Genomic DNA, 144,179 nt, shown 5'->3' on the forward strand with positions numbered 1-144,179 from the left:
AAAAAAGCGGACGTTGTTAAAGCGTCCGTTGTAGTAGGTTTTAACAACGGTTGTTTTTTCTAAGAAACCCGTTGTGAAAACTATTAACAACGGTTTAAAGTAGAAAAAACCGTTGTGCAAAGGGTGATTAAATTTTGGTGGGAAAGTTATAACAACGGTTACAGTATAAAAAACCGTTGTTATAACTAAAGACAACGAGTTTTTTTTTAAATAACCGTTGTTTATTAAATAATAAAAATTAAATTAAATATTACTAGATACATGCATTATTACGGCCCGTTATAATTCCGATGCATGCATTATTACTGTCAATCCCTGCATATGAATGGACAATATATGGAATGAGAGGGGTTATAAGATTTGAAGCAGAGATATGATGACACAACTTCCTAAACATTATTAATTAAAAAAAAAACTCAAAAGACACATTACTTAGTATAAATACATGCATTATCTCAACCATCATTCCATTATCTCACTATATATCTCCAAACCCTATCTACTAAAACAAACTCCAAACCCTAAATCTTTCAAACAAACTCCAAACTTCATCAACAATGAATGATACCATCCGTAAGACTGTTACTATGACCGAGCACAACAGGAGTTTCATCCGCCGGTTGCTGGACATCAAGGACAAGTTCAGGAGCTACTTAGATGAAGCTCGATCCGCACTCAAGGACGCCAAAAAAATGGCTTGACAGAGCAGCAGTTGCTGCAGCTATATGACGATATAGCAACTATTGAACGAAACATTCAAATAGCTAAAGAGGAGAGGATGAATATCATATAAGAGAATGAGACTCTCTATGCATATCTAAGAATTACATTTTTATCAATGTAATTCGTTTTTTAATTTATGTATTTATATATATATATATATATATATATATATATATATATATATATATATATATATATATATATATATATGTGTGGACAAATGTGAGCCCCCACGGGGGCGCTTTTGGTGAGGAACGAAAAAACAAGCGTTTGCATTTTGTATGGAGTCGCCACCAATTTTTATGGGAAATTGGAACCGTTCAATACCTCGTGTCATGTCAAGACACAAAGTAGTGACATGAACACTAAGCAATCGTTACCCTTAGCATTCTATGTCTAGAATGACTCTCGTGGATGCCAATGAACACGGGTGCTCACGGAGATCTGGAGTAAGGGGTGAGGGTACGTATTAGGAAGCTCTTTTGATCGAACACCTAATCCCGCCCGCCTCGATAGCGGCCTCTACTAATGATTAGGGAAGTTATTCGTACTCGATATATCGTCGGCTATATGCATGCAATGCAACATCCATAGATTAATCCTAACATGTGAAATTAGCTAAGTCGGTGAACAATTAATTAGGCAAACAATTATGGTCGAAGTGGGATTTAATGTTGAATTACATGTGGAAGCATACAAATAATAAATACAATAATTATAAATTACAATAATGAAAATTACAATAATTACAATGAATTTAATTGATTTATGTCGAAAATACCAATAAAACGGATGATTTGATAAAACGAATAAAAGAATAAAATAATTAACAGGGAATTAGCGATATTACGAATATTAGTTAATTGATACGTAAACTAATTAATATAGGTCAAGGCGTAAAAGGAGTTCAGGGACAGAATTCACCTGGAACAGCGCAGTAGAAATCGCGCCCTTTGGAAGAAGAGGCGCGCGGCGATTCTGCGTCATTTCCAAGGGTGAGTTCGTCGTGAAGTTTTAACCGCAATTGTTAATGTCGATTGACGAATTTAATGAATCGATTCAATTATTTACTCGGATGAAAGTGATTAGCATGTTATTTACATATGATTGAGGTCATAAAAAACAGTAAAACATGAATGAGACGGAAACAAGACGGATTAACTATGTGAAGGGTCGATGTTAATGAACGATTAATTAGTGACATCGGTGAAACAAACTAAACAATGACGAAATATCAATGAATATGGATGCAAATATATCAATGACGAATCTCAGAAACTCAATATGGACAGATTGAATCCCTAAAAATCCGGGTTTGAACATTAATGACGAAAAACCCGTAAATATTGATTATCTAGGATTTAAGTCGGAACAACAATGAATAAAACATATTAATGATGAATGAATAATTTATTAATGATCATGTGAACGAATTAATGTGAAAAAACAATTGAAAGCAAATAAAAACGAAAGACGAATTACAGAGGATTTAAGAAGAAGAAAAGAAGCAGAAGCTGCGGCGGCCTCACGAAGAGGCGCGGCAGTGCTGCGCTCCTTCGAAGAGGCGCAGATTCTTGCTGCGTCTTTTCTCGACGTCTCTCTTTGGAAATCCGCAAAAAAACAGGTTTTAAAGGCGGTTTTAGAAATCGGTTTTAACGAGATACTTTCGACATAAACCTTACAATTGTTATACAATAATCAAAATACAATAAATAAAAGAGAGATTAATACACCCTCAGACTTACATGTTGACGGAACGAGAAGAACTAAGAAGATCGATTAGTGATGCTCGACGCGAATGCAAGGAAAGAGTGCCCTCGAAAGAGGAAAACGATTTAACAAGATTGATTAATTAGATTGATTGAGTGTAGGGGTCAAATTGGTCGGTCATGCAACGGAGAGGTGGTACCCGGAAGATCCGAGCTTACGTGGTCGGAAGTCCAAGCACGTAGGCGCCAATTAGTAAGAACGAAGTCTAGAATGCAAAGGGAGAAGAGAAGGGCGGACACTCGCGTGAGAAATATGAGGAACGAAAGCTCCTATTTATACTAATCACGTGAAGGAATAGGGTTTCGGAGACTCTTTGGAAGTGAATCTCGGAAAGATATAAAAAAGATACGTAAATCATGCAAAGAAGGGCTCGGGAAGAGCGCGCGCACCACTGCGTCTCTTGGAAGAGGCGCGGCCAGTGCCGCGCCTGTTCCCGGGGGTTTCCTCCGCTAAGAAAGATTTCGCGTTTTAGTTATGGTAGGACGGATTTAATTTGATTATCTTTTGAATATTACGGGATATTATTTGCCAAAAGATAAAATTTGATGAATATGGAATAGAAATATCCGGAACATTCCAGAACATTCCGACTCGGGTTTGGACAGCTATCAGAAAATGGAGACGGTTTTTGACCCGGACTCCGAATGTACTCTAATTACTGCCAAAGCGACCGTATCGGCACGTAGATGACAACTAAGAGGTTGACATTTATATTTGAGCAATCACTTGACGATAATCTTACGAACTGTCACTAATCGTTCGCGAATCAAACATGCGCCCAATCATCACCGGGTGGTTTTGCGAGGGGTGCGTAAACGAGGTGTCTACAGAGCCCCCACTTTGACTGAGGCTTGGACAAGGCGAAAGTCAAAGTATAGCCATCAGGTCAATCGAAGATTACAACCTGACGACTATGGCGACGCGAGGCGGCTCAAGGGGTCTGAGCCAAGGACCTGTCGTCGGGAACATTTTAGAGTCTGTCGACTATCGGGGAGGGTCGTTTAAAGTCCATTAGACTACGTAAGGAGGCTCGCATGACCATAAGAAGAGGTCATACCTGAGACTTCTTCCTCGAGATGCTTTCGGAGGTGCATAGGAGCTAAGGTTAAGACCTAAAGGTTATATATGAATGTGCTAGGGTGTGGGACCCTAAAGGAAAGCATTGACAGGAAGGAGGCCAAATATGAGTTCTGACCTAAAGGTAACTAAGGTTTGGGTATAGGAACTTCTGGAGAACGACACCCTGTCGAACTCATGGGAAACAAGAAATATTGAAAGCAAAGCAGGACGTTGGTAGAAAGCGCTGGGGATCCGCTGCGTCGGTCTCGAGCGGTCGCGAAATTTGGAAGTTGAATCGCTGCGTCGGTCTCAAGCGAACTCTTGTTGGGGAATATGTCGACGACTAGGAACATCTTGATCGTCGGGGAAAGTCTTGAGTGAGCAGTACTGCAAAATACCACTGCGCTGGATAAAATGATTTGACGACTAGGAACATCTTAATCGTCATGGAAGAAAGTCTCGAGTGAGCAGTACTGCGAAATACTACTGCGCCAGACAAAATGGTTGAGCAATACTGCGAAATACTGCTGTGCGGGATAAAATGAATTCGGACAATACTGCGAAATATTGTCGACTTTGGATAAAATGCGGGGCGGAACGAAAGGAAATCGTCGAAACGGACCAAAGTGATAAAATGTCATCGAGGAAGAGGCGCACCAAAGATGGGCCCACGAGTAACGAACTCATAACGGATTTTTGAAAATCCAACAGGAGGGAAACAAAGGAAGAGGCGCAGCAAGAGCTGCGTCTCTTGGAAGAGGCGGCCCTGTTGCGTCTGTTCCCCAATTCAATTTCCGTAAAAACGCGAAATCGAAAAGGTTTTATTTCATTTCATTCAAACACAAATCCTTCAATTTCTCTCTCAAATCTTCACCATTTCTATCAAGGTTGGATTCAAAAGCTTGCTTAAAATATGACTAATCGAGGTATGTGCTTTAATCTTGCATTAACCATTCATTTTTGTCGAATTTTGAGTCATGCGAGCATTAGGTTTTCGACCCAATTGATCGAAAATTTGGGGCTTTTCCCCAAATGGATTTGTCTTGCCAAATTGATACTAGAAATGAGTAGTAGGCAATGTTAGGAACATAACCATGTATTTACTTCGAATTTTCATCAAGTTTTGAGCCCTTGAGCGAATTTTGAGACTAAGTTTCACGACTAGATCGAAAATTGCTTGAAAATGGCCTTAGGATTGCCCATTTGTGATGAAATTTGATAGTAGGGACCCTTGGATGATGGGTAAACTTCCTGTCATCTCGGAAGTTTGGTTTGTGACAACTTTTGCAGGACACTTTTTAGGGCATAATCGCCATTATAGCGAAATCTTTGCCGAATTTTCGACTCGAACTCGGAACTAGGCTTTGACTTTGACTTGACTTGACCCTATTCATCACATGAGTGATTGGGTTTGGCGGGAACATGGCCAAGGATGGCGGAAAGGGCGACTTACGGGCCTTCAAGGCTCGAAATGCTACTTAACAAGGGCTTGTCGTCATGTGACGCGGCCTGGATTTGCTTTAATCGTTGCAGGTGACGATGCTTCTTCTTCTGGGAGAGATCCCATGGATATAGACGCCGCTGCTGTTGAGGAGGCTTTAGAGCAGGCCTTCACCGCCGCGGTGATGGCTGCTGCAGAGGAGGTCCCCGAGGAGGAGGCTGCTGACGAGGAGGAGATTCCGAGACGGGCCCACCTCGGACGAGGGGTCGCCCCGAGAGGCGCTCTGCGTGGGCCGAGACCGGGAGAGTAGGCACCTTGTGTGGGCTGCAGAGGGTCACTTGTCCCTGAGACGGTGAAGAGCTTAGTAAATGGGAATTCCCTAACTCATTACCTATCCTTTTCCGTTTTTGTTCAAATCTCTTTCAAATTCATTCCAAAACTAAAGATAGCTTTGTTTCAAATCATGATAGGAGGCCGGGAACATCCGGTCGTTCTCGGGGTATACGACGGCGATGGAGCACTACGAGCGGCTGTCGGAGGAGGAGAGGGCCATGATCGAGCGCGGAGCATTTGGTCCTCTGGTCCAGGTTTGGAGGGATATCGTGAAGAGGAAGTTGCGGGCCAACCTTAGCCTGGTTCGCGCTTTCTTGGATCGATTCTGGGATACGACTTCCACATTTCACCTGCCTTTTGGTGAGGTGGAGTCACTTGGAGGACTACGGCATGATTTCGGCTGCCCGTGCGGGAGGCGAGGAGATGGTGTGGCGGAGGCTGGCATGAGGGCGGATTCGGCCGAGGCGAGGAGGTTGATCGCCGGAACTTGTCGCCGAAAGGCTGTTGCGGTAAAGGTTTGGTACCCAGATACCTATGTTGAGATTACTTTGCGGGAAGACCCGGATCGGTGGTGATCGATGGGAGGGAGACGGCTCCTCCTCCTTATGCACGGCCGAGCGAGAGGGCTCAAATGCGTGGCTTTGGTGGTTCTTGTCTTCGATTTACCTCGGAGACAAGGGTGAGAGAGGTCGACGAAGCTTCTCCCCTTTCTTTTCGACCGAGTTCCTTAGGGCGTTGGGACCGAGTCATCTGCTGGTTTTGCGGTCCTCATCCGCTTTATGAGAGCCATGGTTCGCCCAGAGACGATGGAGAAGGGGACTTCTCTGGCGCCGCTCGGGACCTGTATTGGAGGTATGAACCTTCCTTTAGATCAACGTAAATTCCTTTCTTTTATCAAAGATCGAGAGATCGTCATTGACTATTCTTTTACTGGCGTGGGTGTACTCTTACTTTCCGGACCTCGCGCCCAAGAGGACGGAGCCGTTGGAGAGGGCCTATCCCGTGGTGAGGATTGGGTCATGTCTTGGGGACGAAGAGCAAGCGTTCTTCTCACAATGTCACCGGCGGGATGTGAACGCCCTTGGTGAGCGGCGTGAGTATCCCATTTGTATTCATTCACATCTTCTCATATTTTGTTTTCAATTGATCATAGGAATGACCTTTGCCTTCATATTGTCACGGTGGGTGCCGGACAGCTTGGGCGGAGTCGCCTGGAGCGCCTCCCTTTGTTCTTGAGACCCTTCGTCCTAGGAGTTCGAGTCGGCTGCTTTGTTGTGGACGTCGATGGGTCTGTATGGTATCGGGCGGCGGTTAGCTCGTCAGTGCTTTCGGGCGCGTTGGCGGTTCCGTCGATCCTCCTAGGACGATGTTTAGGAGCCTTCGAGGCCGAGAGGAGGCGGACTGGCGGTGCCGAGTGGCGGCGACCTTCTTCTCCCCGAGGAGGATTACTCGGCGTTCCTTTACGGGAGGTTGGCCTATTGGCCGGTAGTGGTGAGTATCCTTTGTTTTCTTGTTGATTTGATTTTGAAAATTACGACGAAGGATCATCGATTAACGAGAGTTGTTTTGTCCTTGTAGGAGGTTGAGGCGGCGGGCATCGAGCCCCCAGAGTACCCTGAGACCCTCGAGTACACCGACGCGACGGGGATGACGACGATCTCCGAGCTACGTGACTTTGACGTAGCTGTGACGGATCTTTGCCTGGATGACTCAAAAGATCGATTCGGAGGGTGAGTTCCCATTTTGCATAGTTTTCGTGTAAGAACACGTTTGACTGAATTTGTTTAATTTGCTGAGAATTTCCTTTTGAAATGCAGGTCGCGCCATCTCGGTTCGTGGCACTATGGAGGGTGGCCAACCCGCCACGAGCTACGGCCATTGAGGCACTCGTCGGTGGCGAGGTCGTCAGTATGAACCTTTGTGCCCATTTTTCGATCTTCTTTTTTTTTTTTTTTTGAGTTTTGGTTTTCCAATTGAGTTGATTGACGTGAGCCATTCGTTCTTTGTTTGCGGGGTGACCGCGAGTCGGGACGAGAGTTGGCCCTGTGCTCGGGAGGAGACGGCTCGCTTGTCGAGGGAGCTCGAGTTTCGGGATGCCGAGATCGCCGCTCGATGGCGAGAGTTCTTGAGTTGGAGGGTGCCCAGCAGTAGCTTGTGTAGTTTTGTATATTTGTACATTTTGATTTTGAAACATTTTTGGACTTGGTTTGGGGCGCAAGCCCCCAGTTTTCTTGGATTTGATTTGGTCGGGGCGCAAGCCCCCAGTTTGCTTGTACATCTGGACTTGTTCGGGGCGCAAGCCCCCAGTTTGCTTGTATATATGATGGCCTGAGTGCCTTTGATCTTTGGGTTGTTTGTTTGTACTGCAGTTAGTTCTTGAACAGTTTGGTAGATAACGGTTTATGCCGTTATCTTTGCCGAAATTTACATGGAAAATCACGCGATTCACACATTTTATATACATATAAGGCCTTTAATTAGCGCACAATGAGACTCAAAAGAAACGCAAAAATGCAAAAATTTTGCCGGAATGACCGGAAATGACCGGAAATGACCGGACGGTAGGGAGGGTTACCCCCGAAAAAAAAGAAAAATAGAAAGTCATAAGTTAGAAAATGTAGCCAAAGAAATTAAGAAAATGAAATAAATATATGAAAGTTTGAATAATAAAAAGAATTAAATGGACAATTAAATACACAAATGTGATAAAATGGCGAAAATGTCAATGTCGCCTCGAAATGCGTGCCCGCGAAATTAGGAAATCCCAAAACATGGTAAACTTCCGTAGTTTACCAAAATAAAATCCCATAGGAATAGGAAATCACGCGTGTTATAGAATTAGGAAAGATCCAAACGCGGAAATCACGGGAGTGAGCCGGGGAAGAGGCGCAGACCAGCTGCGTCCCTTTGAAGAGGCGGCAGGTGTGCCGCGCCCTGTTCCCGCAGGGGTTTATTCGACGGATTTTGGAAACAGACAAATTAGTATAAATAGAAGCGCCGAAGCTTTGAATCATATAATTCTTCCGTCTTTTCTTCGTCGCTTCTCCTAAAACTCCTAAAATAAATTTTCAAGAGAAAATTATCATCATGAATACTTTAGAGGTTCGCTTGAAGGAATGGACTAATGAGTTTTCGAACATGGAAAAGCACGACATGGGTGCTTATAATCTTGGGTCTTTATTGAGTTTGAAACTCATCAAGGTGGTGAAACCGTTCTTAGATGCTTGCCTTGATTATTGGGATCCAAATTATCACGTATTCGCCTTTCCAGGAGGTGATATTTGTCCTTTTAGGAGGAAATTCTTCGCTATTGGCGGGTGGGACCCCGAACACTTACCTGCCATTCCTTCTACTGCTCAAGGGTATAAGAGTAAGTTCAGAGATTTGCTTGGACTGACTAGACTCGAGGTAGATCGTCTTGTTACCCCAAAAGGCGTGCGGATGTTGGATTTTATAGACCGATTCATCAACAGGGCCGACCCTCTTGTCTCGTATGTTGCTAGAAGGAGAGCATTTGGCTTCTGTTTGTTGCATGTGTATGTCTTTCAGGGACATGTTGATGAGGACTTGAGAGGTGATCCTCGCCTTTTGAGCCTTATTGAGCAAATGGAGCTGCGCAGGAGCCCAGCTTGTCTGTGCTTAGGGGAGATCATTTTGGGTTTGGATAATAGGAAATCCAACCGCGATCTGCCGTTCTTGGGAAGTCCCGTTATCCTACAGGTAAAAGACATCTTCTTTTTCTTTTTTTTTTTTTTTTTTTTCGTTTTGGTGTCTAATACTGTCTTGGTAGGTTTGGCTCATGGAACGGCTCCGATTGCTTGAGCCCCGGTTCATGCACTTTCCTATCATGCCCGTATGATTTCGATGAGGACACTACCGTACATGGTGGACTTCACCGGTCCGTGACTATTGGAAGAACAAGTCAAGGCGATGACGGCCCTTTGATCGGTGTGGGTTGTACCGTGGTGGCACCTCAAGTCTGCATCCCGGGTGTCTTCTTTGGATCCTACTAGGTCCGTGCGCATCCTCGGATTGGAGTTTATGGTGTGCATCTTTCCGAGAGGTTGATGAGGCAAGTTGGTTTGAAGCGATGATCCCTAGGCTTGACACCGTCCCGCAGACCGCCATGGCGTTGACTACCGAGAGCCGAAGAGAGTGGGCTATGAAATGGGCCCAAAGAAACATGTGGTTCCCGAGCTTCTCCTCCAATGCCTTGTGGGTGTCGGACTCTTATCGGAGGTGGAGGAAGGCTGCAACTTCGGAAGAGCGCGAAAGATTGAGGAAGCGCGAGCGGGTGATTACAAGGTGCGCGATGGAGAGAAAGAGAAAGAGAAGCATCTGACCGAAGGAGAAGAAGAAGCCGGCTTTCAAGTCATTCATCCTTCAAGAAATCAAAGATTACTCCGCGGAGATGGTGGTTGATAAGAACGGGAGAGTCGGGCCTCGAGAAAGACCGTTGGTGATTAGGTCGAAGTGGCGCAAGAGCGCCCGGCTCGAGGTCGTGACAAGAAATATGACAAGAACGACAAGGGCAAGGGAAAGATAGAGGAATAGCCCAAGTCTTATTATTATTATTAGATTATTATTATTATTTGTTGTAATAAAAGGGGGATTTTTAGAATCCTAGCCTATCTATTTTTATTATTTGTCGTACTATTATTATTAGAAATTGAATGAAATAAAAGGTTAAATGGTTATGAAACCGTTGGCATTTTCTTTAATTATTCTTGTCGAATTTCGGATGCGACGTTAAATGTCCTTCTATTTACATTTATTTTATATATAATGGCGGGTTGAATCCGGTGAAGGATTGCCTACGTATTCACTTAAAAAATGAAATCAAACCCCTGCGCGTAGTTCGAGTAAATGTAAAAGAATAATTGTTCGAAGCAAGAGCTTGTAATGAACATAGAAAATAAGCATGAGCTTTGCTTACTCGGGAGGTGCGAATTTAGTTTGTTTGATGATATGAGGATGACAAGTTTGCCAGGATGCAAAAGCATAGTGACATTCAAATGGGCCAGGGGCCGCTTATTTAGTGCCACAAGAGCGACACTTAGGCTTACGCGAGGCGCGTTTTTGTCCTATCCTAGGCATAGTACCGTTTCAGTTGGTCGAGATTTGTGGGGTTTGAAAACTCATTCCCATCTAGGTCTGTGATTCTAACCGCACCACCTGGGAGTATGGATTTGACTAGAAATGGTCCGGCCCAATTAGGTTTGAATTTCCTCTCGGGTCGACGGGTAAAAGAGCTCTAACCGATTTGAGAACTAAATCTCCTTCTTTGATGTTTCTTGGCCTAACCCTCTTGTTGAAAGCTCGTTTGATACGTGCTTGATATGTTTGGACATTATGTAAGGCACGTAGCCTACGTTCATCCAAGAGGATGAGTTCTTCGTATCTGTCCCTTTTCCAATCGGCCTCCGGGATTTGACTTTCTAGTAGAATACGCAAGGATGGTATTTCTAGCTCAATTGGTTGTACGGCTTCCATGCCGTAGGTCAAATAGAAAGGAGTAGCCCAGTGGGCGCCCCTGATCGATGTACGATACCCCCACAAAGCGAAGGGTATTTTGCTTGGCCAATCTCTATAATTGTCAGTCATCTTCTTGAGGATCGTGACGACATTTTTGTTAGCCGCCTCTACCGCGCCGTTAGTCTGTGGTCGATAGGGCGAGGAGTGATGATGCTTGATCTTGTACTTGGCTAGCAATTGTTCGATTTCGGCTTGAAAGTGGGACCCATTATCGCTAATGATCTCATGCGGACAACCATATCGGCGATGATGATGTTGTTTTGTATGAACTTTGCCACATTTTTAGTCAGAAGAGCGGTGTAGGAAGCCGCTTCTACCCACTTGGTGAAGTAGTCAATCGCTACTAGGATGAAAAAAGTGACCTCCTGTTCCTACCGGGGTTATTTTCCCAATTATATCAATTCCCCATGCGGAGAATGGCCAAGGAGATGTCATTGTATAGAAAACGAAGGAGGGACGTGTTATGCGTTCGAAGATTTGTGATTGTGGCAATGCCTCACATATTTGATGCAATCGGATTCCATTGTGGTCCAATAGTACCCTAGACGTGTGATTTTCTTTGCCATCATAGGCCCACTCATGTGAGGACCGCATTCTCCGTCGTGGACTTCTTCCATTACTTTCCGTGCCCGTGAATGATCAAGGCAACGTAGGACTACACCAAGAGGTGTTCTTTTGTATAATTCTCCTTGCATCAGGATGTATTGGGAAGCTAGTAGGCGTATAGCTCGTTGTCCCCTTTTGTCCATTTCTGGTGGATAAGTGCCGTTAAGCTTGAAGTTTAGGATTGCTTGGAACCAGGGTTCTTGTGCGATTTCTTCTTCATCGGTAATTTGATGGACATACGCTGGTTCCGACCGTCGTTCGATACACAAAGGCATTTCCATCATGTAATCTGGCATGTTTATCAAAGATGCAAGTTTCGCAAGAGCGTCGGCAAATTGATTTTCTTCTCGAGGTAGGTGTAAGTAGGTTACGTGATCAAAGAATTGAGCCACTTGGTCTATCCTGGCCACGATAGGGTGCAAGGCTTTCACCGGATTTTCCAGGATCCCGTGATTTGGTTGATGATCGTGGCGAATCCCCATGCACTCGTAGGTTTTTGATACCTAAGCTAACCGCGCTTGTAGTCCAATGAGACAAGCTTCATACTCTCATAGCGTTGTTTGTCACCTCGAAGTCGAGTTTGCAGTGACAAAGAATCGGTGTATGCTCACCTTCGGAGAAATGAGCAACACTCCTATCCCAAATCCTCTTAGGTTTGATGCTCCATCAAAGTATAGATCCCAAGATTCTACATCAGTCAAGTATATCCTCGTCGGGAAATGACCAAGTATCTATGGTTTGTGCGTCGTTGATGGGATTTTCTGCGAAGAATTCGGCGACGGCGCGACCCTTTATTACTTTCAGTGGCACATATTTGAGGTCAAATTCGGAGAGCATCATGGTCCATCTTGCCAGACGTCCGTTGAGAACGGGTTTCTCGAAGAGGTATTTATTTGGATCCATTTTGGAGAATATCTTGACAGAGTAGCTAAGCATGTAATGGCGTAGCTTCTTTGTTGCCCATACAAGAGCGAGGCATGTCTTTTCGAGTTGTGAATATTTGCACTCGTATTCCAAGAACTTCTTACTTAGATAGTAAATAGCTCTTTCTTCACTTCCTACAGTTTGAGCTAGCATAGCACCCATGGCAGTTTCAGTTACTGTGAGATATAAACCAAGAGGTTGATCTCGTTGTGGTGGCATGAGCACTGGTGGTTTAGCCAATATCTCCTTGACTCGCCGAATGCCTTTTGACAATCGTCGTCCCACATGGTGTGGTCTGTTTTCTTGAGCTTCTTGAAGATAGGCTCGCAAATCATCGTAAGTTTCGATATGAATCGACTTATGTATTGCACTTTTCCCAGAATCCTCGACTTCTTTTCTCGTTTGAGGTTGTGGCATTTCGATCGAGCTTTGATTTTGGAAGGATCTATTTCTATGCCTCGTTGGCTAACGACGTACCCTAGGAGTTTGCCGGATGTCACCCCGAACGTGCATTTTTGAGGGTTGAGTCTCATATTGTACTTCCGTAGCCTTGCGAAGAACTTGCGAAGGTTCGCAATATGTCCCTCTCTTTCCTTGGATTTGACAATCATGTCGTCTACATATACCTCGACTTCCTTATGCATCATGTCATGTAGAAGTGTAGTCGCGGTGCGTTGGTATGTAGCTCCGGCGTTGATCAATCCGAACGGCATTATTGTATAGCAATAGGTTCCCGTTGGGTGACGAACGCGGTCTTATGCATGTCTTCCATGGCCATTTTGATTTGGTTGTAACCCGCATACCCATCCATGAAGGATAGTAACGCATGGTCTGCAGTATTGTCTACCAATATGTCGATGTGAGGTAGAGGGAAGTCGTCTTTTGGGCTTGCTTTGTTCAAATCCCTAAAGTCAACACAAACTCGGATTCTCCCATCCTTTTTGGGCACGGGTACTATGTTAGCTACCCAGTCTGAATACTCGGAAACTTTGATGAACCCGGCTTTGAATTGTTTGTCGACTTCTTCCTTAATCTTTAGAGCCCACTGCTCTCATTCATTCGAAGCTTCATTTCTGGGTTTGAAACCTGGCTTAATCGGAATTCTATGTTGGCGATATCCCCTGTCGATCCCCTGGCATGTCTTTGTAGGACTTTAAAAACGTCTTTGAATTCATTTAGGAGGTCTATGAAATCGGTTCTTTCGGTTGAGCTCAAGGTAGTCCCTATCCTAAGTTCTTTGGGTTCTAGTTCGGTTCCAACATTGATGGGTTCGGTGTCCTCAATTACAGGTCCCCCTTCCCCTTCCTGTAGTATTTCTTTGGCTACGTAGGGAGGTATTTCGGTCAAGTCTGGGTCTTGGTCATCCTCAGTATCATCATAAACAGAATTGCACTCAAGATAACGCAAAGAGTAAGCAGAACCTGATTTATTCATATTAAGATTTGAGTAAAGTTGAAACAAAGAAGCCAACTGATCCAAGGATAGTGGCGGCAAAGGGACGATGGTGGGGCATTTCCGAACTACTACTCGAAAATAAGCTAGGAGAGACGAGGGGAGTGGGGATGACGACAGGAGTAGACTCTCTAATGACTCCTCTGACTCGACTCGACTCGACTCCGACTCTCCGACTCGATTCGAATTCGTCGTCTTCGGTTCTTCTTTGAACATCTCTCCTTCTCCGGTGGTGAGCTTGAAGAGTCTTCCTTGATTGTTGGTCCATTTGATTGATTTTCTCCACCCTTTCGCCGCTTGGTGTCGATTTCGTGATCAAAGCGGTGGGGTTGAAGCGATCGTCTTGAAGTATCGTAGTAATGATCTCATCTGCGCGCTCTAACAAAGCGATCCTCTCCAAACGGGAGGCTAACAGCTTGTTCGTCTAAGCAAGGCGCTTGACGGGTTTTGACGGTAGGAACCGTTTCTGGAGGGATGAAGTAGCAATCGTGAAAGATCTCGATTCCGGCTAACTTCTTCTCGAGGTAATGCCAAGGTTCGGGAAATCCATGAAAGAGTTCTGAACTTCCTTCTTGAACGAAGTATCCATTCAAGGTAGGGAGATATGGCCTCATTTGGACTCCTACATACTTGCGGTTTTGGACTTGGGCGAGCATTTCGAGAACTTCTTCTGTTGTGGGTTTGTACCCTAGTCCAAGTGGTATTCTCGATGAGTTGCCTTTCTTGTATGGCGCGAAGGTGTTTTTCCGAATCGGGTTCAAAGGCATTCCAGGGAAGTATCCTTGGTTTTTGAGAATGTGGTTGACCACCAAGTTGGAGTAGGGATTATAGTATAAGGGTGCCAACTCACTTTCTATGACATTTACACTTTGGAAGCCCCCAAGTTCGTATATGGGATCCGAAAGGACTTGATTATTCGACCGCTTCTCGATTATGGCCTTAATGGGTGACGAAGTGATTGTCACAACTTTGCCATTTAGTGGGATCTTGATCTTTTGATGAAGGGTGGATGTTCTTGCTTTAGAAGCATGAATCCAAGGCCTTCAGAAGTATGTTGAATGAAGCTTCGATGTCCACTATTTGGAAGTTAACCTTTCGTTCGATTGGTCCCGTTGCTATGGTTAGGTTAGCAAGTCCTACCACTTTTTGTCGTGTACCGTCATATGCACGTACACCTTGATTTGTAGGAGTCGATCCGACTCTCTCATGCCTAGTTTGTGTGCCGTTTTGAGGGGTATGACGTTGACCGCGGAGCCATCATCCACCAAGGTCATTGGCACATTCTTCTTTAGACAGACGACGGTGATGTATAGAGCAAGGTTGTGACTGGCGCCAAAAGGTGGCAAGTCTTCCTCCGAGAAAGTAACAGGGTTACTTAGTTTCGGGGATTCTTGGAAGACCAAGTTAACTACATCTTCAGGAGTAGAGTTATGTGCCACATTCAATTTGGCCAAGGCTTGCAGTAAAGCTTGGCGGTGTGGAAATGAGCTCGCCACTAGTTGCCAGACCGAAAGATCAGCCTTGGTTTTTTGTAATTGCTTGAGCAAATGATCAGTGGGGTCGTCTTCGTTGTCATTTGGTGTGATGACATTGGTTGGACCGTTTTGAGTAGTGCTTTGGTATGGACGACCCGAGCGAGTTAGGTGATCCACATCTTGGTCTTCACCATTTTGGACTATTTCTTTGACTAAGGAGTTTTCAATGAGATATTCATCTTCATCGTCATCGGCCCAAACCCCATTGATTGCGGCTAGTTCCCTCATCCTCATGATGTCACTTTCTAGTTGTATGATTTGATCGACTAGTTTATCGACCACGGTGATGACTTCTTGCATAGTAGCATTTTGAGAGAAGATCAACGTGCACGCGTTCTTTAGGTGTTGCATTGGGATCGCGCAAGATCATTACCATGCTTTCTAATTCCCACACTTGTCTATCTACACTCCTTGCCCAGGCGATGAAGTCGGAAATGGTAGGGGAGATGGTAGAGTAGAGTCTTTCTTTCTCAATTGCCTGAATTTCATCCTCGGTGGGAGAAATGAGATGTGAGCAATCTAAGGTAGATTCATCACTTGTAATCACTAGAACTCCAAGAGGATTCTGAGTGTTATTAGGCTTACCTCCTGGTGGAATTGGAAGTCGACCATCTTCGATCATATCTTGAAGCACGTGTTTTAACTTGTAGCATTTTTCGGTGTCGTGCCCCTTACCCCTATGGTATTCACAGTAGGAATTTTCGTCCCAGAATTTGGACTTCCTTTCGGGCTCGGGAGTAGGTCCAATGGGTTGGAGTTTGCCTTGCTTCACTAGCCTTTTTAGAGCATTGGAGTACGTATCTCCAAGGTTTGTGAACTTCCTTGGTGGGCTAGTTTTCTTGGATGGTTCGAGAAGGTTAACCTCGTCGGTCTTGCTAGTAGAGCCGTATGAACGACTCGTGGACCCTTGATATCCTCGACCTACCGTTTTGGACAAGAGTCCTTTGCGGATGTCATCTTCAATTCGTGTCCCTAACACGGTTAAGTCTTTGAAAGTCTTGATGTTTTGATATCTCAGATGGTTGGCATATATGGGCTTGAGATTGTCTACGAATTTCTCCACAAGAGTGGCCTCATCCGGGCGTTCTACTAGTTGAGTACTAGTCTTCCTCCACCTACTTAGAAAGTCGGTGAATCCTTCTTTGTCATTCTGGGTAAGAACCTCTAGAGTGCGCATATTGACTTGGATCTCGGCATTATCCGCGTATTGTTTTGAGAATTCGATCGCGGCGTCCTCCCAAGTAGCGACCTTCTTGTGATTTAGGGTATAGAACCATTGCTTCGGGATGGTGTCGAGAGATGAAGGAAAGATCCTTAAGAACATCTCGGGTTTGATGCCTTTGATAGACATGTAATCTTTGAAAGCTCGGATGTGGTTTAAAGGGTTCTCGTGTCCTTTGAACTTAGGGATATCTGTCATGCTAAAGTTAGTGGGCAATTTGGAATTGACGGCTTCATACTTACGATTGTTCTCCCTGTAAATGTCATCTCCTTTAAGGTACATCAATTGCTCCTCTAGGTATTGGAGTCTTTTCTCAGCTGCGGTCATCCCCATGGGAGGACTTTCATCCTTAGACTCGTCATCGGAAAATTGTAGTACTTCACCTTTAATGGGAGGCAACCTTCCCTCTACGTCAAAGATACGGCCCTCGATGAGCTCGAGGCGGTCATAGGTTTGGTTTTGGGTAACTTGCATTTGGGCCAGCACGGCTAGGATTCGATCACTATTCTCTTGAAGTTCTTTGGAGGTTCGTATCATCACTTGACCAGGCATCTTGGAAACTGGACAAGAGATCGGCGGCGAATCAAAACATGATCGACCATTCTATCACACTTGCTAAAAGAGGAAAAGACTTGACTCATGAAGTGGGTGTGTGCCACTTGTGTTGAGTGAGTTTTGAAGAAAGACAAGGTCTTTGAAAATGTGTGTCCTAGCCAACTGTAGTGTAGTTGTAGGAGTGGACTCGAAGTGAGGTTTTGAAATGGGCTTGTGGCCCGAATTTTGACACGAAAAAACGGACAGAGTTTTGACCGGATTTTGTACTAATTAAAGGCCCTATTTTCGAAATTCTTGATTGAAAACGGGTTTTGATTTTTGAAAGTTCGTCATGGTTTTGTTTAGAATGGTGATCACATAAGGTTTGCATATTTTATACAAGCATTATAACGGGATCTTTGAGTGCATTTAGAAGGGTTTTTGGTTTAAAGGGTGGGTTGCCATACCGAACCATCAAACCCGAAGTCTGTGGAGAGGCTCGTGCCAAACAAGAGTAAGGCCGATTCCTAGTCCATTTCCTCGAGTAGTGAAGGCCCTTGATACAAACAAGAGTAAGCATCATGGTATGGATGACGTCAATCGCTATCCATCCTTAGGCCCAAATAAGAATTAGGACCGTTTAGACGGGACGATTGGTCGAATGGGTTGGGTTGGGCCTAGGAAGGCCGAATAAACGGTCTAGGAAGACCGAGTTATGAAAACCGACAATTGTCTTGTACAAACTATTCCCTAACCTTGTTCAAGTTTCACCCTAGCCACACGTAAGTGTACGATCCCCAGCGGAGTCGCCAAACTGTGGACAGCGGGCCGCCCACGGGGGCGCTTGGTGAGGAACGAAAAAACAAGCGTTTGCATTTTGTATGGAGTCGCCACCAATTTTTATGGGAAATTGGAACCGTTCGAATACCTCGTGTCATGTCAAGACACAAAGTAGTGACATGAACACTAAGCAATCGTTACCCTTAGCATTCTATGTCTAGAATGACTCTCGTGGATGCCAATGAACACGGGTGCTCACGGAGATCTGGAGTAAGGGGTGAGGGTACGTATTAGGAAGCTCTTTTGATCGAACACCTAATCCCGCCCGCCTCGATAGCGGCCTCTACTAATGATTAGGGAAGTTATTCGTACTCGATATATCGTCGGCTATATGCATGCAATGCAACATCCATAGATTAATCCTAACATGTGAAATTAGCTAAGTCGGTGAACAATTAATTAGGCAAACAATTATGGTCGAAGTGGGATTTAATGTTGAATTACATGTGGAAGCATACAAATAATAAATACAATAATTATAAATTACAATAATGAAAATTACAATAATTACAATGAATTTAATTGATTTATGTCGAAAATACCAATAAAACGGATGATTTGATAAAACGAATAAAAGAATAAAATAACGAACAGGAATTAGCGATATTACGAATATTAGTTAATTGATACGTAAACTAATTAATATAGGTCAAGGCAGAAAAGGAGTTCAGGGACAGAATTCACCCTGGAACAGGCGCAGCAGAAACTGCGCCCTTTGGAAGAGGCGCAGCAGTTGCTGCGTCTGTTCCAAGGGTGAGTTCTGGCTGTGAAGCCGGAACTGCAATTGTTAATGTCAGTTGACGAATTTAATGAATCGATTCAATTATTTACTCGGATGAAAGTGATTAGCATGTTATTTACATATGATTGAGGTCATAAAAAACAGTAAAACATGAATGAGACGGAAACAAGACGGATTAACTATGTGAAGGGTCGATGTTAATGAACGATTAATTAGTGACATCGGTGAAACAAACTAAACAATGACGAAATATCAATGAATATGGATGCAAATATATCAATGACGAATCTCAGAAACTCAATATGGACAGATTGAATCCCTAAAAATCCGGGTTTGAACATTAATGACGAAAAACCCGTAAATATTGATTATCTAGGATTTAAGTCGGAACAACAATGAATAAAACATATTAATGATGAATGAATAATTTATTAATGATCATGTGAACGAATTAACAGAAAACAATTGAAAGCAAATAAAAACGAAAGACGAATTACAGAGGGCGAAGAAGAAGAAAAGAAGCGAGAAGCTGCGGCGGCCCCTCACGAAGAGGCGCAGAGTGCCGCGCTCCTTCGAAGAGGCGGCGATTGCTGCGTCTTTTCTCGACGTCTGTCTACTGGAAATCCGCAAAAACAGGTTTTAAAGACGGTTTTTAGAAATCGGTTTTAACGAGATACTTTCGACATAAACCTTACAATTGTTATACAATAATCAAAATACAATAAATAAAAGAGAGATTAATACACCCTCAGACTTACATGTTGACGGAACGAGAAGAACTAAGAAGATCGATTAGTGATGCTCGACGCGAATGCAAGGAAAGAGTGCCCTCGAAAGAGGAAAACGATTTAACAAGATTGATTAATTAGATTGATTGAGTGTAGTGGTCAAATTGGTCGGTCATGCAACGGAGAGGCTGGTACCCGGAAAGATCCGAGCTTACGTGGTCGGAAGTCCAAGCACGTAGGCGCCAATTAGTAAGAACGAAGTCTAGAATGCAAAGGGAGAAGAGAAGGGCGGACACTCGCGTGAGAAATATGAGGAACGAAAGCTCCTATTTATACTAATCACGTGAAGGAATAGGGTTTCGGAGACTCTTTGGAAGTGAATCTCGGAAAGATATAAAAAGATACGTAAATCATGCAAAGAAGGGCCTGGGAAGAGGCGCAGCAGCCACTGCGTCTCTTGGAAGAGGCGCAGCAGGTGCCGCGCCTGTTCCCAGGGGGTTTCCTCCTGCTTAAGAAAGATTTCCGCGTTTTAGTTATGGTAGGACGGATTTAATTTGATTATCTTTTGAATATTACGGGATATTATTTGCCAAAAGATAAAATTTGATGAATATGGAATAGAAATATCCGGAACATTCCAGAACATTCCGACTCGGGTTTGGACAGCTATCGGAAAATGGAGACGGTTTTTGACCCGGACTCCGAATGTACTCTAATTACTGCCAAAGCGACCGTATCGGCACGTAGATGACAACTAAGAGGTTGACATTTATATTTGAGCAATCACTTGACGATAATCTTACGAACTGTCACTAATCGTTCCGCGAATCAAACATGCGGCCCAATCATCACCGGGTGGTTTGCGAGGGGTGCAGAAACGAGGTGTCTACAATATATATAGAGGCCGGATCAGGTGAGGCACCTCATTATGGCGAGGCGGCCGGTCTCACCAAAATGATACATGTTGACCGGATTGTGATATATTGCGCGGGCTTAGATCAAAATTAACTCAATTACATTATTACAAACACACGCTCAACCCTATACAAACAACCTTCATCATCAAAACTCCTCTCAGCCATCTTTCCCAAATCAATCTCCATAACCTAATCAATTGAAGCAATTGTTCGTAGATTGCAGCGATTTTCCGATCAATTGTAGCGATTTTCCAATCAGGCGAAGAAATCGTCCGAGAATCTCAAGGTAGTGACTCATAAAGTGTTCTTCGATGTTGCAATTGATGGAAAGCCAGCTGGTATGTTCTTATGGACCCCATTGATGATATGAAATTTAGTTTTGTGAAGTTTTGATATGCTTTTGGCATATCTTTGGACATTCGACTAGCTTTAGGTATTTGGAGTAGATAAGAGTATAGGATTCTTTGTTTTTGTTAATATCTCAAGGCGAAATGACGCAGTTCATATGATGAATTATGTTGCTAGTTCATTTCTATTGTCTCCGGAATTCATGGCGTAGACACATGGTAACCATCGATTTTGCGTAGTATTGTCGTCTGGTTTAACAAAAATTACTACTACTATAGTTAAATGAGGTTTATGGCTTAAGATATGATAAGAGATAACCTGTTTTGCTCTTCTCCTGATTTTGTGAATCTCGGTCCTTATGTTGTGAATTCTATAGCTTGTTTTGTGAACCTGTAAGATAATTTTCTAAAACTTGGTCATTGTAGGTATTAGGAATCACCTATTTTGTTCTTTGCCTTATTTTGTGAATCTCGGTCCTTGTGTTGTGAATCCTAGAGCTTGTTTTGTGAACTTGTAAGATAATTTTCTAGAACTTGGTCACCATAAGTGTTAGGAATCACCTATTTTGCTCTTTGCCTCATTTGTGTGAATCTCAGTCCTTGTGTTGTGAATCCTAGAGCTTGTTTAGTGAACCTGTAACATCATTTTCTAAAACTTGGTCACCATAAGTGTTAGGAATCACCTATTTTGCTCTTTGCCTTATTTTGTGAATCTCAGTTCTTGTTTTGTGAATCTCAGACCTTGTTCAGTGAATCGTGGGGCTTGTTTTGTGAAACTTGGTCATCATAAGTGGTTAAAGTCGCCTATTTTGCCCTTTTCCTTATTTGGTGAATCTCAGACCTCGTTTTGTGAATCTCATACCTTATTCTGTTAATCTCAAACCTTATTATGTGAATGTCAGACCTTATTCTGTTAATCTTAGAGCTTAATTTGTGAACTTAGAAGCTAATATTCTTAAATTTTGTTATAGGTGATAAGTGATAACCTGTTTTGCTCTTCTCCTGATTTTGTGAATCTCGGTCCTTATGTTGTGAATCCTATAGCTTGTTTTGTGAATCTGTAAGATAATTTTCTAAACTTGGTCATTATAGGTGTTAGGAATCACCTATTTTGGTCTTTGCCTTATTTTGTGAATCTCAGTCCTTACGTTGTGAATCCTAGAGCTTGTTTTGTGAACTTGTAAGATAATTTTCTAGAACTTGGTCACCATAAGTGTTAGGAATCACCTATTTTGCTCTTTGCCTCATTTGTGTGAATCTCAGTCCTTGTGTTGTGAATCCTAGAGCTTGTTTAGTGAACCTGTAAGATCATTTTCTAAAACTTGGTCACCATAAGTGTTAGGAATCACCTATTTTGCTCTTTGCCTTATTTTGTGAATCTCAGTTCTTGTTTTGTGAATCTCAGACCTTGTTCAGTGAATCGTGGGGCTTGTTTTGTGAAACTTGGTCATCATAAGTGGTTAAAGTCGTCTATTTTGCCCTTTTCCATATTTGGTGAATCTCAGACCTCGTTTTGTGAATCTCAGACCTTATTCTGTTAATCTCAAACCTTATTATGTGAATGTCAGACCTTATTCTGTTAATCTTAGAGCTTAATTTGTGAACTTAGAAGCTAATATTCTTAAATTTTGTTATAAGTGATAAGAGATAACCTGTTTTGCTCTTCTCCTGATTTTGTGAATATCGATCCTTATGTTGTGAATCCTATAGCTTGTTTTGTGGATCTGTAAGATAATTTTCTAAACTTGGTCATTATAGGTGTTAGGAATCACCTATTTTGGTCTTTGCCTTATTTTGTGAATCTCAGTCCTTATGTTGTGAATCCTTGAGCTTGTTTTGTGAACTTGTAAGATAATTTCTAGAACTTGGTCACCATAAGTGTTAGGAATCTCAGTCCTTGGTTAAAAACACCTTTTTTGCTTTTTTCCTTATTTGGTGAATCTCGGACCTTATTTTGTGAATCTCATACTTTATTCAGTGAATCTTAGGGCTTGTTTTGTGAAACTTGATCATCATAAGTGGTTAAAATCACCTATTTTGCTCTTTTCTTTATTGGTGAATCTCAGACTTTGTTTTGTGAATCTCAGACCTTGTTCAGTGAATCTTAGAGCTTGTTTTGTGAAACTTGGTCATCATAAGTGGTTAAAATCACGTTTTTGCTATTTTCCTTATTTGGTGAATCTCAAACCTTACTTTGTGAAACTTGGTCATCATAAGTGGTTAAAATAAATGGGGGTATGATTTTCTTTCACATTCTTTCAAGATGGAATGAACTAAAGTAGCACATATTCAAAAAAACCGCAATTAATTTTTTTCCTCAACATGAAGGTGGAAAAAGATAAGGGAACAACTCACATGATGAAAACTAGTGGAATGATTTAATTATTTTAAAACCAATTAGCTCAAATGGCAGAGCGTTGTGCAATGCACAAGGTGTGGGTTCGACTCTCATGTTGGTTATTGACTGCTACTGTTACTTCAAAGCCTAATTGGTATTTCTCTAGTGGACTTTTGGGTTTTGGCCTTTTCTGTCATGTCCAATTGCACCCAATTTAGATAATTCTAACATTGACTTTACAAAGGACTCAAAATTGTAATCCTTTGCTCCTTTAGTGGCTCTGCACGACGTTTTGGCTTATGCACGTCGTTTGTGCACATCTAAGTTTGAGCTTCTTCTACTCATCCTCAATTTTGCACATCTGAGTACGAATTTGGCTAACTCATCCTCAATATTATTGTATTTAAGTTTAATACACTAGATTCTTAAATTAACTAGGCTATATGAGATTCGAACTCATACCTTTGTGCAAGATTTGCACATTGCTCTCCCATTTGAGCTAATAGCCGTTAAGATATACGAGTACATAACAAATAGCCTTTAGATATGCAACAATGAATAAATACAAGTCCTTAACTGTATCATAGATGAAATTGATTACTTGCCAAGTGACAGGCCTGACGGCAAAAAAACCGTTCCCGCACTGGTTCCTGATCTAATTATTGTCTCAAGAATGCCAAAGAGGAAGTATTACTGTATTACATCTTTGCATGCTCAAGTCCCCTAGTCTAGTGCACCTTGCTTGACAGGTGCCATATACAATTTTCTAACGCTGACTGATCGAAGAACTCTATTTAATTTGTCTGCCCCCCTCTTGGAGCTAGATGCTTCTGCTGAAAATTGCATGCACTTGCGTGAATGTCGAAGAAGCTCAATTAATGAATGCACCAGTTAATGCAACTGAAGCATGCTATTTTGCAAACTGAGCAAGTCGTGTGATGACATGAATAATATTAACCTGTTTAAGAGGCTGTTTGACGAGATTTCTCTGACCCAAGTGCTTCACCAAGACAGAGATCAACAAATGCGAGTTCTCTTTCACGCAAAAGAAAAAAACACACACGCATTAAAAACAAGAGATATCGGTGAGACCATAATGAAGATATGTACAAGTCATTAAATCAAGGTTTAAGACTTGATTTTAAATGGTTATTACGGGCACATTCTTGGAATTGCTGCAGTGAGAGACCAATATCGCCTCACCGGATCTCAGCAAAAAAACCACTTAATCAGGTTATCCAAATCTAAGCTATCAGGCTTTGAGCTGTGTATAAATAGTCCACCAACAGTAGAAGATAGACGGTAGAAAAGTTGCATAATTGGAATAGCACGAATACCAGAAGTTGTCTCCATCCAGCCGCGTAACTGTTTTACGAGTTCAGAGAGAAGCAAAGAATTTGATTCGCCCGATCTTTGAAATAGAGACAGGATCAAGCACTTTGAAGTTGAAAAATCCTCCGGCTCATTAGGTTCGACATGAATAGATGGAGTAGAACTTTGCAGATTGACGTGTGAAATAGAGTAAAAGATGTTTTGAGACAAAGAGAGAGTTTAGCAATGCTATACCTTAACTACATTCAGTAAGGACAAGCCCTAGAAGTCTCGGTATAATTGGTGTATAATACTCTCATGATTACTTGAGCGAAACAAATTCCAAGTTCCTTAATCCTATACACCCAGAGTACACATATTAGTAGACAGTCATTGACTCATTGCTAAGGCAGAAAGATCATACATCAACAATGCATGCGCTCCCAAATGGTAAATTAGCAATACCAACAATCACATCACGCATACTCGAGATACACATCCTACAAACTACCATATTCTACGCTAACGATCACAATTGTAACACATTGATTAAGACATTAGACTAAGAAATCGGAAACACAGTTGCAACAACAAATCATCATTAACAGAAGATATACCATCCAAGGAAACCAACACGTGACTGAGAGATACAAAACACGGATGTTCACTAATCTACACCATGCTTCAGAGTTCGGACTCACCTTCTTACACAACCATGCTAAGACCTTAGAATCATCCAGCCTAAAGAACTTTGTAGATCCAATTTCCGCGAACACAAGAAAAAGGATATCATGTATATAAAATCATTGCAATAATCTGGGTAGCTAAGCAAAAGGGTGTAATTGATACACATGGTGCATCATCTAATGCTATGCTCAGTCTGAATACTACATCAGGGGCTTCTACTGTCAAAATCACATCAGAATACTATAAAGAGAATGCTACTGTCTGCAGGAGAATGCCAAGGGAATGTCAGAAGGAATACCTGGACACCTCAACAAAATCGGTGCACATGGGATAAGTGACCATATCACTGATAGTCATTGACAGCTCATGGGGAGTACAATAGCACCTGGATAACCATTGGAACAATTGAAGGCATCTTCCTAGTAGTTTCCTTATTTTTATTTACTTGTTCTTCAAGGCATATTAGTATAAATATGGCCACCCTTGTAAGAGGAAAAACTACGAATGAACTTATGAATGAAATCTCAGTGGAATCTTTCCCTTATCATTAACCCAAGTGTAATATTGCACCTCAGTTAATGAATTTTGAGCAGCCTATCAATTTTATTAATTGAACAGTTGCTTATTTATCCTTGTTTCAGCCTTAATTTTCATTTTTATTTGCTTTAGTCTTATCAGTAATACAGGGTAAAGTTACATAAATTTAGATCTTTGAATGTGACAAAAATTGAATACACTTCAACTTCACTTTAGCCTCTTATCGATTAGACACTCCTCTTAGTATGATTTGATGACCCTTGACACGATACAACAGTTCCAACATTTCATAGAAATTTGAAAACATGTTTATTTTGCTGTCACAAAATAGCCCCGTTCGACACAAGCCTAATGTGAAACTTACAGCCCAACTATGTAACATTGATTTACTGTTATTAAACCACTAAGGACAGATTCTCCAAAAACTCCTCAACGACTACCCAACAAAGTTCAACAATTTGATGGCACAAAAGTCCACCATGAAATTTTAAGTTCAGTTTTTGGGAGAAACGAAAGTCATGTGGTATTTCAAATGCTAATGTTGGTATTAGTGAACCCAACCCATGACCCCATTTGTCAGTAACAATTCAGAATATAACTCAGATCATTTTTCTTAATTTACTAGACATTAGAAAAAGATTGAAATGCTAATGCAAAAATGAATGAAACAATTTGACCATATATAAAATGAAAATATACAACAGTACAGTCTAATGGCAGGTGAACAAGCAGTACGTGAAATAACAGGCTTGTTCAAGGAATGACCTTTAACTTCACAAAAATGCACATTGATTTCTCAGATATTCCCAACAAATGATGATACCCAGGATAACCATCAAGAAACATAATCACATCTAATTTTCTGAATTTCTCTGGATCTTCTCCTTCTCGCATCCACAACCAACGCAAATAAAAGTTAAATAAAGACGAGTAATGAGATGAATATATAAATCAAGAAACGGAGAAAGGCAGTCAAACATCAATCACAAACATAATTTTATCCTAGGATCAAGTTCCTATTACAATGGCTAGTAATATGCACATTAAAAGTCGAGAGGTCATTTAACAAAAGAATGAGGTACAAATCAATACGAAAAAAATGAATGGAAGGGCGTCATAATGGATAAAACTCAAAAGTTGTTATTATTTACATCTGAAACTAACATATACACTAGGCTAACAACAATACTACCATAGCCGAGCTTGAATTTTACGAATTAATTAGGTCGATTGAAAGTTAGTGTGAAAAATATGGAGTGAAAGGTCAGCGATATTTGGCGAATACGAGATTAATCGAAAAGATGGAATGAATGAAGACTTCCACTCAAATCGATCAAAACCTCCATAAACAAGAACGAAAATCAGTAATTAAACTACTTGATTGAGAATTTAACAAAGTAAATAAATTGATCAAAAATTATTGTGAAGAATGTGGAATAAAATCGGGTTGAATCGAATAAAAAATAGGTGATTGAAATTACCAAACTTCCGGACGTTAATGGAGGTCAAAAAGCATAGTGATAATGGCAGAGTGAAGCTCTGCGATAAAATGACGACGAAATCTGAGTGAATGGCGAAGACAGAGCTCCGAAGAATGGCGAAAACGGTGCTCAATGAAGACGAGAGAGAGAGAGAGAGAGAGAGAGAGAGAGAGAGAGAGAGAGAATGAGGGTGAGTAAATGATTTTGTTTGAGAGAAAAGGTGCAGTTAGTTAGGAATTATTAAGGGGACACGTGGCAGCATCTGGAGTATCTTTAGTTATTAGATCTGACGGTTTAGAAGGTGTCCGGCCGCCTCACCCTAAGAAGGGTGCCTCACATGATTCAATCTCTCTCTCCTATTCACTATATTCTTCCCTTTTACTTTTTGCACAAGGAATGAGAAACCAATTTTTGACCACACAAAACACACTACCCCACATGTAATTTAATTTGGACCACACAAATCAACCCAAAAAAGGAAATAGGGAAGAAAATCCGAATAATTCGAATAAGGAAATAAGGAAGAAAATGGTGAATAAGAGGGAGTATTAATTAATTAATTAAGTTTATCATGCATTCCTCTCTATCATCTTGCTTCTTCTTTGTTTTATTTTATTTAATTTGTTTTACAAGCTAATAAACGCAGAAAAACAACAGTGACAAAACTAATTAAGCGAATAATACTTAGAGAAAGAACATAATGATCGATAAAAACACATGCAAATGAAATAATTAGAGAAAGAAAATAATGACTGAGATGACAAATCCTAAATTAAATCATGCATATTTACCAGATAATTAGAGAAAGTAAGAGACGATGAAACCAACAGTGACGGCGAGATGATAAAGCGACGATGAGAAAGAAAGAAAGAGACAATGAGAAAGTGTGCGTGTGTTTGTGTTTGTGTTTGTGTTTGTGTTTGTGTTTGTGTTTGTGTTTGTGTTTGTGTTTGTGTTTGTGTTTGTGTTTGTGTTTGTGTTTGTGCTTGTGTTTGTGTTTGTGTATGTTTATGTTTGTGTTAGGTTTGTGTTTTGTGGTTGTAGCTGATCTGTGTTTGTGTGGTTTATAGTATGGAAAGTATTGACGATAACGGTTGTTAAACAAAAACCCGTTGTCATTACAAAATATATTACTAACGGGTCCATAGTAAACCGTTGTTAAAATTAACAACGGTTTATAAATAACCATTGTAATTACTTTTCACTAACTTTGCGCTAATTTTGCACCAAATTATTAATAACGGTTGTGTATGTTTGACCCGTTGTTAAAACCTATAACAACGGTTATGGAACCATAACCGTTGTAATTAATTTTAGTAAAATTCGCGTCATTCGTTCTACAACGCCTTATGGTGATTTTTGTGGATAAGCGTTGTTAAAGGTGCGTTGTAGTTGCCTGGATTTGTAGTAGTGATGGTCCTATAATTTTATCTTACAACTATATCTAATAGTTATATACTTATATTTAAATTTAGTAATATGATCAAGTACTCTCCATTAATATTTGTACGTTGTTTTTCTTCAAAAAATTTTTATCATAATTGAGATACGAAAATTTCCCGTGGTACCCCTTAATTTTGTCAGATTTTCCATGTTACCCTTACTTTTAAGAATCTGCCTATGGTACCCTTGAGGTTCCATTTTTTTGCCCATGGTACTCCCTAATGTAAAGGCTGTTAAATGGACGTTAAGTTTGATGACATGACAATAAAATAACAATTAAAAAATAATACCCCCTTTATTGTTTTATTGGTACGGATATCTCTCTCTTTTAAATGAAAATTTAATTAGCTATATCATTATAGTATTGGAAATTTCTCATGGTAATCTTGAACTTTGATAGATTACACATGTTACCCCTAATTTTAAATTTCTACAAATGGTACCCCTGTGTTCACCTTTTTCTTTCCCAGAATACCATTTGATAACTTCTGTCATAACGCCATTATTACTCCTATGACTTGTGACGCCTTTTTCTTTTGTTATCTATTACACAAACACTTCATCATCTAATTCCTAAATCCATATTTTATTTAATAAACTAACATTTAATATCTAAATAACAAAACACAAATAGCATGACATACTCAATTACTCATCTAATTACTCATAGGAGTAACGACGTTATGAAAAAAGTAAACACAAGGGTATTATATGTAGAAACTTAAAATTAGGGGCATGATGTGTAATTTACTAAAATTCGAGGATACCATGGAAAATTTCCGTTGTAATATTGACCATTTTATCGTTCTTTCTCCCATCTAAAAAAATGTTACAACTTTAAAATTTTTATTTAATTCAATATTATGTTTAAAGTCTCTTATATAATAAGTATACTTTGAGAGATTCAATATATTTGGGGTGGTACCTAAGTTCCATATTTATAATCATGGGATCACCCCACCTTATGATAATCTTTTGATGTGGGACAATTCAACTATTTATACGTAGTATATATATTTACCACACCTACATTATTTTTCAATGTGAGACGAATAACATATTTAAAAGTATAACATATTTTTTGAACCTAATTCGACATTCAACCCGAATTAATAATAAGCAAATATTATATTATCTATTAATATTCATACGTTTGTTTTCTATTTTTTTTATCATAATTAAAATATGTGCAAATGATATGAACCTATACTCTAATGATAGAATTTTTTTAACACAATTTTAATTATATTATTTAAACGTAGTATCAATTGGTCTATCTAGAAATTAAGTCGGATTCTACTAATTTCATGAAATATGTTGTTTACTAAACATGACCTAATTACGATTTACGAATAATAGATTGTTATTTTTCTTTGAAAATTGAAGTAAATTTTCTTATTTTAATTAGAATATGCCACCAAGTATGTTGGGGTAAACAACATCTTGTAATTAAAATAACATATTGATCCAAATATATTATTTCAATATGTTGTTTAACAAATACTAAAATTAACATAATAACTGATCAAATATGCTAAAAGCCTTGAATAAGCTAAAAATCTTCCAACACGCCATTTACCAAACAAAACACCTCTTAAATATGAGCAATATATGAGATTTAAATTTTATTTTGGGAAAGAAAATCATCTTGACTAAAAATTAAAATTGATAACTGAAACCTAATAACTGGGTCCATACTTTAATATTTCTCTTTATTCGAATGCTCTTTAAATTTGAAGAATGGATAATGCCATATCGTCGAGCATACCCAGAGTTATTAAAATTCCATTTCTGAATTTTTGGAGATTCCTCGATTTGGACTCAGATCGATCTCGAGTTATTACGCACTAATACCATGTAGGAATGAAGTGACCTCAACCAAAAATTTAGACGAATGGTTAAGACGTAATCGATGGTAAGAGATGTAGAAGCTCTTCAACACTACCAAGAGTTTTTTTTTAAAGACGGGACTCCTTTACGTTGCATGAAAAAAATACAAGATGGATGATACTTTCCTTTTTGTAAACTCAACCTAATTGTTTCTCAAATTGGTTGAACATTAAGGGACCCTTTGTTCATCACTTGTATTGTACTCATGCCCTTTGTTTGGCTGGCTAAGGGAACATCGATCCTTATATATTGGTGGCAGGGTCCCTTATTTTGCATGTGTGTTGTCTCCCTTAACTTCATTTTAGTTTGATTTTTGGGGTCATTTTATTAAAAATTGATTTGTATTTTAGTAGTTGTGATGCATTATTTGTGTTAATCTCAAAGATAATAATGTCATAACTAATTTAGTAGTTGTGATGAATTATTTGGATTAATTTTAGGACTATAATTGGCCCATTCTATCTTTGTGTACATATAATTAAAGTTGTTTTATTAATTAACAATTCTTATACCGAGTATATGATATGATAAAATGAGAATTTTTGATAAAAATATTACTACTATTACCTTTTCAATTTATATCTTATTGATAACCCAATACATTATAATGATGACGTACATCTTTAATTATATCGATCATATAACTATAAAATACTTCCTAAATCCTCGTGAATTTTGAAAACATATTTTACTTTAGACTATATTCTTAAAGTTGTTTAATTTTTATTTCACAAAATCTCATTAAAGACGGCATGTATCCGTCACTTTGGAGTGACGGATACTATTTTCTCTCACAAATGACCCAAATAGAGGAGAGAGAGAAGCACATGGGGGTGCCCCCACCTTGTCCCCCTATCCGTTTTGTGAGTGACATTACTCGTCATTTACTCCGATCCATCTTCAACAAGACTAACTATTTTTATTTTATGGTTGTATTTTGTGACTAGAATTCAATGGTGTACGATGAGACCACCATCTCACTCACACTCTCCTACATTTCTTAACTTTAGAGCCAAAAGTAAATGGTCCAGTTCTTAAGGTTTGGAGGGAGTACTAAACTGTCAAATAAATTAAGGTTTAATAATATTCAAACATTTATAATTGGTTCCTTATTTTTTGATTGATCTTGAATTACTTATAACAATTAGTCTTGTTGAAGACGGGTCGGAGCAAGTGACGGGAAATGTCACTCACAAAATGGATAGGGGGAACAAGGTGGGGGCACCCCCATGTGCTTCCCTCTCTCCTCTATTTGGGTCATTTGTGAGAGGAAATGATATCCGTCACTCCAAAGGGACGGATACGTGCCGTCTTCAATCTCAATGAGATTTTGTGTACTTATAAAATGATTTGTATTTACTATACTGAAATATTGTTCACAAGCATGCAATTTCAAATGTTGCAGTTATAATAACTTATAAGGATCAAAGTTTTCTCAAACTAATACTTTCGGCTCATCTAATAGTAATGTTTAATCATTTTCCCTATGTTCTAGTTATTTATTTACTTTTACGTATCAAAAATATTTTGAATATAAAAAGGTAAAGAAATAAATGAGACATTTCAAAATAAAATATAAAATAAGTAGATAAATAACCGGGACGGAAGGAACATTTACATGCACATGTAACACCAACCTTTATTTCATGTCCATATTAGTGAGATCTAGCATAGGTTGCAAAACGACCCTTTTCTTGTAGTGGGACATTATATAATCCCTAACGATATCAAAAGCTTACTTAAAATTCAACCACTCGGGTGATTTGATTTAATTTGTAATCGCTAAATCATGAATATTACGAATCAATTATTCTCATTTGATTAATTTATGTTTTGGTATGGAGTAATCTTCTTCTTACTTATTAATTGTTATGTGAGAAAAAATTTGGAAAGTAAAATTATTTTTTTTGGTAGGAAAGAAAGTAAAATAAAATAAAATAATAATTACTAAAAGTACATAGGACTAAAAAAAACATGTGTCAATATTAAATACTCCGTATGTGTTAGTCTAGTGATGGAGAAACAATCCATTTTTGAGTTTTCTTCCCAATGTGGCTAGGAAGATTTTCTCCTCTTTTTCCTCTTACTTGACTATCTTGTCAAGTTTTTTGTTGACCTTTTTTTTTTTTTTACTAAATTTACTTTTGTTTGTCAAGACCAATTAACTTTTTGATAGGATGTCGCAACCTAATCAAAGATAAATACCTAACCACAAATGAATAATGTACTAATAGGGGTCGAACACAAGGAGACGAGAGTTATTAATTAGTTGTTATGGGGTGAATTCTATCAAGGTCAGTAAATGTATGATTCCTTGATTTCGTTGGTAAACTTGTGATAAAACAGTAATAAAGGAATAGTCTAGGGAGGTCGGGTCACACATGCAAATTATGTAAATGCTCAAGTTAAACATAGAAGTTGATAAAATTGTTAATTGTTTATGCTTAAAGACAACCACCTCTCGGCCTTATCGTCAACCAGGTCCTAACGAGCTCTCGCTATGGCTAGGTCGTCTACTAAATCATGCTTTGTCTAATTCAATTTCGTGTCTCTCGACTTATAAAAGTGAATTAACAGATTTAATCTAAGATAGTGATCATTTATCAAAGACTAATAATACAATGCAAACATGTGAAAGAAACAATGAAACGATATTATAACATCCTAATTCAACAATTGCAAGAACTACTTATGCATGGTTTCCCTTATTCCCTAGACAAATTTAACTATTCTTGCATAATGTAAATTAAACTAATGACAAATGATGAAGTAAACATGATAACTAACTAATAATGGAAATGACAAAGGAAATAACAAAATAATACAAGAAATAGAATTACCTCAACAAAGGAAATGAACTTGGGAATGAAGAACAAGATAGAACAAATGGAAATTACTTGTAATATAAATTGAAATGGTTAAAGAAATGTTTGTAACAATTAAAGGAATGCTTAAAGGAAATTTAATCTAAACTACATTTTATTCTGAAAACTAAGACTAAAGCGTATGGAAAAATGTGTGGAAAGAGGTGTAAGAAGTGTGTTTTAGGTCCCGGATCAACACCCTTTATATAGGACCAAAGGGCGGAGTAACGGAAACGAGCTAGAAGAGGTTAACCCCGATCGGGGTCGTGTGTTTTTTGGTTATTTTTCTTAATTCCTCATTTATCAACACCAATTATCCTATGCTCCGTCATTAAGCTCCTTAATTACCCGAGTTAAGAGCATCATTTGGCATCCTAAGAGCATCTCCAAGTTTGACTCTTGGTCTTGCTTGACTTGGACTTTTCTTTTGGGCCAATTCCATTTCTTCACTTGTTCATCAACCCAAGCTCCATACTTCTTGCTCGGGTTTAGAAATTACCAAAATACCCTTCCGAGGTCATGCTTAGTCTTTTTAGTCTCGTGAACTCATGTGCTTGCTACTTTGACTGGAAAAAGCTACTAAAAGCTTAATTTCCTACAAAACACAATGAAAACAAGCAAACACAACTAGAACACGGAATTAGCTCACAAACACTAATATTAGAGCAAATGACATGTAAAATAGAGATAATATAGGAGGTTAAAATGTATATAAAATGGACTTATCACTTTTTCATAGATTACTAGTTGAAATCCTTGAAGGGTTAAATTAATTAAGCTTATAAAAATTACAAATTTTTACATAAATGAGTTGTAGTTATAATTGTATGTTTTAATATACTGATTATAATGTTAGTAAAATTATAAAAAAAAAAAAAAATTACTATTCAAATGACTTTTAGATTAAGTTATTTTTGTGTGAACCTATTTTTATCTCCATGTATCATCTAGGTAGCACCAAAACGGACACGACACGGACATGTAACACGGCATCCCATGAAATTTAGGACACGAGACACGCTATTTAAATTTAATAAAAATATATATTTTATAGTTATATATGTGTGATTTTATTTTTGAGAAAGTATCTGATATTAAATTTAAATAAGTGAAGGTAAAATTTGAGGTTAATTATAACCCATTCTCATTTACAAAACCAAAATCCAACTTATAATCAGTTTGTTTCGAAATCTCATTACTCGTCTAAAGAATATCATTTGCCCCCAATTCAACTTATTTCCCCACTAAATTTATCCATATAACAATCCAAGCTATTTAACTTAAATTCAACTTGATTCCGTTTGAAGGTGTGTCCAAATACCATGGACACGTGCCCAAATAAAAGATGAAAGTTAGACACGGCTTTAGAGGTATCCGACACGTTTTGTCGCGTGTCCGACGAGTGTCGTGTCCGACACAGGTATCCGACACGGGAAGTCCGTGTTATCTAATGTATCATAAGAAGAAGGATTATAAATTTATGACATAAAATAAGATACGAAAATGAAATAAGGACTTTTTTTTGGAAACGAGGAGATCCGTGGTCACTACCTTTTAGCTGCATTCGGTAAACCTTCGGGTATATATAATATCCTACAAACCACGTATACCAGGTAATTAAATTAACCGATCGAAAATTAAAGGCTTGAAATCTAGAAGGCATAGCCTCAGCCCTCAGATCATAAATATTCCACAAGATTACTCTCGAATATATCATCCAAATTTTAACCACTGAATTCCATTTTTACGGACGAAAATAAAAACTTAAACTCTCAAATGGTGTATAAATTGAGGGGTTGCGAATAGCGCACTATGGGACACAGAAAAATCAAACCATTTCCTACTAACTATAAAATTCCACTAATAAAAATGTAAACCAAAAGACACGGTCAACGCGTTAGAAAAGTGCATGAAAAATTGAGGAAGACCAAAATTATCGACTGTTACTTGTCATTATAGCCCATTTTATTAGAACCTTCTTTTGTCTCTTTAGCAACCATTACCATAATCCAGGTCTAAACGCACTTGCACGTCGTAAGTTTTCGACTCAGTCTACACGTTTATTCTTTTCTTCTACGTATCATTGCATTGGGTCGTTACGAGTAAACTCAAAGAGGTTTTAGCTTTGTGGTTTGAATGAAAGTTTTATCGAAGAAGGTTATAGACAGTGACGGATTTGGGGGCTTAGTAGAGGCGTTTACTCCCACTGAGCAAGGAAAATTGGAAAAATACGAAAGTTTTACTTGAAATTTCCGAACTTTTTTCAAATTTTACTTATAATATTATATCATTACTGCTCATCCCTGCTAATATTTTTTTGCCCACCTAACTGTAAATCCTGGCTACACTACTAATTATAGATGATAATTTGATGAAGCTTGATAATTAGAAGTTTGATTAATAAAAAGTGTGATGATTTATTGGTCTTGATGAATTTTAAATGAGAAATGTGAATAAGACGTTATTGATGGTTCAAATAATGCCGAGTTTTATTTTTTCAAGATAATATTGTTGGAGAAGCAAATATTTGTATTGCAAAATAGACAACACAAATCAAATAATATCAGTTCTACTATTTTAATATATCAGTTATCCTATATAAATATCAGATTGACAAATTAAATGCACTAAATTATGTATATATATTACTAAAATCATCTAATATACGGAGTAATGTTTAGCAAATGCCAAAAAAAAAAAAGAGAAATTTGAAAAAAGAAATGACATTGTCTATGGGAATATTCTAAATTGTATCATGTATCAGATCACAGTATATATCAAACCAGCTTATATCGATTAGGTAAACATAAAAATCGAATCTCAAAAATTAAAAAGAGATTATATTGACAAAATGTCAAACCTCGAACTCGGGTACATTTTTAAAATTTTCCTACATTCCAAGGCTGTTTTCACTCTTTAAGTGAGTCTTGTATAGTTCTATCATCTATAATTGCACTATCTTTATGTAAATTCCTTAGGATATCTTGGACCATGCACGACCAACAACTAGTTCGTGCCTAACATGATATTATTATTATTATTATTATTATTATTATTATTAATTATTATAGATAACATTAGAATTAGACTAATCATTAAACGTGTGATGTCTTAACATTGCCTTAAGAGAGCAAAAAGACTAAATAGTTCCTTTTAACTTGCATGTGAAGATTGGACGATTTTACCGTACTAAAGCCTCTTTGGTCCCTCAATTAGGGTATCTATAGGCCCTCTTAAAACTATAAGTCACGATGGTTTAACACTAAAACTTGGGAGAGACGAGTTTCGTTAAGTTATTGAGAGGCCAATCTTTAAATCACTTTTATTTGTATTTCGTACCCCTTTTATTGTTGATCGTGACATATTAATTTCGTACTTATTTACATAATAAATTTACCCATTTTATCATTAATTATGTTTTGTACCTATTTTATTACCTTTAGTACCACTTTTTCTTAAAATTGTACAATGGTCTCTCAATAAAGCTTATTAAGAGACCGTCTCTCAGGAGACCTACTCATGGTTTAATCATGGATTAACAAGTGTATGTAAACTTTTTCACTAATTTCCTAACATCATGACTTGATAGCATTTCTTTTCAATGAGAATGAGTTAGTACTAGTTGGTGGCATTGGAGATTAAACCATCATAGATTTATGCCTTTGTACCCAAAATTATAAAATAAGATTCCTTTATAGCATAGGACGATTATTTGACTGATTAACTGATTAAATATTTTGTTATTATTATTAATAAATGAGATATTATTCAACAAATAAAAGAACCGTTGTTGTATGTACAGTATAAAATAATTTTACACAATAAATTTTGAGTAAGATGATAAAATTGCCGGATAATACAATACGGAGTATAACAAATCTACATTAATCTACTTTAATATATATATTCAGTATTCGACATACATTTTCTTAACAAGTTTACGTTAATATACGTACCCAAAACAAGAAAACTTTAAAATACTTCATTATTCTTTGTTAATATTTTGACATTAATATATTTTTTAATAACAAATCTTTTAAAATATGTAAGTTATTAATATAAATTTTGAACTGTTGGGTTTTTTGTTTCAAATAATATAAAAAGACAAACACTAATATAATAATACAATCTCAATTCTTAACACTTAGCTATTAGCTAAGATTTCAATCTATGCTTTACTCGGGATATTAAGCACACTCACTCTTATTATCCAACATTGACTAATGCATGACCTTTATATATATATAAGATCTTAATTCCTAACTTCAACATAGGCACATAGCCACATTATGAGTCTTTATGACTTACTTAACTCTTAATATTTACACTTAATTAGTAACATATACTCCATTTTACATAAGAATAACATTAGTAAGTAGTAGTAACTTATTAACAACTACTAAAGACTCTAAATGCTATATTCAAAACCTTGACTTTAACTTATACCTTGAATTAATGTTGGGTTACTTTTCCAACATAAACTTTGTTTATTATTAGTATTTTTGCTTATTTTTATCCGTTATTATAAAACTGTTTATAAAATAACTAATGATTTTAAATACTCGATATAATTAAGGAACACGGTAAAGTAACTACATACTACGACTCTACAAGTGTACATACCACCTAGACATCACAATCTCATTCTTTTCTTTAATTTTCCTTACAACTTTATATAATTTTTTTAAAATCATAAAGATACAAAATTTATATACTTACTTTTCATACTCAAACAGTTCTAAACCGTTAATCCAAATTGCCTCTTTCGTTAACAAATCATCACACCGCCTCAAAATCTACAGTCTCTCCTTTCAACATTAAAAAATATTCACCATATGTCACGGTCCAAAATAATAAAAAGAGAATTCAATCAAAAACGCATCACTTTTACTAACACACGGTCCACCCACACTTTAAAACTCCCCCCCATTATATATATAAGCACCCTTCTTGTTCCCATTTTCCCCAAATTCCAACTCCCTCCATTTTCATCTTTCTAAATCAAAAATATATTAAAAAAAAAAATCTCCAAGACTCCAATTATGTGTAACAAAACTTATCACCCGGTCGATACGAGTGTTACGGTCCGATTCTTTGAGCCGGAAACCTTACATAGTCCTTTGTTACCCAAATCCCCAACACCCACCACAAAAATATCTCCAATTTCCTTACCACAAAATAATCACCATATAAAGATCATTTCTACCCCACATACAAAAATAAGTAAAGATGAGGTAAAAAATTGTTACAATAATTACCCATGTTTACCATCATCCATACAAGAAACAAAGCTAATAGCTGACATTGCTTTACCTATGATTCTCACAGGTCTATTAGTCTATTCAAAGTCAATGATTTCGACGATGTTTCTAGGCCGGCTAGGTGACCTGGCCTTAGCTGGCGGGTCCCTAGCCTTAGGCTTTGCTAACATTACGGGATATTCACTTCTCTCTGGTTTAGCTATGGGAATGGAACCTATCTGTGGTCAGGCCTATGGCGCTAAAAGACATGCGTTGTTAGGCCTGACCCTGCATAGGACCATCTTACTGCTACTCCTCGCCTCTCTCCCAATTTCCATGTTATGGCTCAACATGGAGAAAATTCTTCTGTTATGTCGTCAAGACCGGGCCATAGCGGCCCAAGCCCAGGCCTACTTGTTGTATTCCTTACCTGATCTGTTTGCCCAGTCTATTATTCATCCGTTGAGAATATACCTCCGAACCCAATCCATTACCTTCCCGCTCACCCTGAGCGCGGCCCTAGCGATAGGGCTACACCTTCCGATAAACTGGCTCATGATCGTCAAATTCAAACTCGGCGTCAAAGGCGTAGCAATAGCCGGCGTTATAACTAACTTTAATATGATCATATTTCTCGTCATTTATATGGTATTTTCCGACTCGTGTAAAAAAGGGTGGGCCCCGGTGACTAAGGATAGTTTTCGAGGGTTCTCGAAACTTCTTAAACTCGCTATTCCAAGTTGCATTTCCGTGTGCTTAGAATGGTGGTGGTACGAGATTATGATTTTACTATGCGGGTTATTACCTAACCCGAAACTTACCGTCGCTTCAATGGGTATTTTAATCCAAACAACATCCCTTATTTACGTATTTCCGTCTTCGTTAAGCGTAAGCGTCTCAACCCGAGTTGGAAACGAGCTTGGAGCGGGTCGGCCCAAGCGAGCGAAACGAGCAGCCACAATGGGCTTATTTTTCAGCTTTCTTTTAGGAATTTCCGCTGTTTTTTTCACGTTTTCGGTTAGAAAAAAATGGGCCAACTTGTTTACAAATGACGAAGATATTATTAAGCTGACCGCATTAGTGCTGCCCGTAATTGGATTATGTGAGTTAGGAAACTGCCCGCAAACTACGGGCTGTGGAGTATTACGTGGCACGGCTCGGCCTAAGGTTGGTGCTAATATTAACTTAGGATGTTTTTATTTGGTGGGTATGCCAGTTGCACTCTGGCTCGGGTTCGTGTCTGGGTTTGGGTTTCGAGGATTGTGGTTGGGCCTTTTAGCGGCCCAAGCTTCGTGTGTGGTGGTTATGATGATTGTTATATATAAAACCGACTGGGAAAATGAGGCCGAAAGAGCTGACCAACTTACTGACCATGACTACGACGAACAACAAGCGGAAAAAAGTTATAAACAAGATCATCCAATTCTTGTTTAATTTCGAAATTTTTTTATTACATTTTTTGTATGTGTTATTTTTTTTTTTTTTTTGGAATTCTTTTGTGTATCAATTAACTAGAACTAACAAGTAATAGGAGAATTCAGTAAGTAATTTTTATTTTATTTTTCGAAACCTCCATATGTGTACTTGTAAAAATAGGAGAGTAGAAGGAGAGGTAATTCTAAAGGGAGATTATTATTATTATTATTATTATTATTATTATTTTATATATATATACTCCATGCTGGAAAATGTAAGTTAATTCTATTACGGAGTATAATTTAAATTGATGAAAATTTTAATCGATAAAATTGAAGTTAATTCGATATATGTACGAGTATGGTGAGACAAATTTCAGTATCATTAGCTACCATTAGAATGTGTACCAAGTTATGTACGACGATTGACCGGTGATTTCTTCTAAAAAAGCTATGTCTTTGTTTATGTCGTACAAAAATACGGCAAAATGATTCAATTTATCCGTCGTTACATGCAACTATGTAAGCATGTCATTCTGCATCGCAAATTCCATCATTTGTGATGGTCGTGAGTTATAATTATAACAAGATAAATGTAGATAAGCATTTCGATAAAAAGTGACCATCGAAATGGACACTTTCTAATTAATTATAAACTGAATTTTATTTTTTATCATAAAATGGTCAGTTTTTTTCCTTCATTAAACTTGGTACTATTTCAAGATAACCCGTATTGTTGTACTCGAAAACATTTTTTTTTGTAACTAAGTAGTCACAAATGAGTAGCTAACTCTGCTTCTAGAATTTGGGATAATGTTATAACGAGAGTTGTAGTCTTTACTGATTTAGTTTAATATTTAAAATAGAACATATTAGCAATCGGACGATAATCAAATCTCAATTTTTTTTACAACAATCGAATGATGGAGTTTTAGCTGGGGATGAAAATGGGAGCTGAGGAACTAGGATTTAGTGACGTGGCCAGGATATAAGCTCAATTTGGGTGGAAATTTTATTCAAACAATTAAAATTTTTATGCTCCAGTGATGACGAGCGTCCCTGCTAGCCCTCCCCTGGCTTCGCTGCTGTTAAGATAAGACACATTTATGATTTAGCGAGTATTATATTAAAGTAGTGAACTACTTAATTTGATCCTTACATGATTGAGTGTGAGCTAAGCATGTATTATGAACTTGAAAGTACAATTAACATGTTAATGACAAATTAAGTCAATAGAGTATTACAAGACTATTTCAAAATCTTTGAAGATCTTCATAATCAATGAATTATATTGTATCTTACACATACATAATTAAGTACATAACCCTATATGTAGCTCATGAGACCTTCAAGAAAAGACCCCGTCTCCTTGGAGCTATGAGACACCAAAATACTTGGGAAGTTGAGAACAATAATGCACTCATAGAGTGTAATGCAGTAAATTATACACTTTACTCAACTGCATGCATTAGTAAATTACAATTTGCTATGTATAATAAATTATATAAATACACAATTTTTAAACAATTAAATAGGAGTAGCTCAAAGTACCTTTTTTTCTTAATTATTAATGCTTTGGAAAATGTAAAGAATATATAATTCATGGAAAATGATAAAATGACATATAAACAATGGAATATTCGATTTTTTCAAGTTTACCTTGTTTCATTATCTCTTCGCGTCCGCGCTGAGCTCAAATTATGACTCCACTACTGCATATAAAACGAAAATTTTGGATTTTATCTAAAACGACATAAAAAAAACAGAGTGAGTAGTGGGTGATAAACTTGTAACATTATAGAATGAAGGTATAGTAAAAAGGAGTTAAATACAAAATATGGCTCATTATATGTTCTAAGTGATAGACATAGTGACCTATAATAGTAACACTATTGAGAAGTAGAGAATGAACAATGCTAATAATATTGATTTTAAGTTTTAATAAAATTAATTTATTACCGTGTAATTTACGCTAATAATAGTCTATTATATTACATTTGATATAGGTTGACTTAAAATGAAGCAAGGAAAATGTCAGATTATTGTTGCATGATCGGCTAAACTCCAATTCAACCGTGTAGAAGTCAATTAATTTAAGTTTATGGTAGACATTGAACAATTGCCAAATTAGTCTACATGTCCTTAATCTACTAGTACATACCATAACACTATGCAATGTTGGGGCCTATGTTGATAAGGTCCTTGCAATACTTCATCCCTCCACTTTTTACGTATAACGTATGATGTATGTCGATTCGGGTTGGCGGTTTGACATTTAGTACTCTGTATATGATAACGAAAGTAATTTGAATAATAAATTAAATCGTGGATTTTATAGCATTGGATTTATTACGAATGTAATTTGAATTACTTCTGGATTTTATAGTACTCCGTATACTAGGGCAAAGTACGGATCGGGTATTTGATCCAAAGTGCTAGTTCGGATCAGATATCTATATTAGAAATCCTGAAGTTAGATATCCAATATCCAAATCAAATGTTTCGGATATCCAATGTTCGGTTATCCAAAATAATCGGATCGGATGCGGATATCCATCGGATATCCATACTTTTGAATTTACTTTAAAATTAAGTTTGAAACACGATTATATATATTCATAGTCTTACATGATGATTTTCTTTAGTATTCTTATTCCAATGTTCTCGACATAAAATTTAAGTACCACCTAAATATTTCTCTAATATTTTAAACATTAATTAAGTTGTTGTATCAAATAAAATTTTATTTTTGAAAACTATAGTTTCGGATCGGATCGGAGATCCAAATGTTTTAATTCTAATATCCATATCCAAACCAAAACCAAAGATTTCGGATCAGATATCAAAACCAAACTTAACTTTCGGATCGGATATCCAAAAATTTGGATCGAATTCGGATCAGATATCGGATCAGTTTGGATAATCGAATTTTTTGCTCAGCCCTACCGTATACAGTAAATTTTAGAAAATCTAGTATTTTGTATTATGTTTTAACATAAATTCGAGATTAACCAAGTGCCTCGAAATACAAGATCGGCGACATAAGAATAAAAGTATATAAAAGTAGATTTCTTATTTTGTTATGGCATATATATACTATGACGATTTTGATATGAGGTTAATAGGTGATGAAAATAATAGTTTTTATTAGTTGACATTAAATAATTGTATGTTATTAAAATAAAATAGAGAAACTAACCGTCGACTCTGATCTCTCAAGTCAATAATATCTGTCTTGTAGTAACCTTGCATGCGTAAGGAAGCCCGTAATTTCTTGATTTGGACCTTGTGTTACGTTCTTATGCACTCAATAAATCTTTTCGAATGGACCTCATTTTTGTCAGAAATTTGCTCACTTAGATTTGCAAGTTTTACTTTTTTACGCTATAAGAAAAAATGAAGAAAGTATTAATGCATGAAGCATCTTGAACTATATATATGTGTCCTTAAGTTTGTGAGATTTATGATTTACGGCCATTATATGTATGGTTAAACCTTTGGTTAAATGAAGAGCCAATTATTGATATAATTAACGTTAAGATTATAGCCAATGTATGTATGTACAACAACTTGAACAAAATTTCAAGAGTGTGTTCGTTCTATTAAATGAAAAAAAAAAAAAAAAAAAAAAAAAAAAAAAAAAAAAAAAAAAACTATTATTTTATGTACCTAACTTGAGTTTTAAACTATAAAAATGTTCAATCAAGGTAAAAATGAATATCTAAACTTCATTGTTCATAATAATTCGTTGGGTCAGAAATATTTGTCACTTTATATATATGTCAATTAACTTAGCTGACAATGTCATTACGAGAAGAAACTCATGACTTATGTTTAAAACGTATCAGTATGCAACTATCCTTTAAATATATTGTCAGTTAAATCTTATGAGTATCTTATTAACTTTTGATAAAAAAAAATATAAAAAAGTTTAAATAAGTCAATGTACTAAATGGCCAATATCTATTTCATATGAAGCCAAAAAAAATGAGTAAAGTGCAAAAAAGAACAATCAGTTGATCTTGCTTCAAACGGGCCATTTTAGTCTGAAGTAATAAGACGAGATTTTGTAACTATTTTATACCTAAATGTAACCACTATTGAAAAAAAAAAAAAAGTTACCCTAAGTTGTATTACTGGCTGTACCATTGTGGTTACATTTAACCATAAACTGGTCATATATGTTCGTTTAAAGTTTCAGACGAAAAGTGACCGTCTAAAACAAAAATTTGGGTTCAACAATAATAGTCCTTAAAATGGGGGGTGTTGGTGCTATAAACCTATAATGCTCTCAAAGGCTAGAATTATATTAGCGTGTTTAAGTTGGGAAGGTCCTTAGAGGGCTACCGAAGGTCGAACTAAACATGTCAAACTTTGGGGCAAGGTCATTTGGTGGTTTGCATATATGGCTCTCAAGTCTGCCACCCAAATTAATGTGCACGCCAATTATTTGACTTCTAAATTAACTTACTTATTTGACTTCATTTTCCTTATTTATATCGTGTACTCCGTATATGACAAAATATTAGGTATTCACTTGCTAAAAAAAGAGGAAACTTTGGAACCAATCATGAATTCATGACAAAAGATTAGGTAATTCCAAAAATAAAATACAAAAATGAAATAGTATCGCCTGATTGTCTTCTATTTCAGTATCACCCTCTTACATGTAAAATGTGAATTTTACACATTTCTCTTTCCATAATATGGGATTCACATTGCAGTTAATGTATTATACAACTTATTCAATGTAGTTGGGCTTTGTTATAAAATTATTGAGTTCCACTAACAAAATTATCGAGTTATGATACAAAGCTATTGACCTTAACAGAATAATTTTTAAGTTCAATAACTTTGTAAAATAACTCAATAACTTGTAAAATAGCTCAACAATTATGTGTAAGAGCTCAATAACTCTGAGGCAGTTATACAATGTTAATATACAACTGGTTGTAGGATAGTATTTGTGTTCACATTATGTATGTGAGAGTGTGATATTGAAATTTAGTACCAACCGGTGGTATATCTTAGGTAGTTTGTTGTCGATCTTCTAAAAAAAACATTTGTATAGTAAACAGCCATAGTACTATTAAACGAAACATATGATACATACGGTAGTAATATTATGTTTTAAGTGGTTTTTGAAGATGAGAAAAAGTGTCCACACATTTGACTCGATCATCTGCCTTGGCTTGACCGTTAACCCATGCAATTAGGGATGGCAGTCCCACCCTTATCCCGTGGATATCCATCCACCCGAAATTAAATGGGTGGGATACGGATGACGAATTTTTTTCGAATTTAGGGTAGGATATGGATATGGGTGAATTTAGGGTGGGATATGGATTATCGTCTCTCACCCGCTTAACCACCTGTGGATCTCTGAAATCAATATTTATAATTAGTTTTTTATTAAGTTAATAATTATTTAGGTTATTAATGATTTTCCTTCAAAAATATATTTTTTTTTATCAGAAATTTTACTTAATTTTAATATCATACTGTTATTTAGGAAAAGTAAAACTTGTTTTTACGTGGATATTGTTATTTTCACTAATCAAAGTAACTTACTTTTGTTAGTTTAATCAATAATATAATGCGTTGGTGGTTTCTTTGTAGTTGGCGTCTTGCCGTCTCGTATTTTTATGGTCACTTGCTTTGCAAAGACACTTTGTTGTTGGATATATAATGGGTTGTTATTTGCTAACACATATTGTCACTTGAATTATGTATGCTTTTTAATTTTATCGCCACAATTTTTTTACGATATATTATCTTTAAATTTTATTGGCTGTGAAAATATCCAACGATTATTCGCTCCACCCGGTGGATATGGATATAAATGGATGAAAAAATATTAAATGGATAAGGGTGGGATATGGATGACCATAAATTAAATTGATATGGATATGAATATGGGCTCCACCCCATCCATATCCCACCCATTGCCATCCATACATACAACCACTCTTCACTCTTGACTCTTGACAAAGATGCATGCCCATTTGCCACTGAATCTCATGTATCACCATCAACTTTCAAGAATAATAACACTTCACAATTTCTACTTCTAGAGCACTTGAGCTTTAGCTTGTATATTAATTACCTACATTGCTTTTTAACATGTTCGTAGTCCGCCTCGTTTAGACCGATAAAAGTATTTTAAAACACCCAAATTAAATCTTAAGTACGAAAGTAACACCTTGGTCTGAGTTGGTCACAACAATCCTTGTATAAAAAGTAAATGCTACATCTCTTAAGAAGAATCAGAGGTAGTACACGATTGCTCTGGTGATTATTAATAAGGAAATGAGGATTTCTATTAAGGACTGAATTATGTTACATAAATACGAGAGTATTGATTAATAGTTTAATACTCTGTGAGAAACACAACTTGACGACTAATTGATACCATTCGTTTAACAAAACTTTATTAGAATAGTCAAGTGAGTTTGGTGTGGTAATTGATCACCTCGTCTTTTAACTATACAGTCGGGCATCCGATCCCTATCAACAAAAATAGAGCAAATCTCTAAATTAACCAACCATTTATCTTTTTTCAATTGGTCTCCCTTGTGACGGGTTACCATTTGTGACGGATATTTTGTGAGATAAAATGGTAACAAAATGGGTTAGTGGAGAAAGGGGACCACATGAATAGTGTTGCAGAGAGAGAAAAAGTGGGTACTTTGTGAGGTAAAATGGTATCCGTCTTCAGCTTGTGACGAATATGTCATATCTTCAATGAGAATTTGTGATTTTTTTATGAGAGCCCTCGTTCTATTTTTAATCAAAAAAGGTAGCTACAATCCTAGGAGCACGTAGAAAGGAGTAGGAGATATAAGAATTTGTGGCCTTGTGGGGGTAAAATAAATACATGATTAAAATGATTTTTAAGTATAATAAAGCGTATATGTAGAGCTATTAGAATAACGGCGACCGTGGCAACAAAGTAGGGCGGTGGCACCTTGTAAGGTGACAAAAGTTGGCGGCTTACGCATTTTAAAACGCCCACTACTATTTTTGCTACATTCCGTGTCAATTTTGGTTCTTTACCTCTCCAGGTATTCTTGTTTGTCGACAGCCGACATTTTATGATCGGTTTGGTCTCGTATAAGATCATTATATAATATTCCCAATATTTAATTATAGCATTCCCATATGCTAAAAGAATAACAAAACTTCAATTTTTCCCGCTTAAGTTTTTTCCCTAATTATTCAGCTTCTAATAGTGTGGTCTTCACTCTCATTAATTAATCTCATTATTATCCTCTTGATAACATCTATTACCTCTTTATATTTACATGTCTTAATATATATCTTTAACCTAATATATATATTATCTGATTGTACTCAAAAGATCATAAGGTAATGCTTAATTATTTATGCTTTTCATGGATGTAAATATGTAATCATTCTCTTTAAAAATAATGTTGACAAAATCGTATTCGCAAAACACACAAATCTTATTCGGGGTAAAACAATTGAACCTTATATTTTCCAACTCATAATATGAAACATAGCGATAGTATAAATTCTCATTAAATTTCAAAAGGAGTTAAATTACCGTAAATTAATTATTATAAACTTTAATATCCTCCTTTAAAAAAGTCGTGCAAATGCACGGGAACTCACTAGTTTTAGACTTTTAGTTATAAAATGAACAATACATGAATTAGGAAATGAGAATGTTGCAGACTTGCAGTTGTTTGTAACAAATTATTTTTCATATCTTAAATCATTTTTCTTCAAAGTTACTCCTATTCGAAAATAATCCAATTTTATAAAACCTCATCTAAAGTGATGAGTATGTAATATCCCGAGAAAAATAAGACTGTTTTTACCCGTATAGACTAACATCCGATTAAATTAGACTTATCTTCGATATTGTTGAATATGTACTTTTTAACCCGAGTTGAAAACAATCTCGTTTGAGTCACCTTTTAAAGGTGTAATGTAACCAATACATGTTTATCTATATATGATGTTACTTCGTGGTTAAGTAATAATATTTGAATGGATAGTTATGACTTTGGATATACATGTATGTGTTTATCTTGTAGTAAAATAGGATAAGCTTAATTTGTTTCTTGCTCATTAAGGTAGAGGAAGCCATATAGCATTTGTGCACTAAAAGCCTTCATGACGATGGCTATAAATAGCCAATCATCCACCATTTCTTAGAAGCATAAAATATGAGAGGGATGACCAAAATTTACAATAATCCATATTTCCCTTATTTCATCTATCTATTACTCCGTATATAATAACTATAAGGTATGATTTCGGGACCCTTCGTCGTAGAAATAAGTAATAATAATGTGATTATTGTATAGTATTATCGACCGTATCATGTTATATTATCATTATGTTACTCACATGTTATATTAACTGTCTTTATATGAAAATGTGATTTGTCATGTCGATTTATACATTATAATGTACTATTGGCCAATTGTAGCATTCGGGATACGATTACGGGAAGGGGACAACATTACAAATTTGACCTATGTACATGGAAGGGGCCTTTGCCTCATGTGAACTACGGTTCGATTATTCTTGGTAAAAATGCCGGGGGTTTACACGGGTCTTAGACTCGGGATCCTGTGTACATGGAGGAGGGCTTAGCCCGGGGAGTTTTTACTCCGTAATGTGTCTCATTTCAGTAATAGTAGACCGGTAATCTATATTTTGCATATTATGATAAAATGACAGGTTGTGCATGTCTATTTAATAATTATTCGATTGTGTTCACGTGACTTATTTTTATATTTGTTCGACCAGAAAGAATTGGAATATTAAAATGGAGGTAAGTAGGGCCGGTGGAGGTGACCGAAGTCATACTCAGCCTGTGGTTGGCTGATTCCGTTACTTTCATTCTTTTTCAGGTACAAGTAAGGGGGAAGGTCAAGAGTGAGGATTTTCAGATGACCCAATAGGATGAATATGTTATAGAATTATTAGTTTTTATCTTTAACAGTGTATTTATCTTTATTATTGTAAATAGCCTTATATTCTCCGAAGGGGGGATACGGCGGTGACGCCCTTGTAATTCCGCTGCTGCCTATTATTAATAAAATGAGCTATTTTGAGCTGCCTGTCTGCTTTTCGGGGGCGTTACAAAATGGTATCAGAGCAACCTTGCGACCGCGTGTTGAGCCTTCGGCCATACGTCTAGCGGGGGAATAGATTCTTGGGTCTAGTATAAAACTCGTATCAAACACATATATAGAAACCGACTAAAAGAGAGAGGGGTAGATATAAAGTGTCTCGGATTACTTGTTTAAGTGATTTGTTTACTAATTCTTTTATTGCTTTAATAATGTATAGTTTGGGTGTTCTAATTGTTTTTCTTCTGCTACATTACATATTTGCATGAAGTTGCTACTTGCGAGTCTCATGAGATATATGCATATTTATTTGTGTGCTATACGTTAAGAAAGTTTCGGGACATTTTACCTTTAAGATTTTACTCTTTATCCTTCCACTCATTATATCTTAATATTGTTTTCATAATGTCAAAATTTTGAAACTTATTCTATTTATCGTATTACAAAAGTTCGATCTAGTTCCATTTCTTCCTTGGTGCATTTTAATAATTTAATGGTGTATATTCAAAAAAAAAAAAATGTTTATCTTTACTACGAATTTGAAAATAAAATTTTCAGTTTTGATTTGTGCGGTTGTTGGGATGTTAGGGCTTGTTATTATGACGTCTAATAACCAGTCCAACGCCTACTAACGCATGATTGGAGTTTGTCTTTGAATTGGATTACTCGAATTCTTGTTCGCGACGGGAATTCGTGCTTTCCATTATATAAGACCTACGTTTTTACTCGTTTCCTAAATGTGATTATTAAAAGACTTTTGTTAAATTAATTCTTATAACTTTCTCCAGTTTTAAGAAAACGAAGTTTTAACTTTTCCTATTTCTATTTCCAAGTTTCGGGACGAAACTTATTTTAAGGAGGGTAGAATGTAATATCCCGAGAAAAATAAGACTGTTTTTACCCGTATAGACTAACATCCGATTAAATTAGACTTATCTTCGATATTGTTGAATATGTACTTTTTAACCCGAGTTGAAAACAATCTCGTTTGAGTCACCTTTTAAAGGTGTAATGTAACCAATACATGTTTATCTATATATGATGTTACTTCGTGGTTAAGTAATAATATTTGAATGGATAGTTATGACTTTGGATATACATGTATGTGTTTATCTTGTAGTAAAATAGGATAAGCTTAATTTGTTTCTTGCTCATTAAGGTAGAGGAAGCCATATAGCATTTGTGCACTAAAAGCCTTCATGACGATGGCTATAAATAGCCAATCATCCACCATTTCTTAGAAGCATAAAATATGAGAGGGATGACCAAAATTTACAATAATCCATATTTCCCTTATTTCATCTATCTATTACTCCGTATATAATAACTATAAGGTATGATTTCGGGACCCTTCGTCGTAGAAATAAGTAATAATAATGTGATTATTGTATAGTATTATCGACCGTATCATGTTATATTATCATTATGTTACTCACATGTTATATTAACTGTCTTTATATGAAAATGTGACTGTCATGTCAGTACTTCTGTTATAATGTACTATTGGCCAATTGTAGCATTCGGGATACGATTACGGGAGGGGGACAACATTACAAATTTGACCTATGTACATGGAAGGGGGCACTGCCTCATGTGAACTACGGTTCGATTATTCGGTAAAAATGCCGGGGGTTTACACGGGTCTTAGACTCGGGATCCTGTGTACATGGAGGAGGGCTTAGCCCGGGGAGTTTTTACTCCGTAATGTGTCTCATTTCAGTAATAGTAGACCGGTAATCTATATTTTGCATATTATGATAAAATGACAGGTTGTGCATGTCTATTTAATAATTATTCGATTGTGTTCACGTGACTTATTTTTATATTTGTTCGACCAGAAAGAATTGGAATATTAAAATGGAGGTAAGTAGGGCCGGTGGAGGTGACCGAAGTCATACTCACTGTGGTTGGCGATTAGTTACTTTCATTCATTTTTTCGGTACAAGTAAGGGGGAAGGTCAAGAGTGAGGATTTTCGGATGACCCAATAGGATGAATATGTTATAGAATTATTAGTTTTTATCTTTAACAGTGTATTTATCTTTATTATTGTAAATAGCCTTATATTCTCCGAAGGGGGGATACGGCGGTGACGCCCTTGTAATTCCGCTGCTGCCTATTATTAATAAAATGAGCTATTTTGAGCTGCCTGTCTGCTTTTCGGGGGCGTTACAGAGTATCCAAACTAGTATAGACCCGTGCAATGCATGCACGGTGGTTATAAAATTTTACCTTTTAGTATTTTATATTTATAGAGTATAAATTGACAATTTATTATTTTTTAACGTTTTTCATCATTGTATTTTGATTTGAGAGAAAAAAACAATTTAATTTTAATGAAAAAAAGGTTTTTTATACAGATTTAATGATATTGTTTTATAACTTTTTTAATAGCATATCTTTTAGCTACCATTTATCTTATCGAGAACGAAATTTTTATCATCAAAAACCTAGAAGCAAATCTTAAATAGAGAACTATAATAGGAAAGAAAATAAGATATTATATCAAAATAGGGGAAATATTTTAGGCGGGAAAACTTTGAGTTTTTCTTATTCGTTTAGTATATAGGGGACGAGTCCATAATATTGCCTATATTTTTTTTTTTTAAAAAAAAAAAATTAAAAAATGAGTCCATAATATTGCCTCTACCTGATATGAAATAACTTGTCTCGACCTGATTTGAAACAACTTTATATCATGATATTATTTTTAAGGATAACAGGAGTATTAGGACTAACTTGAAATGTTCCGATTATAGCTTTTCTCTTTTACAACAAAATTAAGAGAACACAGATAGAACAAATATGAAGAGTAGTATTTTTTTTTTATAATAAAAAATAGATGATAATTTAAACCGGTGATTTACATTATTAAAATTAAATTTAAGGCAAAATAATGAAAGTATTTATATTTAAGCTTCTCTTTTTTAAGTCCGTCAAATAGTAAGATAGTCCTATAGAAGAGCTACTGAAAACTACCGTCAAATGTTGTGGGCAATCCGGGATAAAGTCCGATACAGATCGGACCCAAGAATTCACATGGGCTTCTTTCAATTATAGCCTAGCCCAATTAAGTTGGTCCAACACCAAATAGAGAATACTGATTGGACATTTGGCTCCTTAGGTTCAGGCTCTGGGGCTTATATCAGCTGGGATTTTGAGTGTCAACCCAATATCATCATCCTCTGCCCTCGGCCTAGAGATGGAAATGGATCGGGTTTAAATTGGATTCAAATCTTCAATAAAATCCAGATGCGTGTCACATATTGGACGCAAAGACGACCCAATTCAAAAAATTCCATTATTTGTCATCCCAATGCAAAGGGCACACTTGACAAAGAAAAACTACCTAATTTAGGTCGGATTCTGAATCCGGCCTAAATGTCACACATATTGGAAATGGACGCAAAGACGACCCATTAATCTGTCTTCCAAATGCAAATGACACACTTCATAAAGAAAACATGTATGAGACGACTCGATACGTTGTGCCTGATTAGTGTAAAATACGAATAACAAGGGTTAATAGAGCCGAACGTGCTGTTTAATCGAGATCAGTGCGTCTTGCTTCAGACAATTGCTTTTGGTCTGAAATAAGACGGACAAAACATGTTATCATTTGACAGTAAAATGTTTGTATTTTTCTGATAACATGTTACCATTATTTTTCCCATTATTTTCAGGGTAAAAAGTGACACCTTTAGTGATAACATTTTGTAGATTCACTGAATCACTGCTTACATTCTCTTAAAAAATGGCAACATTTTATCGGTCTTATTTCAGACGGGAAAACTGCCCGTCTGAATCGAAATAGTAAGGGTAAAAAGGACATTTCGTATCCAAAATATTACCAAATTCAGACAGAGCAAATGAGTAATTACCGGAACGTAACCGACGCGGAAAAAAAAATTGATGCAATTTCCCTCCAGAGAAAGACAAAGAGCAATCAAATTACCTCATAAAAAAAATGACCCAACAACCTTATCCTAAACAACGTAGGCAACAAACCTTTGCTTCACACAAAACCATGGAAACCTGAATATGACTGAAAACTGAAACTCACATAAAGCTTCTCAACAGCCATGGCAGCATTAAGTTGTCACCTACACTTCTCAAACCGTTGCGCTACGTTGCGACCTACCATCTCTTGCTCAATGCAGCCTTCTCAGAGTAACATCAAGGTACACCTTCCTTTTTCTGCATATATAACTTTTCTTACGCGTAACTTTGCTCGGCTTGCTTGGTTCACACTTTACTTTTGACCTGACTCGTCCGGCCTGCAAACAAGTTAATGCATCTTTAAAATATATGTAGGCTCGTCCCACTAGACCGTCTCAAACCCACTTGTCCACGGGCAATAGAATTCATGTTGGACCCGGCCAGTGTCTGGTCCTAGTCCACTTTTGATCACCTCTAGTTCACAGGTAATCGTAAATGGGGCAGCAAAAGAGATAGGAAGGGCAGCAGTGATTGCAGTCACTAGAGCCAGGGGAATGGAGGTGGTTGGTGCAGTTGATAACTATTTTGTTGGAGAAGACATTGGAAAGGTAAGTCATTTCAAGCAATCACAATTCTCGACTACAACAACATCAGAGCCTTAGTCCCAAAATGATTTGGTGTCGGCTGACATGAATCATCCACTAGAACCGTCCATGGGTGAACACGCGCACCTCAAAATGCGAAAAAAATAGAAAAGAAAAATTGAAAAACAAAGGGGAGTGAAACATAGTACAATTCTCGACTACAACTATAATTTTCCATCCATGTCAGACAATAAGCCTTGTTGCTCAATATCATCCTCACAGATTACGAAAAGGCGGCTTATTGACCGAAATGGCCGGAGTGCTATATTAGAGCACGAGAGCTAGTAAAATGAAAAGTTAATAATGAATGCATGATACACATAAGATATGATGTGCAAGTGGTTTAAAACACTTCTGAAAATCGATGCAGGTATGCGATATGGAAGAACCGTTGGAAATACCAATAATGAATGATCTTACAATGGTTCTGGGTTCTATTTCACAGGTAACATCAGAGGTCAATGCACATTGTAACTGCTGTTGGTTTTCCAATCTAACCATGTTTTACAAAATGGCTTGCAGCTAAGAGAAACTGTTGTTGTGGTCGACTTTACTGACCCTTCAACAGTGTACGATAACGTGAAACAAGCAACAGCATTTGGTATGAGAAGTGTTGTTTATGTGCCACGTATCCAGATCGATACAGTCGCAGCATTATCCACTTTCTGTGATAAAGCCAGTACGGTAAGCACAGGAAGAGATCATAATTACACGGGGAGAGGGCCAGAAAACGGGAATTTAGGTCAAATAAACTTACTAGAGTTTCTAAGCAGGAGGCTCCTTAAAGGCTTAAACCTCTTGAGTTCTATGTCACTCCCAACTTTTCATATGCTGTTGCCTACATTGTCTGGCATTCGACACTTAGATGAGATGGGTATGCCACTTGAACATTTCATTTTAAACTAAAAAAATACACGGGGGATTACATCAAAGATTCGAAGTAGCTCAGATAGACATGCAGGATACTTTTAACACAGTCTATGTAACATAACTTGATGTTTTTGAAACAGGGATGTCTGATAGCGCCAACACTGTCGATAGGTTCCATACTTCTTCAACAGGCAGCAATCACAGCCTCATATCACTACAGCAATGTTGAGATCGTTGAATCAAGACCAACTGCTAGAGTAAGCTCTTGGCATCATCCTTAATTCAACTTTAAATTTGACACTGATTTAACCAACATCTCCATTTTAAGACGTGATTTCTGCCGACCACCATTTTACCAAAAAAAAAAAAAAAAGAAGGGAAAACAGAACAAGTCTCAAATTAACATCTATGGAGTACTTGTTAATTGTGATATAGCTTCCGAGTTCAAGAACATCATTTTCCTTAGGGAAAAAAGTAGATACTACAAACTTTGACTACTGTTTAGAACTGGCTTTTGCTAATAATTATTGTACCATACCAAAGAATGTCTAGACAACCTTTACAAGCATCGAAAGTCTCTAGTAAGGCAGTTTTACATCAGTTATTGTAAAAGTACTTGTTAAGAATTATCATAGCCCTACAGTAAACTACGGTAATAATAAGGGTAAATAACATGTGATTAACAATAATGCTTATGCAAAACCGCCTTGCATAAGTATTTCTGTACAAACATTTCGTCTAGATGCAGATCATCATTTGGATACTTCTACAGTTGCCCATAAATTTTATGCATTGTATTAAACTATTAAAATGGCTCAAAATTCTGTCTTTATAAGCCTTAATGAACTTCACATTGCTCAAAATCATTCTGAAGTGCTTGCAAAGTCACTATAACTTCCTTAAACCCTAGGTCAAGTATTAGTCAAGCCATCTTGATCTCTATTCACACATTTGGTTACACAATCTGCGGAGTGTGAGAACCAATAAACAGCTTACCGTGACAGCTGGGTCTAATAATCCGAGGGTGACCTCTTATAACAGAGACTCTAATAACCCCTTATCATAACTCTGGCAGAACTAGTTGATTCACTTTGCAGGTTTGACAATCAATTCTCTTCTAGCTCCTTTCTATTGGCTATATCCATTTTAAACAACCGAGATTTGACCAATGCAACAGCTTATACGACTAGACAGCTATACTACTGCAAGCCTCGAATGAACTTTTGTTTACTAGAAACATAATGGTTTAAAAAAAACGCAGACATTTCATCTAGATGGTGAAAGTATCAATTCACGGAAAGAATCCAAGATGTAACCATGTAGGGGAATTCATAACTTGAGGAACAAACAAAGATTATTAATTTACATGGTTCTGTATATTAAATCCAAGAGACAAGCTTAGAAAATACTAAATCAAACTAACCTTGTGTAATGTGCTAAAAATTCCATCTGTATAGGATCTTCCATCGCAAGATGCAGTTCAGATAGCCAACAACTTGTCAAATCTTGGCCAGCTCTACAACAAGGAAGATATCTCGACTGATGTTCCGGTAAGAAGAAATAAGATACAAATCATATTTTTGAAATATACATACGGCAAACAGTTACTGACGAAGAGTTAATTAGTTAACTGCCAAGATTGACGGTTATCTGTTATCATGAAGGCTAGAGGTCAAGTCCTTGGAGAAGATGGAGTTCGAGTACACAGTATGGTCCTTCCAGGTCTTGCTTCTAGCACAACAGTTTACTTCTCAGGTCCAGGAGAGGTTTGTATAGTTTGTCTTTCAAAATTAACAATAAAGTAAGACCATGAAAACATACTTCTGCCAGATTGCATGCTTAGTAATTCTTGAATGTATTACATCCTACACAGGTTTTCACGCTTAAACATGAGATCACAGATGTGCAGAGCCTTATGCCGGGCTTACTTATGGCCATCAGAAAGGTTGTGCGCCTAAAGGTAACTAATATTTCGAGTTTCATTTTCAATCTTAATTCTTAAATGACACGTTGGTTAGCTCATATGAGATGCATTGATATGATGAATTGCTCGTAAACTTTTAAAAAAAAAAGTATATCGTGTGTATCTTTCTGTGGCTTTAAAAACCCTCACATATCATGTATTTTGTGTGGATCTTTGGTAATGGGTTATGACAAAATAAAGCAAATAGGCTCACTAAATTGGCCGCACGTTATTGGTGTAGTAGTTAATGCAATTCTTGACGCAATTTTCATAATTGGTTGTCCAGAAACAACCTCATTGTGTTAACATGAGAAGTAAGGCTACACACATTCGAACCCCTTACCCCGCTATTTGCGGGAGCCATTGAGGTAATTTTGTCGTATCAAATGGCTCTAACTTCACATTGACGAAAAAAGAAAATCAGGAACTGATTAAGTGACTAACCTTTGTTCGTTTACAGAAACTAATTAGCAGCTTTGGGTCATCAAAGAGTTTCATATGTTTTTAGTTTCAAGAAAGGCTCTAATATTGGACCTCATGAAAGCTTTGCTAAATCCTTTTTCCCTCCCTTTGTTGACAGAGCCTGGTATATGGTTTGGAGAAGTTTTTGTGACGGATTATGTGTTCCTTCGGCCTTCATTAAAACAGCACGGGCAACCCAAAGTTGGCCACTTCTCAGAAGTTTCTCTCGTCCCGCCAGAAGTTAAAAGCAAACAGCTAAATTATTGCCAACAAGAAAGGGACATTCATTATCAAGCAGCCATTCAGCAAGCACGCTGCACATTAGACTAATCAACACGGGATACAAAAAGTACCCAACTGTGTACGGTAGTAATATGAGAATATCATTGACACAGTATATTCACTTTGGATTGCATCCTGAAAATTTTGCTTAGAGGTATGCCAGACTACAGACAAAAATAATTTTTTAAGGCTGCAGAAATTGGATTCAGAGAGTAGAGTCAATATATCAATGTCCAAGCAGAAGACTCTGCATCTTGACATAATATTATAGATTTTTTCCTTTTTAAGACAAAGCAATCATATCGTAAATTTGTTTTCGAGCAGAACCTTCTACGTAGACCTACCAAACAAGTCATTCAGGACAGAACGGGCCACGTCATATCGGGTATATGGTGCACTCTGGATTGGGTAGAATTGGGTCATTTTGTGGTAAAGGACTGGGCCTGAGTCGGGTTTGAGATGGGTCGTATTTTTCAATTTTTGTGGTCAGTTGGTATGTAGATATATGTAAGTGTAATTTCAAGTTAGTCACTTTAGGTCATTGCAGATTGGCCACTTTCAGGATGAGTAGTTTTGGGTTGGATCATTTCGGATCAGGCCAACATCGAGTCTAATAAAGTTTAGGTCAGATCGGGTTAGTTCGATGTTCTGGTCATTTTCAGGTTATTTGGTACGGGTCTGGATCAGTTTTTCCTTTTTTATTTGAGGATTACCTCAAACAAATTATAGGTTACATGGATGATGTCCATTTTGAAGCTCAATTCTCAATATCACTTAGGAGCTCACCATTACCTTCCAATACTCCGTACAAATCTTCTATATGCAGGGAATGATTCAAATGTTTCATCTTCTATTCTTCACAAGGCAATGATCTTATCACTACTTGAATAAGGAACAAAAGTCGTCCAATACATCATCAAGGCCAATAAGAAAACAGTAAAGTATTTTAGAATGCAAGAACAAAGAATGTTACTTAAGTGACAATAGAGATAATGACACTTCGACTACCTTTTGCTCGAAAAAGAATGACTATCTTGACGTATCCATGAAGAGCTATGTGAATTAAAAACTATGCCTTGATCTCACCTCGAAATTTGTTGGCGATGGCTTTAATCCATGACTGGTCCTTGTCGCCATAGGCGTAGCTAATGTTTGAAGCTACAAGTACGAGCCCTGCGACTTCATCAGTTCCCTTGGCTGGTGACGATGAAGCACTAACCACTGGCTGTATCAGAACAGAGCCAGTCCTATCAGGAAGAGCTTCTTCCAGCACAGCATCTGTATCAATACCAGATCCATCGGTTTTAGGGGAAGCAAATGTTCAAAACATTAGGGCCTAAAAACGTTAAAACAAAAAATGTAATTGTGTCCGACTTCTTTCAAGTGGAATGATTGTTCTCAACTCTGCATTTTAATTTAATAATGTTTTTTCCCTAAAATTAAATGAATTTTACATTTACAAATAAATTCTTTTTTCTTATAATAAGGATCTCATCTTAACATTTCGAACGTGGCCTCTCAAATTCATTTTACAGCCTTAACCAAAGTTATAAATATTTGAAATTTGAATATGTGTCTCAGAGTAGTGACAGTGGGATCACTACAACAACAACGCCGACAAGTACAGATCAGAAATTCCACCAAAACGAGATCGGAACGGATTTTAGAATGTAATATCCACATGCTTAAGATCTTTAACAATCGTAAAAGTAAAACAGTAATGAACAAATGATTAGAAACCAGTCGATCATTCACCTGTACTTTGCTGATAGTAGAGTGTGTCTGTCACATCAGACAGACCAGATTTCTTTATTTGACCCATAAACCAGTTATGAATCTCATCCTTCGACAAATTTTCTGGAAAGTTCCAATAGCCACGTATACAAATCATGTATTGTAGATATATAAGCTGACAGTAAGAAAACAAGAATCCGTCACAACATGAAAGCAGTTAGGGGAAGGGGGTGGGGAGAGGTAGATTCAAATATTAAATAGCACACTCAATCTGACTATCGCCAGACAGGACTTTTTAACTTTTGGTTGCAAGACACCTTAACAATTTGAGCAGATCAATAAAGGACAGCAAAGCAAGGATAAAGGAAGTGTGATTTAGATATTACCACTGAGACAGATTTTGTATTGCGCAGTAGAACATACGTTGTCCAAGCCAGGTCCTCTTTGAGGGAATCAGGAACATTTTGTGACATCAGAAAAATTTGTTGAGCTTGTCCAGGTAGTGGTGCTTGCTCCTCAACTGTTGCTCCCTGTGAAGTATTTCATAAGATTCATAGCCGTCACACATACCGGCTTGCCATTCTAACAAGGATGGATGGATAGGCAAGTCACAGTAATGAAAAACATCTAAAATTTTTACATATTTTTTCCCAAAATGGCCATTAATCTATATAGTGACCCTGGCCCTCCAAAGCTCCCAACTTCTTAAATCCTCTTATATTTTAAATTCTAACCCTTGGGACATATAAATTTGATCCCAACAACAACAACATCAGGGCCTTAATCCCAAAATATAAGCTGACTATATTATGTTCTCTCAACAAGCAACCCTTTGTATAATGCTGATTGAAAAGCAGATCGAGCTAAGCATCGCAAACATCCATCACTGAGAAAATATTTTGTAATGCAGCTTCAAAACACTTGGTATAATTCATTAAGCTAAGGTATCATAGAAATGAGAGAGTAGCATAACATCTTCCAATTTTGCATGCTCCACACATTTAATGGCAGCAAGACCAGACAGACATCTTCCAATTTTGCATTGAACGCTCCATTTTTGGACCAAGGCTTTATTCTTGTTGTTTTACACTACAGTCAGTTTGACCATTAACTCATTCTTCACGGTTGTTATTGACCTCATCTCAGACACAAAAGGCTTTTAAATGAGCCATTCACAGAATTATCCACAATCTACAATCTATAAAGCTCGAAGTACGGACATCGTATCATGATTCATACATGATCTCTACCCTCACACGACTATAAAATAGAACAAGTTCACATCTTTAAGGGTGTGTTTGGATTGAGTGATTTGGAGGGAAAAGAAAGGGAGGGAGAGTAGGGGATTTAAAATCCCTTGTTTGGATAGCAAATAAGGGTGAAGGGAAATGGAGGGGGAGAGATTTGGAGGGATCCATTTTCCCTCCTCCAAGACAAATCAAAATCTCTCCACAATAGGCAAGATTTGGGAGGAAATTGTATCCAAACACCCACTTTCCATATGCCCTTCCCTTCCCTTACCTCCCTTTCCCTTCCCTCCTTCCCCCTCCCCTCCCTTTCCCTCCACTTTCGCTATCCAAACACACCCTAAGGGTGTGTTTGGATAACAAAAGTGGAGGGAAAGGGAGGGGAGGGGGAAGGAGGGAAGGGAAAGGGAGAGAAGGGAAGGGAAGGGGGAATGGAGTGTGGTTGTTTGGATACAATTTCCCTCCAAATCTTGCCTATTGTGGAGAGATTTTGATTAGGCTTGGAGGAGGGAAATTGGATCCCTCCAAATCTCTCCCCCTCCATTTCCCTCCACCCTCATTTGCTATCCAAACAAGGAATTTCAAATCCCCTACTCTCCCTCCCTTTCTACAATCTATAAAAGCTCTAAGTACGGACATCGTATCATGATTCATACATGATCTCTACCCGTACCCTCACACGACTATAAAATAGAAAAAGTTCACATCTTTAAGATTGTTGCAACAATTTCAAATCGAAATTTCTTAGATAACCCCACTGGGCTCCTTGCTTCCTTGTCTAAATCGTAACAACCTCACGGCAAACTTTCTCAATCATTCACTTAATTCAATGCTCAATCGCCATAACTTAGTAAAACGGATACAAAGAATCATTTAAACACTTCTTTAATCACCTATAAAAACAATAATTTTGGGAGCAAAAGTACCTTAAGAAATCTTCCCACATAGGGAAGTGTGATGGAGAACGCAGCCAAAGAAAGACCCAAAGCTTCCGAAACCTACCAAATAACTCAACTTAATTACACAATCAAGAAACCGAACAATAAATTTCCCACAAATTATCCTGTAAGACCGTTGTACAACATACAACCGCCTCGAAAATGCTTGTACACCTCATTTATTTATACTAATCATTAAATGAGATGCAGACGGTATTGTTAGAAGTCCGTACTCCGTACAAAAGTCTTAACCTTCGGTATAGCTGAAAAAGACAATTACTTACAAGCTGAGCTGAAGTTACAGATGAACTTGAACCGACAAAATGATTCAACAAAATCAGAAATCCAAACCCATAACCTAAATATCTGGGCAAGTAAGATTCATCCAACCAAGAAATTCCTACATAAACCCAATTCATTAAAAATAGCAAATCAATTGAATTAACAAAGAAAATTCAATTCACAAATCATGCACACAAGGTGTTTGTGTTTATGCTCAAAAGAAAGAAATTTTTTACCGAAGGTAAAGCGAAGTACTGAGAGATTAACTTGATCTTGAGGCGAAAGGGGTGTCGGAGAATCATCGATTTTTGCTGAAATTTTCGATGTTTTGGTACGATTTTTGGTGGAATTAAGAGGGGTAGTTTTATGAAGGTGAGGATTATATGATTTGGCGCGAAATGAAGTTGTTGGGTGTAACGGTAGTAACGGTTTCCAAGATAGAAGACTCATTTCTCTTTTGCTATTGTTTGTTGTTTGATCATCCTTTTAAGTTTTAAATGTTTGATATGATAATAAGGATGATTTATGGAACTCAAGATGTGTGAGTCTAGTGGGATTCCAGGGTAATCTCAAAGCCTCCTAAGGAGGAATTGCGAGGTCCTGGGTTCGATTCCCTAGATGAACACTTTCCTGAGGACGCCGGAGAGGGAATAATCCCGGGAAAGAACTCGCATGAGTACGGGCGCTAGCGAGGGTGGGGTCCTGTATCCGGGGAGGATCCAACCTCCTCGTCATCAAAAAAAAAAAAAAAAAAAAAAAAAAAGGATGATTTATGGAGCGTGAACGTCTTTTTATCGTGTAAATTTAGTTTGTGGGTAGTACTTATGTTAAAGAGTTTGTTGTAGAGGGAGACTCTTGTAATCTTAGGGGCGATCCATGGAATGTGACTATCTTTGGTTGATTTGAAAACATAGATCGGGGTGATTACTCGTCAACTTTTAGTTTTTATTCATAGGTGTGCTAATAAAAGGGTGATAATTCAAATTACTCAATGATAGGTAAATAAATTTGAATTTTATTATCCTTGTATATTACTCCGTATTACGATACTTTTCTTTATGACAATACGATACTTTTCTTTATCACAAAAGGTGAAAGCTTGTTGAGTTAATTCATGAGTTTCCCAAAAACATTCCAATTTTTCCTTTTTTTTTTTTAAACAATTTAACAAAAGTGTTTTCATTGATATTAGCATAGGTTTTGTGTATTTCATATTTTAATCTCCAATCTAACAATCATTCTAGTACAACACTACTACTATCCTAATATCTATAAAAATCAAAAAAAAAAAAAATCCAAAATAAAACAAGATGAAAATTGCTCCAGATCGAAGGAGTAATACTTCACATTAGAAAGAAACGTAGGCACATTAATGACCCATTCTGCTTTATTCCATCACGCTTTATCTGTTATTCTACTCTCCTTAAATTGTACAACTGGTGTATCTCCCTTGTTCAATGGAACACAAGATAGAACAACATACCACATCTTCGTCGTCATCACTATTTTAGACATTTCCTTTGAAATCGAAGCACATCATTATTCCCATGACAATGGCAGAAACTTTGAGAAGTAAATCATTCAATAGAAATTAGAAATTATACAAATTATACAAAGTTAAATCAACAGAAGAGCATAATTTCTTTGAGCCGATCCTGGGAGGCTCTCTTGGAGCCATCCCAATGCTCCCATAAATAAGCGTTCTCCAAGATTTCGGAGGCACAAGCCGCTTCAAAAACCGTCTTCATCCACTTATTGTTCTTTTTTCGGTGCCTTTGACCTTGTTGGATTAGGAGGTTTGACCAAAGAACCAAAGAGGAGGACAATGATGGGAATAATAGTGCCAACATAATACACACTCCCATATGCTGTCAAGGTTTCATGCAAGCTTAATACCTACAACAATAATGTGAGGAACCCGAGTGAATCGATTGCATAGTACTCGAAGAAATTAGCATCTTTGGCATTTGCAAACTAGTTGCCTAGAACAAAAATTAGTGATTTGATTATCGATTCATTTTTGAGTGAAAAAAACCAAAATTTAAAGAGACTGACCATGAAACCGACAGCTGAATAATTCAGAACCAATAGTGTATATGCAAAGTTTGCAAAGGTCAGTGTCGTCTTAAGAGCGTTTGCAGAGACACCTTGCTGCCATCTGTAGATCACTGTAAAGAAAAATAAACAATATCTATGTTACAGAAATGTGAAGAAAATATGATGAATAGCATTGAGTATAACTGTTAAGGAATGACAGGAAGTACCTCTTGAGCCGGCAATCATTAGGGCTGTCTGTACAAAGAAAAATATGTAACCAGGATACACTCCCTGCAATGTCGGGTAACCACAGAAGACTTACAGTCAGAGAAAGAAAAGGAGGAAAAAAATGGTAAAATATTACGAGTATTTATTTTCAATTTCATGTTAAACCAACGATTTCATTATTCCTCGGATTTCAAGAGGTAATTGAGTCAAAGGAAAAAAAAATGGCCTACTAAACTACTTAAATTTTTATATGGTGAATTAGCAGTCACTAATCGGTAGGAAACTATCAGTGTTTTCAACGTAGGGAGTAAGAGTTAGAAGAAAACAAAGATAATTGACAATCAAACCAGAATCTACTGTAGTTGCAAGGTTTGTTGAGCCTATAAATTTAAATCATGAATCATATTCACACAACAGCCTTCCGAGTCCCGACTTCCCAAAAATAAAAGAGAAAAGCAAATACTTTAACAGCGGTTTTATAATCAGGTAAATCATTGAAGAAATTAGTTCCAAAGAGACAACTTACATGCCAAATAGCGCTGACAGTTTGTGTTGCGAGTAGCTGAAAGAAACCAGCCTTCTTACCCTTTTGGACAAGTCTCTCATACACATCTGTGGAAACATAAATTGTTGAAAAATAGGCGTAACTGAAATAGTGAAATGCCAAATATGTGCAATACACAAAAACTGACCAATATGTTAAACTCTATAATTAAATGAGGAATACATCAAGACTTAGATTAGTTTCACGTGTGAAACCATCTCATACAAGACTCGCTACTGATGTACACATATTACACACACGCATCATAACTCAAAACTGTACAAAAATAAAACTCCTTCTTTTAAGCATAAGGTTCATGCTTTACTTTTTACACAGCCTCACAATAAGGTTCACACTTTGCTTTATTCCTTTTCATTAATTTTGCAGTTTTCTCCTAACAAAACAAGATATTTACCAAATAAAGGCATAAATGTCACTCTCATTTAGTCATTTGTGTCCACTTGCATACCTCACATCAACATTTACAAGAAATATTGTTTACCCAGCCTAGCCATACTGAAACGGTCTAACGAAGAACAAAAGGTGAAAGGCATGAAACTCACAGTGACGAAGCCATGTGCTAACTTGTATGTTCCAATCAAGTGGAATCCGAACGGCACTCTTTGCCAGCTCAACTCCAAGGATGTCAACATTTTTGGCACGATCCCATTTGGCTTTTGGTGGGGAAGTATCAGTCCATCCACTAAACCCAAACCCAGAAATAATAATGGAAGCTTCTGAGATAGACCAGATGAAATAATATTTCCATCGAGCTGTAAATCCGCACATGTACTGGTATCCCAGCTTCTTCCAAAATCCCCATTCCCCGTACGAGGGGTTAGTAAAAGTAGATAAGGGAAAATGTGGCACAAGATACAAATACAAGCCCATGCATATAGCCGCTTGAAGAAGAGCCCGGCCAACACCACCCCAAGGTGATGGTTGTTTCAATGTTGGGCTCCACAGCTGCAAACATAAAACAAAAAAAACACAAGAAACTTATATGAGACATTAACCTTAAAATTAAATGCTACTTATATATAAGGACTTGTATTGGTCTCACGTGTGAGACCGTCTGCTAAAGGAATCATGTGATAAAATCAATTTCGAGGTATAGATTTGCAAAACTGTTTATCCTAACAACAAGAATAAGATAATGAACAAGAGTGTTTTATGAACAGACCCCTTTCCCTTCGGTCCAATCAAGATAATCCTTCATTTCATAGACAGGCCCAGCAAAGTGACTTCCACAGCAAAGGCAATAACCAACATACTCGATCAAGGATGGCATTTTCAACAACCGGTTCTTTTTCTGTGCTTCACGCAAGTCTTCATCTTTCAGCAGTCCATCTTGATAATTAATTGCACAGGAGATGACTTTGAGTGTCAGGACCATCAAAGCACCTGAAGAAACGAGTAGGGTTCAAATACAAAAACTACTACCAATATTGGAGGTACCGGATTTTTGGAATTAGGTTATATGTAATTATAGGTGAATTTAAGTTGGATGAATGTAAAGAGCATTATCATTTCTCCTTGTGCTCTGATAAAAAAACAAAAGCAAGGACAACACCAAATCAAATGTATTTTCCAACGTAGATTTGATACGCTCTGGAGGTCTTGAGATATTTTCCAGGCATAAATTTTATAAGTTAGAGGTACAAATCAAAGACAGGCAGCTGCGTGAAACGCCTCACATAGGTTAACAAACTCAAGCCATGGACCCTGCTATACCATGTTGTAACAGACAATTCCTAGGGAATCTAAGAAAATGGTGATCGTACAATTTAAAATAAGATATACCACTATTATATAAAAAAAAAACGGGGGCTTTAAACTCAAAAAAAAAAAAAAGCATTCTCATTCAAAATTTTCTCCACGTGCTTTTACTCCATGATCGGATGGGAGGAGAACAGGTGCCTAAATACACAATGAGTACCAGCATAGCACCCACAGCATCGCTTGAATTTGCAACTGGTAACAATGGTGCAGCTGAAAATATATCTCTATTCTACTGGCCTGTTCATATTAGCTTGGTTGATAATAGTGCATTTTATTCTGACAATACGATCAAAAATGTCAGTATGCCCCTTGGACTAGATTAGAATGGTCAATTACTGTGTGGTATTCCCTACTCGACTAAGGGCCTATACTTTAAGAAATTGGTCAGAATGTTCAGGACTAGCCCAATGTATGAAAGTAAGAAACCGCGTAAGCATAGATAGGTATAAAAAAGTTTAGTTCACCGTAATAAAGTTTGATTAGAACAGAGTTTAACCCACCCAAACAGCATTCTGTACACACTAATGAGTAGTGACAAAAAAAGGAGAATACTGAGGCTAACGGTTTCAAACTCGAAACATAAGTACCACCACTCAGTGACTTCACTAGCTACATACCGACAAAGTTCGGAAGCAATGTTCACTAGTGTGTATCACGATACTAAATTTATTAGGAGTAACCTTCCAATATCGCACTAGTGCTCCATTAAAGGATCCAAACACTATAAACGAAAAAAACGATGATATCAGCTATAAATCCTAGAATGCCAGTATGACACAACATTATGAACAGTCAAATAACTAGAAAAAGAGGTTACCTGTTGCATCAATTCCTCCTTCCTTCCATGCATCTCCACTCATGTAATAAACATGGCTAGAACAGAAGTGAAAAGAATAAACGATTTCATTAAGTGTACAAAAATCTTCACTAGCAGAAAAAAACAATGCAGCGTAGTATTTAACAAGGGCAGTAAAACAATCTCAGATCATCGAAACAATACTAGTGAATATCAGATGTGTGTGTGTGTGTGTGTGTGTGTGTGTGTGTGTGTGTGTAGGATCTTTTCCTATTTAAAAAATCTGAGATAACTGATACACACACTAGTTCTTGCTTAAAAAATTGGCTATAAGGTATACAAAGTCCGCAGAAGGTGCAGAAAGTTGATAAGCAAGCGCAAGCCATACTATTGCAATTCACCATTTCACTACATGAAGTCATAACACTTGATAAGCAAAAACAATTAAGGGTCATACACTCGTACCTCGCGGCAAATTAAGACCATCTACTTATCAATTTCACAAAGGGAGACAGGTGGTGAATTGGAGTTTGGTTTGGTATGGTATTAAGACCTAATGCTATGAGCATTGTTCCACTCAGACCCATGCAAACGCAATTACTAATTACACCTTAAAATCTAATAAGCTACACTCTCCTCCTAGTGACCCTTCTTTCATTATCCAACTAAACTGTAATACTCTACTTCCATAAAAATGCTCCAATTTGAAAATCTCACTCGCAAGAAACGGAAATGGGACATATCTATAAAAATGTATGGAGTACCATTACATTGTATCAATGATTACTACTAACAATCATGCACTTGAAATCATGAAATTAGAATGGAATTCCAGATGTCCATGGCACGAGCATAGTAAGCATACCGCTTGTATCTAAAGTATTTCATCTAGAAAACTATAAGCAACCCCCCTCCAAAAGATTCAATCTTTTAACATGAACTACCAAAGTAAATGCTTAATACCATTCAAAAACACTAACTTCACTACTAAAACTGACCCTTTCGAACAAATATGAAAAATCACAGTATTCATACTACTCTGTGTTTTTCACCAACATTATTCTTATTATTTTTAATATACTCCTCTATGTCTGTTTACTTATACTCCTATGCTTTTTCACCTCCTTTTGCTTGAAATACACGTGTATTTCGAGCCCTATTAGATGCCCCAGACGGTTTTAGATGATGATTCTTCAGCCAACCCCAAATCATTTTGGGACTAAAACTCTGATGTAGTTGTTGCACAGTACTCATACTAGTACTATTCAATACTACAAAAATCTCAAATTTCAGTAATCAAACCAACAAAAGTCTGAACTTTTCAGGATAAATTAAAAGTACACTTTCAGAACACAAATCCAAACAAGACAACAAATCAACACAACAAAAAAGAGAATGCTCCACAGAGTGAGCTACTCCATCACTAACTCCGTCGTAGTCATTTGTTTACTTTTAATTAAAATACCCGTCACAAAGAATATATAAAAGGTAAACAAATTCTTGGGACGGGGGAGTATATAATTTCATAATCAAATTAAGAAAAAACTCATGATTAGTATAGAACATACCAGCCAATTAAGTACCCGAAGGCGGCGAAGAAGGCGATCAAACCACATTTAGGGCGATAAATGATCATAGAAAAATACCCAATAAAGATAGAAACAAGAAAATGCAAATTAGAAGAAAACCCAAATGAAATATAACATAAAAATGCACCAGTAAATGCAGAATATATGTGTTTTGGGAGAGTTCTAGGTATAATCCTCCAAATTAGACTAATGGGTATTGTTGCAACGAAGCATAGAAGGAATCTAAGCACTGATACGGATAATCCAAGGGCTGCCGCCATTGACTGCATATCAAGGTCCACCATGGTTGAGTTTTGAGGTTACGAGATTGACTCGGGTGGTGGAGGGAGGAAGAGGGTGTGTTTTGAACAACGTTGGGGATTTTGATACAAGGGAGAAGAAGTTGAAATTGTTTGTTTATTTATTAAGCAACGGTATTTTTGAGGTGTTTAATTGGTCACATGTAGTAGTTTATAAACATACATGCGTTGATGATTAAGTTCGAGGGTGGATCTCAATTTGTGTTGTTGAATTGCATAGAGATGTATGTATCTATTGAGAGTTGTGTGAAAATTGTGGTGTGAGTCTATATAGGAGTATTTGGTTATTTGATGGGAGATGGAGAGTGGTAGGTAGAGTTGGCTAAAGGAACGGGTTAGCCCGGCTCGACATGCCCAATACACGGTCTGAGCCCGGGTTTTATATATTCAGCCAAGTCCACCCCGATCCATTTATTTTATGAAAAACTAAAAATATATATATACATGTGAGGCTCGTCAGCCTGGCCTACCCCTATTCCGGCCCGGGTCATACATCCTCCAGCCCGGCCAAGCCCGTCTCTCCCATAGGCCAGTTCAGAGCTTAAGGTGAGCCCTGTCCATCCCGGGTCAGCCCGACCCGAGTACAGCTCTAGTGGTAGGTGTAGAGGTGGTCATAGATTCGTAGATAGGAACCCGTTTTTGTGTTTGGTTGGTTGTGTAATACTCGACCTTTGTGGGACCCGTACTTAGACATTGGGACGCGTGAGAGGACCTTTAGACCGATAGGAGATCACACGGGAGGGAAGAATAGCCTTACACTAGACATGGACTAGACCGAGTGGAGTGCTACTCGGTCGAGTGAGTCCACTCGACCGAGTGGACTCGGCACTTGGTCGAGTGGTTGTTTTCAGAATACGGGATTTAAACCCTTTCTCCCATAACCCTAAAATCATTTCCACCTTCCTCCTTATCTCTCCAAACTCTCTCTCTTCTCTCTAAACCCTCACAAACACCTTCTACTTGGGATTCAAGCTTGGATTAGAAGATCTACCACCTTCCTCTTTATCTCCTTCACCTAGTAAATAACGATCTCCCCTTTTGTAGTCTTTTAAATCCTAACTTTTTGGGGAATTCGTTATGAGTAATTAATTAGTGATTAGTAGGTATATTTTGGGTAATTAAAGGGTAATAATAAGGGGTTTTGTAGTGTATACTAGTATATGATGTATTGTGATAGTTATTATGTGATTTGTATAGGATGGGACGGTTCCTTGAGACAGTTTCGGTCCGGATTCGAGTAGCTTGATGAGATTGCTAAAAGGTAGGTTAATCCTACTCGGTTTCAATAATGTAATGTTGTTTGTGTTGATGTTGTAGTTAGTTTTGCATAATTAGAGTATTTGCATTATAACATGTTTAGTGGTAATCACATCATTAAGAGGATGATTATGATATGCTGGTTGTGGTTCATGCATTGATCATTATCATATATTGAAGGAGTTGTTGTTGCTGCTTTGGAGACGTACGACGGTTGGGAGACCGTCTTACGCTTAAGTCGCCTCTTGAAGTTTCTCACTCCAAGAGGGACGTGCACATTAATGGTTTGAGTTACGGAGGGACTCGTGTGGTTGAGACACGACGTCTGGCAGGGGATCCGGTTGGCTTCCGGGCCTGATACGTTTGGGCGTGTCCCGGTACCTGTTTGTGGTTATCGGTATGTCTGGACGTGTCTCGGTACCAGTGTGGTTGTCGGTATGCCTAGACGTGTCTCAGTATCGTGGTGGTGGTCTTTTGATGTTATGTCATTCATACTAGTAGTCATGTTGCATGTTCACACTTGAGTCATGCCATCTTTTATTTGTTTATTAAAACTGACGTTTGTGTTTCTGTGTAATTGTCATCTGTCTCTTTTGGGGTGGTCTGTGTTGATCCATATGATATCATTTGGTCATATGGGGTGCAGATTAGGTATAGATGATTTGGATAGTACGCGGGAGACGGGACGAACTTGATGAGTCACGAGACGAGTATAGTTGGTTAGATGAGTATGGTAGCCATGAGTTGTATTTTATTCATTAGTTAATGGTTTGTAATCACTAAACTTGTCATTTATAATAAATGTTCCTTTATTGTAACTCCGATTCACCGTCTTGAAAAACCGAGAAGGTAACATCTCCCAATTACCTTGGTCGGGTAAGAAGGGGGTGTTACCGGCTGGATCCTGGACCAATCATGACTTGGTTTAATGGATGGTTGGATCAAGTTAGCTCATGCATGACGATGCTGGCTTGGTTGTCGATGGGCCTATGCAGGTTGGGAAAGGCTATACTTTTTTGTAAGAGTTTTTGAACTGGTTTGGGACTCTTAAGTAGAGGATTTCAATCATGACACAACCTTAGTTGATGATGGGGATCGTAAGCCTTGTCGATAGGTTGATCTGCCACGTTGGACACCTTTAAGTAGTTGAGTTGAAGATATGAGATGTAGCATTGTTAACTTGTATTTTACTATCTTCTTTATCGGATGAGCATTTTAGAGTTTTGTTAGGCTAAGCTTTAACTCTTAACAAATTTAGGTGTATTTTGTCAATATGGTACCTATATTCGCGGTCCATTGTGCATTTGTGTATATTAAGGGGGTGTTTGGTATGGAATAAAAAAAGGGAAGAGATGAAGTGAATAGGATTACCCAAAACTTAACATGTTGTTTGGTTATCTCATTAAAAGAAACGACATTAATCTCAATAACCATTCATTTATTTACCCATCACCAACCACCACCATGACTTGTCAAGACAACTCCCACCGCTCATACTAAACATCCTCCGTCGAAAGTGCCCCCGATGAACCAACCCGACTCTCCACAGTAACAATCTTTCTTACACAAAACCACCACTCCGGAGCCCATAAAAACACTCCCCCAACACCGAAATTCTGTCTCCGAATTAAATTAACACTGAGAATTTATCCGGGCAATGACAAAATAGGACCATCTACAAAAACCAATACCTTAAAAAAAAACACATATTGAAAACATTTGTACACTCATAAACTAACAAACAACAAAGTTCATTAAACAAATCAAATGTAAAAGTGTAGTAATTTTCATATAAGCATTTGCTTGTGGTGACTAAAAAATTTGCTTAACTGCCACCTCCATTACTTCCTAACCATTTTGTAACATTGGGGCGCCGACGATAGTTGTCAAGGGGTGTCGTTGTCGAGGTGCTAGTCGCTATCGTTGTGGAATTTTGATTCTCTTACCCTTTTTTGAATACCCTTAGGGGGCGTTTGGTTAGAGAAATGGAAAGAGAAAGGAAATTAGAAAGGGTAAGAGGGAGAAAGGTAAGGGATTACCTAAAATTTAGCTAGTTGTTTGGTTAAATCAAAAAAATGAAGTGTGGTGGGTTGTGGTTTATTTTGGTGCGCGGGTGGTGGTTTAGGTGGGGTGGTTGTGGTGGTGGTGGCGGCGTCGTGGTGGTGGTGATAATGGTGGTTGTGGCGGTGGTGTTGTGGTGACGGTTTATGTAGGGTAGTTAAGGTGGTGGTGGCGATGGCGTCTTGATGGTGACTGGTGTGGTGGAAGTCGCAAGTATGGTGGTAGGTAAATAAGGATAATGAAATCTCATACATTAGGGAAGGGGGGGGGGGGGGTAAGGAATTAGATGAATTGAGGGGTAAGAAAGTGAATTTCATTATCTTTGTTTGTGTCAAACAACCACCAACAAAGGAAATCAATAACTTTATTTCCCTTTCTCTTACTTATAGGCCTCCAACCAAACGCCCCTTTACTAAACAATTTCTAAGGAGACGTTTAGTTCACATTACGAAAAGGGAAAAGGAAACAAATGGACATGAAAAAGTTTCCTTTTGATATAATTAGCTGTTTGGTTTGAGATGAGTAAAGAGAATGAAAAAATAACACCCAAAGTCAACCATCATAATCCTTAAACCATCGATGCGCTGCCATCGCCACCGTCAACCAATCTGCAAACGAGTAGTCAGTTCATCGTCAGCATTCTCTTGCTTCGACCAACGTCTTCCCAACGCCAGCCACACTCCTCTTCGAACCCACCGTCGCAAACCTCTATACATCATACCAATTACCAACCCCAAAAATACTCTCAAACCACCAACCCCCCATCATTAAAAACCCCTACAGCCAAATCACGTGTCTCAAAACCATCTTTCCTTTGGAGCGGTATTTGTCGTGCGGTGGATGAGGTTTCCTCGGAAATTTGCTGGAAAATTGGCAACGGAAAACAGATAAGATTGGTAAATAGTCGTTGGGTGCACGGTACTGTCCCTACTCGTTTGGGGACTGACAGAGAACCCGCTCCTAGTTTATCGGATTTGATACATCCTTTGGGTGACTGGAATGCTTCAGACGTTTTCCAGCGCTTTGCTCCGGTTACAGCAAAGTTAATTATCGCAATGGAACCTCCGCTTCTTGATAGTGATGATTTCCTCTACTGGAAATATACGGAGGATGGTAGCTATTCAGTTAAAACGGGCTATTTCCACCTTTGGCATAAGTCTTCTGCTGCGTCTCCGTCTTTAATGTCTTCTTTTCCATGGTCTTGCATATGGAAGTTACCAGGTTCGGCTAAATTTCCTTTGTTGTTTTGGAGGCTTGCACACAATATCATGCCTACCTTGGCAAACCTCAAGGCACGCGGCGCGACTCTCAATCTCTCTTGCCATTTATGCGGTTCTTTAGAGGAAAATGCAGAACACTTGTTTCGCTCTTGCAATATTACTCAGCATGTATGGCGATCGTCTTTGCTTGGTCTCAATTCCCAAGCATATTCAATGGTTCCTTTTAATCGTTGGCTTGCTGATTTGGTGACCTATTTTTCTCATCAGTCATCAACTGCTCTCAATCCTCTACTCTACTTCGGTTGTGTCTTGCAAACGATTTGGTCGGTATGTAATTCTATTATTTTCCAACAGTGTTTGATGGATCCTTTAAGAATCTGTCGTCTTGCTGATCAGCTCTATTCTTCTCATCAACTTTTCCCGGAAACTTGGCGTACTCTAAACGGTTCAGATTCGCTACCTATAGCTTCTTCACCGATGCAACAGTATAAGAATAGCACCTTAGGAGCTATCTGTTTCTATGTGTTGGTCGGTCGTTTTCATTCGGTTAATTGCTTCCAAGCGTCCATTTCAGACTCTTATACGAGACACGAACATTTAGGTTTTATCAGAGCTAACAATATGCTAGAGGCCTCAACAAGAGCTTTATTGATCGCTATGCGAACTGCCCGGTCAGCGGCATATACCTCCGTCTCTTTTTCCTTTTCATGTCGTAAACTATCATACTGCCAGTACCAATTGGTGTGCGGAATTCAGTTCATGAAATCCGTCAACTCTTCGTCATTTACCCTTTTTGGTTAGTTAGTTTAGCTAATGGGTAATAGGATTTTGTCTTTGTACTCCTTTCTGTTTTAATATTATCGGTTTATTGTTGTCAAAAAAAAAAAAAAAAAAAAAACCCATACCCGGGGTTTATAGGAGGTGGATAAGGAGGTTTCAATGGTTTAAGAAGATATTTGATGTTACTACGTGGGGAGGGGGTGACTGGCAAGTGGGTCAGATTGAGTGGTCGGCAGTGCCACGGTGCTGATGATGTCAACGGCGCCCGCCTTATCTGATGCTCGGAAATTTCAAAATTTTTAATTAAAATTATTCAACTTTTTTCGAATTTTCTTTAAACCATTACTCGTTTGTATCCATTGAGATTTTTCACCTCTACTTGATTACAATTGGTCTTCTTTGTGACGGGTTACCATTTGTGACGGATATTTTGTGAGATAAAATGGTAACAAAATGGGTTAGTGGAGAAAGGGGACCACATGAATAGTGTTGCAGAGAGAGAAAAAGTGGGTACATTGTGAGGTAAAATGGTATCCATCTTCAGCTTGTAACGGATATGTCATGTCTTCAATGAGAATTTGTGACTTGATTAATTCTTAACTCCGCTGCTCTGTGTTACTCAAGTAAATATAGTATAGATGATTTACCACATTTTAAGCTTTATTTTAAAACTTTTTATATCAATTCAAGTCTTGTCTTCAACTCAAGTCAACATTGACTTGCTACATTTCAATATTTCATACACCTTCTCATCAAGTGTATTTTTTTAGCAAATGGAACTAAAATCTCACAATCTAACACGGTTTCCTACAACTATATACAAAAGTGTAACGTTTTTTTTTTTTTACAGTAGGTCTCACTTGTGACGGGTATTATGTGAGTGAAAATGGGTAGAGGGGACAAGGTGGGCACCCACCCCATGTGCTCTTTCTCTCACCCTTATGAGTTTTTTGTGAGACGATATGGTACCCGTCACAAGTTTGTGACGGATACCCTCCGTTATAAGGGAGAATTTGTGTTTTTTTAATGTAAACAATATTGCAAACTAAAAAAATTCCCATACTTTACCTTAACGTACACCATTAAACAACTCCCACGTATTCACAACAACCTACAATAGCCAGTTCTAAATATCTCAGCAACCGGTCATAGTCGGTCACCTTTTCCCCACTTATATATATCCTTAAAAATATAAAAAAAAATAAAAAAAAAGCTCTAATCTTTAACTCTTAAATTAAATAAACTCTTCAATTTCTCTTTAACAAAAAAAAAACTCTTGATTTTCTCTCAAAATATACAAATAATAAATAAATATAAATATTATACTTCATAAATTAATTTCCATACATAAATTTCTTATTTTTTTAAAGTTTATTTAAACAATTTCTTGCACTTGTATAACACCAGCTTGCCATTTTCAAGGTTAGTTTAATTTATCTTTTTTTTTTTTTTTTTTTTTTTTGTATTTTAATAGTTTTGTAGTGATCATTACAAATACCCACAAAAAAATTAGTAAAAACCCATGATTTTTTTGTGGTTGTAGTAATATTTGCATGGTAAAGATAGAAACTTTGGTTGATTTGAGTTGAAAAGAAGTAAACTTTTGTGCTATTTAGTTCAATTTATGAGCTAGGTTTTGCTGATTTTAGTTAGATCGTTGGAAATATATATAAAAGGTGGAAGATTTTGAGGTGATTGTTGCAAGAATGGTATGATTTGGTGATTAATTGAGTTTTTTAGGTTGAAAAGATTAAAAGTTGTGTAATTATTGTTTTTGGGGTTAAATTAGGAATTTTTCTAGGGTTTGTATGAAAGTTTGATGCTTTATTGATTTATGTTTTGTTTTTGATCAATAGTTTGATTATATGATATGTGGGTTTGATTTTTAGTTGATAATTAGGGTAAGGCTGCGTATATCCGACTCCCCCTTACCTTGCAATTTGCGGGAGCGATTGAGTTACTGATAGTTAGGGTAGAAAGTTCAAATCTTTTATATGAGTTTGTTTTTAATGAATTTATAGGTTGTACTATTGCTAATTGTAATTATTGTTTGTGTTTTCAATAGAGTATATAAAGGGTTTACGAACGCGATAAATTACTGTGCAGCAAGATTTGGGTAAACTAAAGCTTGTTGTTGGTGTATCAAATTGCATTTTTTGTTGTTGGGAAAGATAATGGGTTTGTGTTGATAGCTCAAGTTGAGTAGTCTGGGGTTAAATTTTCGTGTTGAGGAGGGGGAAAATAGGCCTGGCTTTAAAGAGTTATCTGGATTCTAGCCATCAAGGGACGGTGCCGCTCATGGCGCCTTCTCGGATGGCTGGAGGACTCTCACAATCTTCAGCAACTTCTGGTATTTTTTTCCAAGGAGATGCACAGTCTCAGAATGTAATCAACTCTCATTTGAGTTCGTCTTTTGGGAATTCTGCCAATTCGATTTCTGGAACAGGGCGTTCGAATCTAGGGTCGGGTTACGGAGACGTGGCTCTGAACAGTGGGCCAAGTGCTGGTGCTGGTGCTGGGCCTAGTTCATTGGTAACTGATGCAAACTCAGCCTTCTCAGGAGGACCACAGTTGCAAAGAAGTGCGAGCATTAACGGTGAGTCGTACATAAGGTTGCCAGCGTCACCAATGTCATTTACATCCAATAATAATATCAGTGTCTCTGGGTCATCTGTGATAGATGGACCCACAGGTGTACAACATGGTTCTCACCATGATCCTAATTCTCAACAAGGAGGTCCGGGTGGGTCATCACTGCCCGACTCACAAATGGGCCAACACTTGGTTAACATGGGCCCAAGACGCCAAAACTCTTTCATTCAAGATCCCATGAATTCACCCCACCTCCAGAAAAAGCCACGGCTAGATATCAAGCAAGAAGACATGATTCAACAGCAAGTTTTGCAGCAAATCCTTCAGAGGCAGGACCCAATGCAATTGCAAAACTCTAATCCACAACTACAGGCCATCCTTCAGCAACAGAGGTTACGGCAACAACAACAGATGTTGCAGTCTATGTCGCCAATGCAAAGGGTTCAAATACAACAGCAGCAACAACAGCAACAGCAACATCATCAGCAGCAGCAATACCAACAACAACAACAACAGTTGAGACAACAACTTCAGCAACAAAGCATGCAGCAAATGGCTGCCATGAAGAACCCATATGATACTGGGGGTGTATGTGCCAGACGTTTGATGCAGTACCTCTATCATCAGCGGCAACGACCAGCTGTATGTTTTTTTTTTGCCTTGATGGATTATGTTGTCATTTTGATGATATCTTGCATTTAACTATTTTATTTTATTATTACCAATAACTCTTTGTTATCTGGCTTTGGGATAAATTGACTCACGTAGCTTTGTTTGCTGCTTGTACCATGAAGCTGCAGACTGTCTTTTTGGTCTATAAACCACTATCTTTGTTTATAGCGCATGCTTAAGGCTGTGTACATCCAACACCCTTATCTCAGCATAGACAAGAGAGTTTGAGGTGTTGGGGTACTGTTGCTGTATTTGGTAATAGATGTGCTTTGTGCTGCCAGGCTTATTTAGTGAGTGTGTTAACAGGAAAATACTATTGCTTATTGGAGGAAATTTGTTGCGGAATATTATGCTCCTCGTGCTAAGAAAAGGTGGTGCCTGTCTTTATATGAAAATGTCGGACACCATGCATTAGGAGTTTTTCCTCAAGCATCCATGGTAAGTCATTCCATCTCTATTTCCTTTTTTTTTTCTTCTACTTAAGCCGAACTTTGGTTCAACTTTAATGCAACAGGATAGTTGCGTGCTATAGATATTACTTTGCACCTTGGCTTGTTTTCCTAATTTTGCTTCTTGCATGAAATAGGATGCATGGCACTGTGACGTATGTGGGTCAAAATCTGGAAGGGGTTTCGGTAAGTTGTACTATACTCTACATCAATGCTTTTATCCTAGTTCTTATATATCTTGTTGCTATGGTACTCGTAAATAACTGTATCTTTAATAAGCACTTGAAATGATTCTGCAGGTATTGCTTAGGAAGATTATATGATGTTTCTTGTTCTTTTCAATATTATACACATGTCACCTACATCACTGTAAAATAGCTTATTTCAGCAAATTATCTAAATATCCCATTTTGCAATAGTCACTACTTATGGCTCTTGACGTGTCTGGTAAAGGTGATCATTTTCTTCTTTCTCTTGGGTTAGTCAACTTATATGCCAATGCCCTTGTTCCTTGGCTTCTTCGGATCTCTTCTCATTTTGAAATTATTGTCTACTTTTAGAGTTTTAGATCTCTCATGGTAAGATAAGAGGAAACTGTAGCTATATTATCTACTCCTAACTGATAGTTTACTGTTGGCAGATTGAAAAGATGAAATTTACTGTTCCATACTATTGAAAGTTAGATGTTGGATTTAATGTGCTAGTGACCTGTCTCTAGAATGACTTATATTTGTTTTTTTCGGTTTTATAACCCTAGGTTTGTTGTATCTGTTTTTACCATCTTAATTAACTTTTACATCTTCACTATCCTTTGATTCCCTACGTCTTAACAGAAGCGACATTTGAAGTACTCCCCCGGCTCAATGAAATTAAATTTGGCAGCGGTGTAATAGATGAGCTTCTATTTGTCGACTTACCTCGTGAGCGTAGATTTGCCAATGGAATAATGATGTTGGAATACGGAAAAGCAGTTCAGGAGAGTGTATATGAGCAACTACGGGTTGTTCGTGAGGGGCAGCTTAGAATAATATTTACTCAGGATTTGAAGGTATGAGGTCATGACATGAGTTTGCAATGGTTTTCACCTTTTCGGAGTTGTTCTTTTGCCTTTTAAAATGTTCTTAAGATCTACCTGTTTTAATTAACAGATCTTATCATGGGACTTCTGTGCACGACGCCACGAGGAGCTGCTTCCAAGGAGGCTGGTGGCGCCCCAGGTATTGTTTTCTGTTTTTAGTTTGATGTCGGTGTACTGTGGCTAATGATTTTCAGTTGTTTTGAATTTCGTTAACTTTTAATGTCTTGGTTAACTAGTGCTAAGGCATATAAGCCAATGCAAAATGGGTCCATTAGAAATACATGGCACCCCGGAACGTCATAAAACAAATTGCTAATGTGCGGTTTGCCTAATTTCGATGTGGAACTATAAATAAATCCAATAATGGCAAACAATTTTTTCTGGGTTGGCCACGGGTCCAATGGCAAGTTTTCTTGCTCAGAATCTGCGTTGCTGACTTGTTGAGCTTCTTTGCTGTGGTTTCCATTTAACATGTATGCGTGCTCCTCCGTTCCTGGTCCATTGGTTGAATTTGTTTTCTATTGATGCTCGCTCTGCTCAAAGGCCAGAGCAACACAGTTTAATGTTTTCGATTTCCCCCTCTCTTTTCCTTTTTGGTGATAGTTGGTCATCCAATTTTGATGTGGCTGCTCATGCATTTTTATCGTGGGTGCCACTTGCCAGTGCCATCTTGTATCTTTGGGTCAAGGGTTACGTGTAACCTCTCTGAGCTTGATAAATTTGTTGCAGAGTGTACATTTTGTGTCTATGCTGGGCAGGCTAAGAGTGTGTTTGATTAAAATTGGAGACTAAGGGGCTAAGGGGAAAGAGAGGGGACCATTTTTCATTGAGGGAGAGAGATCAAACGATTCATTTCTCGTCTCCTATCATAAAGCCGAGCACAATTAGAAAGATTGTACCCCTGTTTCTTCAACTCTTCATTTTTGGAGTTGTACCCCTGTTTCGTATTAGCTGTACCGACTGTTACTCCTACGAAACTGTCGAAATCAGCCAAAAAGGGAAATTTGCATGACAAAAGTAAAGGAAGCTACAATGTTTAAGCTTAATTCTCAATTTTTTGTTTGTTTTGGAGACGTGCACCCACAACCATATCCTCATTTTAGCCAGGGAATGTTCTCTGTCTACTCAACTGAGTTATATCAGACTAAAAGCGATACTTATTGACAGGTAAAACAGCTGCTTCAAGTTGCTCAAAAATGTCAAAGTACGCTATCGGACAGTGGGTCTGAAGGAGTTTCTTCTCAAGATCTTCAAACAAACAGTAATATGTAAGCTTTTGAATCTTTTCCGTAACTTTTCAAAAATTAAAGTATCTAGTAGAACAAAACATAATTGACATCTTTATTTTTGCAACATCGAAATATTTGTTTGCAACAGGGTTGTAACAGCTGGTTGCCAGCTTGCTAAGAGTTTGGAGTTGCAGTCACTTAATGACTTGGGTTTCTCTAAGAGATATGTTAGATGTTTGCAGGTATGTCGGTACTGTCTATTTTCTGCTGATGCTGTTTCCGATTTCAGCTATGTTTTATGCTTTTTCATGTGGTTTGTGACAGATTGCCGAAGTTGTTAATAGCATGAAAGACCTCGTAGATTATTGCCGGGATAATAAAGTCGGACCTATTGGTAACTATTCTCATCTGCTCTACTGTACCAAATATGATTTTGTATTTTTATTTTTTTCCCCTCAATACCAAGTACGGAGTAATAATAATATGCTTAATGCTTAATCAAGAATCTGATTGGTTTTCCTTTGATCCTCCCGCTGTTTCTTATTATAAGCAACTTTTAAAGTAATGAAGAATCCAAAGGTGTTACTTGCAATTTTTCTGTCAGCTTCCCGTTGGCTGTATGTAGAGGCGACAATCATTGACACGACCCGAAAACCCGACACGAAGTTAGCGGGTTAGGGTCAAGACGTTGTGACCCATTTAAGTAAATGGGTTGACACGACATGACACGAAACTTAAATGGGTCGGGTTAGGGTTGATATCTTTTAACACGAACCCGACACGAATAACCCATTTATTTAAAATTGTCATAATGTATTTGGCTTGAGTCAATAATTCAACAAAGCAACTTAAAAATTAGCATTTTCATTCATGAGTTTCTGGATAATAGGGTTATAAAGCATAGTTTGTTGTATTAGTTTACTGGGTTAAACGGGTTAAGTGGTTTAAAAATGAACTGCTTAAAGATAAATGGGTTAAACAGGTCGGGTTGGGTTATAGAAAAATTAAATGGGTCGGGTTAGGGTTGAGACAAATGACCTGTTTATGTAATTGGGATGGGTTAGGGTTGGGGTAGTGGCGATCCGTTTAGTATTGACACGAACACGACGAATGTTTTGGTCTAAAATAAAGTGTTTTGGTCTAAAATAAATGGGTTAAACAGGTCGGGTTGGGTTATAGAAATTTTTTTAATGTTTTGGTCTAAAATAAAGTGTCATGTCATGTCAGTGATGTTACGTAAAACGTAACCATAGATCCATAGTTCTGTATTTTAGTTTTCATTACTAGCTAATTACAACGGTTGGAGAAACCTTGTATACTCACCACATTCCTCCGTTCCAACTTTTCATATTGGTGAAGTATTGTATCGAAATTCTTATTCTAATTTCTATTTTGCAGAGGGGTTAAAAAGTTATCCTCGACATAATGCGACGCCCAGGATCCCATTGCAAAGGATACAAGAAATGGAGCAGCTTGCAAGTATTCAGGGTCTGCCCACTGACCGGGACACTATCAATAAACTGCTGTCAATGCAATCAGGGCTGAACAACCATAATACCAGTAATAATAACCATAACGTTATGTCCAATAACCGAGCCACTCAAAGTGGGCCTGGAGCCTTAACCAACTACCCCAACATGGCGAGGCAGAGTTCCTTCAATTCTACCCCCCATTCACTTCACCAGGAAGCATCGTCTTCGCTTAATAACTCAAATCAAGGCCCATCTATGTTCCAAGGTGCTCAGCAGTCACATGGGTCCCAACATTATCCGCCTCAGCGTTCTCTGAGTAGTAATGGGCTTCTACAAGGCCCACAGCCTGGTGGTAACCAACAGTCCTCCCAATCCCCGTCCTTGCAGCAGCAGATGATCCAGCAGTTGCTGCAGGATGTTGCCAGCAATAATGCAGGCGGCCCCCAGAAAAGCTTTAGTGCGGGCCCAGCTTCTGGTGGCTTAGGACACGCGAACAACGCAAGGCCAGCAACACCGTCAGGATCAAGCAATGTTCCCGGTGTTGAGGGTCCCACCCTCAGCAAGAGTAACAGTTTCAGATCTCCTTCGAACAATGACGCTGCTTCTTCAGCCGGTGGTGGTACAAACAGTGGATTTAATCAAAAAATACCCGATGTGCCTCAGAAGCTCCATCTGACAGACGATATGGTTTCAGATCTACCCCACGATTTTTCAGAAAATGGTTTTTTCGGGGATGATCTTGACGACAGTCTAGGTTATGATTGGAAATCATGACATGTTGACGAAAATGCCCCATGCATGGAAAGGGCTCAGGGCTAACCGGCTGATTTGCATTTGGCGTCCGTTTTAAAGGCGTTCCAAGTCTTTGTACAGGATATTTGAGATACTATAAAATTTTCATTCTGCCTTATTTTATTTCTTTTCTTTTTGTTTTAAAAACTTGGAATTTTAATTTTTAATGTAAGTCATAGCAGTAAAGTAGGTGACTACAGAAAATGGTTTTGTTGGTTTTTCTGAGTTGAGTCTTCAAAGTGTAATTTATCAAGACAAACCTAATGAATGCTTTCGTAATGTGTTTCAGTTTTAGTCGCTTTTCTTAAACCTTTTGTTTGCTGCTTTGATGCTTCAATATGGAGCCTCGGAACTGGAGCTATGGTAATCCCACTCATGTCTAACCCTAGTCACATTCGAGGAACACAGCTTACTGTTGGAACCTAAAAAAATAGCACTCGTGTACATAATGTAAATATGAAGGGTGTGTTTTCGGGGAAGTTCCTTACACAGGCCCCTAATTTTTCGTGGAATTTTAGTTCTGTTGGTTCAGGTAGAATAGGACTTCCTATGGTCATCGCGCATTTAAACTACCGTTAAACAATGCTAGTCTGATGCGATGTTTTGGAATAAGAGAGATCATCCTCTGATATTAACACTAGTAATGTGAAAACAATATCATTAATACTCAGAAAATCACATTCCTTCCTACTTCTACCAGATCCGGGACTCTGTAATCTGAATCGTACAGAACACTACTTTGAGTCATTTGAAGGCCCTCGACATCAAACATCATGTATCCCATGTTTGCCCCCTGAAGATTTTTACATCTGAACCATATTATATATCTCGAGTAATTCTATTATGGCGAAAAGCCAGCGACTACCAAAAAACCAAAAAGCACCATCTTATATTCTGATCTCCAAATCTCCATCATCTGCATTTTCGTTTTCCAACTCGTTGGGGATGGTTTCAGAACGCAGTTTAGAAATAAATTCTTCAGCTTCAGTAAACTTTCCATCTCGCACCAAAACTCTAACTACACACGCATAATGCTCAGTTACAGGTTGAATGCCGTATTTATCATGCATCTTCTCGAGTATTTTCTGCGCATGGCGTGTATCACCTAACTCAGCGCAAGCAGTCAACACGACAGTTAATGTAACAGGATCTGGCTGGGTTCCATATTCTAACATGTCTTCAAAAAGTTTAATTGCTTGATTTGGATCTTCATGAGATAAGTATCCTGCAATAATTGCCGTCCAAATTACGACACTTCTATGCCTCGACTGATCAAATACCAGTCTTGCCCCCAGAAGAAAACTGGATTTCCCATATACATCGATTAAACCAGTTGTCACATAAATGTTACTGTCATAATTATTTCTGATGGCATAAGCATGCACTTGCTTCCCTCCTCCTAGATCGGGGAAGTTGGATAGGGACGAGAGAAGAGTTGCAATCGTCACTGAATTCGGTCTGAAACCCGAAGCTTGCATCTCTTTTATCAAGTCAAAGGTAAGCTCATGAAGGTTGTTCTGTGCTATACCGGAAATCAGACCATTCCAAGTGCTCAAACTAGGATTTTCCATTTCTCGAAATAAATTCATCGCATTGTCCACATGCCCGTAAGCCAAATAGCCTGAAATCAAACAACCATACGTGACCTCGTCTTTCTTAATCATCTGTTCAAATAACTCCCTAGCATAATCTAATTTACCACATTTAGCATACAACCCTAAAATAGAATTACAAACTAAACTATCCCCTTCGATATTATTCTCCATCACATACTGATGGACTTCCACGCCTCGAACAAGGTCCTTCTTCTGGGCACAGGACTGGAGAACGTTAGCGATAGTAACTCCATCCGGCCTCACTTTCCCATCGTCTAACTCTAACATCAGCTTAAAAAGTTTCAAACACTCGTCATAACACCCACCATGAGAATACCCTCCAATCATCGAGTTCCACGAAACTATATCCCTCTTTCTCATCAAATCAAACACCTTTCTAGCCAAACCCAACTCATCACATCTCGAGTAATACGTAATCAACCCATTCACAACAAACAAATCCGAATCAAACCCATTTCGTAATCCATAACAATGTATCTCCTTCCCCAAGTCCACATCAAAAAACAAGCTTGACAACGCTTTCAACACACACGTAAGACTAAAATTATCCGGCTTCATAAACACATCTGAATCCCTCAAAAAAGACGAAAACAATGTCAATGTCTCAATTTCCTCACTATGAGACGAGTAAGCGATAAGCATAGCATTGTAAGACCAAGTATTTCTTTGGGGAATTTCATCGAACACCTTCCGTGCATTCCATAACCGATCATTCCTAGAGTAAAAAGTTATAAACTTTGACCCAATAAAGTTATCAACAGCGAATTTGCGAACGATAAAGCGGGCATGTATTTGTTGTCCGAGGCGTAAAAAGCGACGATTTGCGGAAAATTGAAGAAGATGGCCATAATCTTGAATACTAAGATCATATGGGTTGTTAAAAAGGGTTTTTACTGCACGCTGGATTGAAGTAGAACAATTAGTGAGATTGAATGATTTGAATTTTCTGGAAATCTTCATACATTATGCTTGATTTTTCATGAACAGCATAAGGTTTAACTTTGAAGTGAATTTGGCGCCAATTAGGGCATTTGAAACCCTGTTATTTGATACGTAGCTTGTAAAAGGGTTCAAGTGACATTGGGAAAAAGTATTGGATAGCCGATGCTCAAATGTATCACGTTATCGTATAACTTAGCGACTTAGTCTATGCGAAAAATTGAAATTAAGTCATATATCGTAATGTACAATGAAATAAAATAATTTTTTTTTAAGGAGTACCATGCAATTAATCTTAGAATTTTCCGTCTTTGTATCAAATTAATTAAAATCCCTAAAAAGCAAGTAATTAATCCTAGGTTATGTCATGTATCGTAATTTATGGCTTTTTTTTTTAATTTTTTTTTTTGTACATAAGAGGGGCAAAGCCCCGAAAACTAACTAATGACTCAACAAGGGATCGAGACGCGCGCCTAAAGTATCATCACGAAGGAAGAATAGATCTAAGCTCTTCGGTAGGAGAGTAAAGGATGGTATGTAGTGGTTGAATTGGAGGCGAGTGAATCCCTTTGTTAGCTAGTCAATCCGCAGCCAGATTAGCCTCTCTGTAGATATGGTCAATATGAACAATCCATCCATCCAAAGTTATCAAATCCTTGCATCTCTGAACTAGTGGACGGAGATTATTGCTTTACGTTGATGCAACGAGACAATCACAAAAATAATTCGAGACACATGTAAAGGTATAAGGAGGTTTGGTTTAGTTACGGTAACAGTTTTACTAATAATATACACTCGGCAAATTAAATTTAATCCCACCCGACAAAGTAAATTTAAACCCTGGCGTTATGTATAGCATATATAGATTTATTCTAATAAGTTTCACGTGCACACAATATACATATTACATACTACATACGCTCTCATCTAGTTAAAACATAAAGAGGATGTTTCTGAACTACTACAACGAAAATTGCCAAAACCTTAAGGTGATGGTTGAGGCTCAACTATTATAAATATTCCTATTACGCTCCCTCACTCAAATGCCCGTTGGGCTTCAAGAGTGGTCAGTTGTGCGCCGGGCTTGAAGAGTGATCAGTTGTGCACCGGCTCCCCCGTACCGTGTGCTGGGTTTCCACTTCGAGTTTTTGAGGAGTTTTGAGGTTGCCAGGATTTGAACCCGTGACCTTCGGTCACACTGGCTCTGATACCATGATAGATGAACCATCTCAAATGCCCGTTGGGCTTGAAGAGTGGTCAGTTGTGCACCGGCTCCCCCGTACCGTGTGCTGGGTTTCCACTTCGAGACACTGGCTCTGATACCATGATAGATGAACCATCTCAACCAAAACCTTAAAGTGATGGTTGATGCCCAACTATTATTTATATTCCTATTAGTAAATCAATTAATTAGTCCATAAAATAGCATAAGAGATATTCGTCAAATACTCCTCTTTATCTAGTTTACTAGTTTGAATGCTCGTGCGTTGCAACGGGGTAATTAGCTTATTTACAATGCAAAAAAAAAAACGTTATAAGCATTTAATGTTTACATTATATGTCTAATGATTTGTTTACACATTATTAAAATATCTCTTTAAAAAAAAAAAAGATTAATATATACGTGGGTTAACTCTTATTTATAATCATATAATCACCCCACCTTATACTAATCTTTCGATGTGGGACAATTCTACTATTTATAAGTAATATATTCACAAAAATTGGATTTTTTTTCTGATGTGGGACAATTCTAATATTTATACGTAATATATATTTATCAAACCTGCATTATTTTTCAATGTGGGACAAATAACATAATCAGAATTACTCCATCTTTTTTGTACTTAGTTCGACATCCAACCAGATCTCGAATACCGAATACAGATAATTGCTGCTCATTATATCTAATAGTTATATTTAAATTTAATAATATGATCAAGTACTTTCCATTAATATTTGTACGTTATTTTTCTTCAAAAAAAATTTAACATAATTGAGATACGGAAATTTCCCATGGTACCCCTTAATTTTGTTAGATTTTCCATGTTACCCCTACTTTTAAAAATCTGCCTATAGTACCCTTGAGGTTCCATTTTTTTATCCTTGGTACCCCATAATGTAAAGGCTGTTAAATGGACGTTAAGTTTGATGGCGTGGCAATAAAATAACAATTAAAAAATAATACCTCCTTTATTGTTTTATTGGTACGGATATCTCTCTTTTAAATACAAATTTTATTAACTATATCATTATAATATTGGAAATTTCTCATGGTAACCTTGAACTTTGATAGATTACACATGCTACCATGGATGTTTGTTTTCTATTTTTTTTTATCATAATTAAAATATGTGCAAATGATAAGAACCTATACTTTAATGATAGAATATTTTTTAACACAATTCTAATTATATTATTTAAACATAGTATATTTACCACACCTACATTATTTTTCAATATGGGACATATAAAATCTATAGGTAGAAAATATAATGATATAAACTTTTAAGAGCTCTCCAAGACAATACTTAAGCGACTCAAAAGATTTTGGGTTGATGCCTAAGTTCCAAGGATGCTCGTAGAATCACCCACCTTATGCTATATTTCGATATGGGAAAATTCTATTTTTTATATGTAGTATATTTATCACACCTATATTATTTTTCAATGTGTGAGATATAACATACTATGAAATACACCATCTTTAATATGTGCAAATTATATGAAATCTATATATATTCTAATGATAGCATTTCTTACCATGAATCTAGTAATATTATTTTCATAATTTTTTACCTACATTATTTTGTCAAATGAAATTTAAAAGTTTTTATATAAAAATTAGAAACATTACTTGAATATAAAATAAGAAATACATAGTATATATTATAATAACAAAAAGATTTTCCAAACATTAACTTAGGTTAGAAACCATTATTGTAGAGACAGTAATACAAACTCTTTTAAGAGTTATCTTAGAAACCATTATTGTAGAGACAGTAATACAAACTCTTTTAAGAGTTATCCCTGATAATACTTAAGGCCAGGGAATCAAAAGATTTTGGGTTATGACTTCTATTTATAATCATAAGATCACCATGCTTTATGATAATCTTTCGATGTAGGACAATTCTAATATTTATACATAGTATATTCACCACACTTACGTTACTTTTCAATGTAGGACAAATAACATACTAAGTACACCATTTTTTTTTTGCACCTACTTTGACATCAACCCGATTTAATAATGAGAAAATACAATACAATACAATATACACTCTAATGATAACATTTTTTTGTCACAATCTAATTATATAATTTTCATACGATACTTTTTTTTCAAATGAAATATAAAGTTTTTATATCAAAATTATAAACATCACTTTAATATAATATAGAAAATGTATATATATGGGACATATCTATTATTTATACATAATATATTCACAACACCTACATTATTTTTCAATGTGGGACATATAACATGCTAAAAAGTCTATATCTTTTATATCAAAAAATTTTGGATTAATACATAAGTTTCAAGGATGCCTCCTATTTATATTTATAGAATCACTCTACCGTACACTATTATTTCAATGTGAGATACATAATTTAATTATTTAGACGTAGTATGTTCATAATGCCTACATTATTTTTCAATGTGAAAGATATAACATGCCAAGAAATACATGTCTCTTCTTAAAAAATCACTATTGTATACATATTATTTTTCTTTGAAGGTAAAATCACTTAGTCTCGATCATTAGATATGGATCTCTACATCGTACATATAACGACTCATTAACGCTCTATTCTTTGCATTCGGAAGACAACCATAAGTAAAATCTTTAGTTTTGTATTGTGTCAGGAGATTACCATTAGGAAAACCTTTAGTTATTTTTTTATTTTCTTGTTCATGTTCTTAACTCTTTTCCGGGTAGTTTCCAACGATTTCCACTTTATTTTTTATATCATGTCGTAGATAATGATAAAAAATCTTAAGAGCTCTTTAAAACAATATTTATGAGACTCAAAAATTTTTGGGTGGATACATAAGTTCCAAATATGCATCATATTTATAATCATAGGATCACATCACCTTATACTAATCTTTCGGTGTGGGACAATTCTACTATTTATATGTAGTATATTCACCACACCTACTTATTTTCCAATGTGGGACAAAACATACTAAAACGTACACAATTTTACGTATTAAGAAGTACACCATCTTTAATATGTGCAAATAATATGAAATTTATACTCTAATGATAGCATTTTTTAACACAAAGCTAATTATATTATTTTCATAATTTTTTTAACGATATTTTTTTTCCAAATGAAATGTAAAAGTTTAATATAAAAATTGGAAATATCACTTGAATATAATTTAGGAAATATACATATTATAATAATTAAAAGATTTTCCACTTTATTTTTTACATCAAAAATTATACTTTCCTAAATTGATTTTTGATGATGTGGACGCTCTCAGATCGCTCGAAAAAACTCTCTTTTATATATATACTAGATTTAATGCCCGTGCGATGCACGGGCCTATTTGTAATGATCTATTGTATTATTGTAGAGTATATTATAAGTTTATAAATGGAGAATTTTTGATTGAAATCTTAATTTGAGATTAAAATAGCATTATTAATAATGTAACAATGGATTATTCAAAGTACAAAAAAGCATAAGATATCTCTTATACTAAGACCTCGTTCTTTTCTCCTGAAAAGAGCTAAATTGAACTGAACTGAACGTAATGGAGCTGAATTGAACTGAAATGAACTAAGGCTCTGTTTTTTTTGGGCTGAATGGAGCTAAGTTGAGCTGAACTAAAATGAAATAGCCGAAGTGAGCCCCATGAAGCTGAACTGAATCGAAAACTGAATCGAAATTTACTGAGATAAACAGAGATGAAATAATCTGAGCCAAACTGAATTGAGCTGAATTGAACTAAAGTGAGCTCAATAAGATATGAAATTAAGCCGAAAAGAATATTAAAGTCTAAAAGAGTCGAGCTGAATGAAATAGCTGAATTGAGCTCAATGAGTAATTTGTGGAGAGATGAGCTAAACTGAACTGAAGTTAATGAAACTAAGCATAACTGAATAGAGCTGAATTGAATTGAAATGAGCTAAAATTAAAGTCTAAAAGAACATAACTTAATACTCTTGATTCCATTCAACAACCATATTTAAAAATATGACATATTATCACACAGAAGTTGATTAGTTTTCTACTTAGCATACGATTGGGTGATTGACTAACTTGTGATTTCATAAAATCACAAATTCTTATTTGTGACGGAGGGTATCCGTCACAAACAAGAGACGGGTACTATATTGTCTCACAAAAAACCCATAGGGGGTGAGAGAAGGAGCACATGGGGTGGGTGCCCACCTTGTCCCCTCTACCCATTTTCACTCACAAAATACCCGTCGCAAAATCCGACCCGTCACAAGCAAGACTTATTGTCATAAAATATTATCTTTTCCAATTTCTAACTACGCTTGGCATATAGTTGGCTTTATTGAATATGATGTGATAAATTATTATCTTTAGTTTCTAGCTACACTTGGTTTACGACTACGGTTGGTTTAGTTTCGAGCGTAGTTTACGCAGAAATCAAATCATATTCTGTTTCAGTTTGGTGCTTGCAATCCAATTCTTATACCGTCATAAGTACCGAGTATCAATGATTTTTTTTAAAAAAAATTGAAATTCATAAAATAGCTTTTTTTTTATGAGAGAATCTTAATTGCGGCCAAATTTCTCTACCCTTTCTAGAATTGCGTCCTAATTTTTTTTTCTTTTTTTTTTCTATATTTTCGCATTATGAGGTGTGTCATAACTCCTAGACGGTTCAAAAAGATTATTTATCAAGTACCTAAACTTGATCAAAGCCTTAACCTTTTGTTAAGTTAACGACAATATTATTATTTGCTCATCTATACCCTTTTGTAAAAGAAAATTAAAATAAAATACCAATGTTATTAGTTAAAAGTTTTTATGATTTTGATAGAAGTTATTCACCTGTTTTACCATTTCGAGGGTATGTTCAAATTTTATATTAAGAGTGGAGCATGAGATTATGAGGAAATTATTATATCTCACAATGTGAAAATCTCTCAAAAAGACGAAGTAACACGTTATAAAGTTTAGATAACATATATTGGATCTTTGTAACAATATTCATTTCGATGAATACGGAATACCCCACTTGTGTAAGACCACTTCATCACTCTTCCTAGAAAAATAACAAATAAATAAACCAATACTCAAATTAACGAAACTATACAATAACCTTAAGTCATAAGCAACATGAATTTAAAATTATGAATATGTAACTTAATATAAGGTGAAACATGGAGAGTAAGGAGACATGTAATATGCAATCATTATTAACGCAATTACAAATGCAACAACATAGTAAAAAAACAATCAATCGAAAACAGAGTATCCAAAATCAGGAAATAAATTTTCATCTTGGGTATAGAACTAAGGTATGTACACATATCCAACTTAAATACCACTTCGTCTTTGCAACATCTTTCATCTTTAGATGCAATTCTTTCAACAATTACTTATATCACAATTTTTTTAGGTACATACTTCTATCACAATTGATACATTACTTGAATGCTTTTGTCTGAGTACGCCCGAATTCTCAATGCAAAAAACACTACGGCCTCGTATTTATATAAATAATGACATATATCAATGAGGAGTACAAATTTATAAAAATTATTAACAATATATTGATTGTGTAGAACAGTAAATAAAACTCGTTTAGTGAATATGTATGAAGAAGCCAATTTATCTATCTATACGTGGAGTATATATAGATTTATGTATGCTTATCATTAAATTGCATCCAATGAATATAAGAACTCTACTTAGATTACAATTCTCCATAACCGTTCCACATCTTGTTTTTAATGATATTTTTTTTTTTTCAAATAGAGATAGAGATTGGGTAGTTGCATTAGTAGTTCTTAATTGTTGGAGACACTAAAGACTTTCACATATGTTGGACTCTCTATAATCGCTCGAAAAAAGCTTCCTTTATTAATATAGATAGATATAGATTTAGTAAAACTGTTTTGTGTATTTCCGTCATGGTCGATTGTATATGCATTCCTTTTTATGTGTCTCGGTCAATTGCTTACATCTTCTTTATTAAGCTAATTACCTAGTAGCTTTTTCATTAACATGTTCAACACAAAGTAATACAAAGCATTGTTTCCGAGAACCACAATTATGCAAGTATATATTGGCCACAAACACCTGATTAACATCGACTCGACGACACGTGTCTACATATAATAATCTACCATTGTCTACAAAACCATCTAAACTATAAACAGAACTAAACCTGAGTATCCTTATGAACCTTCAACAGATTCACAAGGACATATAATTACAGAATCCAAGCAAAGACCGCCTTTCGTGTGAGTACAATGAATCTGAGCCATCGAAAACTTGATCTTTATCGGAATGTGGCCGGTCCCGACTGTGAAATTTCCCACATGATAATTTTTCCAGGTCCCAACTTCCTTCAGGAAACACTCACAACTCGAATGTTGTCCATTAGAGGCTGACAATTGAAATCGAACTGGTTTTATGTTCCACCCATGGACTTTATCTACGTAATTGCCAACTCGCATCCCAAGCCTTTTCGAGGATTTACCTAACCGAAGCCTGAATACGAGACTATAGTCTCCTGCCGGAAAATTGAACTCTACTTCTCCTTCCGCTTCCAACCACCATATTTGGTGAAGGTATGCTACTGAATGGAATCTACATATATAGAACACACAGAATTAAAGAATAAGCTAAGAGTAGTTAGCTCAAGTGGTAGCAGCTCTCTTAATGCAACCGTGAGGTTGGTGGTTCGATTCTTACCCCCCACATGTAAAGGAAATATCTTCTTAGTTGAAAATATCTTCTCAGTTATTCGTTTCTATAATTTAGCTCCGTATATATTTGTAATTTAGGAAATATATTGTTCTGTATCTCTTTGTAATTAGGCGTGTCTTGCGTAGCAATCCTTGTAACCCTAGCTTAGCTCTACTATATATATTGTACTCATCCTTCATGAATTATTATGCAATTCAATAATATTCAACCGTTCATAATTCTATCACTACATAGTGCACTCACTTGAATTGAACAAAAAAAAAAAAAAACATTGAATACACAGAATTAATATCCTCGGCTTTAAATTATATGGTTACTTGAAAATTAGCTAGGATATAGAAAAACATCAAGAAATTTGTGTATAATTACCGTTAGAATTTTGAAATTGTCTTTTCCGACTCTATTAATCATAGTGTGAAGCATACATTTGCATGTTAGCTAGGATATTGAAAAAACATGAAGAAATTGGGTATGATATTTAATTTTCGTTAGATTTTTGAAATTGTCTTTTCCGACTCTATTAATCAGAATGTGATACATACACTTGCGAGTAATATTGGAAGACATCAAGAAATTTGTGTATATATGATTGTCGTTAGATTTTTGAAATTGTCTTTTTCGGCTTTATTATTATTCAGAGTGTGATACATACAGTACTTAAAAGTTAGCTAGGATGTCACTCATTGTCTGATTGACAAATCTAATGATCTATTGATTGGTGAAAAGAACATTACACAAGTCATGAAACACGTTGATAAGTATAGTATTGATAAGGTGGTCTATAATAATTAGATACCACAAGCATGAGTTGTGGTTTCTCCCTTTTCTAACAAGTTGTAGGACCCAAGATGTGCATATGCATGGGTCGCCCAAGGGCCATACTACGTGACCAAGAGCTATGAATACCTTTCATCAACATTTAACTCTACAAAATTATAAACGACGGGGTATCTACAAAAGTCGAATATACACATTGAGTGACTTAATAATAATTTATCAGTTTTTCTAACGTGTCTTTCTGAAAGAGGCGATTACATTAATAAATTTAATAAGGAAATATTTACTCCCTCTACCACTATATTGTTTCATTTGATATGAAAGACAATCTTAAGGAAAAGTATTAAAATAGGAGTAAAAGAGTTGTGTGAGGTTGGTGATAGGAGAGAGGGATGAATTATTAGTAGTTAAATAAAGAATTGTGGGGCCAAAACATAAAAGAAAATAATAAAATAAGAGTAAAAGAGTTGTGTGGGGTTTGGTGATAGGAGAGAGGAATGAATAAAATAAGAGTAAAAGTTTCTAAAAATAGAAAGGGGAACATTAGTTGAATAATCCGTTTCGGGAAAGAGGGAACATTATAGTGACTGGGAGGGAGTATAATATATTTTCACTAATTATGGTAAAAGTAAGTTTATACTTACATTTCTGATGAATAATAAGAAATAATCTGTGTTACTCCGACTCGGCTTGAAGGGTTGGACATAGGTGCGGATCCAAGTGCAGACACGGCTATTTAATAAAAAAAACCGATATTCTAATTACAATATATAATAAGAAATATCATGAATTTTATGAATGGTTTTATTTTTTTCCCATTATTATATTCGAGCACAAAATTTTAATACATGGGCTATTTTATGACATTGACACTTTATTTTCATATATAGCCAACATAGGTATACTAGTTTAGATCCCGCGCATGCATGTGCGGTATATAGAGCTTTTACATTTTAATTTATTAATATTTATAGATTTTAAATTGACGTGTCATTAATTCTATAGTTCACCCTTTTTATTTTAATATGAAAAAAGTGGAAAACTTATTAAGAGAATTGGGTGAAGTCACGAAATGTGTATTTTAATGATTTTTTTTTTTATATAAAAAAACTAATGATTTCAATATATAACTTTTCTCAAATAATTTTGATGAATTTTTTGTTACTGTTCCGGGTGTAATTCCAGAGCAAGTATCGTTACCACCCGTGGCTTGTAGAATGATGTCTTGGGTTGAACCCTTCTTGCTTCTATCGTCCCTCTCGGCCTCTCCTGCAACAATGAACGAACTGAGGGCTTGGCTTTGTGCCAAGCGTACTCACTCCGACGCTCAAGTCAGTAAACTTAAAGGATTTAAGCTGTGTTGCTTGGCTAGGTATGTATTGTAGAGAGATAAGGGAGATATTACCAGATGAATAGTGTATTTAGGTTCAGTTGTGGGATCCTCTCCTCAAAGAAGGTTGAGGAGTATTTATAGGCTTTCACCTTTTGTCACGTAGTGGCCAAGTGGCCAAGTGGCTATCGGTGGAAAGACAGTTCTACCCTCGGCCGATGGACCTATGGCGGGCGGCCGAGGGTCTTGGATGTGAGTACGCGGATATGTGTCCATTTGGCGGGTTGTCGGCCGTGACCTAGGTGACGAGCCTATGGGCGCATCGGCTAGGCCGTCTAAGTCGTTGACTTCTTTGTGGATATCTTTGACCTTGCTCGGTGTGTTGACTTGGTCGGGCGGTGCGAATATGCCCCATCAATTTGCCCCAGCGTAGTCTATGTCGTGGTATGGGCTCCGATGTATGCTGAGCATATATTCTGCACTAAGTAAATTTCGCAAACTTTTCTGTATCGGTGTCTTCTTGTGTATCGTCGTGGCTCTTGTTAGGCCGTACCATATACCATATCCCCCCTCCACATGGATGCGTAAAGGGTATCCGATGTGGAAAAGAACATGATTATTTGGCCGAGACCGGTGAGAGTCTTGGGTTGACTTTGATTGCCCCGCCGTGCTTCTGGCTTGGTTGATCGGTAGCCGGCGGAGACTAGATACCTAGGAATTTGTTTGAGGGAGATGAACAGTCGAAGAGATGTGAATAGGCGTGTTGAAGACGCTTGGTCACTGTTGCATTGATTGACATTCAAGCTATTTGCAACGATTGACATCCAGCGGTTGCATGTTTGACACGTGTACGTTCGATTGGTTGACGCTTCACGGGTCGTGCCCTGATTGGTCCTTCTTCATGGGCTTTTCTCTATAAATAGGGCAGTTATTCCGTGATTTTGGCCTCCATTTTGTTTTCTAAAATTTTCTCAAAAACTTCATCTCTCCAAACTTTCAAGGGTTGTCTTCGTCTTCTTAACCTTCGGAATATTTGATCCGGCGAGTGTTTTTCTTTAAGGTAAACAAGCAAACTTTTTATTTTTCTTGCTAGTAATTTGTTGTGAATCATGTCTTCTCGATCTTGGACCTAGTAAACTGCGTCGGGGGCCCTAGGTCTCCTTCTCTGAAGTTGATCCTCAAATTCGGAGGAATGGGAGGATTCGACTCTTTTGGTGATCTTGGTGATGATTTTGGTGATGATGCGGAAAGGTCTCGTCCTAGTGAGGGGAGACAGTACGTCATGGATCACGGCTATGTCTGTAAGATCCGTCTTGATCGTGTTTGGTCCCGTAAGCTTGCCCGTTGTTCCGGCGGGAAACTTTTCGAGGATCATTTTTTCTTTGGTAGGGGATACGAAATTGTTATCCCTGAGGAGGGTCAGGCCGTATCTTGCCCTCCGGGCATCTATCTTGGCGTATACTGCGGCATTTGGAGTACGGGCTCCGGTTTCATTTGAATGGGTACGTTATGGCCATAATTAGAGCCATGAACGTTGTTGTTGCCCAACCGCTGGCCATGAGGACCATAACTGGTTTTGTCGGCTTTGTCTTTTTAAGGGAGAGGCTCGACGGTGAATTTATTCCGCCGACTTCATCATCTCAAACCGTCGCTCTCGGCGCGTTGGATGGTACAGTGTACAAACGGAGCAGGGTTATGTCACTGTTGACAAACTCTCTTCTTGCAAGGACTGGCAAGGTCGGTGGGTGTACGTTAAAGTGCCGGATGACTATTCGCTGCCCCGCTCCTTCCAGCATCAGGTTAACTTGCGGTGTGAGACTAGGGCGGAGCATGACAGATGGGTCACTCGGAAGCATCTTAAAATGGATGCTAGCAGGGTCGTTCTCAAGGAGGATGAGAGGCTGGCAATGAGGCTCTTTGAGGTGGACAAGAGTGGGATGCCGAAAAGATGGATTCCCCCGACGCAGATCATTCTTCAGGATGAGCCGCTCTGCTATGTCGGCCTCATACCGGCCCTAGCCCGGGGTGAGTGGGGTCGGTGTGAGGCCCATCGCCGCTCTCAATGTTTCTTTATTTTCGAACTTCGATTTATTTCTTCTGCTTGACTCTTGCTTTGTTCCTTTTGCAGACCACTTTGGACCGGACCTATCTGAGGATCTTCTTCGGAGAATGGGGCTGCACAAAGATAAAACCGTTGCTAACTTGCATCCCAAGGCTCTAGCCCATGACCGCAGGACGTCGCCGAATGATCTTATGGAACAGCGGCTGAAGGTCTTGAGCAAGGAGGAGGCGCAGGCGAGGGTTGTTAGCGGCGTAGTGCGTCGGACGCGGAAAACAAAGTCTTCAGCGGCGACAGCGTCGACACCGGTTCCAACTCCCATCCCCTCCCCTAAGAAGGTGGAGATTGTTGATATTCCCGATGAGGGGGACTCTGATGCGGAGGGATCTCCTCTTATCTGTAGGAGGAAGAGAGCAGCTTCTACCGCTGGCAAGGAAGTGCCTCCTCCGGTCAAGAAGCCCAAACATGGTACCTATCTAGCTTGTGGCTTAAATTTAGCCGAACCATTAGGTGTTTCTGATAAGTCAATGTTGATACTGATGTTTTAATTGAATTTCTGCAGACCAGCCGCAGTCGGCTATTGCTCACGTTGGGCAGCAGGCGGTGGGGTCCTCTGCACAGGTTGGTGATCAAGGCACCACCGTCAACCCTTCATCCCAGAAGGCTTTCGTCTCCCAGCCGCGGGCTAGTGGTCAAATTGTCACCACCGTCCCTTCATCCCAGAAGGCTTCCGTCTCCGAGCTTATAGAGGAGGGCACGAAGCTAATTAGGGAGCTGGCGAGGTGGAACGTGGTTACCGGTGCTCGTCTCATGGAGCAAGAGAAGGCCGTGGCTCGGGCTGTTCATGAGCGTAATGCCACTAAGCAGGTGGTGCATCGGCGAGTTGGGTCTCCTCAATGAGCAGAGGCTTAGGGGAGAAGCCGAGAAGGCGCTCTTGGGCGAGAGAAAACTTAGGGAGGACGCTGGTGCGGGTCCTTCCGAGAGGGCTAAGGCCGAGGGCTGCGGTTCCGAAGGCCGCGAAGGCTCGCCGAGGAAATGTGAGGTCGCTCGGGGGCGCGCCGACCTCTACCTCGTGCAGAGGAACGAGTCCCGGGGCTGTTTAAGGCTCGGGCGGAGGTGGTTCGGGGCAAAGAGGCCATCATCAAGCAAAAGGAGGCGGACATCGAGATCGCAAACCGGCATGCTTCCCAAAGCGTGCGCCGAGTTAGGGATTTGGCCGAAGATCTTGCTAGGGAAGTTATCGGGAGCTTTTCCCTCTTGATGGTTCCTTCCCGTGGGGCGGGTTCGACGTCTTTGCTTGATGACAAGCTCGAGGCTAAGGAGAAAGCCGCGGTGGAGAAGGCCAAGGAGGCGGTGAAGGCGAAGATGGAGAGGGAGGCGGCCGCGGAGAAAGCGACTCTTCTTTGAGAGGGCTAGGGTGGCTAAGGAAGAAGCGAAAGGATGAGGGCGGTGAGGCTGCCGAGGCCAAGGCCGAGGCCGCTAGAAAAGCTCTTTGGGTTGCCCCTTTGAAGAAGATGCGGCTTGATGAGAACAAGTTTGACGCAGTCTGTTTGACTCCTCACATGCTACCATGTGCTGCTTGATGAGAACAAGTTTACAGCAGATCTGCTTCAGCTGTCCGGGGGCCAATTACTCAGCCCTTCCTCCCCGCTATCTCTTGGTACATGAACATAATGGTAGTTTTTGCCTTCTTTTTTTTTGTACAACCTCGGTAGGTTGTGTTTCGGCTTATCCCTGTGGGGACGGCCGTCGTCTGTATTCTTTTTACTTGTAATCTTACTTGTAACTTATCTTCTAATAATAGTTCGTTTCTTTCGCCTTCGGCCTGGCCGAGGTTTTTATCTCATCTTTGTCAGAGTTGTCTTCCTGTATTCCTAATTGAGCGCCCCTTTTGTTTCCGCCTCGGCTTGGCCGGGGCCGTTTTAGAGTGCGTATCTCAACTGCGTTTCAACGCTTCCAAGACACTTCGTTTGTTTTTGTGAGTGTAGTGTGCGATGGCCGTTACTGTCGTGGTATCCGCCTCACGAGGGTGATTGCCGCTTTTGTCGGATTGACCGTGGGGGCCGGCGTTGGTTTCTTGACAGAGGTTGCCGCTCTTGTCAGTATGACAGTGTGAGCCGGCGTCTATTTCTCGATAGCGTGTTACGTGGCGTCTACCACTTGGAGTGACTGCGACGGCGTCAATTTCTTGATGGAGACTGCCGCTCTTGTCGGTATGACAGTGTGAGCCGGCGCCTATTTCTCGATAGCGTGCTACGTGGCGTCTACCACTTGGAGTGACTGCGACGGCGTCAAACCTCTTGGGGTGACTGCCGTGGCGTCTACTACTTGGGGTGACTGCGACGGCGCTAATTTCTTGATGGAGACTGCCGCTCTTGTCGGTATGACAGTGTGAGCCGGCGCCTATTTCTCGATAGCGTGTTACGTGGCGTCTACCACTTGGAGTGACTGCGACGGCGTCAAACCTCTTGGGGTGACTGCCGTGGCGTCTACTACTTGGGGTGACTGCGACGGCGCTAATTTCTTGATGGAGACTGCCGCTCTTGTCGGTATGATGCAGTGTGAGCGGCGCTATTTCTCGATAGCGTGTTACGTGGCGTCTACCACTTGGAGTGACTGCGACGGCGTCAAACCTCTTGGGGTGATCTGCTAGTGGCGTCTACTACTTGGGGTGACTGCGACGGCGCTAATTTCTTGATGGAGACTGCCGCTCTTGTCGGTATGACAGTGTGAGCCGGCGTCTATTTCTCGATAGCGTGTTACGTGGCGTCTACCACTTGGAGTGACTGCGACGGCGTCAAACCTCTTGGGGTGACTGCCGTGGCGTCTACTACTTGGGGTGACTGCGACGGCGCTAATTTCTTGATGGGAAAATTTTGCTTTGATGGGGGGCTTGGATGTTTTTTTCATTAGGTAAAAACATGCGTTGGGGTGTCCACAGCTATTTTGGACACCTCCGCAGCTACATAAATTCTACGAGATTACCAATGCCCTAATGGCTCATCATAGGCACATCTCCCCAGTCAGCCACTAGTTGTATCCATGAGGTCGCCCTCCTGCTGTAAGGACGGGCTTTTTCCTTTTTCGGATTTCTTCGCCTCTTTGAGGGATTGCATGTTGCATCCTCGGGCAGCTATCTGGACGTTGACCATCTCATCCTTCTCGTTTTTGGAGACGAGCTTATGCGCTCCCCCCCGGTCCGAGACATACATCAGTGTTAGGGCCCGGATGGACATCACTGCATCAGCCTCGCTCAGGGTGACTCGGCCTATGAGGACATTGTAGGCGGACGAGCCGTCAATGACCACGAACTCAGCTAGGACGTTTTTAGCCGCGTTCTTTTCGCCGAACGTCACCGGGAGTCTGATTGATCCCAGCGGCACCAGGCCGGCCCCAGAGAAGCTGTATAGGGGGTTGGTGCAGGGACTCAAGTCCTTGATCTTCAGGCCGAGGCCGAGAAAGCACTCTCTAAACATGATGTTCGTGTATGCGCCTGTGTCAACCAGGCACCTCTTGACCAGGTGGTTGGATATGTCCAAATTGACCATAAGCGGGTCGCTGTGAGGGGCGATGACCCCTTCGTAGTCCTTTCTTCCAATAGTCATATCGGGGATGTTTGCAGAGGGGATCCCTGATTTGGGCACAAAGTTGATGGCCCGTCTGACTCGTTTAGGTGTCGTTTGTGCCCATGAGCGGACCCTCCGTTCTCGTTGCCTCCGATGACTACATGAATCACTCCTATCCGCTCGAAGACGGACTTCTTATCTCGAGCCGCCTGCCGGCATCGTCTTTTGGCCTTTTGCAACATACTTGCCGAGGCTTCCCTTCGGATCGGTTCCTCATGGCATTCTTTAGATGGCGCGTCGTTGGTTAAATGGCCGGTGTGGCCGTGGTACTCACGAAGATGGCTCGTGTCACCGTCACTTTTTGGCTTGGGGGTCTCTCCCACTTCGGCCCTCATTTTTGCTCGGGCGAAGACTTCGGCGGCTGATACGATGAGAGGGGTTTTTTCACTATACCGCCTCTGGTGGTACGCTCCTGAATTCCACCCGGCGCCCGCCGAGTCTTGCTTCCGGTCGGATCTGTCCGACCGTGATCTATTATTCTCGCGGCGTCTTCCATCGGACCGCGAGCCGTTGTTGTCGCGGCGTCCTTCGTCCTGACTGTCCTGCCTGTGACTCTTCTTCTCTGAGTGCTCGGCTTCGCGGGGATCTTCCCAGGTCTTGTGGTAGTCTTCCACCTTGATGGCTTGGTCGGCCAACTTTCGGCGGCGTCCGAGGCCCAGGCCTCCGCTCTTGATGAGCTCGTTTTTAAGGCTCCCCTTGGGAGGCCCTTCATCGCCGTGAAGGCCGCCGGCTCGGGATTAATTTCTCGAATCTGCTGGACCTTTCCATCAAACCTTTTCACATAGCTCCGGAGAGACTCGCCCCCTCGTCTCGATAGTCGGGAGGTCGATGTCTCTACGGCCCTTCTCTTATTGCAGGAGTCTTGGGCTAGGAAAGCGCCCTTCGAGGTCGGCGTAATAGTACACCGAGCCATCGGGAAGCCCTTTGTACCGACTACGAGCCATCCCATGCAAAGTTGTCGGGAAAATTCGGCACGGACCTCGTCGGGTGCTCCCATACCGACATGTAAGACTCGAAAGCCTCGTGGCGTGGTGGTGGATCACTATCTCCCTTGTATGACAGAGGTGGTAACTTGAGCTTATTCAAGCACCAGGGACTTCTAGGACGAGGCGTTGGGGGTCGCCTAACCACGTGTCGAACGACACGCGGCAATCGGCTCCTTGCGTCCCTAACCCGGCTCCTTCCCCGTAGCGGGAGGGCTCCTTCTTCGACTCGGACTTCTTCTCCAACTCGCCGAGTCGGACTCCCTGGCTCCTTCGGGGTGAGCCTCGTTCGTGTGGCGGGACGCCTGTCCTCCCACGAGTGCGGGAAGGACTTAGGTCTACCGCGCCCACTTTGGGTTCCCGGCGTCTTGACGGGTCGGCTTCTCCTAGTGCTCCGTTCAAATTTCTCGGAGTCACGTTTTGGGCCCGATTCTCCCGGACGATTTCGCCGCTCTTGTCGGCGTGACGGTGTGAGCGGGCGTGTGCGATTAGGTCCGGGGAGCATTTTCAGCTTTGCTACGTCAACCACATGTCCCATGATGGTGACCTGGTTGGCTGGCACCGGCGTGTCGGGTATTATTGGCATCCCGAACTCTGGTTGGATTACTCCGCCGGTGGAGGGTTGCTCGACTCCAGATTTGTGGACGGCATCATCTTGGTAGAATTCGGTCTCGTCCGTCACGAATACCTCTTGTTGTTTCGACATCTTCTTAGCTTTTTTGGGTTGGTTTTTTGTGTGTATATTTTGTTTGGGAATGAATGTGACTAGCTTCTAGTGTCTTTCCCCACAGACGGCGCCAATTGTTCCGGGTGTAATTCCAGAGCAAGTATCGTTACCACCCGTGGCTTGTAGAATGATGTCTTGGGTTGAACCCTTCTTGCTTCTATCGTCCCTCTCGGCCTCTCCTGCAACAATGAACAGGCGAGGGCTTGGCTTTGTGCCAAGCGTACTCACTCCGACGCTCAAGTCAGTAAACTTAAAGGATTTAAGCTGTGTTGCTTGGCTAGGTATGTATTGTAGAGAGATAAGGGAGATATTACCAGATGAATAGTGTATTTAGGTTCAGTTGTGGGATCCTCTCCTCAAAGAAGGTTGAGGAGTATTTATAGGCTTTCACCTTTTGTCACGTAGTGGCCAAGTGGCCAAGTGGCTATCGGTGGAAAGACCAGTTCTACCCTCGTACCGATGGACCTATGGGGGGCCGAGGGTCTTGGATGTGAGTACGCGGATATGTGTCCCGGTGGCGGGTTGTCGGCCGTGACCTAGGTGACGAGCCTATGGGTGCAGATCGGCTAAGGCCGTCTAAGTCGTTGACTTCTTTGTGGATATCTTTGACCTTGCTCGGTGTGTTTTTTGGTGAGTGCGGAGAATATGCCCCATCAGTTACTAATTTATAATTTTTAGATTTATATCAGTTTTGTTTTATTTTAATTAGATGAATGTTTAGAGTTTAGAGAAGATTATAGTGATTAAAAGATTAAAGGATTATAAAATAATAAAAAAAAAAATTCTTAAAATATAGTCTTACTTCCTTATTTAAGCATATTTCGTTTGGAGGAAATTTTTTTGAGAAATTTTATTCTCTTAGTATATAGGAGATTTCATATGTTCAATGATCAATATTTAGGTGGTATTTAGGCAAATTATTATCTTGAATTTCAATATCAAGGACGGAATGATAAAAGATTGTTTAAGGAGTTTACTAGGCCAAACGATCAGATTTTCGATATTTCCCACTAAATTCACTACCAAGTGAATATTAAGTCCAACCCGAGTTGAGCAACCCTAAGCTCGCGCTCAGCTCGACTCATTATCAACCCTTTTCTTAACCATCTACCTTAATTAATTAGACAAATATACTTCTTACAATAGATTATTGGTTCGAATCTCGCTGGATCCCTCTCCTTTTTTTTGTAGTTTATGTCTAGGATAATGACATCCATTTTCAGTTGTCTACCTCTTTACATGAAAGATCTTTTTCTTCAATGTTTATATAAACCAACCAAAAAAGTATGAACTTTTGAATAATACCTACCTCAACCCTTTACATACACGAACGCAAATGTCATTGTTGTTCTATTTTGGGCAGTTCTTAAACTTTAGGCTTCATTTGTTTGGACTTTTAAATCAACGATATGTTTAATTTGTTAAGTCTGTTTCATAGCTAGAGAGCTAGTCACAACTTACATATGGAGTAATGTCCACTATCATATACGAATTAATCCGCTTAAGTTCACAACTTATATATGAAGTAATATCCACTATCATATACGAATTAATCTGCTTAAGTTTAAGGTACGCGAAACCCTAAAACTTACTTGCATTAAAACTTCATAATTTAACAAATTAAAGACTATTATTCTTACCAAAAAAAAAACCAATGTTCTGCCGATTAATGTATTTATATCCTCGAAGTTTACCTTAATTATTTACTTTAGTCATCTTTTTTACTTATTTACTAGAATTTATTTAAACACATTGCACATTTATTTTCCGATTTTAAAGAATATTTAGAGCATGGTTAGCAAATCAAGCTCATGATTTCATTATGACTAACTATGATCTTACAATCCAAAACATCATCACGGATCCGGATCTTAGGTAGAATCTTTAATTTGAAGAATCTTACGATCCAGTTTATTTTAAAAAAATAATAATAATATAAGTTGAATTATAACACAATTCAACGATCCAATATAGTTAGAGTCTAAATATAATTTTCCCGTACAAGTTTATAAGAAATTATTAGATATTCATGAATAATTTCAATTCAAGCGATTTTAGTAATATGATTTTTACAAATAAGTTTTTGTTGACATATTTTAATACGGAGTAATATTAAGTTTTGCGCTTAGTTTATAGAATCTTATAATACTACAATCAGATTCTAACGAGCCGATCATATATAATTTTTTTAAGTTTTTATCGATCCAAAGTAAAATCCTGATTATAACTGCAAAAGGTAACATAACAAAATAATTTAAGATCACTCACCTGGATTCATCAGTAGGTATATGGCTCCAATATCTGCGATCATTTATTCCAGTTATCCTTAACCCTTTCCAAGAAATAGACATGAACATCTTCCCACTCTTTCTCTCCATCCACATCTCCTGCAAATTTATTATTTTATTTACTTAATTATTATATTTCATGGATTTCATTTCACTCAAACAAATAAGTGCACCATTCTTGAAATAAAATACAAGAATAACAATCGTATATATGCTCATTATATTATTGTGAAATAAATCCACAATAAACCCTATATACTATAAAGTTTACAAATTCTCGTCTAAGACTGTTGTATGAGTCATTATCGTTAAAAGCATAGATCCAAGTATCCAACCACCTAGAATACCTAATCGGATGATTAAGATCCGTTTCACCATATTAACCATACAACAGTCTTACACAAGATAATCATCGATCTGTTTAATGTAGTAACATTATATTACCTTAGTTCCGGCATCAAATCTGATGGGCCCACAAAGCATATGATAAACATCCTTCTTACTAACTCCTTTACTACATTCACTACACAATTTACTCACAATAACCTCATAATTAGAGGGTAACTTAGTCTCCCAAACAACATCACCCAAAGAAGCACCATAAAATGTTTTGTTAACCTTAGCAAACTTGCATATCTCCGGTGGGCTTAACCGGCCCAATATAACCGCCACACAATTCTCCGGTAACTCCCCAAGCCCAGGCCCATTATCATCTCGTGTATCCAGCAACGAGGATAATCCAGCACCCATTAAACTTTTATTTGGTCGACCGTTGGTCAGCCAGAAATAGGGTAGCTCATGAAATAACTCGTAAATACTCCGGATTATATTAAAAAAAATGTAAAAAAAAAGATGAAAAATGTAAGAGTTTTGTTTGTTTAGTTGTAGAGTAAGAGGTAGTAGACTGAGAAATTAACAATGGTGTTAAGCATTATATTTTTTAGTTAATAGAGATTAATCATATGTTGACATGAGAGTGAAGAGAGAAATTTAAAGGGTGCACAATTCAATGTGTTTTGATTTGGTTTAAAGGTCCCCATCTTGGGTTGTTTTATCAAGAAATGCTGACTTTTTAGAGTAATTATCGGGTGGAACTGTCTTATGACGCTCCGAAAAAAAAAAAATGACCACTTTATAATAAACATTGATTATTTTATGTTAAAATGCAGCAAATTTAATAAGTAGTTATTTACTTATTTTATACTCCCTCCTATTTCTTTATATTTTCCACTTTTTTTTGGGCATAAAAATTAAGAAAGGGGAAGAAAGAAGAAATAAAGTAAAATAAAGTATTGTAAGTTGTGAAATTTATAGGTGAGAGAAAATAATAAAGAATGAATGATGAATAAAGAATAGATAAAGTAATGAGAGTTGTTGATTTTTTAGAAGAGAGAAATTAATAAAAAATGAATGAAACTTACCAAAAAAAAAGGAAAGGGGGAAGATAATCAAACTTGTGTGAAAAAAGAAAAGAGAGAAGATAATAGGAAATTGAAGTGAGTACAAAAGTATCAGTTTACTCTGATTGATTTAATATAAAATGATTACTTTTTATTATAAAATGATCACTTTTTACACAAATTCTCGTTGAAGACATGACATATCCGTCACATGCTGAAGACGGATACCATTTTACCTCACAATGTACCCACTTTTTCTCTCTCTGCAACACTATTCATGTGGTGCCCTTTCTCCACTAACCCATTTTGTTACCATTTTATCTCACAAAATATCCGTCACAAATGGTAACCCGTCACAAGCGAGACCAATTGCACTTTTTAAGTGATTGTATAATTTACGGACTTTATGATATGGGTCATAGAATGGGTTAAAGTCAATTGACAAGTAAAACGTGGAGAATACTATAATGGGAAAAATGAAGCAAGTGGTTGGCTAAATTATTGATAAAAGTCTAGTTGGACCAACGGTGGAATTGAATTTAGGGTGTGGACATAATCACATAATCTCATAATTGAGGACTTTGGTATGTCATCTAAGATACGTTGTGATAGTATTATACTAGTAGTAGGAAGCAAGTGAGTATTTTAATGCAATTGTTTCTTATTTTCCTACCTGCAAGAGTCTAGCTATTATGGATTGACATGCATATAAAATAGGTAAAGTCACTATTTTAAGTAGTGGTTTGTATCTTATATCCATATAAATTAGGGGCGCTTACATACCGGTCGGTTAAACATGCATTTTGCCTAGAATACAAGGGATGAAGTAAGTAGCGACTTTAGCTGAAAATTGAAGAAAAATAAAACAAAAGTTATGACGTGGATTTATTCGGAACAAATAGTTTCAAGTGAGCTCCAAAGCAATACATAATTTAGTAGAAAACATAAAAACGATAAAAAATTATATATAAAGAAGCTAGAACATCGATTTTGTTGATGACGGAGTTTGAATCCAGGTCCAGAATACCACCTATCGATCTATCATAACTTTACCAAGTAAATTAATGACATTTTATACTCTCCATTTATCTACCACCCATTGTTTTTCATGAAAACCGGACCTCGTGAGTATTACTCCCTCCGTCCCGGTCAATTGTTGTCCTTTCGTTTTGGCACAAAGACCAAGGAAAGAAGTGAGGGTCAATAACTAAATGACAAGTGGAACAAATTGAATGAGAATGATCAAATTACTCATCAAGTTCATTCTTAAAATAGAAATGATAACAAATGACTGAGGCATCCCAATATGGAAAAGGACAACAAATAACCGGGGCAGAGGGAGTAGTTTAGAGCATCTCCAATGGTTCATGTTTGGGGACTTGCTTGCAATATTTACAAAATTATAAGCATGTAGCTTTGTCAAGCTACATGGTTTGGTTTTTAAAGAAAAAAACTAAATTATTTTATTGGATGAAAATAAGAATGTGGACCCATGCAAGCTACAAGATGTTGTAGTCCGTCATTGGAGCGGTACGTAGCTGAAAAGCAGCGTAGCTTGAAGAATCGATTTGACAAATCAAGCTACATCATATTGTAGTTGTCCATTGGAGTTGCTCTTATAGTCTCATTTTGTATCAAGTTTTGAGATCTGGTTCTGATTGTTACAATATTTGTAACAGAATGTATATCAACGAAGATTAGTAGACGAAATTATTTGGCATAAAGTCGTCCACGTCCATTATTGAAAAAGTTGATAATATAATCAAAATTTCATATTATAACATGTCACACGAAAATTGAACGTACGTTAAACAACCACGCTAATCTCTTCTATTTTCAATTTTTAATTAGTAGTAAATGTCTTTACCTGAAAATGGATTTGCATGTGCAATCACATGCATTCTCTACCCTCATTACTTGTACATGTTTGAACATGGATAGCGTAAAATGTGATGCATGTAAGCTGTACGTAGTCTTAACTCTCGATGTCTGAGTTTAAACAACTCAAAAATATTTAAGACGTGCCACTGTGCAACAACTATATGTTGTAGCCAATAAAGAAGATTTCGTTTATTTACGTTATCGTCTGTAAGGGTGAAGTCTAATGGTTAAAACTTTGGTGGAATTTTAATAGAACTCGGGTTCAAGCTTTTCTAAAAGAGCAATTTTGTGGATGTTTATGGGCTTATGGCCAGAGGTTATGTCTTCTAGACTTCAAATATGTCACCCTCGGATGACTTATGTGATATGCGTGATTTGCAAGCTATTAAGTATACCCGGTGGTTTACCCACTGCGCACCAACGGTAGCAGTTGCAGCTCCTTTCGTTCATGACTCATAATGTCGTATTATAGAATAATTTAGATATGTTCTTGTAAACTGAAATTGTGAAAACTAAACGTAAAAAAAGATTAAACTGAAGTAAATTAGCTAATAAAAATGTTTGACATAACTGAATAGAAATAATTAAATTGATTTGAACTTTGATGCGATCCGAAAATTAATAAGTGAGAAAAAAAGGAAAATGGTCGAGCTAGCGTCACCGGGTGGCGCCCAATCTCGACGTCACCCTCTCACATGCACCCTTTAAGGGATCCCAACAATAATGGGTGCATCACATGCAATAAGTGGGACCTCAATAAAAAGGATGCATGTAAGAGAGTGGCGCTAAGATTGGGCGTCACTCGGTGATGCGCTATCATTATCCGAAAAAACGCAGTATCTTTATTCCATTGTCTTTAAGGTCTTAACCTCATATAGTGATCAATGGGCGCATTACATGATGCACGGCCCAAATGGGAACATCCCCGCTATAAGCTGGAGATGCATACAGTTTTTCATTGGGCTTTGGCTCATCTTGCCTTCTATACGGTTTTGTCTAGATCTGGTAAACGGCTCATTCGATTCGGTTTTGAATCCGGTAAAATTGGTTCGATTTAAGTTAGGTTGACCTCTGTTTCGGTTTCTGTTCAATTTCGATCGTATTTATTTCACTTAGCCACTTAAAAAATAATGCAAATTAATATGAAACGGTTGTGTGCGTACAACATGCTAACATCATGTAAAATGTCTTCTTTACAGTGGTGGAGCTAGGGGGTTAGCAGAGGCGGTCGCCCCTCCTGACGGATGAAATTTCCGAAGTTTTTAGTTAAATTTTCGAATGTACTTTATGAAATTAGTCGTTCGCCCTCCTAAAATTTTTCGCCCCCCCTTCAAGTTCAAATCCTGGCTCCGCCACTGACAGTGGAGTTTAAGAATGTTGCAAACATATACGAATATCGGCAGGGCCGGCCCTGAGGCCTGTTTGGTGGGTTAATTGACAATGGTCCAAGTTTGATAGAGGCCCAATTACGGAACTAGGAGTCTACTTACAATTAAAAAAGTAGTCATGGTTAACCATCTTTACCTAATTGTAGGTGGTCTTGTGTTCTATCATTCATGGTTACTTTTAATCATTTTTTTAATACAAATTATACATTCAATGTATTCATCTAATGGAGCTAATATCTATATTTGAAATAATTTCAATCTTTTGCAATTTTTTGACGATAAAAGAAATGAATTATAAGATACTTTACCGAATAACTAAAATGGAGTAATAAAATAGTCGAATTTTCCTACGGTACACATATGTAAATTTTAAGTTTTAACCTTTTTGTAAGGGTTACCACCTGAATATAAAAAAATATTGGTGCGACATACACGTTTTTTAATCAATGCCGCTAAAGATTGAATTGTATTGGAAAATGACATGTGAATTACTTAAACAAAATTTTAAAAGGCCATATTTTACAATTTTACCTAGGGCCTCAAAATGTATCGACAGGGACGAAAGTGCTAGTAATTAACAAAAACTATAGTGATTGGCATGCGACATGGAAAATATTGATGGTGATGTTGTCAATGAGAATCATATGCAGTAGCAAAGAAAGCTAAATATTCAGTTAAGATTTAAGAAGAAAATTGAGAAAAGAGGGGAGAATGTAAGAAGTGGAATAGCGCTTGTAATTTCATAATCGCAAATGTCGAAGAAGAACAATATTGGATTCGAGGGGTAAAGAAGAAAAACACACAATTAATGACAATAAATGATATCGACCGATTAAAACGCAACAGCAATTCATAACTTGAATCAAGTTAGTTTTCCCAAAAGTACACTAAAAATAACCCAAACCTCTATTTTCTACGGAGTATAAGAGCATTTCCAATGGTTAGGAAAAAGGACTTGCTTGCAATTTTAAAAAATTGTAAGCTAGTAGTTCAACCATTGAAGTTGTACTTACAGATTAGCGTTGCTCAAATAATTTCAAGCTAGTAGCTCCATGAAGCTACTTGCTTAAATGGACCCACAAGAAAAACATAACTAATAGAAAAATAGTTGTCTCATTTATAAAGTTTTTATTTTTTATTTAGAAATTAAGAATTAAATAAATTAATAGAAAAATATGTTAGTTAGGTCTTATCAAGCTAATAATAAATTGGCTTTACCATTGGAGTAACTTGTTGCTTGAAATTTTTGTTACTTAAAAAATAATGTAACAAAGATAAGCTAATACCAATTAGCAGATATTCTAAGAAATAACATAAAAAGGAAGATTATTTTTGCAATCCTAGGTGCTCGTAGACGTTGCAACAACAACGGGGGCAAATATCACTTTATAGTCCGTCAAACTACCTCCTTTTTGCAAATAGGGCAACTCTGCAAAAAGTAAAAAATATAAGAAGCAGATCATAAAACCGATTTTTGCCACTCTAAAATTTACGGAATAACCTTATTTTTAATCAACTTTTTTGTAATTTTTTTTATATTATTTCAACAATTCATTGTAGTTGTGGCGGAGTCAGGATTTGAACTCGGCATGGACGAAGATTTCAGAGGGGTGAACAAGTTTTGGTATAAAGGTAAACCGGAAAAAAAGTACGAAAATTTTAACTGAAAACTTCGAAATAAAAAATAGTCGTGCCTAATATAGGGTACGAAAAAAAATATGAAATGAATTTACCTTGTTTTGACGGAGCCACACGTTAATACATTCTGTATGATATTGATGTGCGCAAGGCAAGGTGGTTACAGACTCCTTGTTCTTATATCCCGTGTAGCAGATTGCGCATCTGAAAAGCTTTGGTTTTAAGTTAAAATATACTAGTATCTCGCGCGGTATTTTAGATAGAAACATTAAAGAAAATAATAATAAAACTGATGTTTAACTCAATTTGAAATTTAATTGTAAATTTATTATTATTAATATTTTGTATTAACGGTGGAAAAGGGAAAGTTCGGTATAATTCAGATGTAAATATAACATAATGAAAGCCAATAACATATATGATATAATAAAAGCCCACAAATATGATATAATAAAAGCCCAATTATAGCTAAATTCATTTAGGTGGGAAAATTTAGAAAAAGTCTTATTCTTTTAGTATAAGGAGAATGCATGAGTCATGAAAAATTATGTTCTGTGATATGGACATCATCGCATTATTCTCAACTCGGAAGCAATAGAAAAAATTACATTAAAATATATCAGAGAACATAATTTTTCATGACTCATGCAGTATATTTTAATGTAATCAAGGTTATAGTTGGAATTTTTTGGTTAATGAGTGTTGATTAGCAAGTTAATTAGGAAATTAGTGTTAGTTTTAAACTATTTTGGTTCATAGTGTCCACGTCAACACTTTTTATTTTATTTTTTAAATTTTTATACAAAACCGCTAAGAAACCTAGCGGATTTACAAAATGTCATCGTCCAAATATTTGTATCAGTTTTATTATAAAAAAATGAAAAGCAATGCCGCTGAGATTCTCAGCGGCTTATTCCACCAATTTCCAACAATTTGCATTGTACACTACAAAATGACGGTACTGATATGGTAAACCGCTAAGATTTCTAGCGATTTTGCCTTTTATATAAAAAAAATAAAATAAATGAAGCCGCTAGGTTTCTTAGCGGTTTCATATAAAAATTGGAAAAAAATAAAAAGGGATGACGTGAACACTATGGACCCAAATAGTTTCAAATGAACGCTAATTATCTAATTATTTTGCTAATTAACGCTAATTAACCAAAAAATTCTTATAGTTGAGGTGTATACTGTATAGAACTCACTCTCCAGAGCTGGATTTCTTGGAAAAGAGTCCGGCTTTGTATTTATGACATGGTAAACCCGCTATCACGCTCTCGGGTAGTCCGTTGCTCTCACTGCCAATGACTTCCCCTAATGATTGCAGTTCCTGTCGAGAATACCAAGTTCTAAATCACGTTGAAGATCAATACAATCCGAAAATCCAAGCTCACTGCAGAAAGTTTCTTTCTTTTGGTGTATTGCGATTTGCGAGTCATAAGAGCAATTGTAATGTTAACGAATTTTGAATCTAATGTCACAATGAGTACTATCTCTAAGTGATAACCTACTAATATTAACAATAAAAGACAAACGCACAGATTACGCACAGATTTACGTGGTTCACTAACGGTGTGTTAGCTACGTCCACCGGGCGAAGGGAGAGGGTTTTATTGATATGCGAGGAGTTTTCAGATGGTATAATAAGCATGACGGCTAGGTAGAGGCTTAGAGAGTTTATATAATACTTTCTAAGACTTAATACAGAATGACCTAATAAAGGCTCAAGGCAGACCTAGCCCAATAACAGATACGAATACCGTTTAAGCAGTGAGACCTCCACATATAATAGAAATCGGAGAGGGGAGAATTCATAAAGATAGATCGTTGTATTATTGATAATAGTTCGTGTCTGAAACAATTACAATAATATCGTATTTATACTACTCCAAAGATCTGAAGATAATAATCGTATCTTCTAATAGTAGTAGCATAATATTCTTATTCTATAATATAATATTATTACGATTACGGTATATATTACAATATACCGTAATATCTTCAACATCCCCCCTCAAACCCATGGTAATTTGTCTAAATTTCCATGGGTTTGCAAGGTAGACAAAGAGAAACGGCTCTCTTTTTGAATCAGTTTCGTCGGGCGGGAACGTCGTCATTTTTCGAACCCACCAAATCGTTGAAGTTTCGTTGTCAAGAACGTCGCATTTTTTCGAACTTGACAATTATCGGTGCGTAACTCGCCAGTCGATGCGTATAGGACTCGCCAGACCGAGTTTCGCAATTTTTCACAAATTTTCAAATATTTGGATAACGCCATTGTTTTCGAGAACCAGAATTCGATCTCACGAAAACCCAATGTGCAAACGGTAGCATTGCTTTGTCACTACTTTTTGAATTGATCATCATTGGTCAATTCTATTCCTCAATCACGTAGGATCAAGTTAGGAACAAAAAATGCCAAATCACTTGGAAGGCCGTGATCGTGAATTTCACGGTTCGGAAAATGTTTTTTTTTTTTTTTTTTTTTTTTTTTTTATTATTATACAATAAAATAAATCATCACGAGAAAATCCCGCCGGAGGGCACCATATTCATTAGTCCCTCCGGCAGGATAACGGAAGATCGTTTTTAGGCCTCAAGAGCGTGAGGCTCTGATACCATAATAGAAATCGGAGAGGGGAGAATTCATAAAGATAGATCGTTGTATTATTGATAATAGTTCGTGTCTGAAACAATTACAATAATATCGTATTTATACTACTCCAAAGATCTGAAGATAATAATCGTATCTTCTAATAGTAGTAGCATAATATTCTTATTCTATAATATAATATTATTACGATTACGGTATATATTACAATATACCGTAATATCTTCAACAACATAGTCGTTCGAAGCGGTGATTAACAGAATCAGGGCACAAACCCAACAAGCGGTTTGGCTCTTTTAGTAACAAACTAGTATAGACCCCGTGCAATGTATGCACGATATTTATAAAGTTTTACTTTTAAGTGTATTATTTGACAATTTGTCTATTTTTCATATTTCTCATCATTGTATCTGATTTGAGAAATAAAAAATTAAATCGTAAGAAGTCATGAAATGGGTGTTTTTTTGGAAAAAAATTTTACCGAGAAATTAATGACGTTATTTTATAAATATTTACTAATAACATATTTTTTTTTAGCGGCAACTTTTTATCAAAAATAATCAATGAATTTTTATCATAAAGTTCTTACGAAAAAAATAAATAATTTCTTTATCATAGAAAGACCGGAGATAAATTTATGCAGAATTTGAAATAATGAATGTTATAAATATTCAAATCTAAAAGATTATGCCTATTTATAACCCGTCATGTAAATACTTCTAGTATATGCTAAAAATACAAAACCCGATTCTATGAAATATGTTTTAGGCGGGAAAATTTGAAATTTCGTCTATTTATTTAGTAAATAGGGGATGCGCTGCTCGTAATATAATAAAAGGTCAGAAAACAATGACATCCGACTTGTGCGTACTAGTCGTGTAACAACAGCCATATAACCTTCAGTAATAAGCTAATTTAATTTAGAAGGGACAAGGGATGCCCAATTTAATTACCTCATAAGTCATTTCATCTGGATTTATGTCATCTCCATTTGCTACCTGGAGCTCAAGTTATAAGTTAGTTAAACTATCTGCTCAATTAATGTTAATTTAAATTACGGTAGGTGAAAATGCTCGTAACGAATTTACCGGGATAGACGTGCCTCCAGCATCATGTCTAGTGGCAGCTGATGAATTTAAGAAAAGGATGAAGGTAATTTAGGTAAATACTACGATGTAATATATGAGTACATATCATCGTATTTATAACCTTGGTTCGAAACATGACAACCAAAAATCGAACAGGATAACGAAGATAATATTTGAGTGATTGTGACAAAAGTATAATTATACTTACAAGGAGTAATATGGACTGTTTCGGAATATGAAACACGGTTTACATTATAATAACCTCCCATGTCTAATTCTTGAAGCGATCTAGCCAAAGCTTCATCCAATTCGACATCATAGTCACCACTGCTCGACCGTGAAGATTTTGCAAATGAATGTCGTCCCATGCTACTACTAGGTTTATTATAAAAAGAACTTGTCTTCAATGATTGATAAAGACATTCCTGAATTATATGTCAAAAATGAAAAAGTTGATCAATTTCTAGAAGTGTTAGTTAAACTAGTTTAGGTATATGACAATATCAAATTTTGATAATTTCTAAAAAGTTGGGCTTATTGTAAGATGAACATAGTCGTATTATTAGACCAGTACCATATCATACTATTATTTTATAATATCGTAATATTATTACCGTAATATTATTGTTACGATATTATAGGATATTATATTGTCATATTGATACGGTTACGATATGACAATATAATATCCTATAATATCATAACAATAATATTACGGTAACAATATTACGATGTTATAGAATAATAGTATGATACTGGTCTAATACGTATCCTGGTATTGAAATACAAAAGTTAGGAAGGTTTTCAAATTATTTATGATGAAAAGTGTGTTGATTGAGGCTAGGGCTACTTCATGATGATTAGAATGTGAATATAACTCATTTATCTACAAACGTATTATACCAAAGTTGGCTGGTGTGAGTGGTAAGGGCTCTCATCTCTTAAACAAGTGGTCAGGGGTTCGATTCCTGACTCTTGCGAATGAAAAAGCCAAACTTGGAAGGGGTCAACCCATTAAATTGCCTTCAGTACCCCGAAGGAGATTGCCCCAGCTGTCGGTTGGGGACACTCCTGGTCAACACCAAAAAAAATCTACAAACGTATTATAATTAAATCGTATTATAATTAAACCGTCACATACGAGAACTTTAAAAAATACCTGATGCTGAAGAGCCTCCTCAATAGAAAGGCCAGGGAACATTTGTGCCAAATCTTGTTGAAGCTCTAGTGAGACATTTTGTTTTTCCCATTGTTTCATCATTTCCTGGAAATAAAAAGTTCACACTCCCCTCAAAAATCATTTAGTAGATAAATAGCAATTTATGGACTATACAACCAGTTGTATATGTTGTACCGTGTAGAATCTGAGCTTTGTGTCAAATTATCCGAGCTTTATATTAAAGAATATGAGCTTTATTAGAAAGTATTGAGTTCATCCATTTAGACATTAAAAACATAAACTTTAAATTAGCTCTGAAAGAATACACATAAGCTCGGATTCTTATACTTGGTTGTACCATGCTTATAGTACAACTGGATGTATAATCCTATTTGTGGATAAATAAAGAGAACAAGGTAAATTCTAAAGAGTTTGTCATTTAAAAATTTTTCCAAAAAATTCTATATTTTCTTCCCTTTGTTGGTGGGCGATATTAAGGAGAAGAATAAAATTAAAGTGTTGGGTGAGGTTTGGTGATTGAAGAGAGGGATGAAAATTAGGAGTTAAATAAAAGATTGTGGAGTCAAAACATTAAGAAAATTAATAAAATATGAGTAAAAGGGTTGAGTGGGATTTGGTGATAGCAGAGAGTGTTGAATAAAATAATAGTAAAAGTTTCCAAAATAAGAAAGGGGAAGAAAACCTGAATAATCCGTTTTAAGAAATAGGGAAGAAAATATAGAATATGAGAGAGTACTGAATAGGAGTTGGTTATATAATTTAAAAGGAAATTATAATTAATTGGGAATATAGTCCCATTCCAAGCAAACCTGAATAATTCGTATAACGGCGACATATTCTTAATAATTAATTGGGAATATAGTCTAATGTAAAATGTGGTTGTTGTATGATATATAACGGCCTTTATCTAAGTTTTTGTTATTGAAAAGCACATACCTTTTCGCAAACCATAACTTTGAATACTAGAGGAATATTTTATCATTTACCCTTGTGCCTTCTAGATTATGATCATTAGAATAGAGAATAACTAAGACACTATATAAAGATGAATGGATGATACTAGTTAATTACAATTATAAATGTAGATAACTTATTTATTCATCGAGAATCATGCATGTGGCTATAGCTTCATTGCAATTATTCTTAGATTGCAACATGCGATAACATATATTGTGTAAATCATTATCATAATGAGTAAGAATAGCAAGCTAATGGCATGTCATTATCTAAATCTAAATTAAATGTGGTTTTTATCCATCTTGCTATTATATCAAAGAAATGTAGGGATATTAATGAGATCATTTGTGGCGGAGCTAGGGGATTAGCAGAGCGGTTGCCCACCAACAACAGATTTTAACTCGTCAATAAGGAAAATATTAACTATCATCGTCTCATATATATAACATATGAACAATAAAAACTAGTTACGCAAATTTAAAATCAAATCCAAATTGAAATCCAAATTCATCGGTTCAAAAGTATGTTACAATAGTGACATAGGCTTTTAAACATTGTACATAAAATGATAAAAACACACATGCATGAAAAGTTATGAAGACTTGATCTTCAATACTTAAATGCTCCAAGATCATTATGGGATAAATGATTTAAACTAGTTATTGCTCCTATTTTGATTATCATTATTTGTGAAAATTGATGAAAGGTCTTCAGCACCATATTCTTGGAGAACCTGGAAAATAAAATGTATTTTATAAGATTATCCATTTTTACATACTCGTTACTCTTTAAAAATATTTATACGTCGTCGATTCTTTTTTCGAGCCCTAATTTTCAATTCAAAATTAATATACAAACTTTATGTTAAAATTGTCTCTTTGTATAAGATCATTAAAAATACCAATTCTATTTTATAGTTGAGAACCGACTCGAATTATACGCTAATTTTTATAGTTTTTAGTTACTTTTCAAGTATAACATAGTTAACGTTAATGATCTCATATGAAACGACAGTTTTGCCATTAAATTGCTCCAATTGCCAAACAAATAATATGCATATACATTACTTACATATTAAAAAAAAAGTTTTTTTCTTTTCGTTGCAAAAAAAAAACATATTATAAAATATAAATAATTATATAACAATTTTCCCGTATATTATAACATTTATAAGATACGTTAAAGGGTCAAATCAAATGTATTGGTACGGCGAATAGAAAAAACAGATGACTTTAACATTTTATAATTTATGAATCCATTATATATATACAAATTCTTATTTGTGATGGTCATAAGCTTTCGACAAGTGAAAACTCATACGTACTCTACTTAAGTAATTAATTTTTTAAAATGAAAAAAATTGTGAATCTTGTAAGACATCAGAAGCTTGCGACTGTTACAACTTACAAGTAATACTTGTTATATAAAGTTACCTCAAACTTGGAAGCACATTATTAATGAAGCAATATATGACATACCATGGAGAAGTCATCTATGTGGTTTGGTGCCCAATCATGATGAGGAGTTGCAGACGTACAGTTGAAGGTCGATATATCCTACAAATTATATTAACCAGGTTTGTTTGAAGCGAATACTTAAATATTATGAATACCTTTTAAATTAATTAAAAATATATATAAAAAAAAAGTAAGTTAGAAATATGTGGCCCGTGGGATTTAGAATTGATCTAACACAAGTATTTGTAAACATATCATTTTCTATAATTACTCTATATTTTTTTTAACTCATGCATGACCCGTATTATATATATGTAGTTGTTATCCGGTTTACACAATACTAGTATAGAATTGTCGCACTGAAACAAAATGTTTATCAAGATACTTAGATAGGTACAATAATAAACTAAATCTATTAGGCAGTGTTTGGAAACACAGAATCGCTTCAATTTTCATGATTTTAATTGTAAAAATCAAAATGTTTGAATTCAATTCCAAATCCAATTCCAAAAGTTCGTTTGGGAACCCATGGAATTGGATTTGGAATTGACGGGATGAATATGGGTCGGGGTCATGATTTTTTTTTATTTGAAAATAAATAAATACTGTCACGAAAAATATTTGCGATTGTCAGAAATATTATAAATAAAAATATCGTGAAAAAATTTGCGTAACAAAAAAAACGTAAATAGTGTTGGAATTGAAATGACTATTATTTATATGGTAGGGATTTGAGAGCCTCAAATATTAGCTAGGTAGGAATTGATGAAAAATTGACTTCAATTCCAATTCCAAATTCTAGGGATTGCCAAACGCTTGAAATATTTCAATTCCGAAATTCAATTCCAATTCTAGGTTCCCAAACATGCCAAATTCTGAACATGCATGCTAAAATCCAACTAATCCTCCGTTTACTAAACAAAAACTCATCACATATATAAACATGCACTAAGCTAGTTAAGAGATCATACCTTGTCAAATAGAGCAACTTGGTTTTGAAGATTTGCTTGTGCATTGTTTCCAGCAATTACTTGTCCATTAGAAATATTGGTATATGAGTTGTTCATATTGGACCCAATCTCTTGCTCAGCTACGATCGAGATGTTGTTCATGTTGGACATACTATCTATTTGATCATTGTTATGTCTCGGGTGTCCCGACACTTGATTATTGTTACCATTGACAATGTTACTTAGGTCACCATCAAAATAAGGTAGATATGATTCCTTATTAACTCCATAACTTGTTAACATATTATTAGACTGGAATTGATTGATATTATATTGTGTTTCCTGGTCTCGTCCATGTATGCTTATCCCTGACAGTCTGTGTAGACTGTTATTATTCCTCTCGACCATGTTGGGATTTGTGTCCAAGTTGGAAGATATTAATTGCATACCAACATTTCCAAAATCATCACCACCATTATTGTCATAATTGTTAAAATTTTGTCCATCCAACATTGAGCTTTCTAGAATGTTTATTGATGTAGTCAAATTATTGTTATAATTTGACCTATCATTAGCATAGTTAACTCCAATGTTGTACATAGATGATGGGACAAGGGCATTGTTTGGTTGGGGGTTGACAAGATTTATCCCTTGAGAGCCAACATAAGAAGATTGAGCATGCCCTATATTTTCTCCAATTTGACCATAATTAGATGTTGGTGGTCTTATCCCTTGTTGATTAATAGTCATGGTGTTTGAATATTTTAGTAGGTAACTATTGTTAGCTAGAGTAGGGAATTGGCTCCATGAAAAACTAGACCTAAATGGTCTTTCATTCCAATTCATTGGCACGCCATGTTGCATTGCTGACTCATTAAGTCGTCTCATATATATTCGATACTTCTGTAAAATTCATGTGAAATCTGTTAGAATAATTATCTTCAATTATATGAAATAAATTAAAAGATAAATATTAAACAATATAAAAATATAATATAATAAAACATGTAATAATCAAATCAATGTAGAGTAAAGATAAACATGCAATAATGTAATAAAAGAATCAATTTCTTAAGAAATATAGCTAAAATTATTCAAAGAAATTATAAGAGAAATAATATCTAGTGCAACTACTTATATATCAGAATCATAATAGACTAAATGAGTGGATGGAGTATTTACTTCAACACATTATGCCAACTCTTGAATAGGTTACTCAAACTAAATCTAAATGAAATAAAATTTACCTGCAAGTGGCTAGCTATGTTCTCTCGAGTTAATCCAGGAATATTCATATACTCCAAAATCTTTTTTGGAACCGCTCCTGCACATAAAGTCGTAAAAGTGTGTTATGTATATAATACACAAATAGGATTATATACATCCACTTGTACCATAATCATTGTACAGCCAAGATATATGAATCCGAGCTTATATGTATTTTTTCTGAGCTAATTCAAATTTCATATTTTTAATGTGTAAATGGATGAGTTCAATAATTTCTAATAAAACTCATATTATTTAACATAACGCTCGGATACTTTATCACAAAGCTCGGATTCTACACCGTACAACATATATAACTGGTTGTATAATCTATGAATTGATAATAATATATACGTATATACTTACTATTAGATCCAATGACATTAATGGCCTCCAAGAACTTATTATGAAGTGCAGTCGTCCAAATCAATTTTGGCTTCTTAGGGTTTGCATTAGCTATGATTTTCCTTTCAGTATTCTCCTCATTTGTAACAATGGACGTTATCCTTTGATGGTCGGAAGATAAATGCTCATTGTTGGCATACGATGACGTTTTATGGAGAACGATGTCGCCATTTGGACTAGTATTTTCCATATCACTGCATGGCTCAACATCCTTACCAACAGAATTAGGGCTTGTACTTTTATTTTTCCTTGAGATCACATATTGCCATATATTTTTAAGATCATTCATACTTGGTGGCTTGACAATGAAAAAAGCTGCTCCATTTTCTAAACTTTTCATTAGAAGATGCTTTTTGTCATCAGCTGACATCACTGCATGCAAAAATGTTATTATGATCAATAAGTAGTGGCAGAGTCAGGAATTGACTTAAATGGGGGCAAAAAAACTCAATCGGGACAAACGAATAATGGTTAAAGGGAAATTCGAAAAAAGTTGAAAATTGTTAGCTAAAATCTTTGAAATTTTTTACCGCCAGCAAGAGTAGGTCGGTTTGGCCATCAGGACACAACACCCTCAATCGGCCTGACCTAAGACCTACCCTACCCTGACCCGACGTAAGCCGAGTTAGGGTCCCCCCCCCCCCCAATGTTAGGTAAGTCAACCTTGACACGGATAAAGTCGGCGTGGCTCGACCTAAACGCTACCCTTGGTCGTTAATCTATTTAAGGTTAGGCAAGGCATCCCTAATACGCATTGGGTTGGCTTGGCCCGATGCTTAACTATTACTCCCTCTGTCCCGGTCATCTGTTGTCCTTTTTTATTTTTGGGTGTCTCAGTCATTTGTTGTCCTTTTCTATTTTAAGAATAAATTTGAGGAGTAATTTGATCATTCTCATTCAATTTTTCCACTTGTCATTTAGTTATTGGCATTTTCCTCATTCATTGGTCTTTGTGCTAAAACGAAAGGACAACAATTGACCAGGACGGAGGGAGTAGTTAAATTTAAGGAATTTAATCTCATGATTGGACGAAGTAAAGAGGTAAGCTCAATTACACATAAAAATGAAAATAAACCAGTTGTTATGCATCACATATATTTGACTTACATATCACTGGAATTTGAAATTCCATTTCAACTATCCTCTGAAAGTTAAGGCCGTTCATCAGAGGCATATGTACATCTGATAAGATAACGTCGAAAGGATCATTGTTCATACGAAGACTGGACAATGCATCAAGAGGGCAATTCGTTGTAACGACTGTCATCAAGATAAGAAATGAAGAGAATTATTACAAGTTTCATTAAATATTTTAAGGCATATAAAACAATGAAAATTATATATAAAAATTACAGTAATATACTACATTAATATAATTATTTGAATTTTTTTATCTTTTATCATTTTCACTAAAATTAAAATAGAATTCTAGTTACATATATAATGAATTAACTATTTTTGAAAAAGAATTCATTCATTAAAATAAATGATTTTTGGATAAATATTTCCTTATACCAGTTAATATAGTATTTGTGTCCTTATACTAGGTGATTGTAAAATAATTACCTTTAATTTCTTTTTCTTTTCTTTTTTAATATTCTCTTATGTTTTAATTATTTCGGCACGCAACACTACCAATTACGGAGTATGTTGTAAACTGAGTAAATTCAACTACTCTTAGACAACATCCGGCTTCACTTGTCGAAATCTAGCATTCATTTATCCACAACTTTTCAAAACACAAAAGTTTATTCCAAAGTACTTCTACTTTCTTTTTATCTTTTAATAATTTACCTCATTTTCCATAGTATTATTTCCCTTTAGTCCTTTTATTTATATTATTTATTCAGAAAATGCACGAAAATAAATAGTTGAAGCCCGATATTAGAGCTGACAAGTCTTACTCGAGTTGAGAGACCTGAACCCGGGCAAATCCGACTCGAGGGGACCAAAACATGTTGCAATTCGAAACCGACCCGACTCGGCCTATTACGACATGTAACCCGATTAAGGCCGATGCGAAATCAAAACTAAACCTGACTCGAGATGACCCCTAGCGGTTTCATTGGCCTGACCGGACCAAACCAAACTCTGTGGGCCGAAGACAAAATTAGAGTAAAAAGGTGGATCGCGGACCAGGCCGTATTAATATTGGTCCGGTTTGATCTGGACCAGACCAAATGGAAAAATATGGTTGTCATCGACATGGTGTAGTATGTATAATTAGAACTCAAGAATTTCGTAACGATCAAAATAAGCAACATTCTCTTCTTATTAGATTTAAGTATATACTTACACATCTTCTAATACATGTAAACAAGGTAGAAAATAAAATAAATAGTATTACAATTTTTAAGATTCATTTGTTATATAAGTTTGGTTCATGGTCCGATCTGTGGTCCATTCGATTTGGTTCAGGACCAGACCGATGACCAAAGTAGAGTAAATAGGTGGACCGTGGACCGTGGTCCAGAACAAATAAAATACGATCCAGGCCAAATGGTTCGGTCTGGTCTGGCATTTTGTCTGGACCACTGAGTGAACACCCCTAAGAACCTGTAACCCGATACATGCTTTGACCCGACCAACCTAATAGCTGACCCGATCCAAAAGATAACCGACCTGAAAGCTAACCTGAAAGTTGACCCGATTCTTAAAGTATAACCCGACATAAGCTCGAATATAACCCCGACATAAACAAAAAGCCAAGGCGATAAAGACTATAATAAACCGACATTAATTAAAAACGACTTTTATAAAGTATTTAAAACTAATTAATCGTATAACTTCGCTAAATAATGATCATACTGGTAAAATAATCGGAAAAAACCGACCAGATAATAAACTAATGAGCCAATTCAAGCAATACACGGCCCAACCCTAAGAAAACCTAACCCAAACCCGACTAGACTCGACAAATTATAATTTCCCGACCAGATAATAACCAAACCCAGAAATGAGCCTCATAATGACCCGACCCGGTAACGACCCGAGCCGACCAATCTATCTGAATTACCCGAACTCGACCCAAACACGAGCTAAGAATTGACCTGACTAAACCGACTTCTAAGCGACCCGAACACAATTTGGACGTAGTCGTGACCCGACATAGCTCGACTCCACTTAAACCACCCAAACCCAACCTGAATGACCTGATTGTCACCTTTACCTATGATACCACTCCGTTTGCTTGAGTAATAAGATTTGGTTTCTTTTTCTTTTCTCTCAATTTTCATATCCTTACTTTATTTATCTAATCTAAGCTTTAATTTTCGTATCTATTTTTTATTTCACTTCTTTGTTCATATAATATAGACTAGTGTAGCTCCCGTGCTATAGCACGGTTTTTTTAGATGGAAATGTAAGAAAAATAATGATTAAACTATTGGTATTTTTCTATTTTCAATTATACAGCATATATTTATGGCTACTTTTATTATGTACAAAATCAGAATATCATTAAAATGAATTAGGGGAGTAATTAATTAGAGAAATATACTAAGGGGGCGTTTGGTTAGAGAAAGGGAAAGGGAAAGGAAATTAGAAAGGGTAAGAGGGGGAAAGGTAAGGGATTACCTAAAACTTAACTAGTTGTTTGGTTACATCAAGAAAATGAAGTGTGGTGGGTTGTGGTTTGTTTTGGTGTACGGGTGGTGGTTTAGCTGGGGTGGTGGTGGTGGTGGGGTGGGTGACAGTGGGGTGGCTGTGGTGGTGGTGGTGATGGTGGTGGCGGCGTCATGGTGGTTATGGAGGTGGTGTTGCGGTGGTAGTTTATGTGGAGTGGTTGTGGTGGTGTTTTTTTATGGTGGTTTAGGTAGGGTGGTTGTGGCGGTTGTGGCGGTGGCGTCATGGTGGTGGTGGTAGTGGGGTGGCTTTGGCGGTTGTGATGGTGGTGGTGGCATTATGGTGGTTGTGGCGGTGGTGTTGTGGTGGTGGTAGTGGTGGTGGTGGGGTCTTGTGGGTTACGGGTGTGGTGGGAGTTGTAAGTGTGATGGTAGGTAAATAAGGTGGTGAAAGAGTAACAAGGGTAATGAAATCTCATACCTTGGGGGGTGGGGGGTAAGGAATTAGATGGATTGAGAGGTAAGGAAGGGAATTGCATTCTCTTTGTTTGTGTCAAACAAACACCAACAAAGAGAATCAATAGCTTTGTTTCCCTTTCCCTTTCTTATAGACCTCCAACCAAACGCCCCCTAAGTATTGTAAGTAGTAGTTAGCGATGTAGGCGGTAAACTTAGGCGGAAAAAGTTGGAGATTGTTATTTTTTTTTTTAGTAAAAAGGGGATGTCAAGTGATTCTTTAAAATAATAATTATTGCATTATTGAAAAATTTAACAACTTTTAATTTATAATATAATAGTAACTTTATTTAATTTTAATGAAAAAATAATAATGAATTTAATAAAAAGATTAGAGTTATAATTATTAAAACATATTTATTGAAAAGATAATTTTATGATACTTATTTCCTAATTTAGATATATGCTTTTTTGGAGGGAAAACTAAGAGAATTTTTATTCTCTTAGTAGTAGGGGGGATTAGCCATTTTCTATTCATTATTCCATTAATTTGACTTATTCTTCTTTTTATCTAACTTATTTTTATCTTATTATTTGAATCTAATTTTTATGATTTTCATTTTTTATTACTTCACTTGATTTCATATATTTATGTTGTATTCTATACACCATTTTTTCCCAACTTATTTTTTTAAATCCTTTTTACCCTAATTTTTTATCCAACTACTTCGTATATATTGTCTTCTCTTAAAATTTAGGTAAACAAAATTCCTAATATATAGTTCAAATGATAAAATTATATTTGGGATTCAAAATCGTACATTGAAAAACGAGTGACTAAATGAATATGTGATTTTAATTTAGCCGCATAATTTGAAAATAAAAAAGAAATCATCTTTGGAAAAAAATGAAACAAGTTGAAATCCAAGTAAAGCAAAAAAGCAAAGTCACATAGTTTTCTTAGAAAGGGGAATAACCCACAAATAGGATTATACATCCTGTTGTACAGAAGTATTGTACATCAGGCCCATATAATATATGATTAACAATCTATAGCCCATTAAAAAAAATTAAAAATTTTACTTCAACAACGTAAAACTTAACGTATTGTAGTTCTCTCTTTAGCAAAAGTTCCCCTTTCCCCCAAATTTGATCTTATATAATATTTCAATGTCTATAAACTCGTAAATAGTCGCACATGAATAATACGAGTTATTATTATATAAAAAAAATATGAGCTTAAAAATTCAAGTTAAAAAGAATACGAGCTATTATGAGAAGAATACGAGCTACTTTGAAAAGAACACGAGCTTGAACTAAATTGTAATGTATCGAAAAGATACGAGTTATTAAGAAAAGAGTACGAGTTATTATAAAAAGAATTCGAGTTAAATTTTATGTAATCTGCTTTCAAAAAAACACGACCAAATAATGCTTCAGATGTTATCGTATTTCATAACTAAATGTCTATGAACTCATAAATTGTACGCACATGAAGAATACGAGCTATTTTTTAAAAAAAAAAATGAGCTAATAAGAATACGAGCTATTATAAGAAGAATGTGAGCTATTATAAAAAGAACACGAGCTTGAACTAAATTGTAATGTATGAAAAGAATACGGGTTATTAAGAAAAGAATACGAGTTATTAAGAAAAGAATATGAGTTATTATGAAAAGAATTCGAGCTTAAATTTATAGGAAATATAGTTTAAAAAAAAACACGGCCTAATTCAAATAGATTTGTAAGATGAGATTCCATTATTTATATAATCTAAATCCCGATAAAAACTCTATTGATTATTTCATGCTCCTTCAAAGTTTGTTTTTCCATTGATGATGATACCTTTTGATGTTTCATCTGCCGTTGAAGCTTCTCTCACCGTGATGGTAAAAATCAATTAAATTCATATTGATTCTGATTGAAGAATGAGAGATATAATAGTTGTTAAAATAATTTAAAAGGAGAAGATTAGTTAACTACATAAAGGAGGAAGATGGAGATCAAAATATAGAAGCAGTTAGAGAGAGAAGAGGAGTTGAATTGAATTACGTAATCTTGGTTTTAGGGTTTTAACATATAAAAGTAGTTGAGGAAGACTAAAATAACCTTGGATGTACAATCCTATTGTACATCCAGTTGTATAGTCCATAAACTGGGAATAACCCAAAGTAGTTTTGTGAGAAAAATGAAGTAAGGTAGTTTTTCACAAAATAAAATTCAACGTTGAAAAGGTGAGTTTTTTTTTTTTTTTTAACGGAATAGTCACTTTGGTAATTTTCAAGCAAGAAAATGAAAACGTAAAGTAGCATAAAAAAAAGTTGTTGTTTTCCAAATCAATCAATCAATCAATCAATCAATACTATATATTAATTCCAGAAACCAAGGGACTTTAATGTAATTAAAGAAAGTTATACAAATTAATTATACTATATAGTTTTAAATCACTAGCACCGTGTGATCGGCCCGATTAAGGGATCTCAATGCAAATATTATATAATTTGGGTTAAAATTAAATTATATATATAAGAGACTAAAACATAGTCAATCCCTTAAAATAAAATAATTAATTAAGATGGTCAATTTCCTTAAAATAAAATAATTAATTAAGATGCTCAATTTCAAGGAGACTAAAAGAAAGAAGATGCTTGATAATTTTCCTAAATATTTATAGAAGACTAGATGATGGTCAATTTCCTTAAAATACAATAATTAATTAGTATAAACATGCATACTTATGGTATTAATTATTATTATCATCATAAAATTATATATTAAATTTAAAATCTATGCAATTTTATTAAACTTTATAGTTTATTAGATGTATAGAGATGTTAATTATTTTTTGGGTGCGCGAGATGTTAATTATTTAACATACAAAAATATAATAAATAGGTTATAAATAATTCAAGTTATATTCCATAATATATAATATTGCATAATTCTTTCGATTTGATTTAATACATATATGTAATATATTTATATAAATATATAATCTTCTTAAAATTGCATATCTAAGTAGTAAAAGTAATTTCGTCGATAAAGAAAAGAATTGTAGTAATATTGGATATAGTTATATGATAGTAATCACTTATTTGAATAGTAAAAGTAACAATATTATCAGCGAGATTAGTGAAGGTGGTAGAAACAACAACGGAAGTAGTGAAATAGTCGATATTAATGCAGCAATAGTGAAAATAACAATAATTACGGCGAGAGTAGTGAAATTATCAATATTAATGCGGTACTAGTGACAGTAACAATAATTACGGCGGGAGTAATGAAAGTAACAATGATTACGGGTAAGTAGTGAAATGTTATTACTTTTGTTTCATTAATAAGAGTAAAATATTAATAGCGGGAGTACTGAATTTGTCTCAATTTATTTCATCGTAATTTTAGGATATGTCATAGAAAAATATATTAATGATAAATTTATGGGTTATGCAATTTTAAGTAATTTTATTTAATGAAAAAAAAAATTATTGGTAAGTAGAAGTAGCTTGGGCGAAGCCCGACACCAATACTAGTACCCCTAAATATGAGGCATTATTCAATAATAAAATACCCTAAAATAAAGAGGCTTTCGAAAATGAACAAACCAATGCATACAAACCAAATATGAAATTCAACCCAAAACGATTATTGACTTAACTACATAAATAAGTCTTACTTTAAAATAAATGAAGAACCCTCGACTTATGCTATTATGTTTAATTTTAAATAATTTCATTTCGTCTTAGTATTTCATTGATTATTATCACACAATTATATTCAAAAACAAATTAATAACACAACCATAAAGAGTAACACATTTACTTGAAGTACTTCATAACAATAACGTAGTAAAGAAGAAATTAATTGCATTACATACCTTCATAGTTAAAGAATTTTAGAACTGAGGCAGTGACTGCCAAGCAAATCTTATCGTCATCAACGACTAAGATACGTACTTTCTCATCGGTTTCAGTCATCGACGAAGCTGTTGATGATTTTCCAACACTCATTTTGAATAAATAATTTTAGACAAGTAAAAAGAAAAGGTGACTTTTTTTTTTTTTGAGTTAAAAGGTGACTTGATATAAAATAATTTGTTGAAAAACATTGTATTTATATAAAAATTATAAGATAATAGGTGTATTGATTTGTAGTGTCTGTGTGCGGATCCAAAACGATTTTTAAAGCAAAATGTTATCAATATTTCCTTTAGAAAATATTTCAGTGGCATAATTTTATTTTATTTTTGAGATAATGATTTTTTGGAAGAAAATAATTTTATGAATCAATGATATCTATTTTCAAAAATCGCGTCGTTCCGTTCACTTGGAAAAAAAATCCTACCAATAATAGGATTTAACGGCTATATACTACTGGATTAGTTTAATCTTTTGATCTATTGTATCGTATCTTGTTATCCAAAGTAGATTTATATACACATGTTTAGTTTGTCGGCGGAAGAAATAGACCTTGTTTGGTAAACAACTAATTATTACTAGTATAAGCAATTCATGAACAGATTATAATTGACCATTTTTTTTAAGGTGTTTGACTAAGATCTTTAATTTTTCTTAACGTAATTTGTTAGTGGTGTTTAATAAACAACCATTTTAGATTAACAAATTGCTCCTCCTTTTTTAAATTTAATATTAAAGATATGATCTAATTATTGATAAATGTTAAGTTCAATATTTTTGAAGGTTACAGATTAATTTATATTTTTTTTTATCTAAAATTGATTATGTATGAGGGAGCAACATAATATAAATTAGTATATTGTGCTACGATCAACTATTCAAAACGTTGTTTATCAAATATCCGAAATATTATAAATGATCAGCTAGTCAAGCATGATTTAAGGAGTAATTCATTATTGTCCACTTGTCATCCAATAACATTAATCACGGATGGTCTCCTCCTTTTTCCTCTGTCGTATCATCGAGATGGAGAGACTAAAGAACTAACTAGGCTCTGTTTGGTGAAACGAACTGAAAAGGTAGCTGAAACCTGAAAAGTTACCTGGAAACTGAAAAGCTAACTGAAACCTGAAAATGTATCTGATAAGGTAACTGCAAATTATGAGCTGATAAGGTGACTGATTATATAAACAATTGTTTGACAAACTAATTGAAAAGATAGCTTATTTTGGTTAAATGACGTAAAAGGATATAATAATTATTTAATATATTATAAATTGAAATGGCAAAAAGGTAATACTAGGAAGAATCGGGTGCGTGAAATGTGAAATACTATTCTAGGTAGCATTTCATTTCAGTTAACTTATTTGGGCAAATAAGCTATTTGCCAAACACTTTCAGAAAAAAACAAGCTACCTGAAATTTTTATCAAAAAAGCTACTTCAGTCAAAACGAGTACCTAAAATGCCTTGTCAAACGAAACCTAAATCTCCGATTTTCTTTCCGAAACACTACAAACTAGAATTGGGCCTAGTTTGATAGTCTATTATATAAGTATATATGTTAGGCTACAATGGGCATAATCTTTTAAATTAAAATATTTTTAAAATTAAAAAACTCATAATATGCAGATGTGGATGATCAAATTACTCCGTCCACTTTTTATGAATTAGCCTATCTGGCTCATTTTTTGTGAGGGAAAACGTGGACCTACGGGGGATAATTCAAGAAAAAAAATGACGTATTAAGTAGGTATATAAATTACTAAGACGTAGATATGACCAAATTTGTTCCTCCCTTCGTTCCGGTCATTTGTTACTTTGGTTTTGGCATAACGACCAAGAAGGGTGGGGGACGATTTGTAAATATGGTTATCCCCCTTGTGCTAAAAGAATAAGAAATCTCTAAATTTTCCCTCCTAAATGAATTTGGCTATAATTAGGCTTTCTTTATATCATATCTGTAATTGAGCTTTTATTATATTATATCTGTAATTGGTTTTCATTATATTATATCTACAACTGAATTATACTGAACTTTTCCTTTTCCACCGTTCAATACAAAACATTAATAATGATAAATTCTACAATAAATATCAAATTGAGTTGAACGTTAGGTTTTATAATTGTTACTTCGTATTTTCTTTAATATTCTTATATTCCCATCTAAAAAACCACGCATTCGCGCGAGATCTATACTAGTTGGATAACAAGTGGACAAACAAGCTTGTGGATGATCAAATTATTAATGAAAATCAATCCAAATAGAATACGTAAACAAAAAACCGAGATGGAGAGATCATTCGATTCTGATTTTTTTTTTTTTAAAAAAACAAGAATTATGTACCAAAAGAAGAAACCCAATTTTTTTTCAAGAAAAGTCAAAAAATATTTTTGCTTTTATTCCTTTTGTGAATATCTTTCTTTTAAAATAGAACTCTAAAATAAAACATTTCCTTTTTTAAGCATACATATTTGGATCAATATATATTTAATTTTGTATCATATATGGTTGATTAATTCTTTTGTAACAATGGTCATAATGTATTTTTGTTGGAATATAAAACCCATATGTAAAGTATACCATGTTGCCTAGTAAAAAAAGATTGTACCACTTTATAAACCAAGGGAAATACTCCTCCTACTGTGAGTTAGTTTTGGGATAAAAAATTTCTTGTGTGTGTCAAGTGGTTAATGTCTCCTCAGTTCCGATAAGACACATTCCCAATAAATAAAGTGATTAAATAACTAAATAGTCTAGACATTTAGATAGACTGGCAAAATTCTCACGCATTCTCATAAGCTCTTAAGTCAGCTAATCTTTAGTACCTACAAATCTGCTCCCCAATTATGGTTCATCACAGGTATTCACGAATACACGGTTGATAGGCTATCGCACACCAATGCAAAAATAAATACCCTAGACACAAATGAATGTAGTATGTAGGGTCGAATCCACAGAGAGACTGTGGTTGTTAATTAGTTGTTATGGAGTGAATTTTATTATCAAGATTGTTTATCGTATAATTGGTTGGTTGTGTAATGGAAGAAAACAATAATGATAAAGAAATAGTCTAGAGAGGTCGGGTCACACATGCAAATTATGTAAATGCTCAAATTAAACATAGGAATTGATAAATCGTTGATTGTTTAGGCTTAGAGACACCCACCTCGCGATATTAGTGTCAACAATAGAGCGGGTCCTAGAGAAACTCTCATTTATGACTAGGTCGTCCTACTACACATGCTTAGTCTAATCCGATTCTGTGCCTCTCGACTCATAAAACGAATTAACAAATTTAATCTAAGACAGTGGTCAATTATCAAAGACTAACAAAATAATACAAACATGTAAAAGAAACAATGAAACGATATTACATCCTAGTTCAACAATTGCAAGAACTACTTATGCATGGTTTCCCTTATTCCCTAGACAATTGAATTATTTATGCATTATGTAAACTAATCTGATGACATATGAAATGGTAAAGATAAACATAATAACTAGTGATATAAATGGCAAATGAATAACAAAACCATATTGGAAATGAAATTACCTTCACAATGAAAATAGAACTTGAATATAGAAGAACAAATACTTGGAATGGAAATTGTAAATGAACTTGTAATATAAATTTAAATATTTAAAGAAATTGTTTATACCATAAAGGAAATGATAAGGGGAGACATAATCTAAACTAAATTAAGAACTAAAATAAGAGTATGAAAGTGGTGTAGAAGGTATGTAAGAAGTGTATATGAGGTCCCAGATCAACACCTTTTATATAGGAGTGAAGCGAGTTACGTAAACAACCAAGAGGGGGCTAACCCCGACTGGGGCCACCCCACCCCGATCGGGGTCGTGGTGATTTGGCTCCGTCTTCTTAATTTCCCTAGTTAATGCACAAGGAATCCTAAGTTGATGTTTAATGCCTTGTTTAACCACCCGGTTAAACTCTTCAATTAGCATCCTAAACTTCCCTAAGCATCCAATGTTTCCACCTTAGTTGAACTTCAAATATTGGGCTTGACTTTGCATAAGACTAAATTTTGCATTTCTCATTTAAATTCATATCTCTATGCATGCAAATCCATGTAACACTTCAATGTTGGTACAACTCATGCTCCATACTTAGCCTTGTATACTAGCTCTTACAAATTTGTTAGAAATAAGCTCCTAAAAGCTCAAGTTCCTACAAAATGTGTCAAACCATGCAAAGACAACTAGAACACAATATTAGTTTATAAAAACACTAAGATTAGTGCAATAATCATAAATATTATAGCTAAAGTAGGGGGTCAAAATGTATATAAAACGGACCTATCAAACTCTCCCAAGCTAAACTCTTGTTTGTCTTCAAGCAAGCACACAATACAATGTATGATAAGGACAAGGGCACGAGCAACAATCATCCGTTCCAAATGCAATTCCCGTCAAGTAACTTTAGTGCACAATGAATCAAATCCCGGAACAACCTGGGCATAGGGAAAAAGTAACAACATGGATGAGATTTATATGACAGTAACACGAAAGACTTCATATGACTTTTCGACCCTTGCATGATCTTTTGACTTTGGACTCTCACGGTACACTCAAGCCTTTTATATGTGAAAGGATATTTATATGAGTAGCACTAACCTATCCTCGACTCAGGAGAGTATTCCCGCAATCTAATATGATAGTCATTTTACATCATCCATGCTACTTGGCAGACCAGTTGCAAGCCTCTTCTTAATAGTTGTTGTCAACCCTTTCTCAAACCTTAATGCTAGTATCTCCTCACTCAAGTTCAAATCAGACACATACTCTGCCAGTTCCATAAACCTATTGTGATAGCTCTCCACCGTCATTTCATCAGTCATCTTGAAAGAATCAAATTCAGCTCTCATTTTACTCCTAATATGTTCTGGTACAAATAAAACTCTCATAGTCTCCTTAAAACTGATGAGTCATAATTATATAATCATTTATGGCTCCCCTTAGTTGCTTTTGAGGCGGTTTTGTGCTATAATATGTTAATTATATGCCGTTTATATTAGAAGTGTCGATACTTCTGCCTTTTGGTGTTTTAATGCAGATTGGATGCATTTGTGGAGCAAAAGAGTAAAATGGAGCACCGCGGAGTCGGCAAGACGAAAACAAGAAGAGAAGAAGCTAAAGTTGTTGAAGTCACTCGATCGAGTATGTCAATACTCGATCGAGTATCCTAGTGACACAGTTTTTATGAAACTTTCCTTAAATCAATTTAATTAATCCCCCTTTAATCCCCCTACTACTAAGAGAATAAAAATTCTCTTAGTTTTCCCTCCAAAAAGCATCTAGCTAATTAAGGTAATAAATAAAATTTTCTTTCATTACATTATTATCTTTTCAATGAATATATTCTTATAAATAAACTCTCATTTTTAAAATAAATTCATAATTATGGTTTTTTCATTAAAATAAAATAAAATTGAAACTATAAAGTCTAAGTTGCTAAAATTTTCAGTAATGTAATAATTATTATTGTAGAGAATAACTTGACACATTCTTACTATTAGGTTCGTAACAAAAAAACATTCACTAAAATAAATTCACAACTTAAATAATTTTTTTTATTAGTTTTCCATTTCAGTTTTTTGTTTCATATCAAAATACAATGGAATGAAGTGATAAATATTAATGGGGTGCAAATTTAAAAAAATATAAATCCTCCTATATACTAAGAGAATACAACTTCTCTAAAGTTTTTCCTCCAAAGTGCTCAAACTTATATATGAAAATAAATTAGATTTTCATTTATTAAGCTAATTTTCCATTTAAAATAATCTATACATAACAACTGTATTCCTATTATTAATTTCGTGACGAAAAAAGAACTTTTCTTAAAATAATTTGATGTAGTTAAAATATTTTCATAAAAAACGCAATTCATGAAATTATTCAAGTCTTTTCATTTATTTTAATATTAATTATTTTTTATAAAAATTTGTGAGATATAAATCTAAAATATATAACTATTGCACTAAAAATTAAAAGGACTATATTTACCGTGCATTTGCGCGGGATCTACACTAGTTATTATGTAATAGTATAAATAGGAAACTCCTACACAATAATTAGGTTATGCTTTTCACTATTCTAAAATCCCTAGTTTAGTTTTAGTTTTAGCTTTCCTCTCTAAAACTCTTGTATGTTATTCCTTGCAAGATCGTTCATACTTTAATCTTCCAATTAATCATTGTTCGATATTTATAATCTCTATTCTTATATTTTCTTTAATTATGTTTATTGTTCTTTCTATTGTCATGCGTAGCTAAAATCTCCTTATTCTAGGGTGAAAGAGATCTAGGTTGTTATAAGGGGGGTTAGTTAATGAATTAATAGTTAAATTGCTTATAGTTGTTGTTCAATTGTGGTTTGAATCTAGTTAATTGATTTAATGATTAGTGTTAATTAATTAGTCTTGCAAACTAGGATTTTCACCGAGTGGATTAAGACTAATATAGGCTGTGACAATGGAATAGAATGACTTAATGAATGTGACCACATGTTAAGGATAGATCTAAATGACATATTAGGATCGACTGATCATATGACCTTAAACAATATAAATTGCTTTGTTAATTAATTAAATCACACCCCTGGATAACCATCTAGTGAACTTGATCCCTAAACTTTAAAATCTTATTGAATTCATCTTTTACTTTATTACAATTAGTTTAGAAACCAAACAAACAAAACCCTATAAAATTGTTACCTTTAAGACGGACTTAATCATTAGCAAACTAGATAATTAACGCCTCCCCGTGGATACGATACCTTTCTTGCCACTAGCTATTAGCTATTAGCATTATAGGATTATTTTAATTAAGGTGATACGACGTGAGCCTTACCAGAAACCCTTCCAAGTGATAAAAGATTCGTCACTCTCCCTCCAAGATTACCTTATGACCTCCTTACTACAATTCCACCACAAACCCGCTTTACCGCTCAGATAGTAAGCAACTTGATCTACTTGCAACTCCGCGGGACAATCCAGCAACTCAAAAAGGTTGTCAAACTCCCTATGCCAATCCCCAAGTAAAGATGGTTCACCTAATCCGTCATACTTCGTCGGGTTGTGCTTTGCAATATTAGCACTCATCTTTGCGGAATCCTGAACTGACCCTTTAGCTTTTAGTGCCGCAGTCAAAGCCTCATTCATAGATATCAAACGGTGAATCTCCTCCTGGGACATGGTAGAGGTTGTAGATGTAGACCTCTTTGGAGGCATGGTTTAAAAAAAAAAAAGTAAAAACAAGGCAACATAAGCTTCTACCCGAGTAAAGATGACTTAACATTTTTAAACATTCTATACCTACAATCAAAATAAGGTGTAGTCAATTGTATCCTTTTTTACCCCTCATTAGATCCCCTTATCATCACTCCTACCTCTCAACTATCATAGGTTAAGAATTGATAAAATATTTATATTGAACTTTTGGTAAAACTCACTGTTCCGGGTATGAATTCCGAAGTAGGTTTGTTTACCACGCTAGCTTTGTCTAATAATGCCTCTTCTAGCCTTGATTGCTCTCCTCGGCCTCTCCTACAACAATGAGCAAACTGAGGGCTTGGCTTTGTGCCAAGCGTACTCACTCCGACGCTCAAGTCAGTGAACTTATCGTGATTAAGTGGTATGTTGCTTGATGACGTGTATTGTAGAGAGATGAGAGAGATAATACCAATTTAAGTGGTTCTTAGGTTAGATTCTGGATCCCCTTCTCAATGAGAGAGGTGGAGTATTTATAGACTTTCACCTTTTGTCACGTAGTGGCCAAGTGGCCAAGTGGCTAGCAGGTGGAAAGACTGATCCGACCTCGGCCGAGGGACCCCCTGTCGGCCGAAGGGCCCATTGACTCCATGCCGAGGGGTCTTGGATATGAGTACGCGGATGTGTCTCCGGTGGCTAGTTAGCAGGCCGAGAGACGGGTGATTTGGCCGATAGGCGACCGGATATCTTGTTTAAAGTCGTTGATCTGGTGTGGATATCTTTGACCTCGCTCAATATGTTGACTTGGTCGGCGGGTGCGAGAATATGCCCCATCAATTTGCCCCAGCGTAGTCTATGCCGTGGTATGGGCTCCGATGTATGTTGAGCGTATATCTCGCACAAGTGAAAATTTTTTTCCCCGGCTTCTTCTCCTCGGCTTACTTCTCAGACAGCCGTACCATATCCCCCTCCACATGGATGGGTATTGGACATCAAATGTGGAAGAGAAGATCTTTGCTGGCGGCGGACTCAAGATTGAGAGTGCGGTGTGCTTTGATGCCCTAGGTGCTACCTAGCTTGGTTAGTCATATTGCCGGCGGAGAACAGATACTTTAGGATTTTTGCTGAGGAAGATGAATAGGCAAAGGGATATGAAGGGGCGTGTTGAAGACGCTTGGTTTCTTGTTGCATTGATTGACATTCAACTGTTGCGTCGATTGACATTCCGTGTACGCATGCACGACATGTGTCTCTTCGTTGATTGGTCGACGCTTCATGGGTCGCGCTTTGATTGGTCCTCCTTTGTGGGCCTTGGCCTATAAATACCAGATCTTTGAAGTGAAATTGGTTACTAATTTCATTCATTCCAAAAATTTTTCTTCTTTCTAGATCTAGAACTTCAAGTGTTTCTTTCTCTTCCAATCTGAGAATTTTTACGTCGGCGTAGCACTTTTCTTCAAGGTAAACCAAAAAAACTTATCATCTTTTAATTTGTTTTAAGTAATTGTTGTGAACCATGTCTTCTCGCCTGACGCCGGTCCCAAGAATCGTGCACCGGGGTTCCCGGCGCGTTTTGATGAGGAGGAGGCGGTAGCCGCCGTTCCGTTAAGGTCGGGGGGCCCTAGGTCTCCTTCTTCTGAAGTTGACCGCAAAGTCCTGGAGCAGTGGGAGGATGATGACGATGTTGATGATGATGAGGAAGGGAATCCTTCCGGTGGGGAGAGGTCACAGTCCCCGCATCATTATGATGCCGTACTATCGGCCCCGATCGTGCTTGGATCGATAAGTTCATCCGCTCCTCTCGGCTCGAATTTTTCGAAGATCACTTCTTTTTCGGCCGGGGTACAACATTGTTATCCCTGGAGAGGGTCAGCCGTCTGTTGCCCTCTCCGGGTCACATCGGCGTATATATGAGGCACTGGAGTATGGTCTCCGGTTTCCTCTCAATATGTACGTCTCTACCATAATTCATGCGATGAACGTTGCTGCGGCGCAGCTTCACCCTTTGGCCGTTAGGACTATAGTCGGCTTCGTGTGTTTGTGTCTCTTTAGGGGGTGATCCCAACGGTAAATTTATTCCGCCGAATTCATTTTCTTCGAATGAATGTTCAAGGTGGCCGGGGGTGGTATAGCGTCCCAGATCGAGCCAGGCTATCTCACCGTGCCTAAGCTCACCTCCTGCAAGGAAAGTGGAAGGAACGGTGGGTGTATGTCGAGGTCCCGATGATTATCCGTTGCCTCGGTCTTTTCAAAGACCACGTTAACTTGCGGTGCGAGAGCAGGGGGAGCGTGAGAAGATGATCCCCAAGGGCAAGAATAAGATGGACGCCGCAAAGGTCTGTCTCAACGAGGACGAGACGCGGGCATTGAAGCTTTTCGAGGTCGATGACGATGGGACGCCGAAAGTTTGGTTGCCCCCGACGCAAGTCATCCTGATGGACGAGCCGCTTTGCCATGTCGGCCTCATATCGGCCCTAGCACGGGGTGAGTGGGGTCGGTGTGAGGCCCATTTCTGTTTTAGCGTTCTTGTTTTTGTGCCTTGACCTGTTCCTTTGTCTAACTCTTACTTTGTTTCTTTTACAGAGAACTTTGGCTCGGTTCGTCGAGCAATTCCTCAAGAAGATGGGACTTGACAAAGATGGTAACGTGCGGGAGAGGAATCGAAGGCCGATGTACATGACCGCCGTCCGTCGCCCTCGACCTCATGGATCAAAAGTCAAGAGCTTGGACGAGGCGGAGGCTCAGCCGAGTAGTTGCCGCCATTCCGCGCCGGTCCGAAAAGCCAAGTCTTCGGCGGCTACGGTGTCAACCTCGATTCCGCCTCCAATTCCCGTCCCGAAGAAGGTGGAAATCGTCGACATTGTCGACGGGGAGGATTCCGATCTTTGAGGGATCTCCACTTAGGCGTAAGAGAAAAGGCCTACCCCTACCGCCGATGCTTTCTGCGCCACAGCTCATGCTAACGAGGGCGCCGAGGAACGGGTCAATTGGCCAAGAAGAGCAAGCCCTCCGTGCAGATCTAACTTGCGGCTCAGATTTAGCTTGGGCTCATTAGATATACCGATGGACCGGCTCTCGGGTATGTCCGTGAACGTTGACGTGGACTCTTTGATTGAATTTTTGTAGATCAACCGGCGCGATCTGTCCCCAGTGCGAGCGGCAAATTGAGGAGAGGCCGTGCGTGCGGACGGCGGGAAAAAATGCCACCGCCGACTCTATACTCGCGTCGATATCCAACGACCAGCTCATAGCGGAGGGTACAAGGCTGGGCAAGAGGATTGGGAAGTGGTCCGAATCGGCCGGCTTTCGCATTAGGGAGCAAGAAGAGGCCCTGGCCAAGACGGGACCGTTGATAGAACGGCTGAAGCTTGATGTTGTCGCCGCAAAGGGGGTAGCCGGGAAGGCTAAGCTTGATCTCCTTCTTCGCACGAGCGCGTGTGGAGGAAGTTATTTGGCGTCGGCCGAGAAGGCCAAGTTAGAGGCTGCGACCTCGCCGCCGCCAAGTTCTTTGGAGGAACGGGACAGTACAAGGGCGGCTACGACGTTGTTGTCGCCCAAAGGGAGGAGTCGAAAAGGGCGTACCGGCTCCAAAGTGAGTCACATAGGGGTACCAGTGCTATCCTTGCCCAAAGGGAGAAGGATATTGAGATGCTTCAAAAGAAGATTATCCCCCGCATGTGTGCTCAATATAGGGACCTGACCGAAGAAACCTTCAGGGAGGTGATTGGGGAGTCTGATCCAGGATGGCTCCTTTCCGTGGCCAAAATTTGACGGGTGTTCGACGATAGGCTCGAGGCTAACGAGAAAAGCTGCGGCGGATAAGGCCGCCGAGGATGCGAGGGCCAAGAAGGAGGAAGAGGCGGCCGCGGAAAAGGCGGCCCCTTCGCCGAGAAGACGAGGGCGGCAGAGAAGAGTCCATTAAGGCCAAGGCGGCCGAGGATGCTAAGGTCGCCAAGAAAGGCGAGGATGCTAAGGCGCCAAGAAAGCCGAGGATGCTAAGGTCGCCAAGAAAGCCGAGGATGCTAAGGCCGCCAAGAAAGCCGAGGATGCTAAGGTGCCCGATTGCATCTAAGTCGCCCACCAAGGATGATGTCTTTGATGGCGGCAAGGGCAAGCAAAGAACGAGGCATAGGGAGACGGGCGGTCGTCACCGAGGCTCACCGGCGTCTCGGATAGCCAGCTATTCGGGGCCAACTATTAAGCCTTTTCTCCCGCCATCCTTTTGGCGCTTCAAAGAACCAGTCCGTAACCTTTTGCTTTACTTTTCCTTGTATTTTGTAAAACCTTGGTAGGTAGAATCTTGGCTCATCCCAAAGGGGACTACGTCGTCGTATTTCTCCTTCTTGTAACTCGTTATCTTTTTCTTAATGAGAATTTGCTTGCTTTGCCTCTGGCTTGGCCGAGGCCTTTGATTTACTCCTTCACTTGTCTTCCGGCGTTAATTAATTGAGCGCTTTTCGTTTTTACCTTTGGCTTTAGCCGAGGCGATTTAGAATGCGTATCTCAATTGTGTTTAACGTCTTTAAACTCGGTCTTAATTTGCCGAGGGCGATTCGTTAATTAATTGAGCGCTTTTCGTTTTTACCTTTGGCCTTAGCCGAGGATTTAGAATGCGTATCTCAACTGTGTTTAACGTCTTTAAACTCGGTCTTAATTTGCCGAGGCGATTCGTTAATTAATTGAGCGCTTTTCGTTTTTACCTTTGGCCTTAGCCGAGGCAGTTTAGAATGCGTATCTCAACTGTGTTTAACGTCTTTAAACTCGGTCTTAATTTGCCGAGGGCAGTTGCGTTAATTAATTGAGCGCTTTTCGTTTTTACCTTTGGCCTTAGCCGAGGCAGTTTAGAATGCGTATCTCAACTGTGTTTAACGTCTTTAAACTCGGTCTTAATTTGCCGAGGGCTGTCGCGTTTCACTCGTCTCCTCCCGCCGATTCACGGGGCAACGGAGTTTACGTTTTGACCGCCGTTGAACATATGTTAGCATATCGGCTCGTCCCCCCGTCACTCCCGTTAAAGGCCGAGGTGATCGAGGTTTTGGCTCTGTCTGCTGCGTACATATGTTAGGATGCCTTCTTATTGGGATGACCGCCGTTGTGTTTTCCTCGACATGACTATGGAGGGGATTAACACTTTGATGGAAAATGGGGATGACTCCTATTTAGATATGAACATGCATTGGGGTGCCAACAATTGTTTTGGGCACCTCCGCTGCTATACAAAGTATTTTCTGAGATTGTCGGTGTTCCAATGGCTCATCAGAGGTACATCCCCCATGTCCGTCAGCCGGTATGTACCCGGCCTCATTTCTTCAACTACCTTGTAGGGACCTTCCCAGTTGGCCGTCAACTTACCATGAATGTTTCCTTTATTGGTGGCGGCTGACTTCCTTAGGACCAGGTCACCTACCGTTAGATCCCTTTTGTGGACCCTTCGGTTGTAGGCCCTTTTCATTCGGCTCTGATATATCGCTAAGTTGAGGCGTGCTGCATCTCGGCTTCCTTCGACCAGGTCTAGGGAGGTTCTTAGGCCTTCCTCGTTTTCATCCGGGTTAAAAGTGGCCGTTCTGAATGTTGGCACCGTTGCTTCAATCGGCAGGACTGCTTCGGACCCGTAGACTAAGTGGAATGGACTGTACCCCGTTGCCTCTTTCTCCGTGGTTGAAGGGACCACGTAACGCCGGTAGCTCATCGGCCCATCTTCCTTGAGGTCTTCAACTGTCTTCTTCAAGCCGTTGAGGATTGTTTTATTAGTCGCCTCACGCCGCCCGTTGCTCTCGGGGGTGGCAGACGGAGGAGTATGCAAATTTGATGCCAAGTTCTTCCAACCAACTCATTATTGTATCACTCCAAAACTCTCGGCCATGGTCGAACACCATGACTTGGGGTAACCCAAAACGAGTTATGACGTTTTCCCAGATCACCTTTCTTACGGCCGTCGCGGTCTTGGCAGAATCGCTACAGCCTCAACCCATTTGGTGAAGTAATCGACGACGACGATTAGGAACTTTCTTCCTCCGGATGCCGTCGGAAATGGCCCTAGTAGATCCATTCCCCACTGTGCAAAAGGAAGGGGACTAAGCACCATTTGCAGGTCTCGGGAAGGTGCATGTATCACCGGAGCATGCATCGACGGTTGTTGCATTTTTTGTTTTGTTTCGGAATCTTCAAGCATGGTGGGCGAAGTAGCCGGCTCGGAGAGCTTTGTGGGCTAGTGTTCTTGCCCCCATGTGATGACCACAGATGCCTTCGTGTATTTTCGTCAAGATTAGCTCGCATCGGCCGGACCGACACACTTCAGAGTGGCCTTGTCACGGACCTCCCGTATAACTCTCCTTCAAACACCAAGTACCTTCTTTGCGATCCTCTTTATCTTTTGTGAGTGATTGCGGTCCTCCGGTAGCTCATGTGTCAGTTTATACCTCTTTATCGGAGTCATCCATGTCGTCTCGGCTTCCACGTCGCACACCATGCCGATGGTTTCGTCAATGCTTTTAGCGTTCTCGATGTCCACTAGCACGGTTGGTGATATTCCGATGGTTGGCGCGTTTTGAGAGAGCGTCGGCCGGTTGTTCTCGGACACTGGGATGTGTCGCATTTTGAATGACTTCAATTTTGAGGTCTCGGCTTTTACCTTTTCCAGGTATCTTACCATCCCATCGTCCCGAGCTTCGTACTCTCCTTCATATTGGTTAGTTACCAAGAGAGAGTCTGTTTTCAAAATGATGTGTTCGCCCCTGGGCTCGGCTAACTCAAGTCGGTTATCACCGCCTCATATTCGGATTCGTTTATTTGAGGTTGAGAAGGTAAACTTCAAAGCGTACTCGAACTCGTCCCCGTTTGGGCTGATGATAAGGATGCCGGCTCCTGAGCCGTTCGTTGTGGAGGATCCATCGGTATATACCTCCCACATGCCGGGACATGACTCTTCCTGATATGTGCACTCGGCCAAGAAGTTCGCGGCGCACCGCCCTTTTATCGAAGGCCTTGGTTTGTATTGAATGCCGAAGCCGGATAGCTCCACCGCCCATTTGATAAGTCTGCCTGATTGTTCGAATTTTTCGTGCTTTCTCCAACTACTGGTCGGTTAAGACCGTCATGGGATGTGCGTCGAAGTAGGGTTTCAACTTCCTTGCGGCAACAACCACGGCAAAGGCTGCTTTTTCAATCAGCGGGTAGTTTCTCTCGGCGGGCGGTGTATGGGCGATAAAGTAGATTGGGTGTCTTGCTTGTTTTCTTCTCTCGACGATCACGCGACCGACCGTGGCCGAGGTTCTTGCTAAGTATAGATATAGCGTTTCCCCCGTCGGTGCGGGACAGTGGTCGGGAGAGTTTGCGGATGGGCTTTCGTTGTTTGAAGGCGTGCTCTGTTCCTCCCCCGAGAAATCTTTATTCCCCTTTAGCACTTTGAAGAATGGGGTGCTCTTGTCGGCTGACCGAGAGATAAAACGGGCAAGGGCCGCCATCCTCCCGGTCGATTATCATAACCTCTTTGCGATTCCTCGCTCCGGCAGGTCTAGAATTGCTTGGACTTTCTCGGATTGGCGTCAATTCCCCGGCGCTAACAAGCACGCCGAGGAATTTTTAGGCCGGACACCGAAGTTGCACTTTGTCGGGTTAAGCTTCATCTTGTATTTTCTTAGTGAACAAAATGTCTCGTGCAAATCGGCTAAGTGCTCGCCGTCAGACTTGCTCTTGACAATAGCATCGTCGACGTAGGCCTCAATGTTTCGCCCTTTTTGATTTTGGAATACTTTGTCCACCAGTCTCGTGTAAGTCGCGCCGGCATTTTTCAAACCGAATGGCATCATTTTGTACATGTAGGTGCCGTGTATGGTGATGAATGCGCATTTAGGCATGTCTTCCTCTGCCATGAATACCTGATGGTATCCTGAAAAGGCGTCGAGCAGGCTCAGCATTGTGTAGCCTGCCGTTGCGTCTATTAAGCTATCTATCCGAGGCAAGGGGTAGCAATCTTTCGGGCATGCTTTATTAAGTTGCGTAAAATCAACACACATCCTCCACCCCCCTGATGACTTTTTAACCATTACAACATTAGCTAGCCATTCAGGGTATGTACAAGGGATGATAAAGCCTGCCTCTAACAACTTATCAACCTCGGCCTTGATGGCATCCTCTTTTTCGGCCGAGGAGTTTCTCACCCTCTGCTTCACAGGGCGGGCGCTGGGGAGTACGTTCAGCTTGTGAGTGATGACCTCTCGGCTTACACCAGGCATCTCGGCGGCCGAGTAC

General features: G+C 37.5%; 7 protein-coding genes across 9 annotated transcripts; 3 read left to right on the forward strand and 4 right to left on the reverse strand.

The window, feature by feature from the left end:
- The first annotated feature begins 38,216 nt into the window (after positions 1-38,216).
- LOC141656595 (protein DETOXIFICATION 49) lies at positions 38,217-40,143 on the forward strand. The gene has a single exon (XM_074463544.1). It carries the CDS (start codon positions 38,302-38,304, stop codon positions 39,931-39,933), a length of 1,632 nt encoding a protein of 543 aa, XP_074319645.1. The 5' UTR covers positions 38,217-38,301; the 3' UTR covers positions 39,934-40,143.
- A 12,962-nt stretch (positions 40,144-53,105) lies between these two features.
- LOC141656597 (dihydrodipicolinate reductase-like protein CRR1, chloroplastic) lies at positions 53,106-57,410 on the forward strand. The gene is made up of 9 exons (XM_074463546.1): positions 53,106-53,204; positions 53,448-53,570; positions 53,977-54,051; positions 54,129-54,290; positions 54,617-54,733; positions 55,934-56,026; positions 56,141-56,242; positions 56,350-56,436; positions 57,020-57,410. Exons 1-9 carry the CDS (start codon positions 53,106-53,108, stop codon positions 57,050-57,052), a joined length of 891 nt encoding a protein of 296 aa, XP_074319647.1. The 3' UTR covers positions 57,053-57,410.
- Positions 57,411-58,077: 667 nt separating this feature from the next.
- Positions 58,078-61,903, reverse strand: LOC141656596 (protein COFACTOR ASSEMBLY OF COMPLEX C SUBUNIT B CCB2, chloroplastic). Its single transcript, XM_074463545.1, has 6 exons — positions 61,621-61,903; positions 61,387-61,502; positions 61,091-61,162; positions 59,304-59,447; positions 58,939-59,092; positions 58,078-58,461 (listed from the first exon to the last, which is right to left on the reverse strand). The coding sequence occupies exons 1-6, from the start codon at positions 61,832-61,834 to the stop codon at positions 58,253-58,255; spliced, it is 909 nt and encodes a 302-aa protein (XP_074319646.1). The 5' UTR covers positions 61,835-61,903; the 3' UTR covers positions 58,078-58,252.
- A 970-nt stretch (positions 61,904-62,873) lies between these two features.
- LOC141656598 (lysophospholipid acyltransferase 1-like) lies at positions 62,874-68,921 on the reverse strand. Its single transcript, XM_074463547.1, has 8 exons — positions 68,340-68,921; positions 66,793-66,848; positions 65,377-65,597; positions 64,757-65,159; positions 64,176-64,261; positions 63,649-63,712; positions 63,440-63,552; positions 62,874-63,280 (listed from the first exon to the last, which is right to left on the reverse strand). Exons 1-8 carry the CDS (start codon positions 68,642-68,644, stop codon positions 63,137-63,139), a joined length of 1,392 nt encoding a protein of 463 aa, XP_074319648.1. The 5' UTR covers positions 68,645-68,921; the 3' UTR covers positions 62,874-63,136.
- A 6,254-nt stretch (positions 68,922-75,175) lies between these two features.
- On the forward strand, positions 75,176-82,570 carry LOC141656599 (putative transcriptional regulator SLK2). Of its 3 annotated transcripts, XM_074463550.1 has the most exons (11): positions 75,189-75,399; positions 76,043-76,573; positions 76,658-77,211; positions 77,548-77,679; positions 77,828-77,876; positions 78,524-78,738; positions 78,839-78,907; positions 79,936-80,036; positions 80,146-80,239; positions 80,322-80,391; positions 81,396-82,570. In XM_074463550.1, exons 2-11 carry the CDS (start codon positions 76,276-76,278, stop codon positions 82,241-82,243), a joined length of 2,430 nt encoding a protein of 809 aa, XP_074319651.1. In that variant the 5' UTR covers positions 75,189-75,399; positions 76,043-76,275; the 3' UTR covers positions 82,244-82,570. The 3 variants fall into 3 exon arrangements, with proteins under 3 accessions (XP_074319649.1, XP_074319651.1, XP_074319650.1); XM_074463548.1 differs by having other exon boundaries at positions 75,176-75,399; positions 76,043-77,211; XM_074463549.1 differs by lacking the exon at positions 75,189-75,399 and adding an exon at positions 75,426-75,686 and having other exon boundaries at positions 76,043-77,211.
- Positions 82,571-82,855: 285 nt separating this feature from the next.
- Positions 82,856-84,974, reverse strand: LOC141656600 (pentatricopeptide repeat-containing protein At2g37310). Its single transcript, XM_074463551.1, has one exon. It carries the CDS (start codon positions 84,835-84,837, stop codon positions 83,149-83,151), a length of 1,689 nt encoding a protein of 562 aa, XP_074319652.1. The 5' UTR covers positions 84,838-84,974; the 3' UTR covers positions 82,856-83,148.
- A 7,032-nt stretch (positions 84,975-92,006) lies between these two features.
- LOC141656601 (F-box protein PP2-A11) lies at positions 92,007-105,542 on the reverse strand. Its single transcript, XM_074463552.1, has 3 exons — positions 104,986-105,542; positions 104,522-104,640; positions 92,007-92,631 (listed from the first exon to the last, which is right to left on the reverse strand). Exons 1-3 carry the CDS (start codon positions 105,289-105,291, stop codon positions 92,217-92,219), a joined length of 840 nt encoding a protein of 279 aa, XP_074319653.1. The 5' UTR covers positions 105,292-105,542; the 3' UTR covers positions 92,007-92,216.
- Between the last annotated feature and the right edge of the window lie 38,637 nt (positions 105,543-144,179).

The sequence above is a fragment of the Silene latifolia genome, chromosome 5 (assembly GCF_048544455.1).
Source record: "Silene latifolia isolate original U9 population chromosome 5, ASM4854445v1, whole genome shotgun sequence".
NCBI lineage: Eukaryota > Viridiplantae > Streptophyta > Magnoliopsida > Caryophyllales > Caryophyllaceae > Silene > Silene latifolia.

Bases quoted from the DNA above. Each gene is read 5' to 3' on its own strand.
- LOC141656595 (XM_074463544.1), top strand. From the start codon at position 38,302: ATGTGTAACAAAACTTATCACCCGGTCGATACGAGTGTTACGGTCCGA.
- LOC141656597 (XM_074463546.1), top strand. From the start codon at position 53,106: ATGGCAGCATTAAGTTGTCACCTACACTTCTCAAACCGTTGCGCTACG. The intron at 54,291-54,616 runs GTAAGCACAGGA...TTTTTGAAACAG, and splicing joins TCTGTGATAAAGCCAGTACG to GGATGTCTGATAGCGCCAAC. The intron at 56,027-56,140 runs GTAAGAAGAAAT...GTTATCATGAAG, and splicing joins ATATCTCGACTGATGTTCCG to GCTAGAGGTCAAGTCCTTGG.
- LOC141656596 (XM_074463545.1), bottom strand. From the start codon at position 61,834: ATGAGTCTTCTATCTTGGAAACCGTTACTACCGTTACACCCAACAACT. The intron at 61,503-61,620 runs GTAAAAAATTTC...GGGTTTATGTAG, and splicing joins AGTACTTCGCTTTACCTTCG to GAATTTCTTGGTTGGATGAA. The intron at 61,163-61,386 runs GTAAGTAATTGT...GTTATTTGGTAG, and splicing joins CTGTAACTTCAGCTCAGCTT to GTTTCGGAAGCTTTGGGTCT.
- LOC141656598 (XM_074463547.1), bottom strand. From the start codon at position 68,644: ATGGTGGACCTTGATATGCAGTCAATGGCGGCAGCCCTTGGATTATCC. The intron at 65,160-65,376 runs GTCTGTTCATAA...TTATGTTTGCAG, and splicing joins ATTGGACCGAAGGGAAAGGG to CTGTGGAGCCCAACATTGAA. The intron at 63,281-63,439 runs GTCAGTCTCTTT...TTATTGTTGTAG, and splicing joins ATTCAGCTGTCGGTTTCATG to GTATTAAGCTTGCATGAAAC.
- LOC141656599 (XM_074463548.1), top strand. From the start codon at position 76,276: ATGGCGCCTTCTCGGATGGCTGGAGGACTCTCACAATCTTCAGCAACT. The intron at 77,212-77,547 runs GTATGTTTTTTT...GTGTGTTAACAG, and splicing joins ATCAGCGGCAACGACCAGCT to GAAAATACTATTGCTTATTG. The intron at 77,877-78,523 runs GTAAGTTGTACT...ACGTCTTAACAG, and splicing joins AAAATCTGGAAGGGGTTTCG to AAGCGACATTTGAAGTACTC.
- LOC141656600 (XM_074463551.1), bottom strand. From the start codon at position 84,837: ATGAAGATTTCCAGAAAATTCAAATCATTCAATCTCACTAATTGTTCT.
- LOC141656601 (XM_074463552.1), bottom strand. From the start codon at position 105,291: ATGGGTGCTGGATTATCCTCGTTGCTGGATACACGAGATGATAATGGG. The intron at 104,641-104,985 runs GTAATATAATGT...ATAAATTTGCAG, and splicing joins GATTTGATGCCGGAACTAAG to GAGATGTGGATGGAGAGAAA. The intron at 92,632-104,521 runs GTGAGTGATCTT...CTATATATGTAG, and splicing joins ATACCTACTGATGAATCCAG to ATTCCATTCAGTAGCATACC.